The sequence below is a fragment of the Salmo trutta genome, chromosome 24 (genome assembly GCF_901001165.1).
Source record: "Salmo trutta chromosome 24, fSalTru1.1, whole genome shotgun sequence".
In the NCBI taxonomy this organism is placed as follows: domain Eukaryota; kingdom Metazoa; phylum Chordata; class Actinopteri; order Salmoniformes; family Salmonidae; genus Salmo; species Salmo trutta.
Window position 1 is genome coordinate 39,394,212 of NC_042980.1, and position 120,374 is coordinate 39,514,585.

General features: G+C 42.9%; 5 protein-coding genes and 1 long non-coding RNA gene across 23 annotated transcripts in view; 3 read left to right on the top strand and 3 right to left on the bottom strand.

Annotated features, from left to right (window-relative positions):
• The first annotated feature begins 24,200 nt into the window (after window positions 1-24,200).
• Window positions 24,201-33,457, top strand: LOC115161279 (growth hormone-regulated TBC protein 1-A). The gene is made up of 8 exons (XM_029712120.1): window positions 24,201-25,017; window positions 25,445-25,590; window positions 25,878-26,042; window positions 26,297-26,421; window positions 28,098-28,194; window positions 31,793-31,965; window positions 32,097-32,282; window positions 32,482-33,457. Exons 1-8 carry the CDS (start codon window positions 24,899-24,901, stop codon window positions 32,605-32,607), a joined length of 1,137 nt encoding a protein of 378 aa, XP_029567980.1. The 5' UTR covers window positions 24,201-24,898; the 3' UTR covers window positions 32,608-33,457.
• A 4,251-nt stretch (window positions 33,458-37,708) lies between these two features.
• On the bottom strand, window positions 37,709-47,987 carry LOC115161282 (lysosome-associated membrane glycoprotein 1-like). The gene is made up of 6 exons (XM_029712133.1): window positions 47,611-47,987; window positions 42,292-42,491; window positions 41,842-41,970; window positions 41,497-41,563; window positions 40,904-41,071; window positions 37,709-40,681 (listed from the first exon to the last, which is right to left on the bottom strand). The coding sequence occupies exons 1-6, from the start codon at window positions 47,666-47,668 to the stop codon at window positions 40,542-40,544; spliced, it is 762 nt and encodes a 253-aa protein (XP_029567993.1). The 5' UTR covers window positions 47,669-47,987; the 3' UTR covers window positions 37,709-40,541.
• Window positions 47,988-48,004: 17 nt separating this feature from the next.
• On the top strand, window positions 48,005-58,253 carry LOC115161283 (high affinity immunoglobulin epsilon receptor subunit gamma). Of its 4 annotated transcripts, none has more exons than XM_029712138.1 (7): window positions 48,005-48,124; window positions 56,395-56,489; window positions 56,956-56,997; window positions 57,112-57,165; window positions 57,290-57,325; window positions 57,468-57,527; window positions 57,872-58,253. In XM_029712138.1, exons 2-7 carry the CDS (start codon window positions 56,403-56,405, stop codon window positions 57,950-57,952), a joined length of 360 nt encoding a protein of 119 aa, XP_029567998.1. In that variant the 5' UTR covers window positions 48,005-48,124; window positions 56,395-56,402; the 3' UTR covers window positions 57,953-58,253. The 4 variants fall into 4 exon arrangements, with proteins under 4 accessions (XP_029567998.1, XP_029567997.1, XP_029567994.1 ...); XM_029712137.1 differs by having other exon boundaries at window positions 48,009-48,124; window positions 57,869-58,253; XM_029712134.1 differs by lacking the exon at window positions 48,005-48,124 and adding an exon at window positions 52,628-53,102 and having other exon boundaries at window positions 57,869-58,253.
• On the bottom strand, window positions 58,252-95,505 carry LOC115161280 (POU domain, class 2, transcription factor 1). Of its 12 annotated transcripts, XR_003869227.1 has the most exons (17): window positions 81,369-81,484; window positions 80,697-80,768; window positions 78,696-78,787; window positions 73,330-73,425; window positions 71,985-72,167; window positions 71,582-71,668; window positions 71,079-71,208; window positions 70,833-70,924; window positions 70,556-70,732; window positions 69,446-69,587; window positions 69,179-69,333; window positions 68,900-69,094; window positions 68,658-68,763; window positions 68,231-68,558; window positions 67,872-67,972; window positions 64,508-65,186; window positions 58,252-60,039 (listed from the first exon to the last, which is right to left on the bottom strand). XR_003869227.1 is itself a non-coding variant. In XM_029712127.1 (16 exons), the coding sequence occupies exons 1-16, from the start codon at window positions 95,461-95,463 to the stop codon at window positions 64,912-64,914; spliced, it is 2,277 nt and encodes a 758-aa protein (XP_029567987.1). In that variant the 5' UTR covers window positions 95,464-95,505; the 3' UTR covers window positions 58,773-64,911. The 12 variants fall into 12 exon arrangements, 11 of the variants coding, with proteins under 11 accessions (XP_029567987.1, XP_029567982.1, XP_029567984.1 ...); XM_029712127.1 differs by lacking the exon at window positions 81,369-81,484 and adding an exon at window positions 95,418-95,505 and having other exon boundaries at window positions 58,773-65,186; XM_029712122.1 differs by having other exon boundaries at window positions 58,773-65,186; window positions 71,079-71,205; window positions 81,369-81,486.
• A 7,130-nt stretch (window positions 95,506-102,635) lies between these two features.
• Window positions 102,636-107,723, bottom strand: LOC115161284 (uncharacterized). Of its 2 annotated transcripts, none has more exons than XR_003869229.1 (6): window positions 107,052-107,723; window positions 104,868-104,994; window positions 104,509-104,663; window positions 104,194-104,321; window positions 103,767-103,825; window positions 102,636-103,563 (listed from the first exon to the last, which is right to left on the bottom strand). It is a non-coding gene; the product is annotated as an uncharacterized LOC115161284 (long non-coding RNA). The 2 variants fall into 2 exon arrangements; XR_003869228.1 differs by having other exon boundaries at window positions 104,194-104,324; window positions 107,052-107,713.
• An 8,374-nt stretch (window positions 107,724-116,097) lies between these two features.
• The window catches only part of mapk7 (mitogen-activated protein kinase 7), a 12,805-nt gene continuing 8,528 nt past the window's right edge, over window positions 116,098-120,374 (top strand). The window contains exons 1-2 of one of the 3 annotated variants that reach the window (XM_029712139.1): window positions 116,098-116,453; window positions 118,331-118,647. In XM_029712139.1, coding sequence (XP_029567999.1) covers window positions 118,335-118,647 — 313 coding nt within the window. In that variant the 5' untranslated portion in view covers window positions 116,098-116,453; window positions 118,331-118,334. The other 2 variants (XM_029712140.1, XM_029712141.1) reach the window with 2 other exon arrangements.

Here is a 120,374-nt window from a genome sequence, read left to right on the forward strand (position 1 = left end):
TAGCTGGTATACAAGCTCAGCCATCTCTATATACACACTGACTTAGGAACAGCTCATCTTCACTGGATCTTTACCTTAACATTTGGATGTAGTTGCAGCATTGACTTTAGATCAGTGGTCAGAGGAAACATCACCGTGTGTGTTATACCCCAATCCTTTAATTTATTGTGATTGATGAACTTAGATTGTGGAGTCAACCGTAAATTGTCTATAGTTTATTACAGTACATGCATGTAGTGGAGAGGGTACCGGAGCGCCAAGTCTAGGTCCAAAAGGCTTCTTAACAGTTTCTACCGCAAGTCATAAGACTCCTGAACCGCTAATCAAAGGGCTACCCGGACCCATCTTTTACGCTGCTGCTACTCTGTTTATTATCTATGCTTAGTCACTCTAACTCCACCTACATGTACATATTACCTCAATTACCTCGACTAACCGGTACCCCCTGTGTATAGCCTCGCTATTGTTTACTGCTGCTCTTTAATTATTATTTACTTTTATTTCTAGGTATTTTCTTAACTGTATTGTTGGTTAAGGGCTTGTATAAGTAAGTATTTCACTCTGTCTACTACACCTGTTGTATTAGGCGCATGTGACAAATACATTTTGATTTGCACTGTTTAGAGAAAGGCTTTAAAAATAAGTATATGGTGTTTGTGCATTCCCAAATGAGATGAGAATTAAAATGTACCTTTGTATGCTCAATACTGGCTGAGTTTCTGTTCAGCATTTTGTGACATCAGCTGATGTAAGAAGGGCTTTATAAATACATTTGATTTGAATACATTACATTTAGATCTGAATACCATGTTGAGACCAGTTGAATATATTCTCCTGATTACTGAGTGTGAGAGTGTTGTACCTGGGTGATTTTCATGAAACTAGTTAATTAACAAAAAACAAAAAAGCTGTAGAAAATTGAGTTACAAAACCATGATGCATCTGCCAAAATCAACTATTATTCTGAGGACTAAGATGTCTAGTTTTTGGGAAAGTGTCTTATTTTAAATACATTTTACATTTGACTGAATTTTATCAATTTTCACACCAAATTCTCCTTCTCAGATCATTTTATACAATTTCTTTTCTTTAGAATTTTATTTTATTTCAATAAAACATGCTTCTGTAGTTTGTCCATAAATCATACAAATTGTATACTACTTGAAATCTACATTAAACTATATTTATTACGTACAAAGCCTATCTCCAACCTTTTTAACCTGTCTCTCCTTTCTGGGGAGGTTCCCATTGCTTGGAAGGCAGCCACAGTTCGTCCTTTATTTAAAGGGGGAGATCAAGCTGATCCTAACTGTTATAGGCCTATTTCTATTTTGCCCTGTTTATCAAAAGTGTTGGAAAAACTTGTTAATAATCAACTGACTGGCTTTCTACAATATTCTCTCGGATATGCAATCTGGTTTTCGCTCAGGTTATGGATGTGTCACTGCAACCTTAAAGGTCCTCAATGATGCCACCATTGCCCTTGATACTAAGCAATATTGTGCTGCTATTTTCATTGAGTTGGCCAAAGCTTTTGCTACGGTAGACCTAGGGTTGCACATTTTGGGGAATATTCAGAGGTGGAAACTGTCCGCGGGAATTAACAGGAATATATGGGAATTAATGGAAATATATGCAAATTAATATAAATACCATTTAAATGTAATGTTTTTTGCATTAGATATATTTACCATATCATATGGAGACAGAAACATAAAAACTTTTTACCTTATCATAAGTAGAAATCATTTCAAATTGTTAAATCCTTCCAATAGAAATTTTAAAAAACGATTTAGTTACGAATTGAACTTTAATTAAATGAGTTGACTCTTCACATGGGATGATTTCACTGAACAACAAAAGAAAGAGAATATTGAATGATCCCCAGTGATCCATCGCATCTCCCAAAAACGTTTTCAACATACATCTGTAAAATGATAGTCTAGAAACTAAAGCTTTGGTTGTCTTCCATGTCTTCTCCCTGGACTTCCTCAATGTCCACCTCTTGAACATCAGACTGAGGCCTCATCTTCACTGTCACTTTCCAACCTTGTTGAGGATGGCTCGTTGTCAGGCTCAAAAAGCCTCAAATTTGCCCCGACGGTCACCAATTTTTCAACCTTTGTATTGGTCAGCCAGTTGCGTGCTTTGGTGTGTGTGTTCCCAAACAAGGACCAGTTGCGCTCTGAGGCGGCTGATGTTGGTGGGATTTGGAAGATGGAGGCAACAGGGGAAAGAGCCTCAGATCAAAGTCCCTTCCACAAGGTGGCTGATGAGATATGTTGGCACGACGGCCATATTGCATCACCATCCCAAAACCCTTGCTTGGAAGTGTACTTCGCCAGACTGCCAAGAACCTTACCCTCATCCAGGCCAAGGTGGCGAGACACGGTAGTGATGACACCATAGGCCTTGTTGATCTCTGCACCAGACAGGATGCTCTTGCCAGCATACTTGTGGTCCAACATGTACGCTGCGGTGTGTATGGGCTTCAGGCAGAAGTCTTCACGCTTTTTGATGTACTGTATTTCAGAACTGCAGTTTCCTCTGCTTGGAGCAACAGTGAAGTGGGCAGGGCAGTACGGATTTCTTCTCATACATCTGCAAGCAGAGTCTGAACATCAGACAGAATGGCATTGTCTCCCTCATTATGTGCAATGGCTACTGCTATAGGTTTCAGGCTGCTTTCCACTCTCCCCCAAAATACATCATCCAGGAGGATCCTCCTGATTGGGCTGTCCACATGGCCATTTCTTGGAGAGACTCCTTCCCCTCCAGGAGACTGTCAAACATGATGACAACACCACCCCAACGGGTGTTGCTGGGCAGCTTCAATGTGGTGCTCTTATTCTTCTCACTTTGCTTGGTGAGGTAGATTGCTGCTATAACTTGATGACCCTTCACATACCTAACCATTTCCTTGGCTCTCTTGTAGAGTGGATCCATTGTTTTCAGTGCCATGATGTCCTTGAGGAGCAGCACAGCCAATGGGTGTGATGTGAGGGTAGGACTCCTCCACTTTAGACCAAGCAGCCTTCATGTTTGTGGCATTGTCTGTCTCCAGTGCAAATACCTTCTGTGGTCCAAGGTCATTGATAACTGCCTTCAGCTCATCTGCAATGTAGAGATAGTGGTTGAGGGGTGGAGATCATGTAGTTAATTATTCCTTGTCCACGAACATTCGAACACCCATCAGAGATGATTGCAATACAATCTGCTTTCTCTATGATTTGCATGACCTTCACTTGAACTATGTTGAACTCTGAATCCAGCAAATGAGTAGATAAAGCATGTCTGGTTGGATGGGTGTATGCTGGGCCAAGAACATTCAGAAATCTCTACCAATACACATTGCCTGTGAGCATCAGAGGTGAACCAGTTGCGTACACAGGTCGAGCAAGACATTCATCAGCATTTGTCTGACTACGTTTCTCCATTGAGTCAAAAATACTTCTGATTCCAGGAGGATCATGAGCTGTTGCTATCGATAAGGTGTCTGATTCATCATTTTCACCTCGAATAGAAGTAGAGGGACTTTTGTCAGAGGTTGCTTGTTGTAAGCGCTGAGGGAACTGTATGCACTTGGCCAGATGATTCTGCATCTTTGTTGCATTCTTCACATATGACTGGCACAGTATTTGCAAATGTACACAGCTTTTCCTTCTACATTAGCTGCAGTGAAATGTCTCCACACATCAGATAGTGCACGTGGCATTTTCCTGTAAAGATTAGAAAGAAATTAGTAAAAAATAAAAATAATAATACAATTCCATGTACAGATAAATAGTTAAGCAGTTAGATTAAACTCCTTTGTAAGATACATGTTTTAAAATGAAACATGTATGGAAACAGGTGAATTAACACTCCTCAGATAGCAGACTCAAGCAAGCTAAAACCCACATGGTAGCAAGAACTAACTAGCAGAAATTGTTAACAAGTTTGAAATGATTTAAACACACTTTGCTGTAGGCTACTATTTACTAGTTAACAAAAAATCATGTATGTCATATAAAATATATTCACCCCACCCAGTATTTTAATCAAAACTTACCAGAAAGCATGTAGTCCTTGGCTCAGACAGTGTAGTAGTGTGGGCTCAATAGCATCTCATTAGTGTGCAAGATCTTGAGAATCAGCTGTACATGTGACGGAAGAATGCACTGTGCATGCAGAGGGTTGCGATTCCATTGAATTGGGGATAGTTTAACCAAAATATGCCACAAGACCTAGAATTGCCTTCACTGTTATAAGCTAACTTTTTTTGATGAATTTAAGCTAAATTCCCCAAATTCCAGGTCTTAACTTCCCACGGAAAATGTAAATAAAAAAATCTGTAAATTTACCGGAAAGTTACAGACACTTTGCAACCCTCGTTAGACCATTCCATTCTTGTGGGCCGGCTAAGGACTATTGGTGTCTCTGAGGGGTCTTTGGCCTGGTGTGCTAACTACCTCAGAGTGCAGTGTATAAAGTAAAAAAATCTGCTGTCTCAGCCACTGCCTGTCACCAAGGGAGTACCTCAAGGCTCGATCCTAGGCCCCACGCTCTTCTCAATTTATATCAACAACATAGCTCAGGCAGTAGGAAGCTCTCTCAGCCATTTATATGCAGATGATACAGTCTTATACTCAGCTGGCCCCACCCCGTATGTTGTGTTAAATGCTCTACAACAAAGTTTTCTTAGTGTTCAACAAGCTTTCTCTACCCTTAACCTTGTTCTGAACACCTCTAAAACAAAGGTATTGTGGTTTGGTAAGAAATGCCCCTCTCCTCACAGGTGTGATTACTACCTTTGAGGGTTTAGAGCTTGAGGTAGTCACCTCATACAAGTACTTGGGAGAATGGCTAGACGGTACACTGCCCTTCTCTCAGCACATATCAAAGCTGCAGGCTAAAGTTAAATCTAGACTTGGTTTCCTCTATCGTAATTGCTCTTTCACCCCAGCTACCAAACTAACCCTGATTCAGATGACCATCCTACCCATGCTAGATTACAGAGACGTAATTTATAGATCGACAGGTAAGGGTGCTCTCGAGCGGCTAGATGTTCTTTACCATTCGGCCATCAGATTTGCCACCAATGCTCCTTATAGGACACATCACTGCACTCTATACTCCTCTGTAAACATGTCATCTCTGTATACCCGTCGCAAGACCCACTGGTTGATGCTTATTTATAAAACCCTCTTAGGCCTCACTCCCCCCTATCTGAGATATCTACTGCAGCTCTCATCATCCACATACAACACCTTTTCTGCCAGTTACATTCTGTTAAAAGTCGCCAAAGCACACACATCCCTGGGTCGCTCCTCTTTTCATTTCGTTGCAGCTAGCGACTGGGACGAGCTGCAACAAATACTCAAAAAACTGGACAGTTTTATCTCAATCTCTTAATTTAAAGACTCAATCATGGACACTCTTACTGACAGTTGTGGCTGCTTTGCATGATGTATTGTTGTCTCTACCTTCTTGTCCTTTGTGCTGTTATCTATAATAATGTTTGTACCATGTTTTGTGCTGCTACCATGTTGTGTTGCTACCATGCTGTGTTGTCATGTGTTGCTGCCTTGCTATGTTGTTGTCTTAGGTCTCTCTTTATGTAGTGTTGTGTTGTCTCGCTTGTCGTGATGTGTGTTTTGTCCTATATTTATATATATTTTTATTTTTAATCCCAACCCCCGTCCCTGCAGGAGGCCTTTTTTCTAGTCCAAACTGTGAACAAGCCAAGAGTCGTCAATACTTTCCGTGCAAGCGCATTATGAGCGATTGGTCAAAAAGCCTTGTGAAAATGGTAGGTAACAAGAACATAAATAAACACAACTTCAACCATAAACCGCTGCGGTGATGTTGAACCACAGGATTATAACAAGGATAGATTGTTCCGTCGTGGTCTCCTGCGTGAGTGTTTTGCCATTGTTGAGGTGTTTCACTTGAGTAATTTACTAGGGAAAGGAAGGCCAGTTGGGGGTATTTTGAGACCTAGAACCATATTGTCCAACACGCAGCTGACTACGACTCCCTTTTTTCTAGTCGGAATATGCGAGCCAGTCAGACGCACCAAGTTGAGAAGTGGTTTGCATTTGATGGTGGTTATGGGGGGTGATAAATGCCAGAATTAAGTCTCGTGAAGCTACTGATACCTCTCACCAAGTCACCTAACGTCTTCCTAGCGCCATTAAAATACTGCCATGAATTAACAATGGAGACAGGTTTTTTTCTAAGGTGTCAAACTGCCAACGCGTTCACATCACATTCATGTCACGTGACACGTACGCATCATGTAGATGTAGTGTTTACGTCGTGTAACGTCATGTAAGTTCATGAAATATCTTACCATGAACGCCTTAAAAATGTCTACATGTGTTACACGCCATGTGTTAGTTTAAGGGGCTGTTTAGTTTATTATTAAAGATCTCACCATGAACGCCATACAAACGTCTACATGTACATGATTTTGTAAAAAAATATTTTTCATTGCCAGAGTAATCTAATCAATTTCATTTGTCGATTTAGCTAAAATAAGCATATCACTTCAATACAAAGGTTATCAGGCTAGTTGATATCGCAGCCAGCCACCATTACTGTGTAGATATGCCTATTTCTCACATCAATACAGACACAAGGGCTTCTTTGTTGGAGGTAGCCCTATTCAGAAATAAGAGGTAACCTAGGTCTCTAGTGGCGCATTCAAAACCACTCGGAACTCAGCAATCTCTGACTTCCGACTTCAGTGCATTCAAGACAGCTGGGAACTCTGAAAAAAACAAGCTCAGACTGGGATTTAGTTTTTTGAACGGTCACCCAACTCGGAATTCCAATTCAGAAACTCTGGCATCTTTCTCTGACCTGAAAATCACTGATGTCATGATTTGACCTTGTTTTTCCCCCGAGTTCCCAGTTTAACAAACACAATCACTGTCACCATGCAATCCTTAGGCTATCCATTTCTGTGGAGATGTCTTGTGGTTAAAAGCAGGGCTCGAATTGAGGGGGTATGTGAGGATATAGGCCTAACCCTTGTTATAGAGACGAGCAAAAAGCATATGCTACCCCTTGTTTGCTTAGCCTTAGAAAAAACAACAGTCCAGATTATATAAAGCGATCTAGGCTATAACAATGATTAACTCCACGATTATTTCCGCATAGTCTACTGACCTATCCAAGGTTTTTCTCATCCTCAACATCACAGGAAAATGTGGTTGGCTTATTACATTTACATTTACGTCATTTAGCAGACGCTCTTATCCAGAGCGACTTACAAATTGGTGCATTCACCTATGATATCCAGTGGAACAACCACTTTACAATAGTACATCTAAATCTTTTTGGGGGGAGTGGTTAGAATGATTACTTAATGTTATCCAAGGTATTCCTTAAAGAGGTGGGTTTTCAGGTGTCTCCGGAAGGTGGTGATTGACTCCGCTGTCCTGGCGTCGTGAGGGAGCTTGTTCCACCATTGGGGTGCCAGAGCAGCGAACGGTTTTGACTGGGCTGAGCGGGAACTGTGCTTCCGCAGAGGTAGGGGGGGCATTATTAAATGCTCTGCAATTTAGAATATTAGTGGTAGGCTATGCCTATCGCAAAATACCAAAGAAATAGAATCGGTATGGGTCTATGCATAGACAGATAAAAATATTTTTATTCAGGAGAATCCCATTGAATCAGGCTATTCATTTCAGTTGCGTTCTTACGCATAACCTTAGCCTATGCGGAACCGAAAACACCAGCCTGTTTTGATCACAGATCATGATGAAGTCTGAACATTTCAGCTGTTTGTCATTGATTTAGACCACAATAGCCTCCAGATTTTATACATATGAAAAACCGGATTTAATCTGGATTTGACAAACAATAGCCTGACTAGCATCCTGACTTTACCCCACGTCATATTTGTTACCGATTAGGCTAAATATGTTCATATTAATAAGCTTTTGTTTTCCAATTAATTTGTATAGGCTAACCATTGTGATGAATGTTATTTACCATCTTCTGCTTTATATGAATAAAAAGGCATCGGGGTAAAAAAATGATATCATTTCGATGCCCCCCCCCCCCACCACACACATTAGTGTTACTTACCTGAAACCAACTAGCCTAGAGCTAACTAGCACTTAGCCAAGCTACATTTGGTTAGTATCAAGCTAGCGAACTGTTAAACGCTATTTTCGTACAAATATTAACACTAGCACTTTTATTGTGACATCACATATTTACATATATTACCTAAAGTAAACTGAGCCTTTGTTCATAGAAAATAAAACAAATTGGATCTAAAACATTGTTGAAAAAAAGTACAGAAAGTTCGGACGCCATCTTAATCCCTTCTCGTACATGTAAACCATTAGCAACCTAGCCAAACTCCATTACTTACAATGGGGAAAATACCAACCAGTTTTTCACTTGGTTAAAACTCCCTTCAGTTGCCTTCAAACATCACCAAACTCACCGACTATGTAATTAACCATGTTACCTCAATATTTTGGGTCATATTGCACTTTTGCACATTACATACTTGAATTAATAGGGTAAAATGATGAGACAGAGAAGCGTTTGTTTTCAGTAGTAGTCTTTCTCCAAGATTGAAGAAGAAATCTCCACGATCTCACTAACACACTCCATTGACGTCACAGTTCCCCCTAGCAGCAGTCATCATATACATACATTAAATGTAAATACCTGGGAGGCCTAGAAAATGATACAAGGGATGGCTCCATAAAATAACAAACTAAATAAAACATAAAAATATGACCATACATATTTGTGTGTTTGACATATACACATGGCATATGCTTGGGTACCACCTTGACCTCTCTGATCTGCTTGCCTCAATAAATTAATGCTAGAACATTGGTAGCCAGGATTAGCTATTTGTATTTAGACGCCTAATAATTGCATAACAGTGCAAATTAGACACGTCTTTTTTTGTCAGTCCTGTCAATGTTGAGTGATAACACATGCCTCAGTACACAGAGAAGGTTACATTGCCTGCTTGCAAATGTGTGCTAAAAGTGGGGATGTTTCATAGTATTTCTGATTATCTTAACACCACCAATGACACATGTTTTGTTTTTACAGAAAACAATGGAACCACCACTTCAATATAGGCCTACACTCAAAAAAAGGTGCTATCTACAAATTAAAATTATTATTTCACTGTCCCCATAGGAAAACCCTTTTTGGTTCCAGGTAGAACCCCTGTGTCTAGGTAGAACACTTTTGGGCTCCATTCCACAGAGGGCTCTACATGGAACCAAAAAGTGTTCTCCTTTGGTGACAGCCAAAGAACCCTGTTGGAACCCCTTTCTCAAAGAATGTACTCAACAAGTTTAGCCTGTTAAGTTTACACCATTTCATTCTGAACTCAAACATCTGTCTGGTATTCAAGATAACACGCAACATAGCACCACCACAGTGATGGCTGTTTAACAGTCTGATGGCCTTGAGATAGAAGCTGTTTTTCAGTCTCTGTCCCAGTTTTGATGCACCTGTACTGACCTCGCCTTCTGGATGGTAGCAGGGTGAACAGGCAGTGGCTTGGGTGGTTGTTGTCCTTGACCATCTTTTTGGCCTTCCTGTGACATCAGGTGTTGTAGGTGTCCTGGAGGGCAGGTAGTTTACCCCCGGTGATGTGTTGTGCAGACCGCACCACCCTCTGGAGAGCCCTGCAGTTGTGGGCGGTGCAGTTGCCATACCAGGTGGTGATACAGCCCGACAGAATGCTCTCAATTGTGCATCTGTAGAAGTTTGTGGATTTTAGGTGACAAGCCAAATTTCTTCAGCCTCCTGAGGTTGAAGAGGCGCTGTTGCCACTTCTTCACCACACTGTCTGTGTGAGTGGACCATTTCAGTTTGTCCGTGATGTGTACGCCGAGGAACTTAACGTTCCACCTTCTCCACTGCTGTCCCGTCCTTTGTTTTGTTGATGTTGAGTGAGAGGTTGTTTTCCTGACACTGCACCTCTCGTCCTTTCGTCGTTGTTGGGGATCAAGCCTAATACTGTTGTGTCGTCTGCAAACTTGATGTTTGAGTTGGAGGCGTGTATGGCCATGCAGTCATGGGTGAACAGGGAGTACAGGAGGGGACTGAGCATGCACCCTTGTGGGGCCCCAGTGTTGAGGATCAGCGAAGTGGAGATGTTGTTTCCTTGCCACGGAGAAGGAAAGCCCACAGTCCTTGGTAGCGGGCCGCGTCAATGGCACTGTATTATCCTCAAAGGTGTTTAGTTTGTCTGAAAGCAAGATGTCGGTGTCCGTGACCTGGCTGATTTTCTTTTTGTAGTCCGTGATTGTCTGTAGACCCTGCCACATACGTCTCGTGTCTGAGCCGTTGAATTGTGACTCCACTTTGTCCCTATACTGACATTATGCTTGTTTGATTGCCTTGCGGAGGGAATAACTACACTGTTTGTATTCGGCCATAGTCCCGGTCATCTTTCCATGGTTAAATGCGGTGGTTCGCGCTTTCAGTTTTGCACGAATGCTGCCATCTATCCACGGTTTCTGGTTAGGGAAGGTTTTAACAGTCACAGTGGGTACAACATCTCCTATGCACTTTCTTATAAACTCACTCACCGAATCAGTGTATAAATCTATATTATTCTCTGAGGCTACCCGGAACATGTCACAGGTACATCCTGTTTGAGTTTCTGCCTATAGGAGGGGAGAAGCAAAATGGAGTTGTGGTCAGATTTGCTGAACGGAGGGCGGTGGAGGGCTTTGAATGCATCACGGAAGTTAGAGTAGTGGTGATCCAGTATTTTGCCAGCCCGGGTACTACAATCAATATGCTGATAGAATTTAGGTAGCCTTGTCCTCAAATTTGCATTGTTTAAAACCCCAGCTACAATAAATGCAGCCTCAGGATATATGGTTTCCAGTTTGCATAGAGTCCAGTGAAGTTCTTGAGGGCCGTCGTGGTATCGGCTTGAGGGGGGATATACATGGCTGTGACAATAACCATTGCGAGGAGGATGTGGTTGCTTGTGGAGGGAGAACAGTGTGGGTGGTGGGTAGATCATCCAAAGTGACACTGATTGGTTGCTCTGGCTCATCACTCCTGACTAAAAGAAAGATAGATTTAGAAATGAGTTCGACCTTGCCATAGTTCAACAGCTGAAAAACCTTCATTAACATACTCCGAGATAGCAAGACATTCAGTATTCACTGAAGGAAGTAGCCTACCCATCCCCATTTACAATTTCATTCATCAATCAAATAAATTATACTAGAGCACATTCAATGACATTATTATGGTAGACTATAGGCTACTCCTGTATCTACCTTGTAGAATACCGTAATCATTGAATGACGTAGCGTACCCATCCACATTTACAATTTCATTTATCAATTATATAAATAATACAAGCACACACAGTTACATTATTGTAGAATAGGCTACTCCTGTATGCACACTATATTAGGATACCGTTCTGATTTCATTGATCTTGTCAGGCATGATTTTAAGGTCTTTGATCGAAGCTGTATGTCGTACCTTGTTCCGTTTTTCAGTGAAAAGTAGGTATGTAACCCCCATTCAATTCAGTTTGAGTGTGAATGTGTACGCCTAGTGAGAGTGGAAAAATAAACCCATAGCTCCAGTACACAATGGCATGTAGGGGTAGTGTATTACAATGTAAAATATGTATATATCCTATATCACCACGTGTGTATATTTTCATTTACAATTTAATTCATCCATGAAATAAATAATACTAGCACATCAAATTACGTTATTATTGTACACTAGCCTACTCCCCTATCAACAAAGTAAATAATATTGCCTACGTGCTTTCAACAATACGTTATCAACAAAAAAGAATTATTTTCAAATAAACCAAATTTCCTCAATCGGATCAAGGACATCTTGGTAATTATTTTCATTGTCTCTAAGGAAACTATCTGGAGCAGACACTCTTGAAAATCGCGTCTACCGCTTGTAAAAAAGTATTTAATATCTGCGTTGCCACCGAGCTCTTAAATACCGTGTCCGTCTCTCACTCTATGAACGGTCACTGCTATCCGGATAACTTGGGACGTCCCTACCCTGAACCATAAACCCTAAACTATAACCCTTAACTAACACTAAACTTAACCATTTTGCATTCATACTTGATTGAGGTAGGGACATCCCAAGGATTCCGAATAGCATGGACCCTCTGGGAAAGCCTATGAACTCCTCCATTCGACTGAAAGCTATGGACACAACTCTTATTGGTTGTCTGATGTAGGCTGATGTAAACAACATTTTAGATCTGTATACAGCGAGATAAGATAACATACCATGCCATGAGGTGTTGAGAGAGAGAGAAAGACAGATTACCTATAGATTGGACATAATCTTTTCTAGGCAGTTAGCGATAACAGGAAATACACAAGCCGTAGGTTACACTATAGCTGGCTACTTCGGAATGTCGGCTTGCGCGGGAAAAACTGTACATTTCTAACATTTATGGTTGAGATTTAAATAATATAAATATCAAATATGCACCTTTATGACTTTCATTAACACGCAGACATTAGTAAGGTGTTGCTATGACAACATATTAGTTACACGCAGGTGTCACGCAAACGTTAGTAAGGCATTGGTATCATGTCATGTCAGCCAGATGTTCAATGGTAGGCAACAGCCACATGGCGGTACGTTTGCCTAGGCTTAATTCTGGCACATATCACCACCCATAGGTGGTGTCCGAGCCAGACCAGTGAGCGGGCAGGACGTGTACGGTTTTCTCACACATCCGTGACATATCATATGGATGCCCAATCTGACACTTGTTTTTGTTGATTACGTTGCCGTTCGAGGTAATTTGTTTGTTCAACAACATAATAGTTGAGGCTTTTCGCTCACACTCTCAATAGAGTTATCAGCCTAATCCTGATCCAGATCAGTTATCAGACACCCGGGATCATGGGGTAGTATCGTTTACAAATCAAATAAAAATTGTATTGGCCACATACATGGTTAGTAAATGTTAATGCGAGTGTCTCGAGGCTATGGAAATTTGCCTAACTTTTAAAACTCAAGCAAATCAAATCAAATTGTATTAGTCACATGCGCCGAATACAACAGGTGTAGGTATATATATATATATATATATATATATATATATATATATATATATATATATATATATATGAATAAGAAATTAAAGAGCAGCAGTAAAATAACAATAGCGAGACTATATAAATGGGGCTACAGAGTCGATGTGCGGGGGCACTGGTTAGTCGAGATAATATGTACATGTAGGTAGAGTTATTAACGTGACTATGCATAGATGATAACAACAGAGTAGCAGCGGTGTAAAAGGGGGGGGGGGCTTGGGGGAGTCTTATGGCTTGGGGGTAGAAGCTGTTTAGAAGCCTCTTGGACCTACACTTGGCCCTCCGGTACTGCTTGCCATGCGGTAGCAGAGAGAACAGTCTATGACTTGGGTGGCTAGAGTCTTTTTAATTTTTATTGCCTTCCTCTGACACTGCCTGGTATAGAGGTCCTGGATGGCAGGAAGCTTGGCCCCAGTAATGTACTTGATCTCTTTCTTCTCTTTTTTGTCAGCGCGCTGGAGAGGTTCCAACAAACTTAATGCACCATAGTGAATGTCTGTCAGAAGCTCTGCTGGGGCAGTCCCAGCAGTTATCTTATATACGGCTATACACAGACAAGTTATATTTGCATGATTTAGCATAATGAATGAATCATTACTATTTATTTCATTCATGTGACCGACCAATACTGGGTAATAACATGTAACAGACCAATACCTCACGAGGCTTCTTTTCTCTAAGCTGATATCCTTGAAACTGAGCTCTTTCGTTCTCAAAACAATGTCTGGGCGTACTGCCAAATTGCAGCTACTGATAGTGAGGATTTGTTCAGTCATTCACTTGCATGAACACATAAATTGGTTCATAGGAAGGCACATAAATAGAACACAGAAATTAGTTTAAAGAAAAGCACATCTATGAAGTTTCCATCACACTTTTCCCACTTTCGTTTTCTCGTGTTTTACGTATGAACACCACAAACGGTCGAGTCCCAAAGACACGTGGAACTTACTCTTGGATTTTGGCAACATAATCGCAGACGACATGTCAAAGTAGGGCTCAGAGTAGTCATGGTTCGTTGCTGTCTGCAAAAGTGCAGTGCAACAAACGTTGCTCTCAACTGAATATACACAATGGCAGAATGCAGTAGTCATCAACCCTGGACCTGGAAAGCTACTGAGTGGGCAGGCTTTTGTTCTAGCTCAGCACCAATACACCTGATTCAGCTAATCAAGGTTCTGATGAGCTGTAAATTAGATGAATCAGGTGATTCAGTACTTGGCCGAAACAAAAGCCTGCCGACCCTGCAGCTCTCCTGGACCAGGTTTGGTGACCACTGCTCTAGATGAGGAGTTGATCCGGAATGAAGTTGCTCCTAGACACTGATTTAAGGTCAGTTTTGCCTTTTCCCCCAATGCTGACAGTTAAGTTGTAGAGAGCGCCTGCTGTTCTCAGATCTGTGCTTAGGGCAACTTCTACCTGGAGCAAGACAGTCAGTAAATTGCCCTCTAATCATATGTTTCCTTCCTGTCAGGGGTGTGGCCAGTTCTCATAGACAACTTTGTGGAATTCGCCGGGCCGATCGTAACGAGATCCAAACGCAAAACCCACTAATAACAACCCAGCTCTTGGAAGAAGGGTAGAACTTTGTAGGATTTTAAAAATACTTTAAGAGAAAACAGTGAAACACTTGAAACCCGTGACACTGCACAATTATCAGGTAACCACCTATCAGGAATGAGTGAGAGGAAAGCACAGGAAATTAACTCTGAGTTTTATTTCTGTCCTTGCTTGATGGCAATCGCCATGTGCACGTTGCTAGCTGGTGACTCCGGCAGTATATGTCCCAGCCTGAGGGCTAGCTGGGAAGAGGCCTTGTGAATATCAGTGTTCCAGACAACGCTCCCTTTGGAATCTCAGTATTCCAGGACAGAATAAGAGAAAAGGAGAGAGCTACATCCCCTGGCACAGCCACTCTCTCTCTCTCTCTTTCTCTCTTGGAGGAATGACGAAACATTGAGAGCAGGGAACCACCTCTGGGAATTCAGATTTAAAAGACAAAGACTGCTGTGTGTGTGTGTTTGGGGTTGATTCTTGTTAGTTTTTTTTGTGGCAAGCAGGGCTCTGCGAAGACCATTCAGAACAGGCTTGTTTCTAACCGAAACACTTTGGAACAGACAGAGAATCATGCAACATTTGCTCACGACACAAGCGCCAACAAAACTGTTAGTTGTTATATACTGTCTTCTAAAAGAGTATGCACTGATAATTATATTAAGAATAATATAAATATGGTACATTTATAAATATGAGAGAAATGTTTGCGTAAATACATTTTAAAAATGCAGGTATATGATGCCTCAATATAATTGGCAAGCAGGGCTCTGCGAAGACCATTCAGAACAGGCTTGTTTCTAACCGAAACACTTTGGAACAGACAGAGAATCATGCAACATTTGCTCACGACACAAGCGCCAACAAAACTGTTAGTTGTTATATACTGTCTTCTAAAAGAGTATGCACTGATAATTATATTAAGAATAATATAAATATGGTACATTTATAAATATGAGAGAAATGTTTGCGTGAATACATTTTAAAAATGCAGGTATATGATGCCTCAATATAATTGGATTGATTTTGATTTTTAGGTCTGGTGTACCAAGTCATCATTTTATTGGACAGTTTGGGTTTGAAAATAGCAACATTCTGTGTTTACAAATCTTCTTTTTTTTCACTACTGTCTTTTGTTCACTACATTTTAGCCATTGAAGTAAATGGACCATGGCTTCTCTAAATGCTAGTCACATATGACATGCACAGTAGGGCAGGGCTGCTCATTCTGGACCACAAAGGGCAGAAATACTATTATTTTCTACCTGGTCGTGTTGGGGGGAGTATATAAAAGAACAAAAATCAGGTCTTCAAGGGCTGCATTGTCCTTGCCAATGAATGACACGAACTGATAAATTAAATGCAAGGCATGAATTAAAAGCAGGACTGTGGCATTGCCGCAGGAAGTAGGGGTGCTGAGGGTGCTGGAGCACCCCCCTGAAAAATCAGAATACAATTTTTTTGTAATAAAATATATTTTAATAATACATTTGAAAAAAGTAGTGCACTGGGCCTTTACTAGTATCAGCGGACCGAAATAGACGTCTGTAGCGCGGGCAACAACAAAAAAATGATGCATCTCTGCTTTGGCATAAAATGTAGTTGGATCATTAAGAACAGTATCTTGCAGGATTCAATAGTTAGAATTGTAAGTTGTTGCCTTGTGCCTTTTTCTATGATTGTCATTCTAATGGAATCCAGAAAAGAACAAAACCCTGTCCTCAAACATTTACATCAAAAGGTGAAGAGTTATGGGCAAAGACACAAAACATCCACATCACATTAAATATTTTTCTTGATCAAATGACATGGAAAACAACCGGTTTTTGTGCAGTATTAATTTACCATCCTTACAAACCACTTAATGTACATTACTGTATTGTACATAGGCTGGTCATCTAGGTTTGTACCGGTAATCTAGGTTTGTACTGGTAGACTTTCCATCACCATGAAGAAAAACAATGACCACTACAGTAACTGAGTACATGGAAACATCAAGTGGTTTGTGAGGATGTGTAGCTCAGTTGGTAGAGCATGGTGTTTGCAACGCCAGGGTTGTGGGTTCGATTCCCACGGGGGGCCAGCACAGAAAAAAAGAAATGTATGAAATGTATGCATTCACTACTGTAAGTCGCTCTGGATAAGAGTGTCTGCTAAATGACTAAAATGTAAATGTAAAATGTATGTAGCTCAGTTGTAGAGAATGCTAGGGTTGTGGGTTCGATTCCCACGGGGGACCAGCACAGAAAAAGTATGAAAATGTATGCACTCACTATGGTAAGTTGCTCTGGATAAGAGCGTCTATGGAAAAGGAATGAATAGACCATTTTAGTGTTCACATAGAAATAAGTTGCATTTGTAAAGTATTTCAAGAAACTGGGAAAACATATCAAGCAAGTACTTTTATATTCAGATTAACTGTTTTGTACAGAATTGTCAGACTGAAGTTACAAATGCTGGTAAACACTCATACATTTAGTTAAAAAAATTTCACAAAAGTAGAGTACTGGGCCTTTACTAGTCCTGTATTAGCGGACCAATCTAGACATCTTTAGCGCGGGAAATTCCCCCCCTGCCTAAAAAAATTGCGGCATCCCCACCCCCAAACTACTTTCTGCAGCTATGGACTGTGGCCCTCAAGGACTGTGAGTTGTGTACTTCTACATTACATCATTTCAACACTCCAAAGACAAAACCACCAAGCAATACTAGGGGGCGCTGTGTGTCCTCATGTTGAGAGCGAGAGAGCGCAATCCATTCAGTATTAATGCCTTTGTGAACAAGCAATATTTACGCTTTAACATTCACCAATCATAGAGGTATGGTTAGTTTGGAAAGGAATGTTGAATAAACCATGTTTTGCTGTAATGTGATGACTCAGTCTCCTATACGTTTTAGTGAACAGTCTCTATTGCTATTACGAACATGTTTTTTTAACGTTTCACCCTACTGAACACAATGTGGTGGAAAAAGTACCCAATTGTAATACCTGAGTAAAAGTAAAGATACCTTAATAGAAAATGACTCAAGTAAAAGTGAAAGTCACCCAGTAAAATACTACTTGAGTAAAAATCTAAATGTATATGGTTTTAAATCTACTTAACTATCAAAAGTAAATGTAATTGATAAAATATACTTAAGTATCAAAAGTAAAAAATAATTTTACATTTCTTATATTATATTAGGCAAACCAGACGGCACAATTTTATTTTATTTTTTTTAATTTACGGATAGTCGGGCACACATCAACACTCAGACATTATTTACAAATGAAGCATGTGTGTTTAGTGAGTCCGCCAGATCAGTTTTTCTTGCCCTAGCACTACACAGCTGATTCATTTAATCAAAGCTTGATGATGAGTTGGTTATTTGTGTAGTGCTAGGGCAAAAAAAATCTACGTGCACCCAGTGGGCACAGGACCGAGTTTGGGAAAGCTGCTACAGAGTACCACCAAATGAGTCATAATACCCATAAAACCTAGTGGTCAAACAGGGAAATGGTTTCAATCGTTATTCCACTTAAAATAACGGCTGTTTCTCACGTAGGCTTACCCTGGCGTGACGTTTTGATAACCGTGTAAATCTCTCTAGGACAAGGTGACTTATCAATATATTCGCCTGTATTTACCCCCAAAAATGAAGCGCTAATTAGCTGCTAATATGGCTATCATAAAGAACTACAAATTCCATTATGATCTGGACGAGACTGCCGAACCGAGGCAAAGGTAAGAATCGCTGGATTAAGTATCTAATGTTAGCTAAATGCAGTAATTAATACATTTGCTAAATTTCTTTAAATGGAAAATTCTGTGAACTGTCTTGTGCAAGTTTTAAATGGACACAAAACCTGTTAGCAAAGGTGTCATTTAGAGATGACATGCAGGAGCTGGCAGGGATTTACAGTTTTGTATGTCTACTTTGATGCTAATTAGCATTTTTGAATCAGAGTAAATAGGGCTGAATATATTGATAAGTCACCTGGTCCGAGAGATGGTTATCAAAATGTCACGCCAGTGTAAGCCTACATGAAACACAGCCCTTATTTTAAGTGTTTCTAAAATCCCCTATGGGAAAATGTAACGGTGGAAAAACGATTGGAACCATTTTCCTATTTGACTGCTAGGTTTTATGGGTATTATGACACCTACACACTGTGGGGCTCTATGGGAGCGTGGAAAGTAGGCCAGTCTTTTGTGTGTAACTCCATAACATTAACATAAAGGCTCAACACTGGCATCGGTTGTTACCAGGTTTGATAAAACAAAAAAGATCATTGAGGATGGAAAGCGAAACAAGCACTCTATTTAGACAACAACAAAAAGTCTCACCTGATCACAGTTACCACTTTAAAGCTTGTGATGTTCAAACTCCCTCGAGATCATACAATAGATAGGCCTAGAGTAGTGATGTCATTGTTGATTCACAGTCCCCGCTGTTCCATAAGGTGTTTTTTTTTAATCTGTTTTTTAAATCTAATTTTACTGCTTGCGTCAGTTACTTGATGTGGAATAGAGTTCCATGTAGTCATGGCTCTATGTAGTACTGTGTGCCTCCCATAGTCTGTTCTGGACTTTGGGACTGTGAAGAGACCTCTTGTGGCATGTCTTGTGTGGAATGCATGGGTGTCCGAGCTGTGTGGCAGTAGTTTAGACAGACAGCTCGTTGCATTCAACATGTCAATACCTCTCATAAATACAAGTAGTGATGTCATCCCTAAGTTTGCTCATCTTGCCAATGAAAAAGTAATTAAAGTAGTTGGCAATATCAGTGGGCTTTGTGATGAATGAGCTATCTGCAAGATTTAATTGCCATAACTTTTGCCTCATCCCTCTCAACCATACAATTTTTCAATTCCTCATCAATCCAAGGGGATTTAACAGTTTTTACAGTTATTGTCTTAATGGGTGCGTGCTTATTAGTAACTGGAATAAGCAATTTCATGAATGTGTCAAGTGCAGCGTCTGGATGCTCATCCTTAACGATATCATAACCGCCATCGATAAAAGACAGTACTGTGCCGCCATCTTCATCGACCTGGCCAAGGCTTTCGACTCTGTCAATCACCGTATTCTTATCGGTAGACTCCACAGCCTTGGTTTCTCTAATGACTGTCTCGCCTGGTTCCCTAACTACCTCTCAGATAGAGTTTGGTGTGTCAAATCGGAGGGCCTGTTGTGCGGACCTCTGGCAGTCTCTATGGGGGTGTCACAGGGTTCAATTCTCGGGCCGACTCTCTTCTCTGTATACATCAATGATGTCGCTCTTGTTGTAGGGGATTCTTTGATCCACCTCTACGCAGACGACACCATTCTGTATACATCTGGCCCTTCTTTGGACACTGTGTTAACAAACCTCCAAACGAGCTTCAACGCCATACAACACTCCTTCCGTGGCCTCCAACTGCTCTTAAATGCTAGTAAAACGAAGCGCATGCTCAACCGATCGCTGCCTGCACCTGCCCGCCGTCCAGCATCACTACTCTGAACGGTTCTGACTTAGAATATGTGGACAACTACAAATACCTAGGTGTCTGGTAAGACTGTAAACTCTCCTTCCAGACTCACATCAAACATCTCCAATCCAAAGTTAAATCTAGAATTGGCTTCCTATTTCGCAACAAAGCATCTTTCACTCATGCTACCAAACATACCCTCGTAAAACTGACCATCCTACCAATCCTCGACTTCGGCGATGTCATTTACAAAATAGCCTCCAATACCCTACTCAATAAATTGGATGCAGTCTATCACAGTGCCATCCGTTTTGTATCCAAAGCCCCATATACTACCCACCACTGCGACCTGTACGCACTCGTTGGCTGGCCCTCGCTTCATACTCGTCGCCAAACCCACTGGCTCCAGGTCATCTTCAAGACCCTGCTAGGTAAAGTTCCCCATCTCAGCTCGCTGGTCACCAAAGCAGCACCACCTGTAGCACGCGCTCCAGCAGGTCTATGGTCACCCCCAAAGCCAATTCCTCCTTCGGCCGCCTCTCCTTCCAGTTCTCTGCTGCCAATGACTGGAATGAACTACAAAAATCTCTGAAACTGGAAACACTTATCTCCCTCATTAGCTTTAAGCACCAGCTGTCAGAGCAGCTCACAGATTACTGCACCTGTACATAGCCCATCTATAATTTAGCTCAAACAACTACCTCTTCCCCTACTGTATTTATTTATTTTGCTCCTTTGCACCCCATTATTTATATTTCTACTTTGCACTTTCTTCCACTGCAAATCTACTATTCCAGTGTTTTACTTGTTATATTGTATTTACTTCACCACCATGGCCTTTTTTGCCTTTACCTCCCTTATCTCACCTCATTTGCTCACTTTGTATATAGACTTATTTTTCTACAACATTATTGACTGTATGTTTGTTTTACTCCATGTGTAACTCTGTGTTGTTGTATGTGTCAAACTGCTTTGTTTTATCTTGGCCAGGTCGCAATTGTAAATGAGAACTTGTTCTCAACTTGCCTACCTGGTTAAATAAAGGTTAACCTCTACAGGATCGGTGGGTCCCCCGCGGACAGTTGAGCTAACGTAGGCTAATGAGTTTGTAAGTAACAAGAACATTTCCCAGGACATAGACATACAGTTGAAGTGGGAAGTTTACATACACTTAGGTTGGAGTCATTAAAACTCGTTCTTCAACCACTCTACAAATTTCTTGTTAACAAACTATAGTTTTGGCAAGTCGGTTAGGACATCTACTTTGTGCATGACACAAGTAATTTTCCAACAATTGTTTACAGACAGATTATTTGACTTATAATTCACTGTATCACAATTCCAGTGGGTCAGAAGTTTACATACACTAAGTTGACTGTGCCTTTAAACAGCTTGGAAAATTCCAGAAAATGATGTCATGGCTTTAGAAGCTTCTGATAGGCTAATTGACATCATTCGAGTCAATTGGAGGTGTACCTGTGGATGTATTTCAAGGCCTACCTTCAAACTCAGTGCCTCTTTGCTTGTCATCATGGGAAAATCAAAAGAAATCAGCCAAGTCCTCCATAAATTGTAGACCTCCACAAGTCTGGTTCATCCTTGGGAGCAATTTCCAAACGCCTGAAGGTACCACGTTCATCTGTACAAACAATAGTACGCAAGTATAAACACCATGGAACCACGCAGCCGTCATACCGCTCAGGAAGGAGACGCGTTCTGTGTCCTAGAGATGAACGTACTTCGGTGCGAAAAGTGCAAATCAATCCCAGAATAACAGCAAAGGATCTTGTGAAGATGCTGGAGGAAACGGGTACAAAACTATCTATATCCACTGTAAAACGAGTCCTATATCGACATAACCTGAAAGGCCATTCAGCAAGGAAGAAGCCTCTGCTCCAAAACCTTTGTCCCCATGTTTACAACTGCACATGGGGACAAAGATCGTACTTTTTGGAGAAACAAAAATACAACTGTTTGGCCATAATGACCATCGTTATGTTTGGAGGAAAAAGGGGAAGGCTTGCAAGTCGAAGAACACCATCCCAACCGTGAAGCATGAGGGTGGCAGCATCATGTTGTGGGGGTGCTTTGCTGCAGGAGGGGCTGGTGCACTTCACAAAATAGATGGCATCATGAGCAAGGGAAATTATGTGGATATATTGAAGCAATATCTCAAGACATCAGTCAGGAAGTTAAAGCTTGGTCGCAAATGGGTCTTCCAAATGGACAATGACCCCAAGCATACTTCCAAAGTTGTGGCAAAATGGCTTAAGGACAACAAAGTCAATATATTGGAGTGGCCATCACAAAGCCCTGACCTCAATCCTATAGAAAATTTGTGGGCAGAACTGAAAAAGTGTGCGCAAGCAAGGAGGCCTACAAACCTTACTCAGTTACACCAGCTCTGTCAGGAAGAATGGGCCAAAATTCACCCAACTTATTGTGGGAAGCTTCTGGAAGGCTACCCAAAACGTTTGACCCAAGTTAAACAATTTAAAGGCATTGCTACCAAATACTAATTGAGTGTATGTAAATGTCTGACCCACGGGAATGTGATGAAAGAAATAAAAGCTGAAATAAATAATTCTCTATTTTGACATTTCACATTCTTAAAATAAAGTGGTGATCCTAACTGACCTAAGACAGAGCATTTTTACTAGGATTAAATGTCAGGAATTGTGAAAAACTGAGTTTCAATGTATTTGGCTAAGGTACATGTAAACTTCCGACTTCAACCTTATCTGATTTTGGCAGAAAGCTTAAATTTGTATTAATCTAACTGCACTGTCCAATTTACAGTAGCTATTAGTGAAATAATACCATGCTATTGTTTGAGGAGAGTGCAGTTATGAACTTTAAAAGTTATTAAGAAACCAATTAGGCTCATTTGGGCAGTCTTGATCCAAAAGTTTGAACAGGAATGCAATGGTTCATTGGATCAGTCTAAAACTTTGCACATACACTGCTTGCGCCTGGGCTGGAATAATACATTATGGCCTTTCTCTTGCATTTCAAAGATGATGGTACAAAAAAAAAAACGTTTTTTTCTTTGTATTATCATTTACCAGATCTAATGTGTTATATTCTCCTACATTCGTTTCACGTTTCCACAAACTTCAAAGTGTTTCCTTTCAAATGAAATGTGTAATTAAATTAAATTATTTCGCTGCACTTGCAATTTACATTTACATTTTAGTCATTTAGCAGACGCTCTTATCCAGAGCGACTTACAGTAGTGAATGCATACATTTCATACAATTGTTTTTGTACTGTCCCCCGTGGGAATCGAATAACATCTGCTAACCATGTGTATGTGACCAATACAATTTTATGAATATGCATATCCTTGCTTCAGGTCCTGAGCTACAGGCAGTTAGATTTGGGTATGTCATTTTAGGCAAAAATTGAAGAAAAAAAAGTATTTGACTCTAGTGACAAAATTATGGAAATTAGAAGGGGGAGAGAATTTCGGCAGGCAAGAAATGGTCTTGCCTAAATCACTCCCTTCTAATTTCCTTAATTTTGTCAGTAGAGTCAATTACTTTTTGTGGCACACAGAGTTAAATACTTCCTATAGAACAAACTTCATGTCAGGATAGGCAACCGAAATGAATAATTAATGTATGTGTGTTATATTAAATAGAGAGGGAGGTAAATGTAGGCAAGCAATAAACATTTCAGAACAACTACTAGTCGAATAAGACATGGGAGAGATGACGAATTTTGGCAAATAGATTTATTTATAGACTAATACACTTGAAACAAATAGCCAAACCGAAAACTGCAGATATTACTAGTGCTTCCCCCGTGATCAAACCGCCATAAAAAAAAAAACATGAAACGCAGTCTAACGTGATCATTGACAGCTGCCTTGAAGGGCACAAAAAATGCTTTCTGCTTCTAAGATCAGTGGCTAAACTGACAACGGAGTGAAGAGCAGAAATCTCAACTAGCAAGCAAGTCGCAGCAATGAAGAATTGAGTGTGTGCTAGTTCACGCGAAGGGGGGAATTCTGGCAGGGGGAGATTTTCGGTAAGACACCGGTCTCTCATGCAGCCTCACGGTCTGATGAGGGTGGGAGACCCGAGGTAGAAGCCACCGGAGAGGGAGACAGAACCGAGCACAAAGACGCAGGTACCTCCGAATCCGATCTTGAATGTGAAGCCCCTAAGGAAGAAGGCGCAGGAACCTCTGGATCCAGGACGGCAAAGCTGTTTCTGGTCTGTGTCAGATCCGGGTTCAACATCTCCATGGACACCCCCGTTGGCAAAGGACACTCTCTTCGACTTCCACGGCGAGTGACGTACATCCATGGCTGGTTGGTTGGGTCGAGAACGGCTCCGTTTTCCAGGGAAGGGGGAGACCCCGTCGGGGATGGAACCCTGCAGAGCACCGGCCAGTCCGCTGTAGAGAGCCGACACGGCGGCGAACCCTCCACCAGAGCAGTGCCGCGCTCCGCAACTGGGTTGGAAGAAAAATAAAAACTAGGCAGGCGTGTGTTCCCCAGTAGCTTGTGTATGTTTGCTACTTGCTTGTTAGGAGTAGCCACTTCGCTCCTGTAGTCCTCAACGAGCAAGCACTTGCTACATTGAAAGTCTGCGCAGTCCACATTGACCCGGAACAAAGCAAAGTAAACACGGTTCCCGCAGCGCTAGAAACGTTCAATAGTGGCCTGCATTTGATACCTCCGAGCCAGATACCGCAGTGTCTCTCCCCCTATGCGGACTGGCAGTTACATTGATTTCTAATGTAATTGCGCACTATTAAAGTTGGTGGATCAGACAATCTACTAATGGGGTGCGTTTTTACATGTTACGGTCAATTTGGAGGAGTTCACGCTATGGAGAGTGAAACGAACGGAAACATCTCTTCCCAGCTTCACCTGAACAACCGCATTAACGCGAATGACAGGTAACGCTTATATTTCCGTGTGTCTTGTAAATGTTTTAATAACAGCCGACCTATGTATGATGAACGTTTTAATGATCAAAACAATAAATTACATATGTATCTTTTAAGGATGTTTGAACTCTCTCTCGGGATTTTTCCTCGTTTGGCTTGGTTTTTGCTCTAATCAGCTTGTCTCTCGGGTTGATTCAACAGCATGTTATCTGATCCTATAGCTAGCTACCTGTCACAGAAATCCTTACCAACCACCTAGTCTGGGTTATTGTTGCTAAGGCTTGGCCAATGTCAGGTCATCTGACTTACTGTGCTATTACAGGCTGTGATCAATACAGTCTGCTGGGTCTAAAATGTGGGTCATATAGATCTGAATGATCCATAGTTATTTAAGTGTGTGTGTGTGTCTCTTCCCGGACTGACCCTGTCTCTATAGGGTTGACACCTATGGGTTTGAGAAGCCTGAGGGTTATGAATCCTATGAGGAGATGATGGCTCAATATGTAGCCGTTCTCACCAGGCAGTCTGCCAAGTGGTCCAAACTCCTGCAGGGGAAAGTCAACGTGGAAAATAACCTGAAGGGTGACACACACACACACACACACACACACACACACACACACACACACACAGAGCGAGCGAGCGGGAGAAACACACGTTTACATTTTAGTTAGCAGACACTCTTATCCAGCGCAACTGTGGATATGTATAGGAATGTTTGCATATGTATTGAAATTCTGATTTATACATTTTATGCTTAATATATTTTGTATATATGTTGACTTCATTAGGCCTTATATTAACATAATTTTGGTCTCTAGCTGATTATTTAGATTTTTGGGCTGTAGTCATGGTTTGGGTTCCCTTAGTGAAGCGGTACGTGCGTAAGGGTGTGCCCAACGAGCACCGAGCCCAGATCTGGATGGCAGCCAGCGGGGCCCAGGAACACCTGGAGAAGAACCCAGGGTACTACCACTCTCTGCTGGGCACCGAGCAGCACCACGACGCCAAGCTGGAGGAGACAGTCCGCATAGGTAGTGTAACTATATTCACATGATTGTAATCACCTCGACTTAACTCAGCTCACCTGCCGTGGATGCATCTGGAACATGTTCATTAGGGCACGCAATATAAAATGTTTTTTTTATAGTGTTTTGCAACAGAAAACAGAAATTAGTGCTTTTGAGGTTCCTGTTACTGTCAATTTCCTTCAGATTTGTTCCCTGATGATCAAGACCCTGATGATTTCTTTATGATTGGTTGATGGTTGAGTGTCCTGTCTTGATAGACATGCACAGGACATTCCCCGAAAACGTGCAGTTCCGGAAGAGCTCTGAGCCCTGTCTGCAGAAGGCCCTGTACAATGTGCTGCTGGCGTACGGACACCACAACCAGGCTGTGGGATACTGCCAGGTACTGGGCCTTATATCACATTTTATTGGTCACATACACGTGTTTAGCAGATGTTATTGTGGGTGTAGTGAAATGCATGTGCTTCTAGCTCCGACAATGCAGTAATATCTAACAAGTAATGTCTAACAATTACACAACTTACACCCAATACATTTACATTTACGTCATTTAGCAGACGCTCTTATCCAGAGCGACTTACAAATTGGTGCATTCACCTTATGATATCCAGTGGATCGACCACTTTACAATAGTACATCTATATGTTTTTTTTGGGGGGGGAGGTGGGTTAGAAGGATTACTATATCCTATCCCAGGTATTCCTTAAAGGTTTCAGGTGTCTCCGGAAGGTGGTGATTGACTCCGCTGACCTGGCGTCGTGAGGGAGCTTGTTCCACCATAGGGGTGCCAGAGCAGCGAACAGTTTTGACTGGGCTGAGCGGGAACTGTGCTTCCGCAGAGGTAGGGGGGCCAGCAGGCCAGAGGTGGATGAACGCAGTGCCCTTGTTTGGGTGTAGGGACTGATCAGAGCCTGAAGGAGGTGCCGTTCCCCTCACAGCTCCGTAGGCAAGCACCATGGTCTTGTAGCAGATGCGAGCTTCAACTGGAAGCCAGTGGAGTGTGCGGAGGAGCGGGGTGACGTGAGAGAACTTGGGAAGGTTGAACACCAGACGGGCTGCGGCGTTCTGGATGAGTTGTAGGGGTTTAATGGCACAGGCAGGGAGCCCAGCCAACAGCGAGTTGCAGTAATCCAGACGGGAGATGACAAGTGCCTGGATTAGGACCTGCTCCGCTTCCTGTGTAAGGCAGGGTCGTACTCTGCGAATGTTGTATAGCATGAACCTACAGGATCGGGTCACCGCCTTGATGTTAGCGGAGAACGACAGGGTGTTGTCCAGGGTCACGGCAAGGTTCTTAGCACTCTGGTAGGAGGACACAATGGAGTTGTCAACCGTGATGGCGAGATCATGGAACGGGCAGTCCTTCCCCGGGAGGAAGAGCAGCTCCGTCTTGCCGAGGTTCAGCTTGAGATGGTGATCCGTCATCCACACTGATATGTCATCCACAATACACACACATCTAGTAAAGGACTAGAATTAAGAATATTTAAATATTTGGATGAGCGATGGCAGAGCGGCATAGACTAAGATGCAGTATATGAGATGGGTAATGCAAAATATGTAGACATCATTAAAGTGACTAGTGTTCCGTTTATTAAAGTGGCCAGTGATTTCAAGTCTATGTATATAGGCAGCAGACTATGTGCTAGTGATGGCAACACTATACTATAAACCAGGGTTCTCCAACCCTGTTCCTGGAGAGCTACCCTCCTGTAGGTTTTAACACCAACCCCAGTTGTAACTAACCTAATTCAGCTTATCAACCAGCAAATTATTAGAATCAGGTGCACTCGATTAGGGTTGGAGTGAAAACCTACAGGATGGTTACTTTGTAGGAACATGGTTGGAGAGCCCGCTCCTGGTATAAATAATCTGTTAACTGAGTGGATTTCACTTGTCTCCTGTGTCTGACTTACCTTGTGTGTATTGTACGTCTACTGTCGCCTCTTCTGTTTACCTGTTCTGTCCCCAGCCATAACCGCTTATTTCTCACCTGTTCTCTGTTGTGTCCATACCGTGTGTGTGAAGGGAGTTATAGTTTCTCTCTCTCTATTCTAGGGTATGAATTTCATTGCAGGCTACCTCATCATCATCACTAAGGATGAAGAGAAGTCCTTCTGGCTGATGGATGCTTTATTGGGAAGAATACTCCCCGGTTAGTACCACACATTCCTGTTGTGTCTGTCTGCTTGTCTGCTCGTCTGTGTTTGTATGCCTGTGTGCATGCGTGGTTGTGTGAGAGGATGTGTGTGGTGAGGTGTGCATGTACAGTGCCTTCAGAAGGTATTCATACCCCTTGACTTATTCCACATTTTGTTGTTACAGCCTGAATTCAAAATGGATTAAATATTATTTTTTCTTCTCACCAATCTACACACAATACCCTATAATGACAAAGTGAAAACATGTATTTAGACATTTTTGCTAATTTAGTCACAATACAGAAATATCAAATGTACATCAGTATTCACACCCCTGAGTCAATACTTTGTAGAAGCACCTTTGGTGACAATTACAGCTTTGAGTCATCTTTGGTATGTCTGTATCAGATTTGAGTCATCTGGATTTGGGAAAAAATTGTATTCAAGTCTGGGTTTTGGCTGGGCCACACAAGGACTTTCTCACTCTTGTTCTGAAGCCATTGCAACATTGCTTTAGCTGTATGCTTAAGGTCTTTGTCCTGTTGGAGCATAAATCTTCGCCCCCAGTCTAAAGTCGTTTGCACTCTGAAGCAGGTTCTCATCAGGGATTTGCCTGTATTTGGCTCCATTCATTCTTCCCTCTATCCTTACCAGTCTCCCTGTCGCTGAAAAGCATCCCTATATCATGATGCTGCCACCACCATGCTTCACGGTAGGGATGGTGTTAGATGGGTGATGAGCTGTGTATGGTTTTCTCCAGACATAGCACTTTGCATTCAGGCCAAATAGTTACATTTTTATCTCAGACAACAGAATCTTGTGTCTTATGATCTGTCTTTCACGTGCCTTTTTACAACCTCCAGGTGTGCTGTCATGTGCCTTGTTCTCAGGAGTGGCTTCCGTCTGGTCACTCTCCCATAAAGCCCAGATTGGTTAAGTGCTGTAGAGACTGTTGTCCTTCTGGCAGGTTCTCCCATCTCCCAGTACCCATCTACCAATAGGGGCCCTTCTTTGCAAGCCATTGGAAAACCTCCCTGCTCTTTGTGGTTAAATCTGGGTTTGAAATTCACTGCTTGACTGAGGGACCTTACAGATAATTGTATGTGTGGGGTACAGAAATTAGGTATTGTAGTCATTCAAAAATCAGATTAAACACTATTATTGCACACCTGAGTGAGTCCATGTGACGTCTTCTTAAGCAAATGTTTACTCCTGAACTTATTTAGGCTTGCCATAAAAGGAGTTTTGAATACTTATTGACTTAAGATATTTCAGCTTTCATTTTTTTAAATTAATTTGTAAACATTTCAAAATTCATAATTCTACTTTGACATTATGGGGGTATTGTGTGTAGGCCAGTGACACAAAAATCACAAAATGTTACATTCTGCCTGTAACACAACAAAATGTGTAACTACTTCCAGAAGCCACTGTACATACTGTAGTTGTAGACCTATTTGTTTGTGGAAGGCTCTATTGCTGTGTGCTTCTTTGCAATAGCACCATGATCACGTGGCTTGTGGTAAGACACTGTTTGTTGTTGGTTTGTCAGGCTCCCATTACAAGATTAATAACCACAGGATGTTTCTCAGGATATATACCATTTATGTATCCCTCATAGCCTGGCTCCTCTCTAGGTTTCTTCCTAGGTTTTGGCCTTTCTAGGGAGTTTTTCCTAGCCACCCCTCATAGCCTGGCTCCTCTCTAGGTTTCTTTCTAGGGAGTTTTTCCTAGCCACCCCTCAGCCTGGCTCCTCTCTAGGTTTCTTCCTAGGTTTTGGCCTTTCTAGGGAGTTTTTCCTAGCCACCGTGCTTCTACACCTGCATTGTTTGGGGTTTTAGGCTGGGTTTCTGTACAGCACTTTGAGATATCAGCTGATGTAAGAAGGGCTATATAAATACATTTGAATGTACCACACACACACCTTTATACTCATCATATGCTGCTGCTACTGTTTTTATTTTATTTTACTCTTATTATTATCTATCCTGATGCCTAGTCATTTTACCCTGCCTTCATGTACATATCTACCTCAAATACCTCATACTCCTGCACATTGATCTGGTACTTCCTGTATACAGCTCCATTCTTGTGTATTTTATTCCTCATTTTAATATATTTATTTTTATTTAACTCTATCGTTGGGAAGGGCTATATAGTGTACACCCATTGTATTCAGAGCATGTGACAAATAAAAGGAGATTTTACACACACGCGCACACAACCTCATCTCACACACACAGAACTGAATTAACCTCTATGGGACCCCTTCCCGTCTCATCCCGGTAACGGGATTGCTTGACAAGATAGCAAAAATCTAATAATTTCAATTTCTCAAACAATCAACTATTTTACATCATTTGAAAGATAAACATCTCCTTTACGGCGAAAGCATAAAGTTGGATTATGTTAGGACAGTACATAGACAAAAAATTACACACAGCCATTTTCAATGCAAGGACAGGTGTCACCAAAAGCAGAAAACCAGCTAAAATTATGCACTAACCTTTGACAATCTCCATCAGATGACACTCCTAGGACATTATGTCAGACAATACATGCATTTTTTGTTCTATCAAGTTCATATTTATATCCAAAAACAGCATTTTACATTGGCGTGTGACGTTCAGAAAATGCATTTCCCCCAAAACTTCCGGTGAATCAGCACTACAATTTACAAAAATACTCGTCATAAACGTAGATAAAATATTAAACTGTTATTCAAAGAATTATAGATTAACATCTCCTGAATGCAACCGCATTGACAGATTTCAAAATAACTTACGCAATACAGATAGCCGCCATTTTGGAGTCATCTAAATGCATAAATAGCATTAGAAATATTCATTTACCTTTAATAATCTTTATCAGAAGGCACTTCCAGGAATCCCAGGTCCACAACAAAACTTGTTTTGTTCGATAAAGTTCATAATTTATGTCCAAATAACTCCATGTTGTTTGCGCATTCAGTAAGCTACTCGAAATGTAGGACGCGCGAGGAAAATGTCACGGCGAAAAGTCAACAAAACAAATCTATTTTACGTTCGTTCAAACATGTCAAACGTTGTATAGCATCAATCTTTAGGGCCTTTATAACGTGAAATTTCAGTAATATTCCAACCGGACTCATGCATTGTCTTGAAAAACATTTTGGAACAGAGCTACCTCTCGCGTGAATGCGCGCCAATGAACCTTCCCTGGGTCACCAACTTCCCAGCCTTCTCATTCAGTCTCTGTTCATCATAGATGCCTCAAACAACTTTCTAAAGACTGTTGACATCTAGTGGAAGCCTTAGGAAGTGCAAAATGAATCCTTAGTCACTGTGTGTTCGATTGGCAATGACTTAAAACCTACAGGCAGCAGATTTTTTTTATTTCCTGGTTGTATTTTTCTCAGGTTTTTGCCTGCCATATGAGTTCTGTTATACTCAGACACCATTCAAACAGTTTAAGAAACTTCAGAGTGTTTTCTATCCAAATCTACTAATAATATGCATATTCTAGTTTCTGGGCCAGAGTAGTAACCTGTTTAAATTAGGTATGTTTTTCATCCAGCCGTGAAAATACTGCACCCTAGCCCAGACAGGTTAACCTGAGCTGTCCATGTTGTAGACTACTACAGCCCGGCCATGCTGGGGTTGAAGACAGACCAGGAGGTGTTGGGGGAGCTGGTAAGGGTCAAAGCCCCAGCCTTGTGGCAGGCCATGGTCCAACACAACGTCATGTGGACCTTGGTGGTCTCCCAATGGTTCATCTGCCTCTACATCGATGTCCTGCCTGTAGAGGTGAGGGGCAGTGGGGTCTGGGGGGGTTCCGTGTGCTTGTTGACACAGGACCCAGACTGAAATACTGTCATCACCACCCTCTGTAAGATAATGATTCTCTTTGTCTTTCTCACATCTCTCGTCTTCCCTAGACAGTTCTGCGGATCTGGGATTGCCTGTTTTACGAGGGTTCTAAGATCCTATTCCGCGTGGCCTTGACTCTGATTCGCCACCACCAGGCTGAGATCCTGCAGGCCCGCTCCATGGTTGAGGTGTGTGAGCGCTTCAAACTGATCACCCAGGGAGCCTTTACATACGACTGCCACACCTTCATGCAGGTAAGGTACTACAAAAGAGAGAAGTAACCTTAGGCACAGATCTAGGGTCTGTGATCAGTGTATATTGGTAACTTAATCTGTTCCACAAACAGTTTACTTACTCCTTTCTCTTCTTCCTGATATTGATAGGAAGTCCTCCTTTCTCTTCTTCCTGATATTGATAGGAAATCCTCCTTTTTCTTCTTCCTGATATTGACAGGAAATCTTCAGGGAACCAGGAAGTCTCTCCATGGCAACCATAACTAAGCTGCGGGAGACGTACAGAGAGCGTATCGTGGCAGAGGAGATCAGACTCTGCCCCCGACCACCACTCCACTACCAATAACCTCCCTAAAGCAATCGCCTTGCGGTTCACCTCGCCGTGTTCCATGTCATTTTTGTTGCCCTGATGCTAAACAGTTTATTAGATCTCACAATCCCTGGGGAAATGTGTAATATCTCAGGAACCATATGATATCTGAGGTGCTAAAATGGTCTGAGCGATTGTAGTACCCCATCTAACTCAAGATGATTTATTTTTTCTCAGGTAGCGATTCTTTGCATTGTAAAAAGCTAACTGTAATTTTCCTGTGGTAGAATCTTGGGAACAATGGGTTGTGGTTTGTCAAAGTGGAGTTTTTTTGTAAATATTTTAACCTTTATTTAGTCCAGTTAAGAACAAATTCTTATTTTATAATGACAGCCTACCGGGGAACAGTGGGTTAACTGCCTTGTTCAAGGGCAGAATGACAGATTTTTACCTTGTCAGCTTGGGGATTCGATCCAGCAACCTTTCGGTTACTGACCAAACGCTTTACCCACTATGGCCGCCCCAATATGTAAGCATAGGCTTGTTGGGTTGAAGATAATGAGGTGTCAACTCTGAAATGAAGTCACGGGCTGTAGTCCACTCCTCCACGAAGTGTACCATCATTCACTCCCACCCAGGAATCATCTGGGAAATAAATTCCAGCCTATACTTACACCATCCAAATGCTTTAAATCCATGAACAAGTGCATACTTAGGCCCAAATCTTAACTTGATCTGTGCATGTATGTTTTTGCGCTAATCTTCCATTGAATGCATGAATTATGCTTGTGCAATCATACCTCTATAGATTTTGGCTTTAGGGTATACGGTTTTGGAATTAGATTTTACTGTTTTGCCACAATAAAGGACTGCTCTCTCACAATTACCTTTGTAGATGAAGTTAGTTACTGTCGGTTTAAAATGTGAGGATTTAATCAATGTATTGCTTTGTTCCAAGGCCTGTAGCCATGGAGTCAACATAGGGGGGGACCAAATCTGCTGCCCCCCCAGGAAAAAAATCTAAATTTGAAAACTCATTTCCTGCCATTCTAAAATACATTAAAAAATTCACTAACACATGGATTAACTTATATTTTTACAATAAGGTCTAATATTGTATTACATTTTATTTTTTACCAAATCTTATTTTATTTCACCTTTATTTAACCAGGTAGGCTAGTTGAGAACAAGTTCTCTTACAACTGCGACCTGGCCAAGATAAAGTAAAGCAGTGCGACACAAACAACACAGAGTTGCACATGGAATAAACAAACGTACAGTCAATAACACAGTATGTGCAAATGGCGTAAGGCAATAAATAGGCCATAGTAGATGGTCCTATATTCTCCTCTCCAGTCATTTCTTCTCTCCTCTCCCCTGCTCTCCAGTCATCTCTTCTTCTCTCCTCTCCCCTGCTCTCCAGTCATCTCTTCTTCTCTCCTCTCCCCTGCTCTCCAGTCATCTCTTCTTCTCTCCTCTCCCCTGCTCTCCAGTCATCTCTTCTTCTCTCCTCTCCCCTGCTCTCCAGTCATCTCTTCTTCCCTGCTCTCCAGTCATCTCTTCTTCCCTGCTCTCCAGTCATCTCTTCTTCCCTGCTCTCCAGTCATCTCTTCTTCCCTGCTCTCCAGTCATCTCTTCTTCTCTCCTCTCCCCTGCTCTCCAGTCATCTCTTCTTCTCTCCTCTCCCCTGCTCTCCAGTCATCTCTTCTTCTCTCCTCTCCCCTGCTCTCCAGTCATCTCTTCTTCTTCTCTCCTCTCCCCTGCTCTCCAGTCATCTCTTCTTCTCTTCTCTCCTCTCCCCTGCTCTCCAGTCATCTCTTCTTCTCTCCTCTCCCCTGCTCTCCAGTCATCTCTTCTTCTCTCCTCTCCCCTGCTCTCCAGTCATCTCTTCTTCTCTCCTCTCCCCTGCTCTCCAGTCATCTCTTCTTCTCTCCTCTCCCCTGCTCTCCAGTCATCTCTTCTTCTCCTCTCCCTGCTCTCCAGTCATCTCTTCTTCTCTCCTCTCCCCTGCTCTCCAGTCATCTCTTCTTCTCTCCTCTCCCCTGCTCTCCAGTCATCTCTTCTTCTCTCCTCTCCCCTGCTCTCCAGTCATCTCTTCTCCTTTCCTCTCCTATGTCTTCAGCCTCCCCAGGGCACTAAAACTCCTCTCAGCCTCTACAGAGGAGGCAGGGACGACCAGCAGAAGCCTTACTAAAGCTTCCACCTGACTGAAGAGACCTCTCACCTCTGGCACCATTTCCCCAATAATGCTAGCAACATCTGAGCTCATTTGATGTGTAATTAGCCCCAAACATGGCCAGCTGCACCTGCAGTAGTCTTGAACTCAATTCAGAATACTCGTCTACCACCTTGTCCATGTCTCCGCGTAGCAGCACATTTTCAAGCTGCTGCAGCTTGTGGAATCCGGCTTGATCAAACCTCTATGAATTGAGTATTCACTGTGTCCAAGGCGTTGTAGAATTGGGCTCTGTACAAAGACTGGGCATCCGGATGGATATGGGCTGCAGCCTGACCGGTGTAACACTTTGTAGGTTTGCGGATATGAAGCATCTGAATAGGTTGTAGGTCCAACTTCGTTGCCATAGCAGTTGCTTTTGTGAACAAGACATCAAAGTGATCCTCCGTTCGCTGGTCCTGCATGCTTGATTTGACATGGTCCACAGCCTCCAACATGCCTGAAACAGTCTGTTTCCTAAGCTGTAGAGAGGTGTTCAGGCACTCCAAATCCCCCATCGGGTCTTCAGCCATTACAAGGCCGAGCACAGTGTTCCCTTTTAGAAATGTTCCATGAAGACCATTAGCCTTAGTTGAAGTGTCAGATGAGCTGCATGATGCCATTTTTTCAAGGGCTGTCAGCACTGACTCATACTGGCAGAGAACTGAGGGCATGGCAGGGCTGGCAGCACTGACTCATACTGGCTGAGAACTGAGCGGATGGCAGGGCTGTCAGCACTGACTCATACTGGCTGAGAACTGAGGGGATGGCAGGGCTGTCAGCACTGACTCATACTGGCTGAGAACTGAGGGGATGGCAGGGCTGTCAGCACTGACTCATACTGGCTGAGAACTGGGCGCATGGCAGGGCTGTCAGCACTGACTCATACTGGCAGAGAACTGAGGAGATGGCAGGGGGGCCAACAGTCCACCTGGTAGGACAGAGAGTTCAACGAGGTGAAACAATGCTTTGATTTTGAGATTTCCTGGAAAATCACCTTGAACTTGCCAAATTGATTAAAGAAGCCCCCCAATTCATGCACCAGACCCATTGAATCTCTTCCTAGTGGAGAGGCTACACAGGCAGCCTGTTTAACTAAGTGCACGCAGTGTGGACCACAGTGACAATACATAGCCAGCGGTTGTTCTTTCCTTAAAATGGCATGCACCCCCTGCAATCGTCCAGCCATGATTGTGGCACCGTCATAGGTGCCTTCCCTGTGGCTCAGTTGGTAGAGCATGGTGTGTGAAACGCCAGGGTTGTGAGTTTGATTCCCACGGGGGGCCAGTACAAAGAAAAAATGCATGATGAGATATGAGTCTCCAGCTTCAGTGATTTTTGCAGTTCGTTCCAGTCATTGGCAGCAGAGAACTGGCAGGAAAGGCGGCCGAATGAGGAATTGGCTTTGGGGGTGACCAGTGAGATATACCTGCTGGGAGCGCGTGCTGCAGGTGGGTGCTGCTATGGTGACCAGTGAACTGAGATAAGGCGGGGCTTTACCTAGCAAAGACTTGTAGATGACCTGGAGCCAGTGGGTGGCAACGAGTATGAAGCGAGGGCCAGCCAACGAGAGCATACAGGTCGCAGTGGTGGGTAGTATATGGGGCTTTGGTGACAAAACGAATGGCACTGTGATAGACTGCATCCAATTTGTTGAGTGTTGGAGGCTATTTTATAAATGACATCGGCGAAGTCAAGGATCGGTAGGATAGTCAGTTTTACGAGGGTGTTTGGCAGAATGAGTGAAGGATGCTTTGTTGCGAAATAGGAAGCCGATTCTAGATTTAATTTGGGATTGGAGATGCTTAAAGTGAGTCTGGAAGGAGAGTTTACAGTCTAACCAGACATTTGTAGTTGTCCACATATTCTAGGTCAGAATCATCCAGAGTAGTGATGCTGGACGGGCGGGCAGGTGCAGGCAGCGATCGGTTGAAGAGCATGCATTTAGTTTTACTTGCATTTAAGAGCAGTTGGAGGCTACGGAAGGAGAGTTGTATGGCATTGAAGCTCATCTGGAGGTTAGTTAGCACAGTGTCCAAAGAAGGACCAGAAGTATACAGAATGGTGTTGTCTACGTAGAGGTGGATCAGAGAATCACCAGCAGCAAGAGCGACATCATTGATGTATACAGAGAAGTCGGCCAGAGAATTGAACCCTGTGGCACCCCCATAGAGACTGCTAGAGGTCCGGACAACAGGCCCTCCGATTTGACACACTGAACTCTATCAGAGAAGTAGTTGGTGAACCAGGCGAGGCAGTCATTTGAGAAACCAAGGCTGTTGAGTCTGCCGATAAGAATGTGGTGATTGACAGAGTCGAAAGCCTTGGCCAGGTCAATGAAGACAGCTGCACAGTATTGTCTCTTATTGATGGCAGTTATATCGTTTCGGACCTTGAGCGTGGCTGAGGTGCACCCATGACCAGCTCGGAAACCAGATTCCATAGCGGAGAAGGTACGGTGGTTCGAGTGTTGGCCTGGTAACCGGGAGGTTGCTGGAGCAAATCTCCAAGCTGACAAGTTAAAAATCAGTTCTGCCCCTGAACACTGTTGGCCGTCATTTTAAATAAGAATTTGTTCTTACCTGACTTGCCTAGTTAAAAAGTAATAAAATGAAGACACAGCTGTTGAGCAACGGCAACACCACATGCGGAAATATAATAACAATGGCCATTTGCTAATTATTTTGGATGGCGGTGCGAGGTAGCATAGCAAATGTTTTATATATTGGGGACATTGAGCATATTTAAATATGGGGGGGGGGGGGGATGTGTGTGTGTGTGTGTCCCCCCCCCCAATCTATATTATAATTACGGCCCTGCTTTGTTCTCCAAGCATTGCGATCGGTTCCCAAATACAAGTCCTCTAGAATAGAGCGAAAGGTTTTGGCAAACGCCAGACCGACAAATTAAAGACAACAGAGCTCATTCCTTCAGTTTATTTTTATTGACCACTACACTTAAGAAAACAATTAAAACATTCTTAAAGCCATATTAAATCACTACCTATGGATGTTAACACTTCTAGATGAGGGGTGGAACAAAAATGCAGTTTCATTACTCCAAATTATGCATCCTCTGATCGTTCAACAGGCAAGGCAAGGCAAAATCTAAGAAAGACGCCAAAGATCTTTATAACTAAACCAAGATAGACCACAGCCATTTATACATCCGGTGAAATGTCTCATTGTTCTGTGGTAACGCCTTGTAGAGACAAAAGGCTATGACTCAAATGACACCCAACTAAGATATGCACTACATGGGGAATAGGGTGTCATTTGAGACAGATTAGAGTGCGAGTAACTCTAGAACATTAGCATAGATCCCATCCTTCTTGTAAGTGGGGAGGCACAGATTCCATTTGGCTTAACATTATTTTGGGGTGGAGAAATTATGTCCTCCCTAAAATTGTGCGGTTCTTTTGACAGTAACGCCAACAGAACAATTTAAACTATAATATCTGGAATTCTAACTTGAGAACCACCAAATAAATGTGACTATTCACTAAAGTGTCCCAAGTTACACAGGTGCATTTTGAGTTAGTGTTCAGCCATTTGTAAGCACCATGAAATTCAACTGTAACAACCCTCCCCTTAGTGTATCACTGGACGTACCATCTGTACAACCCCCCCAGAAAAAAAATAATAATCTGTCTTAAAGCCAATTTATGCTTAGTCAGCAAATGTGAATCGGAGGCTTCGTATGGAGGGTGTGAACCAAATGCGGAGCCTCTTGAGGCATGCAGAGGCCAAATCAAGCTCTGTAGCACATGACCATCAAATGTTGTAACAATGTGGAGGGCTCCGTATAGCGTCACTTCCTTAACAGCTCTGCTTTGCTCCATGAAGCACAACAAGTATGAATGCCCTGACTTCTGCAGAGGCCGTATCACCGTAAATGCTGCACAGCCAACGCAGATGTCGGATTGACCATGCAGTGCCGTTTAATAAATGTAACTATAAGCGGTGGTATGCAGACCTCAACTGCTTCACCATCAAAATTACCCTTGTTCCTCAACCCAGTCCAAGAGGAACCCAAGAAGGTGCACAAAAATGTCCACCTAGGGGACCCCTAAGAGATGGATTAAGAAACACCATTCTCAAAACTGCCGCTGGTACCTAGCTTAGCCCCTAACCACAGGTCTAGGATCAGATTTCCCAGCCCCAACTCATAACCATTAGTTGGATGCAAAAATATCTGACCCTTGAACTCGGGTTAGGGGGCAACTTCCATCAACTCCATTTTATATTCAGAGTTACAAACTTCATTATGTTTAATGACGTTGAAAACCTTAAGCAACAAGTTTGGTTGGAGCAGCCAGCGACAGTCATAATATTCCCTTTACACAGCAGTAACAACGGCCTCCTATTATGATGTGACTGACAAAATGGCCACCGACCAAAACAGAGAAGTAGCCATTAAAACGGAGCAGCAATGGTTGTACACAAACAATCCCTCAGAATTCCTGTCAGACACCAGTAAAATGTAAGCATGATATGAGACCCTAGGCTACAAATAGAGTGTGGATTATTATTCAGCATATGGTTACATGAGAACTCCACCCCACCCCCCGCCATGTTGAGTGATGGTGTCTTTGAAGTAGAGGTCTTCACGGGTCCAAAAAGCTGGACCTGTTCCATAATGGACCTGGGCTTTCCCTACTCGAACCCGATATGTATAAATACATTTTTGGAATTTAGTCAGACGCATTCCGAACGGACCCAGAGACAGCTAGACCCGTTCCGTATAGACCTGGTCAGATCCAGACCCGAGCCGAGTGAGGGAAGCAACAAAATATATATTTTTAAAGCTACTTTAACTGGAGCCGATAAAACGCGAGAGGGAGGTGTCGCGCCAGCAGGTGGGGGAGGGGCCGTACTGTGAGCGAGTGAGGGAGAGATGAGACAGCAACCAACCAAGCCGACTCGTGCTATAGTAGATTAATAGCTAAATTATTTATCAAATATGATTACGTAGTACTGGACTTGACTGCAACAAACCGGGAGAAGCTAATTAAGCTAGCTAATATTAGCGAGCTAGGCTAACTGAGGCTTCAGTGCATACGCTTTCTCATCCTACACTTAACTCCATTCAGACTATGGTTGTTGTAGCCCATCCTTCTCCTTTAACTTTTAATTATATTTATTAGATATCTCCTAACTTTTGCCACACAGGAAGGCTCTCTGACTTGCCTATTGTGGCTTTGATAACTTATGATTGGCCAACAACAACAAACGCCACTCTCGTGAAACGCAAGAGCAGCAGCATCAATTACTACATTTCTCTGTACTGTAGCAGTCGCGTTTAGATCTGTACGGGCTCTTCCAGACAAGTAAATTAAAGTTACATGTAGGCCTACTCGTGAGAATCGGTTCAGATTCCACCCGTGACATTATTTTGAATTCTGGATCAGGTCTCAGGTGGATCCGTGAAAAGCTCTACTGTCAAGAGTGTTTCGTTATGTAAATACAAATCTCTCAGCAGATTCCCACTGTTTTTCCCCTCCATACGAAGGAGCAGTTCAGTCCTGAAAGCGCATATCAACCCAATGTGGGGCTAGTGAGAGAGTTCAGAGGGGAGGGGATGATGGGGCAGCAAGGATTGTAAGATGAGACCAACAATGGGGGTAAGGAAGTTCAGTTTACGGGTCGCAGTGAGGTTCAGTCAATCCAGGTGATGGTTAGTAGCTGGAGGGTGAGATGGGGAGGGCTTGCGCTCTCTGGCTCGTGGGGGGGGGGTCAGTTGACAGGAAGTGATTTTAGATGGTCTGATAGCCAGCGTGGCTCCTCTTCCTGCCGATGAGGTAGGCCACGAGAACGACGAGAACCAGGCCAGCCAGCGCAGCGCCCACGATGATGGGGATCAACATGTCATCCTCATCCAGCTGACACTCCTCCGCTGGAGAGGGAGAGACAGAGGCAGTGAGAGAGGGGAAATTATAGAGACCGAAGAGCAGGCAAGGGAAAGTGGAGAAAAACAATAAATAAATAAAAATTATAGAGTGATGGAATGATAATCACCAGAATCTATGTTATCCACATTTCTGAGATTGGAATAAATCTTCTCCTGAAACATTGAATGGTAACCCATAGCACCACATGAAGTGGTAACCCACAGTACCTGCTCCAAACTGGTCCCCGGTGAGGCCGAAGGGCTGCACCTGCAGCTGGAAGGTGTTGAGAGAGAAGTTCGCAGTCACAGCCAGAGTCTGCTCCTCACGACACATGTAACTACGTCCCAGGGTACCACGCAGGTAGTCCAGACTACTGTTACTGGCTGAGAAGGGCACTGGAGGGACAACAGGGAGAGAGAGATAATGGTGGGAAGGAGGAAGAGGGGTTATGAGCGGGGTAAGAAAGGGAAGATAGGGGGATACATAGTTGTACAACTGAACTATGCCTTCCACATTTAACCCAACCCCTCTGAATCAGAGAGGTGCAGGGGGCTGCCTTAATCAACATCCACGTCATCGGTGCCCGGGGAACAATGGGTTAACTGACTTGTAGAACGACAGATTTTTACCTTGTCAGCTCGGGGGGAGGTAATGGTTGGGATGTGAAACAGGATAAAGAAAGGATGGAAGAGTGTGGCAAAGGAGGATTATAGAGGGGTTTCAACACTGCAGATTGGGGTTGTAAGAGGATAGACAGTAGATGAATTATATGCATGTACTATTCACTAGATGATCTAGTGATTGTTGGATCCAGACTCACCACGCATGTCCGGCCAGGCTGCCGACAGGGTCACTCCACTGAGGTGGTACTTACTGGACGTGGCATTCTGCAGACACAAAAGAACCAGTGATGCCACACAGTATCTACGCCACACACACAGGACTGGAACAATAGTTCACGAATGCCTGTCCTCAACTTGTTCATGAGGCGCCATCATGTGGCAGTCAGGTGTTAGTGTCAAAAGCCTTCTACTACTGATACAGAAAACCTTACCGCATGTATTAATGGATGCAAGAAGAAATAAAGATAAAGAGCGAGAGAGAGCACTAAGTGGCAGACAGAGAAAAGTAAAGAGAAAGAAAAAGGTCAAACGAGAGTTCTGACCAGGGAGAAGACGAGGGTGAGGCTGGTTGTCTTCTCGTCAGCCTTCAGCAATAGGGTGGCGCTATCAGAGTCACATGACCCTGAGCTCTTAGTCACGTTGGGCTGCAGGTTCACCACTTCCAGCACAGTCTGCACACAGGACAACAAGACACAGGGCAGTGTGTGGACATGTTTAACTATAACTGTAGGGACCAGAAATCTCCACAAGAATAGTGAACAAACATTTGACCAACTGGGGACATTTTGCCAGTCCCCACAAGGTGAAAAAAAATGGCTATTCCTAGGGGGTTTAGGGTTAAAGGTTCAGTTTAGGGTTTAAGAAAAATAGGATTTTGAATGGGAATTAACTGTCCCCCCCACAAGGTTAGTAAAACAAGACTGTGTGAGAGGCGCTGGGATTCAAAGTATGTGCAAGTCTCTGTGTGTGTGTGTGTGTGTGTGTGTGTGTACCTTATTGAGAGAGGCAGAGCTGAAGCTGACATTGAGCTGCAGTCCCATGCGGGCCATCAGACAGGCGGTCCCATTGCCGTTGGTTACAGTGTAGTCGCCTCTCTCGGGCCGAGCCGGGGGTGCAGGAGGGGGAGACGTGGTTTGAGGGGCAGCCGTGGGCGGGGCGTCAGTGGCAGCAAAGCTCTGATGCAACGTGACCGCTGTAATGACGTAACAAAACAACCACAGATGGATAGACAAATAGACACAGCACTGTTTGATCCTTAGCTGGCAGCTGGTAAAGTCTTCTCAATAGTCTTTAAGAGGCCTCCTCTCCTCACCTGTATCTGCACAGATGTGAAATGCATTCACCATAATGTTGCTTTCACCCATCATGTGGGTTAGATAAGATATTAGATACGTGCAGATGAAGGAGAAGAGCTGGAGCGGAGGAGCCATTTGAGACTATAGCGATACAACCACTGAGTAGGTCAGTAACTTTAGAGTAATGTTGTGGCGAATTCCTTTTATGTGGTGGCAGACTGAATTGTGCCAAAAAAAAAAACAAAAAAAAAATGTAACTGCTGATTCCATTGATATGGCAGTCCACAAATTCCAAAAGCTTTAGTGGGTCACACCACAAAAGAACCATTGGAATGAAGAAGCAGGTGTACTAGTCTCACGTGGCTTACGAGGAGACATCACTACTGATGTCAATCACATCTTCAGCTGATGTCTGTCTTACCTGTCTGTGCAGATTAAAAATACTAGTGAGTGCCTTGCTTTGACGAAACAACGGTGGTAGGCCTGATCAACGACAGCGATGAGACAGCCTACAAGGAGGTCAGACACGTGGCTGTGTGGTGCCAGAACAACAACAACAACAACAACCTCTCCCTCAAAGTTAGAAAGACCAAGCAGCTGATCGTGGACGACAGGTGAAAGAGGGGACGGCACGCCCATCCACGGGGCTGTAGTGGAGCGGGTCGAGAGCTTTCTTGGCATCCACATCACTAAGGACTTAGCATGGTCCACACACACCCGGACAGTCGTAAAGAGAGCATGACGGCTTATTTTCCCTCTCAGAACGCTGACAAGATTTGGTATGAGCCCTCGGATCCTCAAAATGTTATACAGCTGCACCATCGAGAGCATCTTGACTGGCTTCATCACCGCTTGGTGTGGCGAATGCACCGCCCTCGACTGCAAAACGCTGCAGAGGGTGGTGCGGACAGCCAAGTACATCACTAGGGGTCGAGCTCCCTGCCATCCAGGACCTCTATATCAGGGGGTGTCAGAGGAAGGCCTGAAAAATTGCTAGACTCCAGCCACCTAAGCCAAAGACTTCACTTCGCTACTGTCTGGCAAACGGTACCGGAGCATCAGCTCTCGGACCAACAGGCTCAGAGACCAGCTTCTATCCCCAAGCCATAAGACTGCTAAATAGTTCATTAAAATGGTAACCTGGACTATCTGACCCTTTCTTGCACTGGCTCTATGCACACTCACACAATATTATAATAAAATGCCATTTAGCAGACGCTTTTATCCAAAGCAACACTACAAAAAAAAAAATACATTTATATTTAACCAGGCAAGTCAGTTAAGAACAAATTCTTATTTATAATGATGGACTACTTGCAGGCATGCGTGCATACATTTTATGGATAGGTACTTCGAGAATCGAACCTACTACTCTGGCGTCGCAAAACGCCATGCTCTGCCAACTGAGCTACAGAGGACCACACACATGCATAAGAAACATCCATACCGACAAACACTTTTATACTCTTTATTTTACCACTATTCTTATTTATTTTGTTGCCTAGTCACCTTACCCTGCCTTCATGTACATATCTACCTCATACCCCTGCACATTGATCTGGTACTTCCTGTATACAGCTCCATTCTTGTGTATTTTATTCCTAGTGTTAAACAAATATATTAACTATGCATTGTTGGGAAGGGCTCGTAAGCAAGCATTTCGCGATAAAGTCTACACCCGTAGTATTTGGCGCATGTGACACATACAATTTCATTTTGAACCAAGGTGTATGAATATGAGGAAACCTGAAATGTCAAATATTTAGCAACTGAGGAAAGTTTGTTAATACATCTTCATGATCAAACCACGGCGTTTTAACAGCCGTCATCATCAAGGTTTGTCACACACTCAGTTCCCCTGTATCATTGATCTGTTGACGCCTTCTGCTCTCTCTTATCTGTTTGACTATCACGCTCCCTGATATCTTGACATTTAGGCTACATTTAGGCCCAGTTTGTCCTACAAAGAGAATATTACAAAGACAGGCTGTGCAAATGTGATTGATATCTAATAGCTTGCCTTGGCCTAGCCCAAAGGCTGGCAGACGGTGCTATGGAGTCATTTCATCTTACCACCCAAAGGGAATACATGCAACTGGCTATACACTTGTATCCCTTCAAATGAAATGTTTTTGGTCACATACACATATTTAGCAGATGTTATTGCGGATGTAGCAAAATGCTTGTGGACCGGTTCGTGCATAAAACATTCTCCATTCAGGCTGCAAAGGCATCGACTTCCTCCTTAACTCGATTTAATGGCAAGAAAGCGGGGTGGGATATGCATACTTTATGAAACACCATTTTCCACCACTATGCTATGGTGGCTAATACTACTTCCTGACATCGTATACAGTGTTCAGACCAAGGGTAACCTAACGTAAAAAGTGTCAAATAAACACCTGAGCGAGTTTCCACAGACGGTTTTCATCAGAAAAGGTAGCTAAGTTGAATTAGCTGTATTCCTGAAAACCGGATGCATTCGGTTGAAGGTAACTCCGCTAACAGTGGACTGATATACTAAACAATTGATGCATCAATTCATTCTTTTCAATTTAAGCTTTTATTTAAAATTCTCACTACAAAAAGAATGTTCAGTTTATGGGGTATTCAAGTCAGACCGGTGCAGACTTTGCCCTACAGAAACAGAACCAATAGAGGATCCCTTCTGGTACTGTCCATCGGTGGCTCGTTTTTGGAGTCAGGTCCAGGAATGGTTATTATGCCATATTATCAGGGTCAGTTAGACCTGCAAATTGTATTACTGGAGGAGTTGAAGGACCACAGGCAGTCAATAGGAAATATCATTGTGCTCTTGGGTAAAATGTTTATCTTCGGAGGCAATTTCGGCAGAAGTGTTGCAGGTGGGGAGGTTCAAGTCCCTCGTGAGACACCATGGGAGAATGGAGGGATGTATTGGGAGAGGAAATGCTAGGATTATGTTTTATTGGGAAAGATGACTTGATCTGTGGGTGTCTGAAGGGTGGAATTGATGAGTGTTGGAATAATTATATACACAGAAGGTACAGTGTAAAATGTTTGAAGTCCTCCAATCAGAGGTGAGTCATGCTGTGAGCGGGTCCTGCTAGGTCATGCTGTGAGCGGGTCCTGCTAGGTCATGCTGTGAGCTGGTCCTGCTAGGTCATGCTGTGAGCTGGTCCTGCTAGGTCATGCTGTGAGCGGGTCCTGCTAGGTCATGCTGTGAGCGGGTCCTGCTAGGTCATGCTGTGAGCGGGTCCTGCTAGGTCATGCTGTGAGCGGGTCCTGCTAGGTCATGCTGTGAGCGGGTCCTGCTAGGTCATGCTGTGAGCGGGTCCTGCTAGGTCATGCTGTGAGCGGGTCCTGCTAGGTCATGCTGTGAGCGGGTCCTGCTAGGTCATGCTGTGAGCGGGTCCTGCTAGGTCATGCTGTGAGCGGGTCCTGCTAGGTCATGCTGTGAGCGGGTCCTGCTAGGTCATGCTGTGAGCGGGTCCTGCTAGGTCATGCTGTGAGCGGGTCCTGCTAGGTCATGCTGTGAGCGGGTCCTGCTAGGTCATGCTGTGAGCTGGTCCTGCTAGGTCATGCTGTGAGCTGGTCCTGCTAGGTCATGCTGTGAGCTGGTCCTGCTAGGTCATGCTGTGAGCTGGTCCTGCTAGGTCATGCTGTGAGCGGGTCCTGCTAGGTCATGCTGTGAGCGGGTCCTGCTAGGTCATGCTGTGAGCGGGTCCTGCTAGGTCATGCTGTGAGCGGGTCCTGCTAGGTCATGCTGTGAGCGGGTCCTGCTAGGTCATGCTGTGAGCGGGTCCTGCTAGGTCATGCTGTGAGCGGGTCCTGCTATGTCATGCTGTGAGCGGGTCCTGCTATGTCATGCTGTGAGCGGGTCCTGCTATGTCATGCTGTGAGCGGGTCCTGCTATGTCATGCTGTGAGCGGGTCCTGCTATGTCATGCTGTGAGCGGGTCCTGCTATGTCATGCTGTGAGCTGGTCCTGCTATGTCATGCTGTGAGCGGTGTGTGTGCTGGTCCTGCTATGTCCTGCTGTAAGCGGTGTTGTGCTGGTCCTGCTATGTCATGCTGTGAGCGGTGTTGTGCTGGTCCTGCTATGTCATGCTGTGAGCGGTGTTGTGCTGGTCCTGTTATGTCATGCTGTGAGCGGTGTTGTGCTGGTCCTGCTATGTCATGCTGTGAGCGGTGTTGTGCTGGTCCTGCTATGTCATGCTGTGAGCGGTGTGTGTGCTGGTCCTGGTAGTTATGGATGCACTTGCTTCCATGCCCGCCCAGGCATCAGGCGGGGCTTGGTTTTTCCCACTCTTGGAAAATCCCTTTGTCCAATCTAACATGGTGGTGAAAAGGGGTGTTCCATAAAGAAAGCAGGCATTCTTTCATTTTTTTTCCCCACCTTCGACATTAAATCAAGTTGAGGAAATCAACGCATTTGTAGACTGGATGGAAAATGTTTTATGTATGAACCCGTCCATGAGGGATACGAGTGTATAGCCAGCTGCATGGATTCCCTTTGGACTGTACAATTAAACGACTCAATAGCACCATCTGCTGGCCTTTGGTTAAGCCTTGGGCTACTCAGTACATGACCACCAGCTTCTAGCCCAAAGCTAAAAAGGTCCCTTGCCAAGAAACAAGCAGAGAGCGTAAACAAAACAAATGAGTGCAATGTCATCGATAAATGAAAAAAAAACATAGCCTGTTGTTTTTTATCACTAGGCACAGCGCTTTTGATATCACGTGAGGGTCCCATTGCACAACGGCCCACCTGCACCTCTTGACCTACCGATCGAGCTGTCAGCCAGCCACTAAGCAAGAAAAACAACTCGGTCTGGTCTCGCATCGACCTGTAATACATAATCTAAGGCAGAAATGCAAGTCATCTGGAAAACGTAGAACCATGTTTAACCATCATGCACGGTAAATAACCATCATGCAAGGTAAAAACAATAGGTTGAATACCGAATTATGGTGTATGAGCTACTATATGTATGGTGTTGTATTTACTGCGTCCATCCAGCATCAACATACTCACCTAAAAGCGCGATGAATGCAATGGACAAAGGTTGCTTGCGGCTATGTTGTTGTGTCATATTTCTGTTAAGTTGTTTGCCAAGGAAGGGGCGAATCACAACAACATGCACACGGTCCAGCGATGGGAACGAAGGACAGTAAGCAAGCTTTACTAGCAACAACGCAAGCTCACGGCTCGTGCTCTCTCTGCTGCCGCAAGCTAGAATCCTCACGAAACAAATCTTTGGAAATGTGCCCTTTTCCTTCAGTGTTGTTTTCTCTTTTTGGTTTAGTTGGTGCTAATTCAATTGGTCTTCGTTGAGTGTCTGGATCGTCACATAACCACGGATGATTTCTGCACCAGGAAGAAGTGACAACGGTCATGTGATGTAGAGTTTAAGTACCGCCCAGAAGAATCACATGAGTGGGGATCGTTGAACAGCTGTGGGGCGACAGATAACAACATTAACATGCATTACAAACTGGGGGGTTCGAGCACCGAATACCGATTGGCTGACAGCCGTGGTATACCACAGGTATAGGCAAAACATTTATTTTTACTGCTCAAAATTACGTTGGTAACCAGTTTCTAATAGAAATAAGGCACCTCGGGAGTTTGTGGTATATGGCAAATATACCACGGCTAAGGGCTGTATCCAAGCACTCCGCGTTGCGTCGTTCAAGGCGTCGTTAATAAGGACATCCCTTAGCCGTGGTATATTGGCCATATGCCACACCTCCTTGTGCCTTATTACTTAACTGTACTTTTTGTGATGAGGATCCAGAAACAGTTTTGCATTTATTTTAAAATTTCCTACATGTAAAGAGATTATGGCAAGATATTTGTAGTTTATTATTGATAAATAGTATTGATGACTTTTGTTCATTATGGGAGAATGTACTGCTGGGTTTAAGGATAAAGAAAAACAATTTTACCTCCAAAATGTAATTGTGCTAATGGGATAATTTCATATCTATACATGTAAATTCACTAATAATTCACCGTTTTTTTTATTGAGAGTTCGAACAGTACATTAAGATCATTCTATTCTTCAAATAAGAAAGCTGTAAAAACAGTCAATACATGTGTCTTAAAGGTATACTTCGGGATTTCGTCAGTGTAACAGTGTAGGTTCTGTCCCTCTCTTCGCCCCCAACCCGGGCTCGAACCAGGGACCCTTGCACACATCAACAACTGACACCCCACGAAGCATCGTTACCCATCGCGCCACAAGAGCCACGGCCCTTGCAACGCAAGGGGAAACCCTACTTCAAGTCTCAGAGCGAGTGACGTCACTGATTGAAATGCTATTAGCGCGCACCACCGCTAACTAACTAGCCATTTCACATCGGTTACACTCACCCCCCCTTTGACCTCCTCCTTTTTCCGCAGCAACCAATGATCTGGGTCACGGCACCAATGTAACAGTGTAGGTTCTATCCCTCTCTTCGCCCCAACCCGGGCTCGAACCAGGGACCCTTGCACACATCAACAACTGCACCCCACGAAGCATCGTTACCCATCGCGCCACAAAAGCCACGGCCCTTGCAACGCAAGGGGAAACCCTACTTCAAGTCTCAGAGCGAGTGACGTCACTGATTGAAATGCTATTAGCGCGCCCCACCGCTAACTAACTAGCCATTTCACATCGGTTACATCAGCCCTTTATGTACTTCCCCAGAGTCAGATGAACTCATGGATACCATTTTTATTTCTCTGGATCCAGTATGAAGGAAGTTAGAGGTAAACAATGTGAACCAATGCTTACTAGCGTTAGCACAATGACTCGAAGTCTATGGTATCTACAAGCATGCTAGCAGTTACCATAGATTTACTTGTATATAACTGCCTTAATTTTGCTGGACCACAGGAAGAGTAGCCGCTGCCTTGGCAGCAGCTAATGGGGATCCATAATAAATACAAAAACAAACGCTAGTTAGCAACTTCCTTCAGACTGCACGAAGAGACCTAACAATTGTATCCACAAATTCATCTGACTCTAGGGAAGTAGATAAAGGGCTTCATTGCCAAAATCCTGAAGTATCCCTTTAAGGCCTTTGCATAATCGGTAATTTGTTGTACCCTCTAGCATATAGCGTATATGTTGTTCTTGTTTGTTTGTTTGTGTACTTCCTGTGGTGTTTTGTACAATAAAAAAATGATAAACTGTATATATATATATATATATATATATATATATATATATATATATATATACAGTTTAAGTCGGAAGTTTACATACACTTAGGTTGGAGTCATTAAAACTCATTCTTCAACCACTCCTCAAATTTCTTGCTAACAAACTATAGTTTTGGCAAGTCGGTTAGGACATCTACTTTGTGCATGACAAGTAATTCTTCCAACAATTGTTTACAGACAGATTATTTCACTTATAATTCACTGTATCACAATTCCAGTAGGTCAAAATGTACATACACCAAGTTGACTGTGTCTTTAAACAGCTTGGAAAATTCCAGAAAATTATGTCATGGCTTTAGAAGCTTCTCATAGGCTAATTGCCATCATTTGAGTCAATTGGAGGTGTACCTGTGGATGTATTTCAAGGCCTACCTTCAAACTCATTGCGTCTTTGTTTGACATCATGGGAAAATCAAAAGAAATCAGCCAAGACCTCAGAAAAAAATTGTAAACCTCCACAAGTCTGGTTCATCCTTGGGAGCAATTTCCAAATGCCTGAAGGTACCACGTTAATCTGTACAAACAGTAGTACGCAAGAATAAACACCATGGGACCACGCAGCTGTCATACCGCTCAGGAAGGAGATGCGTTCTGTCTCCTAGAGATGAACATACTTTGATGCGAAAAGTGCAATTCAATCCCAAAACAACAGCAAAGCTGGAGGAAACAAGTACAAAAGTATCTATATCTACAATAAAAGGAGTGCTAAATAGACATAACCCGAAAGGCCACTCAGCAAGGAAGAAGCCACTGCTCCAAAACCACCATAAAAAAGCTAGACTACGGTTTGCAACTGCACATGGGGACAAAGATTGTACTTTTTGGAGAAATGTCCTCTGGTCTGATGAAACAAAAATATTACTTTTGGGCCATAATGACCATCGTTATGTTTGGAGGAAAAAGGGGGAGGCTTGCAAGCCGAAGAACATCATCCCAACCGTGAAGCACGGGGGTGGCAGCATCATGTTGTGGGGGTACTTTGCTGCAGGAGGGACTGGTGCACTTCACAAAATAGATGGCATCATGAGGAAAGACAATTATGTGGATATATTGAAGCAACATCTCAAGACATCAGTCAGGAAGTTAAAGCTTGGTCGCAAATGGGTCTTCCAAATGGACTATGACCCCAAGCATACTTCCAAAAAAATTAATGGGCAGAACTGAAAAAGAGTGTGCAAGCAAGGAGGCCCACAAACCTGACTCAGTTACACCAGCTCTGTCAGGAGGAATGGGCCAAAATTCACCCATCTTATTGTGGGAAGCTTGTGGAAAGCTACCCAAAACGTTTGACCCAAGTTAAACAATTTAAAGGCAATGCTACCAAATACTAATTGAGTGTATGTAAACTTCTTTCCCACTGGGAATGTGATGAAAGAAATAAAAGCTGAAATAAATCATTCTCTCGACTATTATTCTGACATTTCACATTCTTAAAATAAAGTGGTGATCCTAACTGATCTAAGACAGGGAATTCTTACTAGGATTAAATGTCAGGAATTGTGAAAAATTTAGTTTAAATGTATTTGGCTAAGGTGTATGTAAACTTCCGACTTCAACTGTGTGTGTGTGTGTGTGTATATATATATATATAACAGCTGTGGAGTTACAGTAAAGTTGGATACAATGTTGCACTTAAGATTACAAGTGGCACATTCTGTATTTGGTATTTTTGGTCGAGGAAGTAGCCTCGTTGTAATAACAATGATATAGTTTTCTCGATATACAAAAGGTAAAGAACAAATAACATCTTATTCGTTTTGAAAGCAGGTGTATGCCCAGGTCTACTTCATCACTCTCTCTCTCTCTCTCTCTCTCTCTTTCTCTCTCTCTCTTCACTATCATCATGTCACATTTGAAGAGCATTTTCCCTCATAATTCAGACCAGTAGCAATCCACCTTCCATCTTCAGATGATGCCAGGGGGGCATTTCACACAGGGATGTCAATAGGCTTTCTCGTCCCCATGCTATTTACCCCGTCCTTCACCTTAATTAAGCCTATTGACGAGTCAATAATATTTAAAAACAGGGATGAGGAAATATGGAAATACTCCGGTCATACACAGGATGCGATAGCTTGGCTTTACCAGAGTCCAAGGTCAAGATGACGTTGTCTTGTGGTAATGGGGCATTTCACAAGGGCATCATTACACCACAGCCACCATAACATATAGGCAACTTGGAAACTGAGAAATGTCCGACTTGGAAACTCATTGTAGAAAGATGAGCTCCAGATGAGTAAGATGCATTTAACTACTAAGATAATGTCACCTGTTGATATCAATGGTACACCCTAGAGAGTTTAAGTTATTCTGAACCATATCTTTGAAACGTGATGATAATTTGATATCCTTGCTCACTGTCCACAATACTGGAGCTGGCACTTTGTCGTGGTGGGGGAGTTTACGCGTCTTTCTGACGTGACCTGTGGGCTGTAACAACATGAGCCAAATCTAGGCTCCTGCAGGTCTAACCATCAGGTTGTGCCAGTAAGCACAGTAATGCTTTCCTTCTTCTTTACTATTGCTGGAGGAAGCATACAGTTTCTTTAGAAAATTACTCATGACACCGTAAAAGAGCAGAGACCATGGCCTTTGAACTAATGTAATTTCTCTTCTCTGATTTTAGATTCATAGACAGTCTGTTGTTAAAGCATGACAACTGTAACAAATGGAGAGACAGCCTAGTGAACCTACACTCTGGATAAACAAATCCTAAGAGATAAGGGATAGATACATTTACATTTTAGTCTTTTATTAGACTCTCTTATCCAGAGCAACTTACAGGCGCAATTAGGGTTAAGTGCCTTGCTCAAGAGCACAGACAGATTTTTCCACCTAGTTGGCTTCAGGATTCAAACCAGCAACTTTTCAGTTATTGGCTCACCGCTCTTAACCGCTAGGCTACCTGTCAGAGAATGATGGTTTGAGCAAGGAAGTGACACAGATAAAGAGAAGGGAAAACCGAGAACGACAAAGATAAGTAGATATGCTTAGGAAGGAAGAAGATGCTTAGAGAGATGGAGAGAATGACAGAAAGAGAGAGAGGGGCAGAGATATTGGTGTCAGTGCAGCCACTTCCTGTCATCAGCGATAGAGAGAGAGTGTGCAAGAGAGAGAAAGAGAGAGGGAGGGAGGGAGGGCTAGAAAGCAATTAACCAAGAGAACCCTCTAGAGCCACCGCCATCATTCACCCCAGGACAGAAGGAGAGAGATCATCACTTGTTTCCTCGGAGGGAAAGAGAGGAAAAAAGGGAGAATGACTGCTCCATGGTGGACAGGTGTTGTGGTGATACTGAAGCTTGTGTCTTCTGCAGGTAAGTACCAATCCAGCTGTACCATGGGAGTTACGTACTAGCCATGGTGGAACAGACAGAAATGGCGATACCATCAAAACAGAGGTGTTTGACCTGAATTTAGTGTCAGGGTTAAGGTTAGGGCAAAGTTTCGTTAAAGTTTGTTAAAGTGTCTGTTTGGTTAAAAAGTTTTGACTTCTGTACTTTTTAGTGTGGCCAGATAGTAAGTTTCCTGTACTACAATGCATTATTTTCTGTCCGACACCCTCGATTTTTACTCTCCCACCAACACCGCCTTCACCTCGTTTCCTACCCAGAGCACAGGTGGCTGGTGGCACCTTCATTTGGGAGGATGGGCTCGTAGTAATGACTGGAACGGAATAAATAGAATCAGTGGTGTGTGTTCGTGGATGCCAAGGGAAGCCAGGCTACCCCAAAAAAAGTATTTCAATTCACAAGAGGCTGAATATATCTCACCAGAGAAGTCATCCGAGTGAGCAAAACAGCGCCCCTCTGTCTCTGTTTGTGTAGGCCATATATCTGATGCTGTCTGGTCTAAAATAGTATGAGATCGTTGCCGCCCATATCATTGAAGGCAAGGGAAGACAGAGAGCATTTGGCCTCCCTTGATAAAAAAAAAAGCTCAACTGTGAATGATCCTGGTGCACCAAAAAAAAGTGTCAAGGGACATACAAATCCAAAAGTGTTTGGATTTGTCTTCACTCCAGTCACATCGCATCAAGAGCATACGTCACTAACAGAAACTCGTGTTGTGTTGTTGTCCTAGCTAGCAAGCTAAAATTGTCACTGTCCTAAATTAGCCATGGATGGAGATAGGGATTTGGACTTGGACTGGTTTTACTTAATTCTCCTTACTGGCCAATGATTATAATGGCACGAACCAAGACAGAGTGAGAGGAGATGCTGTGTACAATTCAAGGCTATCTCTTCAGACAATACAATTTTCCTTTTTTATGGCTTAGCTTCCCCAGTGATTTTTACCCCACACCACTACTGAATGGAATGGTATCAAACACATCAAATGCACGGTTTCCATGGTTTCCAAGTGTTTGATACCATTCCATTCACTCCGTTCCATCCATTATCCCATCACCAACCTGTGACCCAGAGGCGCTCTGCCCTGGGTATGAACAGTGTCCTCCCCCTGGTCAGGCTGAGAGAGAAGGTTCCAGGAGCTCTATTGCTCTGTGCTAACTGTTCGTGTTTGAGTGGCTACGTTTCTACACATCTATTTTTGCGTCTGTGTAGAACATGAAAGCTTTGTTCATTTCAACGTTACCACAAAGACAGTCACAGACAGATGAGAGACAGTAACACCTGTTGGTGAATGAGAATTGAAGTGGAAGTGGTGAGTGATTATTCTGAGACAATGTTGCTCCTGAGTAGTGTGTGGACTCAATAGTGAATTTGTCCTTGATGCAGATGTGTAGATGATCACCAGCTGGGCACAACTAAATGCCCCCCCCAAGCAGTTACACCACCAAAGACTCAATTTGTCACAACACAGCTTCTGTATAAACCACTGAACTACATACTGAGTTCCACAGACACAAACCACAGAGGGAGAGAGATAGAGAGAGATAGATAGAGAGCGCTGACAGGAAGACAGTTATCTACAGGGTCATTTTGTCTTTGCGATGACAGGGTGTCTGTTTCTTACTTACTCTACTAAAATGTCTACCTGCGTAAGGGTATAGCCCTGTGCTCAGTACTACCCTATTCTCCCTTCTAATTAATTATCCATGCACCTGTTCTTCTAGTTCATTATCCATGCACCTGTTCTTCTAGTTCATTATCCATGCACCTGTTCTTCTAGTTCATTATCCATGCACCTGTTCTTCTAGTTCAGTATCCATGCACCTGTTCTTCTAGTTCATTATCCATGCACCTGTTCTTCTAGTTCAGTATCCATGCACCTGTTCTTCTAGTTCAGTATCCATGCACCTGGTCTTCTAGTTCAGTATCCATGCACCTGTTCTTCTAGTTCAGTATCCATGCACCTGTTCTTCTAGTTCATTATCCATGCACCTGTTCTTCTAGTTCATTATCCATGCACCTGTTCTTCTAGTTCAGTATCCATGCACCTGTTCTTCTAGTTCATTATCCATGCACCTGTTCTTCTAGTTCAGTATCCATGCACCTGGTCTTCTAGTTCAGTATCCATGCACCTGTTCTTCTAGTTCAGTATCCATGCACCTGTTCTTCTAGTTCAGTATCCATGCACCTGGTCTTCTAGTTCATTATCCATGCACCTGGTCTTCTAGTTCATTATCCATGCACCTGTTCTTCTAGTTCATTATCCATGCACCTGTTCTTCTAGTTCAGTATCCATGCACCTGTTCTTCTAGTTCAGTATCCATGCACCTGTTCTTCTAGTTCAGTATCCATGCACCTGTTCTTCTAGTTCATTATCCATGCACCTGTTCTTCTAGTTCATTATCCATGCACCTGTTCTTCTAGTTCATTATCCATGCACCTGTTCTTCTAGTTCAGTATCCATGCACCTGTTCTTCTAGTTCAGTATCCATGCACCTGTTCTTCTAGTTCATTATCCATGCACCTGGTCTTCTAGTTCATTATCCATGCACCTGTTCTTCTAGTTCATTATCCATGCACCTGTTCTTCTAGTTCAGTATCCATGCACCTGTTCTTCTAGTTCAGTATCCATGCACCTGGTCTTCTAGTTCATTATCCATGCACCTGTTCTTCTAGTTCATTATCCATGCACCTGTTCTTCTAGTTCAGTATCCATGCACCTGTTCTTCTAGTTCAGTATCCATGCACCTGGTCTTCTAGTTCATTATCCATGCACCTGTTCTTCTAGTTCAGTATCCATGCACCTATTCTTCTAGTTCAGTATCCATGCACCTGTTCAACTGACTGTGTTTATTTCAGCAATAAGGCACGAGGGGGTGTGGTATCTGGCCAATATACAACAGGCTAAGGGCTGTTCTTACACACGATGCAACGCGGAGTGCCTGGATACAGCCCTTAGCCATGGTATATTGGCCATATACCACAAACCCCTGAGGTGCCTTATTGCTATTATAAACTGGTTACCAATGTAATTAGAGCAGTAAAAATACATGTTTTGTCATACCCGTGGTATACGGTCTGATATACCACGGTTGTTAGCCAATCAGCATTTAGTGCTCAAACCACCTAGTTTAGAATTATATATTTTACCCCCCTCTTCCTCTGCACTCGTCTTGTGTTTGAATGACTGACTCTGTGCTCGTCTGTGTGCCCTGTCTGTGTTTTAATGGTTCTTGGTCTTCTGTGTGGCCTGTAGAGGCTTCAATGACTGAACCAGCCATCTGCTACATACTGGATGGAATCCTGCTCTTCTACTGCCTCATCACCACCTTGCTCTTCTTCAGAGCCAAGGTGGGTCACAATACACACTGTCTACCACTTGTCAGGTACTAGTTATTCAAGTGTATACAGTGGGGGTGAGTTTGTACACAGGTAATTACAGAGGCATGTTCCCGTACAATTAAATACTGTGAGAGGATGTATTATAGATACTGTACATGGATATAGAAGAGTCATTATCTCTTCTGTCTCTGCTTTCCCCTCTCTCATTATCTCGCTCTCATTATCTCTCATTATCTCTCTCCCTCATCTCGCTCATTATCTCGCTCTCATTATCTCTCATTATCTCTCTCCCTCATCTCGCTCATTATCTCGCTCTCATTATCTCTGCTTTCCTCTCTCATTATCTCGCATCTCTTTCTCATTATCTCTCTCCCTCATCTCGCTCATTATCTCGCTCTCATTATCTCTGCTTTCCCCTCTCTCATCGTCTCTCTCATTATCGCTCTCCCTCATCTCTATCTGTCTTTGTCTGTAGTGCAAGTCTTCACCTGAACCCAAAGAGGACCCCACCCATGCAGTGAGTTCCCTAAAACGTCCCATACCTTTCAAGTGTGTGTGTGTGTGTGTGTGTGTGTGTGTGTCATCATGGACATGACGTGGTACTGACATTCTGAATATATGTTTTTTTAAGGAACTCAAGCCAGGTGCTAATGCTGACGACCAACAGTCTGCAGCTACTAGACGGGTGAGGGAGTGGGGGGACTATTATGGCTGGTGTGTGAGAGAGGCCTTGTTCTAATTCCGTGTACAGATATTCGTGATCCGTATAGTCTTGCTAATGTGTTTATGTTTGTGGTTGTCCGTCTCAGAAGCGCAAACAGGAAACTAGTAGCGACACATACCAGGTAAAGACTTCTCTTTATACCACAAGTTTATTAGCGTGCTGAGACGTTGCAGAACACTGAGACCCTGAATGCAGCCAGTGTTTTGGATAGGTTCATCGCCTTCCACAAGCTCTTAATATTGAACTTGTATTTTGTTCTCTAGGCCCTCCAGATAAAAGATGATGGGAATGATGACTACCAGGTGATCATGTCCAAGGGGAGGGTAAGAGTCCATTAGGTCACTCACATGGAACATGACATTTAGGAAATAACTGTCCATCTCAACTATGTATCAACATGTGACATAGAAGATTGAAATAGTCAGGGTAGTGTATGCATATGTTATTTATATACATTGGAGAGATGGAAAGAGGAAATATCCACTCCGTGGCGTGTGGATAGTCATCAGGGTCTCATAATGCTGCTATCAAACTTACATGAGTAAAGGAAGACAAAACTAGGGCAACTCAATGTGACATGTTGTCCGTCTGTAGAATAACTCTAAAGGATATTAACCTACCTACTTTCTTCCTGTGGGTTCTCTCCTCACATGCTCACAAAAAGAAGAACAAGAAGGCCCAAGTCCCCCAGCCTCTCAGTGCAAAGACCCAGACCCGGGCCACTGCCCCACCACTACCTCCACACTGATCTGACCCAGTCACCTCTGGGCACGGAGGCAGCAGCCGACTCCACTTGCAGCTCTGCCCTGCACTGATTCAATCTCTTAACAGTACCTTTAGATTATTTTCCAACCTCTATGTGCATAGCAGTCTTCTACTCCTGAGCTCAACTCCCTGGCCTGTTATTGCATATTACAACTCAGCAGAAAAGTGTGCATGTCTTGTCAATGTGTATTATCATGTCATTTGTTAAGTCCATCTATGGCTGTATGTGGTAATGTCAACATTATGACCGTAATAAAAGACTGGAACGTTCCAATGTTAAAACACTTGGAAAATGGTTTAATGACGTTTACAACAAAAGAGAACTGTACAGTTACAGTAAAAGATTATCTTTATATATATATATATATATATATAAAAAACTAAAACAAAAATACAGCAGACAAATGCATCAAATCTACCATGTATCCTGATTCACATACTTAATGTTCTACACAATCTTTCAGTTCTATATGCTGCCAACCGCCATGTCTGGGTGGGTGGGGGGGGGGTTCTTAGTCGGATATGAGGCATGTGTCCCCGTGGCAACAGTGAGCAGTATTCTAGTCCATGGTGTAACAGTGGAACCGCGAGTCACAATGACAGCATGGCTCCCAGAGTTCTAGAGTGACAGACAGGAAGTATTCAGAGGGAAAACTAGTCAGAAAATAAAGGGGACACATTCCTTTAGTTTAGCCCAAGCTTGGTTTACAGAGGGAGAATTATCAATGATTTTACAGAATGCATTTCTCAAAAATCCACAAACAGAAGTAATATTTACAAGTTGACCTTTTGTTTTTATTGTATTTTTTCTGCTTGTTTTATTTTTTATTTTTAACCATGGACACTTGGGCCGTGTTAACTGATATAATCACACAGCATTTTTTTTACACACCCCAAAACATACAAAAATACTATATCTTTAATCTACTAAGAGTAAGACAATTCTGCAATTAGTTCCATGCTGTGGCAGAAAAAGATCGATACACCAAACAGACAAGATTGTTGTTTTAAAACAGACTTTTTTTCCCGTTTAGATTTCTCAGAAATATACCAAAATATACATCTAAGCTTTGGAATTACTGGGGCAAGGGCTAAAGCCAGTGCTGGGTTTATCTCTTAATACACAAGCTGCAGGGTGAGAGAAAGAGAAAGAGAGAGAGAGAGAGAGAGTGTGTGTGTGTGTGACAGGACAGAGAGAGTTATCTTTGGTATCTGCGTTTGTCAAACATTAAATATTTGGATATTTTTTGCTTTGGGATAGCGCTTGTGAGATCCTACAACTCCCCCACTTGGAATAAAGCATCCTACAACGTTTCCCTGGGACTCCATTGACCAAAGAGCTTAGCCAATCAGACACAGGCCATGTAGAGTGAAGGACCATGATGTATAGTGTCACAGCGGGAGAGAGAAGCAAGAGAGAGACATAGAGAAAGAAAGAAAACAGTGGTGAGACAGAGAGAAAGAACCAGAGAATTTGTATCCTAGAGACAATGTATCCTGGCAACTACAATACACAGATAGGGAGCCAGACAGAAGCACTGTATCCAAGAAGCAGAACCAGTGTATTTTTGTGACAGTCTTTGAGACGGAAAAGGTGTGTCCTAGCAACAGTCCCGGAGACAGACAGACAGAGGGACAGAAACAGTGACTCCTGAGCCTTTACAGCATGCACAGGATGCACCCTCAATGTGTATTAACAAACATCACCCAGCAATCACGGGATTGGATAATTGATCTGTCTATCAGAGAACCTTACTTTGCCCCTCCAAACTCTACCTATCCTCACCCACAGGCCCTGCTACAGGTGCCTGTTGTGTCCGCGGCGTGCACACACACACACAGCTCTGCCATATAGGCGTATCGACATTACAGGTGCTCAGGGAAGAGCGTGTGTGAGCACGGCTGCATGTCTTTTCTCGTGGGATGATGAGGCGGAGAGGGGTGAGAGATGGTGTAGTCCATATACAATCACTTCGGAAGTCTTTGGTTAACAATACCACAGGAAAGAGAGTGCAGCGAGGCAGCGCGCCACCAGATGAGTAGACACACACCAACATCTTCATTTACAATCTAAATAAGAGTATAAAAAGGACAGGATTGTCAAATCATAGAAAACAGAATAGGAGTGGGATAAATCAAGTACATACTACTAAAAACTGAAATGTGACTTTCAGCATTATAATAGGAGGTGGAGGTGTGAGAGGTTGCTGTGTGTTTAGCGTGAGCGATGATGATGATGCTCTTCTTGTAAAAAATAAAGAGAAGCAGACATTCTTGAGTGCTGGAGTGTGTCGTGTCTCCCCCCGGTGGCAGCAGCTGTCATGACACTCTGTACTCTTAAAACAGACATTGTGAGCTTCTCTGATAGGACCATGTGTTTTTGGTGTTGTTTATGTTTTTTTCTTAAGTTTTATATTTTTCTTTACTAAAGTAGATTAAAGCAAGTTTCACTCAGTCTCGAGAAAGAAATGAGGTATACAGCAGCTCCCTTAACCAAGCTAGTTACCCCAGACTTCCTGGTGTCTTGCTGCCCTCTCCCTTTACAAAACCTTTACACCCACCACACAGAACCACTGCGCCACATGCATCAACAGAGAACCACTTCTAGAGCATCAGACAAACCTGAGAGAGACATCCAGATCCACAACTGCACCAAACACAATACAACTGTATCAAAGGGGATCCCCTCTAACGCACAAAGAACCTGTATGTTTGAAGGATCCACTGACTGAGCCATCACAACAGGTTATATTTAAATATAGCAAACCAGAGGATTCACTGGTGCACCATCGCATACCAACAAAGATCCTGGATCAGCCTCCATCACAGGCAATGGATCACTGAGATACTTCAGTTACTGTTCCATATTCTCATTCCCATCTTCCTTGAACGCTCTTATCATTATGCTTTATCTGTAAGCTGAGAACAAATGCACCGTTGTGGTCTGCAGTCAGCTCTCCCTTCCTTCCTTCCTTCCTTCCTTCCTTCCTTCCTTCCTTCCTTCCTTCCTTTCACACACACACACACACACACACACACACACACACACACACACACACACACACACACACACACACACACACACACACACACACACACACACACACACACACCTGCTGGAGTTCCGTTATTAGTAAAGCTTTTCCTACAGGTATTCCCACCTGTCTGAGTCACCCCTAAAGTCATAGGTAGCAACATAACTGCGCCAGAACAGCACAAGCCCAAGACCTATGCACTGAGTCGGTTAGCTAAACACAAAAGATAGCGAGGAGGCAGCCTCTCTCACTAGATTACTCTCACACAAACAACATATGCTACAATGCTTTTGTCTTCTAAATAACGATAAGGCGTAAATTATAATTTTCATATTTTGTCAAACTAAGGAAGCCAGTGATCTTGCCCTCTCGTGCTATACAAAACAATTAAAGGCATACGTAATAAAAAAAAATTCTAACGATTGTTAAAAACAGCACAGCAAATCAAGTCCAGAGTAAACCAAAACACACAGACAAAAAAGACAATGAAAGATTAAGATTAGGCGCTTCAGAGTCTGTTTCCCTAGCAACAGCACAAACAGGGACTGTCCAATAGGAGCACCAGAGCAAGCCCCTCCCACTCAACAGACCACACCCACGTGTGATGGCTACAGGTGTCTGCAATTCATGCACCAAGGGGGCGCGGTCTAAGTTTTTGGTCTTGAAAGTTTTTCAAAATTGCTATGATTAATAAAAATGTTGTTTTTTTTGTCTTTTGAATATAAGCATGACAAAACACTACATTCAGTCTTGATAACATACTAGTTCAAATATAAAATATGAATATCTTACATGTGTTGTGTATATATATGTATAGAATTAAGAAGAGAAAAAAAAAGCTTTTTTTCTCTTATCCTTTAGTCGTTCCGCAGATAAATATTTCATTAACTTCCAATGGTGCCAATGGACACTGGTTCACCTAGCTACCGCACTTCACGACTGGTGAGTGACTACAAACAGGACTACAAATAGAACGACAAGTCCCATTCGGAAAGAACACCAGCCAAGTGAGCAGCATGGAAACATCAACCCAGCCGCAGAGAGAAAGGCTTTCGCTTTGCTTTGGCAAGAAGGATCACAAAATAATGTTAAACTGTTAAAACCTGGAAATACCCATAAGTAGTAGTACTAGAAAATAGCAGTAGTAGTTTGTCCTAGTTTGAGATAACGATGACTCTTTTATGCCATCTTGTACAATTCAGCCATACAGTTCTTGTACATTCTACAATATTCAGAGGGTGTCAGATTTCTTAGAGAACCTAATGTTTAAGTGCTGCTGAGGTATTTAGTCAAAGTAATTCACGGGTGAAAAGGAGCACATAAAAACTGCACATAAAAACAGCGTGGAGCAAATTCTCTGCTTTCAAACTAGGCAGTCATTAATCTGGTTATGTTAGGGCCAATAGAACAACACTATTGTTGTGTGGTGGTGTTGTTGTTACGAAAAGGGGCAGTTCGATAAGGGCAGCACAGAGGCTACGCTGCTTGGTTACAGGTCAGGATCTTGGTAGGTCCGAAACGTCTTTACTGGTGCTGCCAGTGGATGAGCTCCCCATAGTAAAGCTAGTTGGGCATTGAGAGTAAGGAGAGAAGGCTTCAACCACAGGAAACCGAGACCTGCTAACAGGATATGGTCACAAAACTAGAAGAAGAAAACACGTAGAACGTTTGCCTCGATTCTAAGTTAAAGCAGCTGGTCATTAAAGCTAAAATATCCTTGTTCTTTAGAAGCGGGTTAGAGGTGGGGGATGCACACAGGTGGGTTTAAGAGGAGAAAACTTGTCAGTAGTAGTGTTATGTAAGATAGTGATCTTGTGAACAGCACTTGCTGGCTCACACAGGCACAGCAGCTAGTGAGAAAACGACTTTGGTTCAAGCTTTTTATTTCATGGCTGAGGATTAGTAGAAAAAGTAAAATAGACAGCCCTTACCCGACTATTGAAAGCCTGACTACAGTCCAAACTGTTGCCCAAGCGGATATGCCAGTCTAGAAAGGATCAGGACAGTATCATCATAGGGGGAAACATGTAGAGAAACTGGGTCGAGGCTTGAGGATAAGCACCCATTGATATCATATAACCACTACCATTCAAACCTAAACACCCCTCAAATATATGAACTTTATACAGGGAGACACTACACCTGACCTCCCGTCTTCCCATACCTTTCTTTTTGGTTATTTGCCCTGCTACTTTAAAGCTGAGCAGGAGAGCCATAGTCAAATTTAAAAATAAGTTTGTCTTTGGAAAGTGATCATCAACATATTGCATTTTCATCTCCTGTTGTGAAGAGAGAGAGAGAGAGAGAGAGAGAGAGAGAGTTTGTACTCATAAATATTAGGACTAGGCTAAGCTATACTGACAATAAACAGCACTAGTTTTAACAAATATTTTTGGTATATCTTGAAGTAAGCCAGTCGAAAGACTGCAGAAATAAAGGACCATAAAACCTGTTAAAAAACGTGACAGAATGTTTAAGTCTTTCAAAAACAGGCAGACTGCAGTTCATTGGTGGCATTAAAAAAACAATGGTATTAAAAAAATGAAAAATATCTGAGCAAAAATACACAACGTCCCCATCTACCGCACACCAACGCCATCCAGTTGGCATGGCAACCGTACAGACAGACCGTCAGAGAACACTCAGTCACAGAACTCCATGTATCATACAGCTAACTGAGGCGTCTGTATTTGCCTGAGCTATAAAGGTCACAAGAAAACCACTTAGCCCCTATTCTGCCTGACCTCTGAACTGTGAACCCTGAACCCCCCCGCCATGATCCCCACAACACACAACCACCACCCCGACAACCCACAGATATGGGTCCATATGTAACCCGGGTTAAAGCTCTAAGCATTATCATTTCTTATATCGGTGTCTATGGTCTGCACCTAGACTACCATTTACAAACGCTCCATGGCCACTGGGCTACTGCGAAATGTCTATCTCAGTGTTACCAGACAGAGAGGACCAGTGAGAGACCACGCAGCCAGCCCTGTTCCTTAAAGCAACGATAACCGTTATATCAGCCACTTATTATTACTAGATTTTTAAAGCCTTATAACCACGATAAAACAAATTATATATATAGCAGTTAAAACTTAATGTTAGACGTAAAGTTCTGAAAATGTCCACTCACATAAAAAAAGAGAAAACAAACTAAAACGAGAACGCCTCTAAAATAAAACTTTGATATTCGTGCTGAGGCCTTTCCAACAGAGCCTCTGACACTAAATAAACTCAACCTAGACAGGGGAGACGCACAAACCCCCCTTTTAGTGATGATGTCGATTGTGAACTTAGTAGTAAATCATTTTTGTTAGAATAAAAATGTTAAAAGTAAAATCACACATTTTTGGTTAGAAGTACTTCAGAAGAAGTTCTGAACAGGGAAGAGAAAGATCTCTCTAAGGTGACGGAGTAGAAAAGGGAACGCTAGGTGGGTCTTCTCTGTTATTTACTCTCCCAAGACGTTGGTCAGGGGTCACACAAGGAGCACAAACCATAGAGTTCAAGACGATCCTGCCTCAGAAAATGGCCGCCCCAGTCCTCCTGTGTGACCCGCCGCGTCCAACGACAAAAACATCCGTGAGTTGCATCTCATTTTTGGAGTACTGGGGAAGAGAATGAAAAAAAGACCAACATTGTTTTTTAAATAAACTCCAACCCGCTCCACAGAGGGTTTCTTTTTGGTGGCAGCAAAATATTTAAATAATGACAGGTGACAGAGAGAAGGAAGAGGAGGAACAGGTGGGTAGAGCCATTAGTCTAAGGCCAAATCCCAAACAACAGCCCTATTCCCCCATATAGTGCCCTAATATGGCCAGAGCCAGACATATCGTACGCTACATTTAACCAAGAGTAGTGCACTAAATAGGGCATAGGGTTCCATTTGAGGCCTCCAGCTTCACTGAGCCCTGGAGGCCGTGGTGATGGTGGAGGCGGGAACTGGTACAGTCGCCGTGGTGACCTGGTGGTCAGCTGAGACCTGCAGGGCCCCTCCCCCAGCAGCTCCGGCCGACACCAGGTTGACAGGGTTGGTGGTGAGCAGGGACAGGTTCTGGGGGTTCAGGAAGAGGGGTTGCATCAGGTTGGGGGTGCTGCCAGCAGAGGTATTGGCGAACAGCAGGTTACCGCTCCCGTCCAGCGAGGTGATGGGGAGAGCGCCGCCTGATGCCAGGGCTGCAGGGGGAGGAGAGGAGGGACAGAGGCGTTACCTAGATATCTAGACATCCTCAGTTGGAGGAGTTACAGCTAACTGTGGATGGATATGAAGGGTAACGTTGCTAGCAAGGAGCTCTCATTACGTCTTGTACAGAACGGTGTGACGTGTGGTGAAGACCAGGAGGACAGTGTCCGGGACAGACTAGTTATACAGCACAGGAGGCTGGTGGGGAGAACGAGCTTGTGGTAATGACTGGAGTGGAATCAGTGGAATGGTATCAAATACATCAAACACATTGTTTCCAGGTGTTTGATGCCATTTCACTTGCTCCGTTCCGGCCATTATTATGAGCCGCTCTCCCCTCAGCAGCCTCCACTGTTCTACAGGTGTATAAGTGGAAGGTTCAGAACAATGAGAAAGGTAGTCTTAAATATATTGAGGTTGGACAAACAGTATAAAACTACACTGAACAAATGTATAAACACAGCATATAAAGTGTTGTGCCCATGTTTCATGAGCTGTAATAATAGATCCCAGATATTTTCCATTCTTTCTCTCAAATTTTGTGCACAAATTTGTTTACATCCCTATTCATGATAATTTATCCTTTGCCAATATAATCCATCCACCTGACAGGTGTGGCATCTCAAGAAACGGATTAAACAGCATGATCATTACACAGTTGGGGACAATAAAAGGCCACTTTAACCTGTTGGGGGTAGGGGGCAGTATTTACACGGCCGGATAAAAAACGTACCCGATTTAATCTGGTTATTGCTACTGCCCAGAAACTAGAATATGCATATAATTATTGGCTTTGGATAGAAAACACCCTAAAGTTTCTAAAACTGTTTGAATGGTGTCTGTGAGTATAACAGAACTCATATGGCAGGCAAAAACCTGAGAAGATTCCTTACAGGAAGTGGCCTGTCTGACCATTCCTTGAGCTTCTTGCCTCTGTTTATTGAAGACTGAGGATCTTTGCTGTAACGTGACACTTCCTACGGCTCCCATAGGCTCTCAGAAGGCGGGAAAAAGCTGAATGATGTCGAGGCAGCCCCAGGCTGAAACACATTTGCGCTTTTGGCAAGTGGGCGATCAGAGGACAATGGGCCATAGGCGTGTGCACGAGTCGACCCCGTGCTTTATTTTCTTTCGTCTTTTTACCTAAACGCAGATTCCCGGTCGGAATATTATCGCTTTTTTACGAGAAAAATTGCATAAAAATTGATTTTAAACAGCGGTTGACATGCTTCGAAGTTCGGTAATGGAATATTTAGAAATTATTTGTCACGAAATGCGTCGTGCTCGTCACCCTTCTTTACCCTTTCGGATAGTGTCTTGAACGCACGAACAAAACGCCGCTGTTTGGATATAACAATGGATTATTTGGGACCAAACCAACATTTGTTATTGAAGTAGAAGTCCTGGGAGTGCATTCTGACGAAGAACACCAAAGGTAATCAAACTTTTCTAATAGTAAATCGGAGTTTGGTGAAGGCTAAACTTGCTGGGTGTCTAAATAGCTAGCCCTGTGATGCCGGGCTATCTACTTAGAATATTGCAAAATGTGCTTTCACCGAAAAGCTATTTTAAAATCGGACATATCGAGTGCATAGAGGAGTTCTGTATCTATAATTCTTAAAATAATTGTTATGCTTTTTGTGAACGTTTATCGTGAGTAATTTAGTACATTTTTAGTAAATTCACCGGAAGTTTGCGGGGGGTATGCTAGTTCTGAACGTCACATGCTAATGTAAAAAGCTGTTTTTTGATATAAATATGAACTTGATTGAACAAAACATGCATGTATTGTATAACATAATGTCCTAGGGTTGTCATCTGATGAAGATCATCAAAGGTTAGTGCTGCATTTAGCTGTCTTCTGGGTTTTTGTGACATTATATGCTAGCTTGAAAAATGGGTGTCTGATTATTTCTGGCTGGGTACTCTGCTGACATAATGTAATGTTTTGCTTTCGTTGTAAAGCCTTTTTGAAATCGGACAGTGTGGTTAGATTAACGAGAGTCTTGTCTTTAAAATGGTGTAAAATAGTCATATGTTTGAGAAATTGAAGTAATAGCAATTCTAAGATATTTGAATAACGCGCCACAGGATTCCACTGGCTGTTACGTAGGTGGGACAATTTCGTCCCGCCGACCCTAGAGAGGTTAAAATGTGCAGTTTTGTCACTCAACACAATGCCACCAATGTCTCAAATTGAGGGAGTGTGCAATTGACATGCTGACTGCAGGAATGTCCACCAGAGTTTCTGCCAGAGAATTGAATGTTCATTTCTCTACCATAAGTTGCCTCCAAGTTGTTTTTAGAGAATTTGGCAGTACGTCCAACCGGCCTCACAGCCGCAGACCACCATCCCATGACCTCCACATCCAGCTTCTTCACCCGTGGGCTATTTCTGTCTGTAATATAGCCCTTTTGTGGGGGAAAACTCATTTTGATTGGCTGGGCCTGACTCTCCAGTGAGTAAGCCTATGCCCTCCCAGGCTGTGCCCCTGCCCAGTCACATGAAATCCATATACTAGGGCCTAATTCATTCATTTCAATTGACTGATTTCCTTACATGAACTGTAACTCAGTAAAATCTTTGAAATTGTTGCATGTTGCGTTTCTATTTTTATTCAGTATAATATGAGAACAGGCTATGTAAATGAATGAGGTAATTAAACAGGTGTACTTGCCGCTCCACAGACCTTGGATGGTGGCTAGGGTGCTGTTGCTCAACATGGCGGGGTTCAGAGCCCCTCCCAGCCCCCCTGGAGCCAAGCTCAGCAAGGCCCCCCTACACACAGAGTAAGAAAGCAGGAGAGATTAAAAATCATTCTGATTCCTCCTTCAATGCCTGAGATTGTGATGATCATATGCTACTATTAATACTATGATTATTCAAAACGTTTTGACTATTCACAAATACTATTGAAAGATTATATTTCATTATATAATTCTGCATTCCAGATATAGCATGAGGACAGCCCTTCCTGTAGTTTCATATGTGCTGTGATCAGACCCTGCGCCGATATCCCCTCCCCATCCTACTCACCCAGGAGTGAACTGCGATGACGCCATAAGTCCTTGGTTAAGCCCGGCCATGGCAGCGAAACTAGTGCTGGTGGGTAACTGGGCGGCGCCTTGCAGGGCGGCCGACAGGCCCAGTCCAGCCACCATCACCTGACCCGTCCCCAGAGTGGTCGCTAGGGACGACGGTGCCTGCGTGACCACCGTGTGCTCCTGGGTTCCGCCCGTCTCCGCCGCCGTGGTCTGGAGGGCCGTGGGGGAGGGGCTTAGCGATGGGGAGCTGGTCACCGCAGTAACCATGGGTGCCGTGGAGATGACGGATGCCGTGTTTGTGGTCGCTCCTATGGTCGTGCCTGGGACAGAACGGAAGGCTGGTGTTTAGTATTTCAGGACCAGAAGATTGCTTGATTCCTAGCTAAATATGATCCTGTCCTGCCCCTGCCCCTGTGCACCTGTGAAGGTCAGGCCAGACACGCTGCTGCTGCTGAGAGGCATCACTGGGTTTACAGTCAGTGTGGTCGGTGTGTTACTGGTCACAAGGCTGGCCGTACTGGCCACCTGCAACAGGGAAGGAGAGGGGTTGAACCCGGAATAGGAAAAAACACTTTGCGTGTGTGTGTGTGTGTGTGTGTGTGTGTGTGTGTGTGTGTGTGTGTGTGTGTGTGTGGTACATGCCAGTGTGTGTTGTCCATACCAGGGGGATCGTAGGGGTGAAGATGGTTTTGATGGGGCTGCTGCCTGTCCCTGTGTTGCTGTATCCACCGCTGGGGGGGTTGATCCTCTTCTCTTTCTGCCGGCGGTTACAGAACCAAACCCGGATCACCTCCTTCTCCATGTTGAGCTGGTCGGCGATCATGGTGATCTCCTCAGAGGTAGGTTTTTGGTTCTGCTTGAAGAGGGCAAAACCCCAGGGATTCCCTTTCAGTATGGGGCAGTTCCTGAGAGATAATCTAGAATATGAAATGTCACTCACTTCCAGAAATCTCTTTTCTAAGGCCAAGCGGATGTTGGTCTCGATGCTGGTCCTCTTCTTGCGTCGGCGGTTCAGCCCCTCCATACCCAGGCCAGGGGAGCCCAGGGCGCTGGGGCTGGACAGGGCCTGGTCAGATGACAGGTTGTCTGCATAAACAGCACCGCGACAAAGGACAGGGACAAAGGTAAAGACCAGGTACGTTTACGTACACAATACAGTACACAATCCAGTACACACACAGGGCTGGCGGTCAGCTCAGGGACAAACCTGCATCGTTGAGCCACTTCTCCAGCAGTGGCTTCAGCTTGCACATGTTCTTAAAGCTGAGGTTCAAGGCCTCGAAGCGGGAGATGGTGGTCTGGCTGAAGTCGTTACCGTAAAGCTTGCCCATGGCCAGGCCAACATCTCCCTGGAGGAGACAGAGACAGCTCTGCTGTTATCATACAAACATACACACACACCTTCCTACAGCTCCCTGACAACCCAACCACACACACACCTTCCTACATCTCCCTGACAACCCCAACCACACACACACACCTTCCTACAGCTCCCTGACAACCCCAACCACACACACACACCTTCCTACATCTCCCTGACAACCCCAACCACACACACACACACACACCTTCCTACAGCTCCCTGACAACCCCAACCACACACACACCTTCCTACATCTCCCTGACAACCCCAACCACACACACACACACACACACCTTCCTACAGCTCCCTGACAACCCCAACCACACACACACACCTTCCTACATCTCCCTGACAACCCCAACCACACACACACACACCTTCCTACAGCTCCCTGACAACCCCAACCACACACACACACACACAGACACACACCTTCCTACAGCTCCCTGACAACCCCAACCACACACACACACCTTCCTACAGCTCCCTGACAACCCCAACCACACACACACACACACAGACACACACCTTCCTACAGCTCCCTGACAACCCCAACCACACACACACACACACACACACACACACCTTCCTACAGCTCCCTGACAACCCCAACCACACACACACACCTTCCTACAGCTCCCTGACAACCCCAACCACACACACACACCTTCCTACAGCTCCCTGACAACCCCAACCACACACACACACCTTCCTACAGCTCCCTGACAACCCCAACCACACACACACACACACCTTCCTACAGCTCCCTGACAACCCCAACCACACACACACACACACACACACACACACACACACACACACACACACACACACACACACACACACACACACACACACACACACACACACACACACCTTCCTACAGCTCCCTGACAACCCCAACCACACACACACCTTCCTACAGCTCCTTGACAACTCCAACCACACACCCACCTGTGTGAAGCCCAGTTTGATGCGTCTCTGTTTGAAAGTCTTGGCAAACTGTTCCAGCTCCTCCAGGTCACTGGGCTCCTCCAGACTGGGCGTGGCCAGGCGTTTAGGGGGCGAGGTCTGGCTGTGGGACAGAGGCTGGATGGGCGTGGCTGCTATCGTGCGGGTCGGAGTCGCTGGCTACAAGACGGGAGATGGGGTGCGTATGGGGTTAGACAAACTAAACATGGTTTAAAGTTGAAAGGTTTGAAACATGGGAGCTGTATCTGTAGTGTCTGACCTGTGTGGCGAGTGTGATGCTGGGATGAGTCTGCAGGAGGTTGGCTTGGCTTTGAGGTAGTTGAGTTAGAAGACTCTGGCCTTGCAGGAGACCTGTTGAGGGAATCATGGAGAACTTTTAAGAGGCATAAAGGGAGGGTGAGATTATATGTGTGCGTGCCTGTGTTCGTGTGTGTTCGTGTGTGTGTGTGTGTGTGTGTGTGTGTGTGTGTGTGTGTGTGTGTGTGTGTGTGTGTGTAGTACATACTCTGCTGGCCCTGCGGCGACTGTGAGATGATGAACTGGCCAGGCTGCAGTTGGGTGGCGATGTGGTGGCCAGGCTGAACCAGGACAAACTGGGGCATGGTCAGGTTCTGCTGCTGCAGCTGTTGTAACTGCTGAAAGTCCTCACACACATACACACCAGGAGAGGAGCACACATTACTACAGGTATACACAATTACTTCATGCTGTTGTTGTTCATCTCACACAAACATGGAGCCCTCGTATCTAGAGGTAAAACAGTATTAACAAGCAGGCTATAGTCCTACAGGTAAGAGTGTTACAGGGTTCCAAAGGTCTCCCTTCTAGCTTCATACTGCAGAGATAAACAGAGGAAGGTTCTCATCAAGTGTCCACAAGGAGATCAGGTTCTAATGTACTTCAGGTAAAACCACACTCATTCCTACCACACTGTCTTACAGATGTACCACTACAGTTACATTACACAGGTCCAGTCATTCATGTAACAGTGATATAAAGGTGTACTACAGGTAGGTAACTGCTGAAGGTCGCCATCTCATACGGGTATCCCAGCTGGCTTAGCTGGCCTGGAAGATGGGTAGAACCAGAGGGAATCTGAGGGGGAACGATGTTAACATTACCTCCAGAGCTCAATGGTTCCTGCATATTCAATTCATGATGACACTGTGGTTGGTATATGATATATAGTGGGACAGTATTGGGTTTGACATCATTACATCGTTTTAATTGATTTCACACCCCATTCTAGAGGTAGCAGGATACTCTGCCCCCTGCAGATTCCGTCTAGCCCTAGTGATGATGTGGTGTGTGTGTGTGTGTGTGTGTGTGTGTGTGTGTGTGTGTGTGTGTGTGTGTGTGTGTGTGTGTGTGTGTGTGTGTGTGTGTGTGTGTGTGTGTGTGTATCTCTTACAGAGGTGATCTGGATGGGCTGGGACAGGGGCAGTTGTGTGATGGGGGTGGCTGCAGAGGCAGAGATGCTTGCCCCCGTAGTGCTGCTCTGCTGGCTGGCTGACTGCTGCTGCATGGCTGCTGCTAGGAGCTGGGCCTGGGCCTGCTGCAACAACAACTGCTGCTGCGCTGGAGACAGGGTCAACTAGAGAGAGGAGCGGGGGAGGAGCGGGGGAGAGGAGAGGAGGACGTAAGACAGAGAGGGGGAAGGAGGGGGAGAGAGAGCGAGAGGAGGACATGGTAGAGTGGGAGAGGAGAGGAGGAGGAAAGGAGGGGGGCAGAGAGAGAGGGAGATAGAAAGCGAAAGATGACGTATTGTGGAGAGAGGGTAGAGAGAGAGGGTAGAGCGAGAGGGTAGAGAGAGAGGGTAGAGCGAGAGGGTAGAGAGAGAGGGTAGAGAGAGAGGGTAGAGAGAGAGGGTAGAGAGAGAGGGTAGAGAGAGAGGGTAGAGCGAGAGGGTAGAGAGAGAGGGTAGAGCGAGAGGGTAGAGAGAGAGGGTAGAGAGAGAGGGTAGAGCGGTGTGAGAAATAAAGAGAGACAGCAGGGAAGAAGAGAAACAGTAGGTTGTCCTAACTATTCTTTTCAAAAGTCAAAGGATTTTCATGTTTCAAATGAATACAACATCAAGCAGTACATGTGATGCAGTGACAGCGTGTCCAGGGGCCAAGAGATGGAGAGAGGAAAGGACTCATGCTTTTGGACAGAAGATGACTTTGCTGTGAAGCCTTACTGGATGAAGACGTCACAGCCACTGGCTGTCTGACCCTCAGTTCACATGTGAGGGCATGCTGGCAATGTGACAGCAACAGAATGATCACAGATCAGCATGACGCCTGGGCTCACACACACACACACACACACACACACAGACGGTACCAGGGTGATGTGTGTCAGGGGAGTTGACATGATCTGCATGCACAAGCAGGTTACATCACAATACTCTTAAAACAGCTCCTCCCTTCCACACTGATCATAGCAGGAATGAATGGAATGCATATGATAGGTAGATCAATTCCCATCCAATCTTTATATGGATCACTAGTCACTAAGGAGAGGAAACAAGGAAAATAGTATTTGGACATAACACCATCTCTCTCTGTGTGTGTGTGTGTTCTTCTCTTTATCAGCCCTGATCCAAGAACAGTGAAACAATCATGGTGGACGATGCCTACTGGGCATTTGCTGTTCTTTCAGATCAGTGCAGATGAGGGAGAGGAGACGAGAAGGCCATAGAGATCCATCACATTACAGACAGACAGACAGATGAACTGACAGGCAAGCAGGCAGGCAGACAGCATGCCACTTACTCCAGCTATCTGTCCCCCAGCCAGCATGAGCTGGGCCTGAGGCAGCACGCCCTGCTGGACGGAGGTTGGAATTGCACCCGAGTCTTCTGACTTGGACTAGAAGCAGAGTACAACCTTATATAGGATAACCTCATGTTTTATTTATTTAATATAGATAAGATGAACCTCCCCATAGATAAGATGAACCTCCCCATAGATAAGATGATTCTCCCCATAGATAAGATGAACCTCCCCATAGATAAGATGAACCTCCCCACAGATAAGATGAACCTCCCCACAGATAAGATGAACCTCCCCACAGATAAGATGAACCTCCCCATAGATAAGATGAACCTCCCCATAGATAAGATGAACCTCCCCATAGATAAGATGAACCTCCCCATAGATAAGATGAATCTCCTATAGATAAGATGAACCTCCCCATAGATAAGATGAACCTCCCCATAGATAAGATGAACCTCCCCATAGATAAGATGAACCTCCCCATAGATAAGATGAACCTCCCCATAGATAAGATGAACCTCCCCATAGATAAGATGAACCTCCCCATAGATAAGATGAACCTCCCCATAGATAAGATGAACCTCCCTATAGATAAGATGAACCTCCTATAGATAAGATGAATCTCCCCATAGATAAGATGAACCTCCCCATAGATAAGATGAACCTCCCCATAGATAAGATGAACCTCCCCATAGATAAGATGAACCTCCCCATAGATAAGATGAACCTCCCCACAGATAAGATGAACCTCCCCACAGATAAGATGAACCTCCCCACAGATAAGATGAACCTCCCCATAGATAAGATGAACCTCCCCATAGATAAGATGAACCTCCCCATAGATAAGATGAACCTCCCCATAGATAAGATGAACCTCCCCATAGATAAGATGAATCTCCTATAGATAAGATGAACCTCCCCATAGATAAGATGAACCTCCCCATAGATAAGATGAACCTCCCCATAGATAAGATGAACCTCCCCATAGATAAGATGAACCTCCCCATAGATAAGATGAACCTCCCCATAGATAAGATGAACCTCCCCATAGATAAGATGAACCTCCCCATAGATAAGATGAACCTCCCCATAGATAAGATGAACCTCCCTATAGATAAGATGAACCTCCTATAGATAAGATGAATCTCCCCATAGATAAGATGAACCTCCCCATAGATAAGATGAACCTCCCCATAGATAAGATGAACCTCCTATAGATAAGATGAACCTCCCCATAGATAAGATGAACCTCCCCATAGATAAGATGAACCTCCCCATAGATAAGATGAACCTCCCCATAGATAAGATGAACCTCCCCTTAGATAAGATGAACCTCCCCATAGATAAGATGAACCTCCCCATAGATAAGATGAACCTCCCTATAGATAAGATGAACCTCCTATAGATAAGATGAACCTCCTATAGATAAGATGAATCTCCCCATAGATAAGATGAACCTCCCCATAGATAAGATGAACCTCCCCATAGATAAGATGAACCTCCTATAGATAAGATGAACCTCCCCATAGATAAGATGAACCTCCCCATAGATAAGATGAACCTCCCCATAGATAAGATGAACCTCCCCATAGATAAGATGAACCTCCCCTTAGATAAGATGAACCTCCCCATAGATAAGATGAACCTCCCCATAGATAAGATGAACCTCCCCATAGATAAGATGAACCTCCCCACAGATAAGATGAACCTCCCCACAGATAAGATGAACCTCCCCACAGATAAGATGAACCTCCCCATAGATAAGATGAACCTCCCCATAGATAAGATGAACCTCCCCATAGATAAGATGAACCTCCCCATAGATAAGATGAACCTCCCCATAGATAAGATGAATCTCCTATAGATAAGATGAACCTCCCCATAGATAAGATGAACCTCCCCATAGATAAGATGAACCTCCCCATAGATAAGATGAACCTCCCCATAGATAAGATGAACCTCCCCATAGATAAGATGAACCTCCCCATAGATAAGATGAACCTCCCCATAGATAAGATGAACCTCCCCATAGATAAGATGAACCTCCCTATAGATAAGATGAACCTCCTATAGATAAGATGAATCTCCCCATAGATAAGATGAACCTCCCCATAGATAAGATGAACCTCCCCATAGATAAGATGAATCTCCTATAGATAAGATGAACCTCCCCATAGATAAGATGAACCTCCCCATAGATAAGATGAACCTCCCCATAGATAAGATGAACCTCCCCATAGATAAGATGAACCTCCCCTTAGATAAGATGAACCTCCCCATAGATAAGATGAACCTCCCCATAGATAAGATGAACCTCCCCATAGATAAGATGAACCTCCCCATAGATAAGATGAACCTCCCTATAGATAAGATGAACCTCCTATAGATAAGATGAATCTCCCCATAGATAAGATGAACCTCCCCATAGATAAGATGAACCTCCCCATAGATAAGATGAACCTCCCCATAGATAAGATGAACCTCCCCATAGATAAGATGAACCTCCCCATAGATAAGACGAACCTCCCCATAGATAAGATGAACCTCCCCATAGATAAGATGAACCTCCTATAGATAAGATGATACTCCCCATAGATAAGATGAACCTCCCAATAGATAAGATGAACCTCCCCATAGATAAGATGAACCTCCTATAGATAAGATGAACCTCCCCATAGATAAGATGAACCTCCCCATAGATAAGATGAACCTCCTATAGATAAGATGAACCTCCCATAGATAAGATGAACCTCCCCATAGATAAGATGAACCTCCCCATAGATAAGATGAACCTCCTATAGATAAGATGAACCTCCTATAGATAAGATGAACCTCCCCATAGATAAGATGAACCTCCCCATAGACAAGATGAACCTCCTATAGATAAGATGAACCTCCTATAGATAAGATGAACCTCCTATAGATAAGATGAACCTCCCCATAGATAAGATGAACCTCCCCATAGATAAGATGAACCTCCCCATAGATAAGATGAACCTCCCCATAGATAAGATGAACCTCCTATAGATAAGATGAACCTCCTATAGATAAGATGAACCTCCCCATAGATAAGATGAACCTCCCCATAGATAAGATGAACCTCCCCATAGATAAGATGAACCTCCCCATAGATAAGATGAACCTCCTATAGATAAGATGAACCTCCCCATAGATAAGATGAACCTCCCCATAGATAAGATGAACCTCCCATAGATAAGATGAACCTCCCCATAGATAAGATGAACCTCCCCATAGATAAGATGAACCTCCCCATAGATAAGATGAACCTCCTATAGATAAGATGAACCTCCCCATAGATAAGATGAACCTCCCCATAGATAAGATGAACCTCCCCATAGATAAGATGAACCTCCCCATAGATAAGATGAACCTCCTATAGATAAGATGAACCTCCCCATAGATAAGATGAACCTCCCCATAGATAAGATGAACCTCCCTATAGATAAGATGAACCTCCCCATAGATAAGATGAACCTCCTATAGATAAGATGAACCTCCCCATAGATAAGATGAACCTCCCCATAGATAAGATGAACCTCCCCATAGATAAGATGAACCTCCTATAGATAAGATGAACCTCCCCATAGATAAGATGAACCTCCCCATAGATAAGATGAACCTCCCCATAGATAAGATGAACCTCCCCATAGATAAGATGAACCTCCTATAGATAAGATGAACCTCCTATAGATAAGATAAACCTCCCCATAGATAAGATGAACCTCCCTATAGATAAGATGAACCTCCCCATAGATAAGATGAACCTCCCCATAGATAAGATGAATCTCCCCATAGATAAGATGAACCTCCCCATAGATAAGATGAACCTCCCCATAGATAAGATGAACCTCCCCATAGATAAGATGAATCTCCCCATAGATAAGATGAACCTCCTATAGATAAGATGAACCTCCTATAGATAAGATGAACCTCCCCATAGATAAGATGAACCTCCCCATAGATAAGATGAAACTCCCCATAGATAAGATGAACCTCCCCATAGATAAGATGAACCTCCTATAGATAAGATGAACCTCCCATAGATAAGATGAACCTCCTATAGATAAGATGAACCTCCTATAGATAAGATGAACCTCCCCACAGATAAGATGAACCTCCCCATAGATAAGATGAACCTCCTATAGATAAGATGAACCTCCCCATAGATAAGATGAACCTCCCCATAGATAAGATGAACCTCCCCATAGATAAGATGAACCTCCTATAGATAAGATGAACCTCCTATAGATAAGATGAACCTCCTATAGATAAGATGAACCTCCTATAGGTAAGATGAACCTCCTATAGATAAGATGAACCTCCTATAGATAAGATGAACCTCCTATAGATAAGATGAACCTCCTATAGATAAGATAACCTTCCCAGAAGACATGTCATATAGAAACAGACCCATGATACAGTCAACTCCTGATAAGTGTAAACTCTGAGTGTAAACTCTGAGTGCAATACTGTTTTCCAGTCCCAATATATCTGCATTCTTTTACAACTGCATGTTGAGGTTTAGTCCAGTCTCGAGACGTTGTATTTATCACAAGTCGTCTGTTCACCGTACACCATATCGGTATGTTTTTAAATAAATAATGATGTTGACTGCTACTTATTGTATACAGACGCCAAATATCTAGTTGTCAGATTATTGATTAGAGAAAGACCCATACTTTACTTTTCACCCTTGGAGTGTAGAAGAAGTGGAAAAACATCTACACACCAAGACAAAACACACTCCCACTGACAGATATCCACAAACACAGGGTTTCAATACTAGGTAACCTATTGAAGGTATTGTCTTAACAGAAAATGATCCACAGAGAACAGCGAGAGGAAGAAGGGAGGGGGTGAGTGAAGAAGTTAATAAAAAAGAAAAAAAATGTTATGCAGTGCATGTGAATTCTGCATAGATTTGCATATTCTCCGCCATCTGTTTCCGAGCAACGGCAGAGCAGCTAATTAGCATACAGGGTTGATTAATCTGCCTTGTTCCTAGCCGATACCGAGAGCGCCTAACTCATTTAAATGCACTGTTCCTGTGTGTGTGTGTGTTTGTGTGTCGCTGTTACCTGTTGGAGGAGAGCCCGTGTGTGTGTTTGTGTGTCGCTGTTACCTGTTGGAGGAGAGCCCGTGTGTGTGTTTGTGTGTCGCTGTTACCTGTTGGAGGAGAGCCCGTGTGTGTGTTTGTGTGTCGCTGTTACCTGTTGGAGGAGAGCCCGTGTGTGTGTTTGTGTGTCGCTGTTACCTGTTGGAGGAGAGCCCGTGTGTGTGTTTGTGTGTCGCTGTTACCTGTTGGAGGAGAGCCCGTGTGTGTGTTTGTGTGTCGCTGTTACCTGTTGGAGGAGAGCCTGTGTGTGTGCGTTGGTGATTGCGCTTGTGGTCTGAACCGTCTGCCTCTGAAAGTCCAGTCCATTCGTTTGGATTTCTGAGAACAGAAAAGCAATCAAGTCATCAGACGAAGAAAAAAAAAAAAAAAAAAAAAAAAAACTCACCCCCCCTCAAATAGCACTCTCACCCCCCCTCACATAGCACTCTCACCCCCCCTCACCCCCCCTTCACATAGCACTCACCTCCCCACCCCCCCAACCCCAGTTTCACATAGCACTCTCTCACCCCCCCAGTTTCACATAGCACTCTCTCACCCCCCCAGTTTTCCATAGCACTCTCTCACCCCCCCAGTTTTCCATAGCACTCTCCCACCCCCCGTTTCACATAGCTCTCTCACCCCCCCTTTCACATAGCTCTCTCACCCCCCCTTCACATAGCACTCTCTCACCCCCCCAGTTTCACATAGCACTCTCACCCCCCCAGTTTCACATAGCACTCTCACCCCCCCAGTTTCACATAGCACTCTCACCCCCCCAGTTTCACATAGCACTCTCACCCCCCCAGTTTCACATAGCACTCTCACCCCCCCAGTTTCACATAGCTCTCTCACCCCCCCCAGTTTCACATAGCACTCTCTCACCCCCCCATAGCACTCTCACACACCCCCCCTTCACATAGCACTCTCTCACCCCCCCTTCACATAGCACTCTCTCACCCCCCCATAGCACTCTCCCACCCCCCCTTCACATAGCACTCTCTCACCCCCCCCCTCTCACCTCTCCAGTTTCACATAGCACTCTCTCACCCCCCCCAGTTTCACATAGCACTCTCTCACCCCCCCTCTCTCACCCCCCCAGTTTCACATAGCACTCTCTCACCCCCCCAGTTTCACATAGCACTCTCTCTCCCCCTTCACATAGCACTCTCTCACCCCCCCTTCACATAGCACTCTCTCACCCCCCCCTCTCTCACCCCCCCAGTTTCACATAGCACTCTCTCACCCCCCCAGTTTCACATAGCACTCACAAATCAACACGTGTGAAAATAATGCACACACTGACATAACACAAGCACTGAAGTAACACAAGCACCGCTTTTCCTTCCAGTTCTATGCTGCCAATGACTGGAGCGAACTACAAAAATCACTGAAGCTGGAGACTCATATCTCCCTCTCTAACTTTAAGCACCAGCTGTCAGAGCAGCACACAGATCACTGCACCTGTACATAGCCCATCTGTAAATAGCCCATCCAACTACCTCATCCCCATACTGTTATTTATTTATCTTGCTCCTTTGCACCCCAGTATTTCTACTTGCACATTCATCTTCTGCACATCTATCACTCCCGTGTTTAATTGCTATATTGTAATTATTTCGCCACTATGGCCTATTTATTGCCTTACCTCCCTTATCCTACCTCATTTGCACACACTGTATATAGACTTTTTCTATTGTACTATTGACTGCATGTTTGTTTATTCCATGTGTAACTCTGTGTTGTTGTTTGTGTCGAACTGCTTTGCTTTATCTTGGCCAGGTCGCAGTTGTAAATGAGAACTTATTCTCAACTAGCCTACCTGGTTAAATAAAGGTGAGAAAAAAAGTAGCCTCTAATTACAGCACAACAACAACTCACTGAACCTCTCACTGAACCTCTCACTGAACCTCTCACTGAACCTCTCACTGAACCTCTCACTGAACCTCTCACTGAACCTCTCACTGAACCTCTCACTGAACCTCTCACTGAACCTCCCACTGAACCTCCCACTGAACCTCTCACGCCATTAGGTTTCTCCACATACACACAGTGGGACAGGCATGGCTGTGTGCAGAGTGCAGACCCCGGCGTGTGTTCAGAGGGCAACAAAAAGGAGCAAAGGTTTTCAAACAGAAGACCATTACCTGAATTTATAGTCTAATGGTCAAGGTCCTTTTCATTTGTGACCAGTTGAAGGAGTTACAGACAGGCAGAGCAAAGCAGCAGCAGGTTACAGCAGGTAACTCACCTGTGTTTCCGTCCCCACTCTGACTCTCCATTCCACATTTACTCGTTTCCGACGCATTACTCATTCTAGAATCTGGAAGAGGCAGACAGAGAGAATTTTACTCAACGGTCATTGACCCTCTAAAAGCAACGCCCCCACCATCCCATCCCAAAACAGACCCTAAAGCCCACATCTTCTAAAGATCGGATGTCTTCTACCCTACTATAATGACACTAGACACATCCCACTCCTTCAACAGAGCATGATAATGTTTTTTAATAGGCTAAACACACACAGTAATGGAGCTCTACAATGCAACCATTTTACTTGCAATTGCTCCTAAATATTTAGCTGTGTGACCTGGAATTTTAATGTAGGAGCACCAGTGCGCCTTGAAAATACCTCCAATATTTTCCATTGTGCTCCTACATTTTTTCGTGTGCGCCTACATTTTCCAACTTATTAGAAAGCACCATTAAATACAGTGATAATCAACATCCTCAACCAAGCAAACGGCAAATAACAGAGACCCTGGAGCATGCGTTTACATCCATAAAAGCCCAGCAAGAGTACATTTTCCCCCCTTTTGACTTGGTCCTTGATGATCTCTCTCTCACATACACACATCCGCATGCACGCATACAAACACACACACACACACACACACACACTACATCGGACCCCACGACTCACCCACTTCTGGTGCCCCTTTATTTTCCAGCATGGTTGCATAAGCTAGAGGCAGCAGATAGGCTTGGTTCCGCCGGACAGACCCTCCGTCAGGCTGTCCAGTCGGCACACTGCCCCTCCCACTCCTCCCTCTCTGCTTTCCACTGGTCAGCGAGCAGTGTACAGTACAACCACAACCACACAGACCACTGCAGTCCAACGCACAACACTGAGATACAGCCTCAGTACTCCACGGAACCAAACAGCTCTTTTTCTCTCTCTCTACCTTCTTCTCTCTCTCTTTCCTTTCCAATGGTCTCCCTCTTCTTCTCCGACTCTCTCTGTCTCCTGTGTGCGCCAGGAGTGTCACGACTACTGGAAAAGTTCTCTCTCTCTCTCTCTTGCTCTCTCTCTGTCGAAGGAAAAATAAACGATTGCAGCTGGCAGCTCTCTCCCCCTCTCCTCTCTCTCCCCCCACTCTATAATGAAGTATAATCAGTATTCATCTGATTAAAGCAGTATGCAAATCAAGCCCTGCCTCGTTAGCGATGCAAGGCTTTGAAGTTCTGCGAGTGACTCGTTTCACACCGGGCTCTGAAAGCTGTCTGCATAATTTAAAACCACCATAAATATGTATTATCTCATTAGCATATTAATTGGATGGCTTTTTGGAGGATGATAAAAAAACAGGGGAATAGGAGAAGAAAAAAAGAGAGATGGCTCAAAACAGGCATACAGCGTAGGCGGGAGGGGAACATAAAAAAAACAATTACCAGCAGAATACAAGCAGCAGATTAATTAGCTAAGAGGGCCTGGTAAAAAGGATGAAAAACAACTTCCCAGAATTCACTGTGAGGATTCTGGGGCGGTGGTCTGGGAACGTTGGCATGGACAGGTGGAGGGCGCGAATAGAACTAATAGAATGTCTCGAACCACTGGTCCCAAACTCCCCCAGGAGACACAGAGACCAGGCCTGGCTATTAATGAGGGGTCTGTCATTACTGACGGACCCCTCGTGGCTATGGCATTCCACTCTGCACAACTACTGAGAGAAAGAGTGAGAGACAGAGAGAGAGAGAGAGAGAGAGAGAGAGAGAGAGAGAGAGAGAGAGAGAAGGAGAGAGAGAGAGAGAGAGAGAGAGAGAGAGAGAGAGAGAGAGAGAGAGGAGAGAGAGAGAGAGAGAGAGAGAGAGAAGGAGAGAGAAGGAGAGAGAGAGAGAGAGAGAGAGAGAGGAGAGAGAGAGAGAGAAGGGGGGCAACGGGTACTATCGGCTGTTTATGAAGCGTGGGAAGATTAGCATATTTAGATTAGCTTTAAATTCCATTAGATTCGTTTTTCGTGTTGAGCTGGCTTTTTCCCCCTCTCTCTTTTTAATTCAGCGTAGAAGAACATGCCTTGGAACATAACGTGGCGTGCAAGCAGGCACCCGACTGACAGAGTGAGGTGTCAAAGCAATGTTAGAATTAAATCTCAATTTTCTTCAGAAGGCCGATTTAGGCCAGGTTACAACACTTAAACCCTCTTTCTCAAAGCCACAGCAAGTATGTCTCAACCACCAAATCTCCTACAGTTTTGGGTGGATAGATCTCTGAAAAAGGGGGAGCCAACGTGTGGCATAGCCTTGCTCAGAGAATCCTCAACAGAAAACTAAACCTTCTTCTCTTTCCTGAGCTCCCCAACTACAACTATTCCAACCACTCCTTCACACCATTGACCAGGACGAACAGAGACTGAACAAGAGACATGACAAAGCAGACCTGAGGACAGTAGACTAACCAAACAGTAGCCATGCTGGGGCCTGTCCAGGACTAACCAAACAGTAGCCATGCTGGGGCCTGTCCAGGACTAACCAAACAGTAGCCATGCTGGGGCCTGTCCAGGACTAACCAAACAGTAGCCATGCTGGGGCCTGTCCAGGACTAACCAAACAGTAGCCATGCTGGGGCCTGTCCAGGACTAACCAAACAGTAGCCATGCTGGGGCCTGTCCAGGACTAACCAAACAGTAGCCATGCTGGGGCCTGTCCAGGACTAACCAAACAGTAGCCATGCTGGGGCCTGTCCAGGACTAACCAAACAGTAGCCATGCTGGGGCCTGTCCAGGACTGAGTCAAACAGTAGCCATGCTGGGGCCTGTCCAGGACTAACCAAACAGTAGCCATGCTAGGGCCTGTCCAGGACTAACCAAACAGTAGCCATGCTGGGGGCCTGTCCAGGACTAACCAAACAGTAGCCATGCTGGGGCCTGTCCAGGACTAACCAAACAGTAGCCATGCTGGGGCCTGTCCAGGACTAACCAAACAGTAGCCATGCTGGGGCCTGTCCAGGACTAACCAAACAGTAGCCATGCTGGGGCCTGTCCAGGACTAACCAAACAGTAGCCATGCTGGGGCCTGTCCAGGACTAACCAAACAGTAGCCATGCTGGGGCCTGTCCAGGACTAACCAAACAGTAGCCAGTGAGTCAAACAGTAGCCAGCATTAGCCTAGTTTGTTTGAGTACTTTTTCAGCCAAGGAAACTTATGGCTAAACATTCTCTTCAGAAGGCAGATTTAGGCCAGGTTACAACACTTAAACCCTCTTTCTCAAAGCCATAGCAAGTATGTCTCACCACCAACTCTCCAATGTTTTTCTCAACCAAAAAGGCCATATCAGGTCGTTGTTGCTAATGACTCAAATGTCCTGCATGGGTTCTCAGAAACTGGTTCAATTCAAATACTGGTTCAATTAGGGTGGAATATTGGTGCTTTGCCTCTGAATAAGCAGGCCTTGCAGAATATAATATTACCAATCAATACAACATGTAGGCCTACATTTGTGGATGGAAAAAATTATCTTAGAGATAACCAAGCTACAGAGACCCCATCTTCCTCCTTCCAAACCGGTACACTACTCTACCTCTCTTAAAGCCGAACAAAAAGAGAAAACAGAAGGGTTCAGAAACAAAAAGGGAAATATCAAAACACACATTAGAAGTAAGGAGAAAGACACTTTATTTAAAACGCAGTTGCTAGTGTCTTGCAAAACCCAAATGTGGAGCGTGAACAATGCATTATGCAAATATTTTAGCAGAGAGAATTTTAAATAGGTAACTCATTAGTGCGGTTTTATTGAGAGTGAATATAACGGAACAGTTAATGTGAACGGAGACATTCAACGTGACATGAGGGATAGCGAGCGCAGAATAATAAGTATATATTCAAATTCCACTGACATTTAACTTCACCCATGGTATGTAAGTCACGGCAACACTACAAGCTAAGTTCCCATTAATATCATAGTCGAGTTGAGCCTATGGGCCTAAACTACTTTGTTAGAACAGTACTTAGCATGTTACAGTGTCTGCGTTAAGGCATTTCACTGTTCTACAACTACAGTGACCAAATGTTTCTCCATTGGTCACAGGTAGGCTATCTGTTGGTAGGCTGGTGTAACTCACAAGTAACGACAGTTGTTACCCCCCCCCCCCCCCAAAAAAAAAATGACAGGAAATGGGGAGCTATAGAATGTGTGGAAAAGGCAGAGGCCTGAGTAAGGATGTGTCTGATCCTATCTATCATGTATTTCTGTCCTCACTTTTGAGTAGGCTAGCCCATTTCAAGCAGGGCTACTGGCAACCCTGATTAAAGTACCTTCTAAAAGATACCTGAACTACGCTATATATTTTCTCTAGCTATGCTATATTTGTTATTTGTACAAAAAACGAATTTAGTGGAAGAACTGTGCCAATGCCAACTTTGATAACAGAATTACAGTAAAATCCCCCTCAGGTTTTAATACGAGCACGTTGTTAAATATTTGCTCTGAATTAAAATTCAAAGATGTCTGCAGAAAGAATGGGGTGTCAGCTATGACATGGCACCTTGAGTTTGAAAAAATCCATTTTGGTTATTGAACTACAGTAAATGAAGTGGATTTACAACCGGAACGGAATTACGGTAACGGAATTACATGATGGGTCTCTAATTTGTACAACACAGAAATACATAATTCTGGATTTGAACGTTATTCTCCTCATGTTTCACAAGTTTCGCAGCAGAGCGCAGTAGAGTACAGTGCAGTACAGCAGAGTAGAGTAGAGTACAGTACAGTGGAATTCTGTAAAGCAGAGTATAATTCAGTACAGTACAATATACTCTACTGTACTATACTTTTCTTTACTGTACTACTGTATTCTACTCACTGTACTATCCAAACTTGTGAAACACAAGTCTATAAGTATAAGCATTTCGCTAAACTCGCAATAACGTCTGCTAACCATGTGTATGTGACCAATAAAATGTGATTTTGATTTGATAGGTTCAGATTTGGTCCAGTTCGGTCGTGGACAATAACATCAAGGCCAGGGTGGACTGACCAAATTTCTTCACCTTTTCAATGTCCATGGACATCCGGTGCTCAATGGGTGAGGATACTGGTTACAGTAAATGGAAAGTGAGGGGTCTCACAGGGTAGGTGTTAGAAACAGCTGGGAGAGGTGACATTAACCAGAGGGGGGGGAGAAAGAAAGAAAGAAAGAAAGAAAGAAAGAAAGAAAGAAAGAAAGAAGAGATAGAGATAGAGAAGAGATAGAGAAGAGATAGAGAAGAGAGAGAGAAGAGAGAGGGCAGACAAACTGTTTTAACACTTGGTTTGACCACCAGATGACAGAAACACAAAGAAAACAGTTATGAACTGAACATAACAGTATGCCAGTGGACATCAAACGCGATCAGAAATCACATCAAACACTTATCATCAAAACAGTATCATGCTTTTAAAACTCACCACACTGTGATCGATCAATTTGAAGAAAGAAGTTGAACAACAGGCTGAAACTGAGTGGAAAACATGGTCGTTGTGGACGTTGTTTCAAAGCCTAACAACGAAAAGGACAGCGCTTTCTAAGGTGATGATTCATTCAAAACACCCATATGCATATTAGAGCTTATACATATGTATATGAGCCCAAGCCCGGGGGAAAAAACTGAATTAAAATAATGACTATGCTGTTATACAATACATAGCCTTATCGCCTTCCGCGTATTACGCACACGGGGGGGAAAAAAACATTTAAAAAATAATGATAAAAGATTTAAGATGCCTTTGGTACATAATTGGTCTAGCTAGCCTATACTGCAAAATTAAACACATTCTAGTAATCACCTCTGAGTGTGGACTCAGTATTATGCTCACTGAATGGACTGGTTAACTTATGCTACGCACAAAACGTTTTATCCATGAGTCTGGGAGAGAACGTAGAGGCCTAGGCCATGATGTTGGTTCATTGATTGATTGTGCAGGGCGGCTTACGGAGTTAGTCTACAATCATAGTGAATTTGTATTTGATTTTGAATAGCCTAGTTAATAGCGCATTTTTTAATATTTGTTATAATTAATAGGCTGACACGTTACCTGTAGCTACAGAATGTCTCACCACTGTGCGTTTCCAGAACCTCCTCTCTCTGCTTTCTCCAGCGCACAGAGAGAGGGGCTGTCAACAGTTTAATGAAATATGTTTTGTTGTAAAAACATGTTACTATCGATTTCTCAAAAGATATTTCACTTGGTTTCCCAAATGAAGCATTGGGTAGCTGCAGGAACAGGGTTGGAGAGCCCATGGCATTCAGAGTTTGGGCGGAATATCACCTGTTACGCAGCAAGAGGCTACATGCTCCTCAAACAGTGGTTGATGCGTGGAGTAAAAGTGTTCCTATAAGCCCACACATTTCTATATGCAATGTGAAAGCAGAGTTTGATGTTTGCCACTAAAAAGAAGAGGATCCCACCTGCTGCTATATTTATTTATCAGCTGTTCATATTAAGCACATGCTCCGCTATAAAACTAAGACATTCTAAGGTTTGTATCATTCACAGCTAAAGTTTCCAAATAACTCTAAATCTAGCATATAGGACCTGTTTCAAATGATCACTTTTACGCTCAACGTGGCAACTTTATAATAACACTCACTGTGGAATGGGAAAAATATCCTTTCTATTTTATTCTTCTTACTAAAAAAATGATTTACTATAAAATAATGGCACTGCACTTATAAGCATATCTTGCCTGCTAAATAAATTAGATTACAGCCTATGACATGGTGCATAGCCAGATAACAAACAGTAGGCCAACTCACATTCTATTCAAGTGAAATACATTTTCTTCATATCATGTTTCTTTAGACCTGACTAAAATAAATTGTGAATTTATTGTGATGGTGTTTATTAGACTTTTTTAAAATGTAGATGTTCCAAAGGTGAGCATAAGCGGCTTGTATGTGGCTTGCATGTGTGGAGGCCTGGAGATGCTAAACGTGTTTATGTTAATTAACAGTCAATTACCTTGAGACCGGCAGTTATTTGCATGACTATTACCGGCAGAAAAAAAATGTCATGACCGATACAGCCCTATTTTATTTGTGATTATTGTAGCCAATTCTGTAGCAGTAATTCTGTTCGATTTTTTTGGTAATTCCGTTAGAATTCCGAGTTTTAATCACTTAATAATTCACAAACAAAATTACAAGTCACAAGTCAATATTTCTTAAACTTACAGAATGTAAACTATTTCTCCAAAACAAAATATAAGTATTAGTTGGCAGGGGTCTTAACGTCAACATCATTATGTTTGGATGTATTTCTGATACCGTTTAAGACTTTTTCTGCTAGATGTTTTCTAAGACCCTTTTCCATCTGTTTATCCAGAAATCAAAGCCTTTACTTATGCCTAATTTTTAGGATGGAAAATGGTTGAAAAATGTATATATGCCTTAATTTCCCCCAAAATATAGACTCTTAGCTTTCATTTGACACCCAATTTAATATGCACCTATGAACTTCACATGTTGGTGCTCATGGTTGATTTTACATGGAAATGCCCTATACTATCCGTCTGATTCGAGTCATTTACAGAACATCTCTATCTGCACATGACATGCTCCTCTCCAACTCCCACTCTAGAACAGCTTGTCTGTATGTACTTCATGCACACCTTTCTGATGCCCTGCATCTATTACTGAACATAATGCATTATTCACGATTACTATGTTTACATTCATGAATATTCATGTTCAGAACTCTCGGGATGGAATGGGGGTGGTGGAGATGTAAAACTGTGAGGAAGTAAGGAGGGTGAATGTGAAAATGATAAAATCATTTCTCACCCCCCCCAAAAAGTAGCTTAGTTCATAATTAGGGTATTTTAGAACAAAATTTGATTTTTTTACAAAGGACATATAATGCTTCCCAAGGAAGAAAATAAGGGACAGATAGACATTTATTGTGGGGAAGGCACACAATTTAAGTTGTTCGTAAAAAAAAGGCACCCAACTCCCCAACATAAAAAACATTTTCATGACCTCCCCTTTGCACTGTAAAATAATTGCACACCTTCCACCTCATAGAATGAACTCAAAATAATGTTTACGACAACAAATAACTATTTTAGCAACCCTGTGTTTATAAACGTGGATATCGTCTTCACCCCTTCAGCATGTTTTTGTCACACATTCGATGCGACACAGGGCTATGAGCCAGAAGGTTGAGGGTTCGCCGAACATCACAGACAAGCCTACTCTACCTCCCCGTTTCATTAGGCCTACACTACGAACAGAGTCGGCAGCATACAATGATCAGCTAGGGGGAAATCTGATTTTCAACATTTTGATGTTATAAAATATGCCAATGCCAATGCACCACACAACCAATTTAACAAACTTCAAGCACACAATATAAAGGTTTGCATTTTCAACACCACAATAAATAGACCATGTCAATCTGGACAAACAGAAAATACATCCCTCCCTACCTTGTAAGCCTACCCAGCTTTGAAGGCTTGGCTTGACCATCTCCGAATATCATTAAACTTTTTTGTATTTTGTAACAGATGTCTATTTCCACTCATCAAATGGCAGCTGCACAGTTTAGATTGATTTGATCGATTGATTTTATTTGTCAGTTTAAAAAATGCATACAGTACCAGTCAAAAGTGTGGACACACCTACTCATTCAAGGGTTTTTCTTTATTTTTACTATTTTCTACATTGTTGAATAATAGTGAAGACATCAAAATTATGAAATAACACATATGGAATTTATTTTATCTTTATTTAACTAGGCAAGTCAGTTAAGAACAAATTCTTATTTTCAATGACGGCCTAGGAACAGTGGGTTAACTGCTTTGTTCAGGAGCAGAATGACAGATTTTTACTTTGTCAGCTCAGGGATTTGATCTTGCAACCTTTCGGATACTAGTCCAACACTCTAACCACTAGGCTACCTGCCGCCCAGAATCACGTAGTAACCATTAAAAGTGTTAAACAAATCAAAATATATTTTATATTTGAGATTCTTCAAAGTAGCCACCCTTTGCCTTGATGACAGCTTTGCACACTCTTGGCATTCTCTCAACCAGCTTCACCTGGAATGCTTTTCCAACAGTCTTGAAGTAGTTCCCATATATGCTGAGCATTTGTCAGCTGCTTTTCCTTCACTCTGTTGTCCAACTCATCCCAAACCATCTCAATTACGCAACCTGGAAGTGTGTTGGATCATTGTCATGTTGAAAAACAAATGATTGTCCAACTAAGCGCAAACCAGATGGGATGGCGTATTGCTGCAGAATGCTGTGGTAGCCATGCTGGTTAAGCGTGCCTTGAATTCTAAATAAGTCACTGACAGTGTCACCAGCAAAGCACACCCACACCATCACACCTCCATGCTTCACGGTGGAACCACACATGCATGCGGAGATCATCCGTTCCCCTACTCTGGGTATCACAAAGACATGACCGTTGGAACCAAAAATCTCAAATTTGGACTCATCAGACCAAAGGGCAGATTTCCACAAGTCTAATGTCCATTGCTCGTGTTACTTGGCCCAAGCAAGTGTCTTCTTCTTATTGGTGTCCTTTAGTAGTGGTTTCTTTGCAGCAGTTTGACCATGAAGGCCTGATTTACACAGTCTCCTCTGAACAGTTGATGGTGAGATTTTTCAGTTACTTGAACTCTGTAAAGCATTTATATGGGCTGCAATTTCTGAGGCTGGTAATGAACTTATCCTTTATATCAGAGGTAACTCTGTCTTCTTTTCCTGTGACGGTCCTCATGAAAGCCAGTTTCATCATAGCGCTTGATGGTTTTTGTGACTGCACTTAAAGAAACTTTCAAAGTTCTTGAAATGATCCGGATTGACTGACCTTCATGTCTTAAAGTAATGATGGACTGTCGTTTCTCTTTGCTTATGTGAGCTGTTCTTGCCATAATATGGACTTGGTCCTTTACCAAATAGGGCTATCTTCTGTATACCAGCCCTACCTTGTCACAACATAACTGATTGGCTAAAACGCATTAAGAAGGAAAGAAATTCCACAAATTAACAAGGCACACCTGTTCATTGAAATGCATTCCAGGTGATGACCTCATGAAGCTGGTTTAGAGAATGCCAAGAATGTGCAAAGCTGTCATGAAGGCAAAGGGTGGCTACTTTGAAGAATCTCAAATATACAATTATTTTGATTTGTTTAATACTTTTTGGGTTACAACATGATTCCATATGTGTTATTTCATAGTTTTGATGTCTTCACTATTATTTTACAATGTAAGAAATAATGAAAATAAAGAAAAACCCTGGAATGAGTTGGTGTGTCCAAACTTTTGACTGGTACTGTATATATACACAGTACAAAGATTTTTTTAAGTGACCGGGATAGCACAATAAGGTGGGGACTTAAATACATTTACAATACAGAGATACCTACCGGTAGTAGCCTAGTGTTTAGAGCGTTGGGCCAGTAACCGAAAGGTTGCTGGATCGATTCCCCGAGCTGACAAGGTAAAAATTTGTTGTTCTTCCCCTGAGCAAGGCAGTTAACCCATTGTTCCCCGGGTGCTGTGGATGTATATTATGGCAGCCCCCCGCACCTCTCTGATTCAGAGTGGTTGGGTTAAATGTGGAAGACATATTTCAATTGAATGCATTCAGTTGTACAACTGACTAGGTGTCCCCTTTCCCTACATAGATACAGACACATTCAAAAAAGGCTCCATCAGCCAGCTTTTGACATTTTTTAAAAGTGGTTATGGTTGGTATGGCTTTGAGTTGCTGTGGTAGTTTGTTTCACGTAACAGCACTGGAATATAAAAATGTGTTCTTACCAGATAAACTCTTCTATTTAAAACAGGGAATATTAAAGTCTCTGGCTCCAGTATTACGCTGGTAGACATCTCTAACAAAGAAAAAATAGTTGGATAGTTACCTGGGGGCTGAGTCCGTGATAATTATGTGGACTAGGCCAAGGTAAATTAATACTAGTCTTTTTTCCACAGATAGCCAGCCTAGCTGCTTAAAATGCTCAACATCCAGATGAGTTTAAGTATAATTCTTACAAGCTTGTTTTGGCTGATCTGTAGCTTATTCTTCAGATGTTTGCGGTTGCTGGTGAACCATCCATGTGCAGGCATAATCAAAGTGACACCAGACTAGCACAATTGCCAGTCTTTAGGGTGTCTATAGCTAGGTTTGTATCCAATTGGCGACCGAATTTCATGCAAATATTCTAAAATATATTTACAACAAACAATATGTACATTTTCCCATCAGAGTTGTATTTCAGACATTATTTTTCTGCCCCCTGGCTGAATATAGAAAGAAATATGGTGTCTCCTGCTGCCCTGGAAGAGGTGGTCTTCACTGATATATCCCTTAAACAATGTAAACTTTGCTTTGGTCCTATTATTGCTAACACAATTTCCTTTTGCATTCCCCCAATGGTCCAAATGTGGAATCCGTGCGCTTGCAGATATCATGGACAGTAATGGTTTGAGAACATTAAAAAGATTTTAAAGATACATACACATTACTAGTTTTTCTATATTTACAATTTAGGTAATCTATGTTGGCTTGTGGAGTCCCTTGGGAAACCCAACTACCGAACCATCCAATGATGGGATTTATTAAAAAAATATATCTGGGCTCCTGAAAGGACTGATCTCTATAATGTATAAACAACTTTTGGAAAGCTCATGCTCTAAGCTAGCCATTAAAAAAAGTATGGTCCACAGATCTAATTGAATCTGAACAACCCATTAACTGGAACAGAATATGGAAAAATATGACTATGGTATTCCGTAATCCGAACCGTCAATTTATACAATTTAAGTTTGTTCACAGACTGTATTTAACACCAAGGAAACGTTTCACAATGACATTTCCCCCAACTCTTCACTGTGTCCTCTAAATCAGGTAGGCACATGTGATGTTGGAATGCCCTGCGGATAAAGACTTCTGTGGAAAAGTTACAAAATTAATTTCAAAGTGCATGAATGTAAATATTAAATGCTTTGTATCTATTATGTTACTTAATGATGATAGCTCTGTGAATCTCTCAATCAATCAGAGACAATTATTGCTGGCAGGCAGCACTATATATAACTATTTTCATCTTTGGATGGCTGGGCGGGGTTGGGGGAATGGAAGGTTGGGGGAATGGAAGGTTGGGGAAATGGAAGGTTGGGGAAATGGAAGGTTGGGGGAATGGAAGGTTGGGGGAATGGAAGGTTGGGGGAATGGAAGGTTGGGGAAATGGAAGGTTGGGAGTGGAGGCCCACAATTTTGTACTCACCTGAAAACAATAATGCAATTATTCATTGTATTGTAGTGTTGTAGGCTAGCCTAGGAAGGATAATTGTATTGTCCCTAAACAAGATCAATAGGAGAGCTTTTTTTAATGATTTCATGCGCAATGATGCACCTGGACTCTCCGCTGCCTATCAGCTATTCCTATTTGTTCTTGTGGATTCATATTGAAAATTAAAGCAGCTTTGAATGTTTTTATGTGTGGTATGATTGCTAGTTAGCCTATTGCAGATCTGGACAAACAATCCACCTACCACTATTGGCACTATGAATGGTGATAGAGTGTAGGATAGACAGAGTATCAAAATACCTCGATATAGGGGAGGCGCATACAAGTAGATGAGGAACTTTGGCTAGGATGGAAGAAATTATATAGTCAAACCTGTTAAAGTGAATGTAAACCAGGGGAAAAAACACACTATCCTTCCCAAAGCAACAAAAAAATTAATTAACCCCCCCACCCCCAAGTGATGTTTTACAGTGACAAGGACAGCATGGTTTCACAATATGAATAAGCTTCTCTTTAATAAGAGGAATGTAACCAACAACTAAAATGTTGACATACACAAACATTAGCCTAAGCAGAAAATGGCCTAGTTCACGAATCTTTTGGGAAATGTGTTTGCTGGCCAGATAGAATGTTCATAAAAGTTAATCAAAGTCATCATAAAATACATCACATCGAGAGCAAAACAATTTGTAGGTTACTTCGGCAACTCTGTGTGTTAATCTGGAGTGTTTATTATCACGGTGAAACAGCGGAATGTGAAATGAAAACGGGTGGGAGCCGTTGGCTGCCCTTTCATCAAAATGAGACCGAGAACATTAATGAGTTGTGCCTCTCTTCTGCCCCTCACTGTCACGGAAGTGGGCCTCGCTACCTCTCCCCAGGAAAAAAATGGCACAGGTAAACTAAGCCTCTCGGACATGGATTGCTGAGAGAAAAAAACGGCATTCAAAACCTAAACCGAAGACGGGAATCATTCTAAACGAGAGAGGCGGAGAGATCGACTGGCTGTTTTTAAATATAGGAAACCTCCCCGAATTAGTCATTCTAATGAAGTTTTTAATATATTCAGACTGCGTAAACAAACGCCACCCATACAGACGCACACACAAGATAAATCAAGACAAGAGTGAGTCGGGCGTTTGGGGCGAAACTTCAAATCTTTCATCCAAACTCTGACAACCACATAGCGAAAGTCGAGACAATGGCGGCAACAAAAGATACAATTGTATCAGTTGTTCTCGGTTATTTGGAGCAGGGCAGGTCCCCTGGTCAAATTCTCTCATGTCGACCGTGAATGTTATTAGTTGTATTTAACAGCTAATAACATTCAGGAACAGCCTTTATGTAACTATTTTAGCTAGCTATATTTTGGCTAAAAATAAATAGTGACACTTGTTTATTCATCACTAAGGCTAAAACACACAGGAGGTAGGCAGCACAACCAATACGTCCTAAAAACGACAATATATGCTAAACATTTCAAAGGGTTTGACCAATACGTCCTAAAAACAACAATATATGCTAAACATTTCATAAAGAGTTTGGGCTTTTATGCTAAAGAAAAGTAATGCTGTTGTTGATGTCAGTGAAACTAGCTCACGCACTAGGAGCTGAAAATGGGCAGATTGTAGCTGCCTACCATGGGATGAAAAAAAAAATGGTTTAGCCTACTTTTAATCTAAAAACATGACAAATTGTCATTGTCTATAACTGGCAAGCTAAAAAAAGGTTGACATATTTTGCGTCGAACGCGATATGTCGAATAGTTAATGAAATATGCTGAACTCCGCGTTCTCTCTATGGTCGGACAGGCCCACATGAATAACACAACAGCTACACCGACTGCACCGAACACAAAGGCTGGGGATAATAGGCAAATAAAAGCGACATCAAGCAAGTTAGCTTCTCGGCTTTCTATTATGTTACTGTAACGTGTAGTACGCGCAGCCGCTGACTGTTGGTGGGGGGAGAAAAAAATGAATATGCAAACATCCTCCAAGAAGGTTCACACCACAATAATAAGCATCAACACAAAGCCGATCGCCTAGCTATAGCAGCCAAGCTAACCATCGTATCAAGCTAGCACAGCTACAGTATTTGAGCAATATCTGAATATGGCATGTATAAAAACAGTCACGTCGCCGATTACTAATAAAATATGCTAAATTGTATTTGTAGACAGTGGTATGAATATGTAGCGGCGTACAGCGGTCTAATCACAAAGGTAGGCATGTCTTTTTATATATATTTATTTTTCGCCGTCGCACTGCAATACTATAGCCTGTTTCCCCCTGTCAAATATCCGCTAGCGGTGAATTAATTGAAATAATGCGGACAACAGCAACATTGCGCCAAATTATTTTGTTGTCGCCTTTCTTCTGTGCTAAACGGTTTCAGATAAATAGTTTTTGAATATAAGTATGAATATGTAAAATGCTGTAATGATTACCTGGTCCTGAACTCTCATCTTGACTCGCTGCTCCTCCGTCCGCCATTTTGAATATTTAACCCGAAATCCCAGCCCTGGTAGGAAAGGGATTTATAATCTACACACACCACACACAACTCATGTGCAAGTGCACTGTATTTTGACGTACTTTAAAAATACATTTGAAAAAGTATGAATATGTTTTTTCGTACAATGTTATATTTGCATGTGTTAACCCATGTTAGTAATATTCTAATAACCTAAGTAGTCTAAAGTAAATTGAACTAAATACATCTTCAAATATATTCAATGTTGTAGGCTGCAAATATGGCAGAATATTGAATAGTATCATAATGCATTGTTTGTGTTTGTTAGTGTATGTGAAATGGCACACGTGTGTAACATGTGTAGTAAACTGTGTGTGTGTGTGTGTATACAGTAGCACATATAGTCTAGCCTATACGTGTTCAGCCTCAGTTTTTTAAATCAATAGAATAAAAGCAAGAGTTGTCTCCTGAGGTTTTCCCCTGAACTCGGTGTATGTACAGCTCCACCGCCCTATTGAATTTTATTTTGATCTTCAGGCAATCAAGTTGAAACATCTATGGATCCTATTGACAAATCTCTGTGATGATGAATTGAAGTTCAGTGACATTAGTCATTTCTCACAGTAGATTTCATGTTATGAGCAACAGACTCCACGTGTGTCAGAAGAAGGCCCCCAAAGAGTAGAAAGCGGATGGAGGGGGAAACCTGTTGTTTATCCATCCACAACATGCACTGCCCTTATGACTTATGATGTAATTAGCAAATAGGCATTTCAATTTGACTGTACTATAATAGATTTTCAGGAGAACTGATAGAAAACAACAAACCTCAACCACAAAGAACCTTTATGCTTTCGTTGGTGTATTTTATATAGGGCTGTGTGACAAACGTCTATCAATGCTGAGTACAACTGCCTGATCCCTGAGTTCTCTTAATGGAAATAATTGTTTTTCTCCCAGGTTTTAATTGAAAGCTTCAGTGTACTTGTCTAGGGTATACACATCATGACCAGAACAGTGCAATCCATTCAGTTGTAGTTTTTTCAAAGTGATACGAGTACAGAGCAGACACCTTGTGTCTGTGTGTGTGTGAGAGAGAAATGCATGATAACACTGCCTCAGAGTTATCAGAGGCATCCTTGTGTCCATAATATAATCTATAGAATCCTTTGACTCACAGCCTCATTGTCTTCTTCCACTCATGACCACTGAAAGGATTAGATGGGTTTCCATTGTATTACTTTCTGCACTCACCTGTAGTCTTCTCAAACCAGAGCTTATTATTAAGGTGGTTGAGACAATGAGAGGTGTGGTCCCACTATACACTAAGTGGCCTAAAACCTATGTAGTTATATGGTTACAGAAGTTGGTACAGTGTAGTCACAGTGGGTAGCCTATATATTGTTACATAGATAGTACTGTACTATGTATGTACTGTTGTAGACTACCTGGTTGCAGTTTGAGTAACGGCGTTAAGGACGTACTGCAAGCTCACTCCACAGATAGCTTGACATGTTGCGGATGGAGCCATCCAATTGTACCATTGGAACATTGTCAAGGAGTGTTAGCAAAGCAGAGGTCCCGAGTTCGAGCCAGGTATGAGCCAAATTGGGGGTTAAGTGGTACTCGCTAAGCAAGCAACTTGACGTCAGAATTGTATGAATCTATATGTTAAACCTACCGTTTGTAAAACACAAAAAAAATGGCTCGTATTACTGAGGTGTAGCCTACCATGTCAGCCTCAATGGAATTATATGAATGCTCATCCATGTGGTAGGCCCACCATTCGTAAAACAGGCCGTTGCATTGGCTTTATTAGTCCTGATTCCTGTGACTAATCAATTTGGCTATTTAAGTTTGATTATCAGCTACCCAACTTTATCAGGACTTATCGTGAGCCTATTTGCAATGTGCAAAAATGTATGGATAAAAACTTGAAACAACTGATCATGACAATGGGGGTAAAACTCCTGGACAACAGTTGTGATTATCTGTTCCACATTGTCCATTTTACTTTGACATGTCCGGTTTTTAGGATTTGTTGTTTGTTAACATGACAGCGCATTTTTTATTAGATTGAACGCCATTTAGGTTAGGCCATTTGATCATAGAAACCTGCATGATGTAAAAAATGTCAGTCTCATTACATTGTCATACATTTTATCTCCAGCCTGAAGGCTACAGAAAAGGCCACATACTCTTTCTACCATATCCTGTATCTGCTACATGATTTATGATTCATCATTTTTTGGGACAGAATGTTGGTGTAGCGCTGCAGCAATGCGTCTCTCCAACAGCACCCTGGAGAGGCGAGCTGGGAATGGACAAGCAAAAATAATTTGTGCCCCATGCCTTTGACAAAGTGGGCACTGTTTATCACAGGGCAGCATCAGCTCTCACCTAAAACGCCCATATGCATATACACTGGTTGCGAGAGAAATTGTCATTGTTTTGGGGCAGAATTATGTGAGGTTGTATGTGTTGTTGTTGGAGGTGTGTGTCTTAATCAGTTTAGCTCAGAAAATGCTGCCCTCATCAATCTGCCGACATAGGCGGCCGCCTAATCCTGCCTAATGAGCGGGCCGGCCATGCACAGATGTAGCCATCCAATTAGTACCTTTTAGGTTGCTCAAACCGTTGGAATATTGTCAAGGAGGGCAGTCACGTGTGTTAGCAAAACAGAGGTCCCGAGTAGGAGTTGTTTTCTACTAAATTCTTGACCCACAAAGTCAAAATTGTCAATAATGTAAAAATTCATGAAAACCCCAAATATGCTTTTTGGTCTTAATTTAAGGTTAGGGTTAGGCATAAAGTTAGCAGTGTGGTTCAGGTTAGGATTAAGGTTAGGGTCAGGTTTAAAATCCCATTTTATGAAGAGAAATTGTAGAAATAGGTTGGTTTAGCCATAATTATAACTTTGTGGCTATAGAACCTAGTGACTTGTTCGAGCCAGGTATGAGCCGAATCGAGGGGGAAGTGGTACTTGCTAAGCAATCAAGGTGACGTCATAACACTTGCACAACTTTAAGAATGTGTAAATAAACTAGCAGGTAACATGTCATGGCATAAATAAACGGAGGTAAGCATTGAGCCCAACTTCATCCAGGGCTACATATAGAAGCACAGCTACTTCCAGGTAATTCAGCCTTAAGTTTTCAGTCCAACACTGCCATCTGCAGGCTGTGGATGAATATGACGACTGCTGTAAACAGTTGGCCTCATCTACCTCTATTTTTCCACACAAAAAACGTATTTCACAAGAGTAGAATATCGGCTGCATCATACTTCCAAACGAACAGTTAAGATGAATAAAAAGGTGCATAGGTCTACTTTATGCAACAGCAAAACTGGTGCAGGGAATTCGATGTAGGCTATCTGCCCAGCTAGCACATAACGTTCTGAAAACCACATGTTTTGGTGAGTGGTTGTCATATGGTTATTCTTCATACAACATTCCCACAACTTTCTCGGACTGGTGCAGGATAGTTGTTTGGCTTTGAAAAATTCTCAGCACATTTAAAGAACTTGACGAAAAAACCCCCCCTATATTTTCTTGGTATTTCATTACTTTAACAGAATGTTTCCTAAAAGTTCAAACATTTTATAATTTTTTGTTAATTTAACAAGGTAAGTCAGTTAAGAACAAATTCTTATTTACAATGACGGCCTACCAAAAGGCGTCCTGCGGGGACGGGGGCCTGGGATTAAAAATCTAAATACAATATAAATATAGGACAAAACATACATCACAACAAGAGAGACACAACACTACATAAAGAGAGACCTAAGACAACAACATAACAAGGTATCAACACATGGTAGCAGCACAAAAACATGGTAGAAACATTATTGGGCACAGTCAACAGTACTAAGGTCAAGGTAGAGAAAATACATCATACAAAGCAGCCACAACTGTCAGTAAGTGTCCATGATTGAGTCTTTGAATGAAGAGATTGAGATAAAACTGTCCAGTTTGAGTGTTTGTTGCAGCTCGTTCCAGTCGCTAGCTGCAGCGAACTGAGAAGCGGAGCGACCCAGGGATGTGTGTGCTTTGGGGACTTTTACAGAATGTGACTGGCAGAACGGGTGTTGTATGTGGAGGATCAGGGTTGCAGTAGATATCTCAGATAGAGGGGAGTGAGGCCTAAGAGGGTTTTATAAATAAGCATCAATCAGTGGGTCTTGCGACGGGTATACGGAGATGACCAGTTTACAGAGGAGTATAGAGTGCAGTGATGTGTCCTATAAGGAGCATTGGTGGCAAATCTGATGGCCGAATGGTAAAAAAACATCTAGCCGCTCGAGAGCACCCTTACCTAACGATCTATAAATGATGTCTCCGTAATCTAGCATGGGTAGGATGGTCATCTGAAATCAGGGTTAGTTTGGCAGCTGGGCTGAAAGAGGAGCGATTACGATAGAGGAAACCAAGTCTAGATGTAGTAACTTTAGCCTGCAGCTTTGATATGTGCGGAGAAAAGGACAGTGCACCGTCTAGCCATACTCCCAAGTACTTGTATGCGGTGACTACCTCAACCTCGAAACCCTCAGAAGTAGTAATAACACCTGTGGGAAGAGGGGCATTCTTCTTACCAAACCACATGACCTTTGTTTTGTAGGTGTTCAGAACAAGGTTAAGGGTAGAGAAAGCTTGTTGGACACTAAGAATGCTTTGTAGTAGAGCATTTAACACAAAATCCAGGGAGGGGCCAGCTGAGTATAAGGCTGTATCATCTGCATATAAATGGATGAGAGAGCTTCCTACTGCCTGAGCTATGTTGTTGATGTAAATTGAGAAGAGCGTGGGGCCTAGGATTGAGCCTTGGGGTACTTCCTTGGTGACAGGCAGTAGCTGAGACAGCAGATTTTCTGAGAGAGATAGTTAGCAAACCAGGCCAAAGACCCCTCAGAGACACCAATACTCCTTAGCCAGCCCACAATAATTTGAATGGTCTACCATATCAAAAGCTTTGGCCAAGTCAATAAAAATAGCAGCACAATATTGCTTCTACTCAAGGGCAATGGTGACATCATTGAGGACCTATAAGGTTGCGTTGCCACATCCATAACCTGAGCAGAAACCAGATTGCATACCCGAGAGAATACTCGTTTTCCCAACACTTTTGATAAACAGGGCAAAATAGAAATAGTCCTATAACAGTTAGGATCAGCTTGATCTCCCCCTTTAAATAAAGGACGAACTGTGGCTGCCTTCCAAGCAATGGAAACCTCCCCAGAAAGGAAAGACAGGTTAAAAAGGTCGGAGATAGGCTTTGCGATGATGGGGGCAGCAACCTTAAAGAAGAAAGGGTCTAAACCATCTGACCCAGATGTTTTTTGGGGGTCAAGTTTAAGGAGCTCCTTTAGCACCTCGGACTCAGTGACTTCCTGCAGGGAGAAACTTTGTAGCGGGGCAGGGGTAAAAGAGGGAGAAGCATCAGGGATAGTCGCATTAGAAGGGGTGCGAGATGAGGAATTTTTGGACGGGCAAGGAGGCATGGCTGAGTCAAATAGGAATCCTGACTTAATGAAGTGGTGATTAAAGAGCTCAGCCATGTGCTTCTTGTCAGTTACAATCACATCATCAACATTAAGGGACAAGGGCAGCTGTGAGGAGGAGGGTTTATTCTCCAGGTCTTTATCCATTTTCCAGAACTTCTTGGGGTTAGACCCAGAGAGAGAGAAGTGCTCCTTAAAGTAACTAACTTTGGCCTTCCGGATAGCCTGAGTGTGCTTATTTCTCATTTGCCTGAATGATAGCCAGTCAGCCTGAGTATGCGTGTGCCTTTCGCCAAATGCAATTCTTGACGTGGAGTAACTCTACAAGATCACGGTCGAACCAGGGGCTGAACCTGTTTTTAATTCTCATTTTCTTTATGGGTGCGTGTTCAATACTACAGAAAATATTTTAAAAAGTAGGTCCAAGCATCTTCGACATGATTACATTTAAGTTAATGTTCTTGGAATGTTCTCTAACTGGTTTGCCATTGGGATTGTACTCAAATAGTCCAGAAAACATTAAACGTTTTTCTGTGGGAATTTCAGTAATTCATCATAAAGTTTTTTTACAAGTTTCCTCATGGTTCTATTTAAAGTCATGTTCTCAGAACGTTCGGAAACAATGTTTTTCAGCATAATGTTTTCTACAGGTTTCCTGATGGGTCTATTTAAAGTCATGTTCTCAGAACGTTCAGAGAACGTTAACAACATTCTGTGGGAATTTCAGTGTCATCATAACGTTTTCTGCAGGTTTCCTAATGGTTCTATTTAAAGTCATGTTCTCAGAACGTTCAGAAACAACATTCTTCTGTGGGAATTTCAGTACTTCATAACATTGTCTGCAGGTTTCCTCATGGTTCTATTTAAAGTCATGTTTTCAGAACATTAGGAAAACTTTCCATAAAAAAACAGTAACATTCAGAGAACGTGCTAAGAATGTTATTTAAAATATATACATTCTGTTCTCAGAGTCAACAAAACTCTACTATGGAGCGATTTCAGTGCCAACATGTGTTTGAAGTTCATAATTTTTCATTTTTATTAGGATATTGAATTTTAATGGAATATTTTTGAATTTGTAATGCACAAATTGAATTCAAATTGAACTTGAATTTCATGATTTGAAATGGAATTGAGTGAATATTGTATTCAGTTTAATTAAATATTTATGTATTCAGTTTCAGTATGGTAGATATTGCATTCATTGTCTGTGTATCAAGTTTACAAACTATAATTTTTAGTTGATCAAAGTTTCACATATTCAACTTCTCAGATGCATTGAGATTCAGTTTAAGTTCAGTTCTATAAATTCAGATTCAAAACCATTGAGCTATAATAAGAACTAGACAGCCTCCAAGATGGTCGGATGTTTTTTTTCTCAATGTAATCTACTGACGGTTGCATATACCGGATTCGTGGGTGCTGACATCTTGCTAGTTCAGGTTTGAGGAGCCAATTAGTACATGGGCACTAGCACTGCAGCACGAGCTAAGAGCAGGGTCGTGGATCTGGATTACTGGGGGAGGGGAAATATGGTGGCACAAAGCACCACGCACACAACCACTGGAAACATGAACAACATTTTGTGTATGCAAGTAAGTTATTTGGCACTAACAGGACAGTGCTGTAGCTTGCTCTATATGTGCACGTCAGGAGACCATTGTATGATATTCTGTTTGACACAACGCAATTACGTTTTTGAAAACGTTATTAAAAACTTATGCAGTTAAGAAATGTCCATTTTACAAACCAAGCTCGTAATTTGAGTTGTGTCCCAATTAATCCGTTTAGCAATCAATACTGTCACCTTGTATCACATAATTAGCAAAAATATAGACATACACAGTATTTGATAAAAGATTTTTGTACTATTGGTTTCTCAACTTCACCAGGATTCTATAAGACACTCACATTATGTATAGCCAATGACATTGTGAAAAAAATAACTGCCCCAAGGGGTGAAATACACACAGAAATAGGCCAGGGCTATTATGTTTTATGTGAGGGTGGCTTACCCAGTGCTCCCCCAAACCCTGAAAAAAAAAAATGTGATAAGCACATTGCTTTGTCTATTTTCCCTCCACCAGCACCCTGGGTTGACGCAGGAGAAGACTAGTGAGCTTCAGCGGGACCTCCTGAAGGGCGAGGACATACAGGAGGAGTGGGATGGGAGTCCGCAGAGTATGTTGGGATGGAGCTGTCTGAGCTACTTGTTCATGTTGCTGTTAACTACTTGTTTTCTTTCTTGTTCTACACAAATACCATCTACACCTCCAGTGGTGTCAGGCTACATACTGATTGCTGCTGGTCCATTGTCCTTTAACATTGTAGCCCTGAGGGACACAATTACAGGAAACAATTACAGATTTGTCTGAGTTACAAATAAATAATATTGTAAAAACCTGCAAGCTTTATGAAATACACACAAAAGGTTAAAATACAATAGCTAAAGGATTAATGAATTAGTCAGTTTTGCTGGGTGGCCCATGGGCCGAATCAAGCGCAGATTAAGCAATGTCTGTTGTCCCCTCCAGAAATTGGACACTGATGAGCTGAGCTGGTGATCCCTCCTCTGCACCTGGGGGCATAGTTTCCATCAACAGGGCAGAGATACCATCAGCCTGAGAAAGGAGGAGGATATGGTCAGAGGGAGAGGGGCTGGGAGATAAGGGGTTTCCCTAGCCATGTGTGTCAAAATATATTAGATGGGAATTATTGTGACTAGACTACATCATTGTAAGTCAAACACTTGTGCAACTAGAGAGATAACACATTCCCTATGTTTACCTACTGAACTGCTTTGTGTAGGGGGTTGAAGGCTTACTTGTCAGTGGCGTTCACACGGGCATTGAACTTGATCAGGAGGGCCACAATATGCGTGTGCTGTAGAGGAGAGACGTGACAGAGGAAAGAAGAGACAGGAGAGGAGCGAGAGAGACCCGAGGACATGATTTAACATCCTCATGACTTGCCCAATGACATCCACACTAATAAATATGAAGACTTTTCACTAGCTCTTTCATCACAGTATGGGTGATGCTATTTTATGTGATGGATGGTTTTCTGGAAGGTTTTGTAAACTAAAAACAATGCATACAATGTCTTCTAAAGCCTGCTGACATCCAAGCTATTACATAGGCCACAATGTCACAGCGTATATGTTTTGTTTGCATTTTGTCTATGTAAAAACTTTATGGCAAACCATACAGAGTGAGTCTGTATGGCCTGATGTAATCGTTGTAGTGACTCACTCTGTATGAGGCTGTGTTGTGCAGGGAGATGAGGCCTGATTGTTGTCATCAGCCCCGTGCTTTAGGAGGGCAGCATCTCCTTCCAGCAGGACCTGGCTGCCCGTGTCCAAAGACAAGCTATCATAGTTCTTCTTGGTGGGGATACACAGAGATAGAAGATGTATGTAAAGCATTTTATGTAAAAAGTTACCGTTACACATATTGCACGGTACTGACTAGAAGAAGAAGAAAAAAAGAAGCAACCTAGTTGCCTTCAGTCAATCAAACAATAATTTTTCAAGGGCTAATATGAAAGGCACAGGAAGGAAGACTAACCTTGAGCATCAGCAGATCTTTTGGCTATTTGCCCTTGGCTGCAGCCTCAAAGAGAGGGTTGAAATTCCACAGGTCAGCTATGTTGACCAATGCCCCGTTTCTCACCAGCAGCTCAGTGACCTCATTGTGACAGTAGGAGCAGACACACAGGGACACTACAACACAGAACATTTAATTTACTGGATGTATTTAGTGCAAAACTAAATTCATTGATAAAGATGTATTCAATCAATGCACTCAAAGACATTAGGGTCAGACAGCTAGTAGGGTGTACTAGTCAGACAACACCTACACACATGTGGATAGTAAAATAAAAAAATGATCTTTGCATTTATAACCATCATGCTCTACTACTGTACCCATGATTTTCTGCACAGTTTGTCTGTCTCGGGTTCCTCTCTGCTCAGCAAAGGTGTGGGAACTTTGCCTGGTGACATCAGCAGCCTGCAGCTCCACTGTAGTCAGCTAGGCAAAGTCTCTGGAGCTCTGGCGACAGGTCAAAAATCAAATCAAATGTATTAGTCATATACACGTGTTTAGCAGATGGTGATGGAGGTGTAGCGAAATGCTTCTGTTTCTAAACTCAGCAAAAAAAGATGTCCCTTTTCCAAGACCCTGTGTTTCAAAGATAATTCATAAAAATCCAAATAACTTCACAGATCTTCATTGTAAAGGGTTTAAACACTGTTTCCCATGCTTGTTCAATGAACCATAATTAATGAACATGCACCTGTGGAACAGTCGTTAAGATACTAACAGCTTACAGACGGTAGGCAATTAAGGTCACAGTTATGAAAACTTAGGACACTAAAGAGGCCTTTCTACTGACTCTGAAAAACACCAAAGAAAAATGCCCAGGGTTCCTGCTCATCTGCTTGAACATGCCTTATGCATGCTGCAAGGAGGCATGAGGACTGCAAATGTGGCCAGGGCAATAAATTGCAATGTCCGTACTGTGAGACGCCTAAGACAGCACTACAGGAAGACAGGATGGACAGCTGATCGTCCTCGCAGTGGCAGACCACTTGTAACAACACCTGCACAGGATCGGTACATCCGAACATCACACCTACGGGACAGATACAGGATGGCAACAACAACTGCTCGGGTTACACCAGGAACGCACAATCCCTCCATCAGTGCTCAGACTGTCCGCAATAGGCTGAGAGAGGCTGGACTGAGGGCTTGGAGGCCTATTGTAAGGCAGGTCCTCACCAGACATCACCGGCAACAACGTCGCCTATGGGCAGAAACCCACCGTCGCTGAACCAGACAGGACTGGCAAAAAGTGCTCTTCACTGACGAGTCACGGTTTTGTCTCACCAGGGGTGATGGTCAGATTCACGTTTATCGTCGAAGGAATGAGCGTTACACCGAGGCCTGTACTCTGGAGCGGGATCGATTTGGAGGTGGAGGGTTCGTCATGGTCTGGGGCAGTGTGTCACAGCATCATCGGACTGAGCTTGTTGTCATTGCAGGCAATCTCAACGCTGTGCATTACAGGGAAGACATCCTCCTCCCTTCATGTGGAACCCTTCTTGCAGGCTCATCCTGACATGACAATGCCACCAGCCATACTGGTCATTCTGTGCGTGATTTCCTGCAAGACAGGAATGTCAGTGTTCTGCCATGGCCAGTGAAGAGCCCGGATCTCAATCCCATTGAGCATGTCTGGGAACTGTTGGATCGGAGGGTGAGGACTAGGGCCATTCCCCCCAGAAATGTCCGGGAACTTGCAGGTGCCTTGGTGGAAGTGTGGAGTAACATCTCACAGCAAGAACTGGCAAATCTGGTGCAGTCCATGAGGAGGAGCTGCACTGCAGTACTTAATGCAGCCATTGGCCACACCAGATACTGACTGTTACTTTTGATTTTGACCCCCCTTTGTTCAGGGACACATTATTCCATTTCTGTTAGTCAGATGTCTGTGGGACTTGTTCAGTTTGTCTCAGTTGTTGAATCTTATGTTCATACAAATATTTATACATGTGAAGTTTGCTGAAAATAAACGCATTTGACAGTGGGAGGACGTTTCTTTTTTTGCTGAGTTTAGATATTACTGCACTGTCGGGGAGCTAACAGCTTCACAACATATACCCCAAAATATACAAATCTAAGTAATGTATGGATTAAGAATATATATACACATATGTCAGAGCGGCATTGGACTAAGATAGTGGCATAGTATAGAGTACAGTATATACATATGGGATGGGTGATGCAATATTTACACAATTAAAGTGACTAAGATACCGTAGAATAGTATAGAGTACAGTTTATATATATATATGAGATGAGTAATGCAAGATACGGAGACATTATTAAAGTGGCTAGAGTTTCATGTCCTTAAAGTGGCCAGTGATTCCTAATCTATGTCTATAGGCCTGTTTTGCATGTTATTTTGGCATTAATACGTGTCACATATCAATTTGCACTTGGTACTTTGGGTCGAGGGTTGGCACCAACTCACGAAACCCCCGTTTCTCGACCGTGCAAATCGGGGCCATGTCTTTGCAGATGTAAGTTGTAACGGCAGCTGTTACCTCCTTCCATCTTCGTGATTCTTTGCCATATGGTGTGTGCCGCGAGCAAAAGCCTCTTACATCGCCTGAGTCGGGTGTTTGTTTTGAGCACTTGACTGTACTTTTTGGGGTCTCATCCGTAGACTCTTCGTACTGTTTCACATGATTCATGCGGAGGTGGTAAGAGGTTAGTGGTGTCTGAGCCTGTTGTCGGGACCGGCCTGCGGCATATTTTGCAGAGGACTGTTTTCTGGTCCGTGTCAGACATTTCATACCCAAACCACATCCATGCGACCGAAGTAGCCCCTCTTTTAGGTACGAGCTCCGTGTCTCCGCGCATTATGTCACGTGCACTCTCCGCCATGTTTGTTTGTGTTGCAAATTTCCTTCCACACGGCACGTAGTCGTCCAATTGACGGAAAATATTGCCGTAAAGAGTGTGATTTGCGACACAACGAAATAAACCATAGAAACGAAAAAAATTGACATGGAAGACAATTAATTGAAAAATTCAACTAATATTTTGGCCACAAATGTGATAACGAAACGGTCTTTTTATGAATTGTGAAAATTGACTTCTCTATGAGGGCATCTATTGGAATTGTCTTTCAGGGCTCGGTGTTAGTTAAACTGCAGTACCGCCAGTCTCCTCTGGGTACATGGGATGGCGTACTTCCAACCAGAAACCTGGCCTCTTGGTCCGAGTTTATAAATGGACCAATAGAAGTATAAACGGTGAGGGAGGAGTACCCTTTTCAAATCCAACAGTAATCTGTGCAACCCAGTCATTTAGTCAACATGGTTCTTCGCTCAGAAACACACAACATGTCTTTTCCATAAAGTGTATGTTCGAATTTTCAAACAAGTTATACTTGGGAAGGCAAATAAAGCACGTAGGCCTACGCAGTTTTTTTTTGTATTGTCTCATTGCTGCACCTCCCAAACAGGCTCAGGAGGCAAAGGTCGAGTCATGCGTCCTCTGAAACATGACCCGCCAAGCCGCACTTCTTAACACCCACCAGCTTAACCTGGAAGCCAGCCACACCAATGTGTCGGAGGAAACACGGTTCAACTGACGACAAAAGTCAACCTGCAGGTGCCCAACCCACCACAAGAGCGCAATAAGCCAAGTAAAGTCCCCCCGGCCAAACCCGAATGACGCTGGGGGTCCCTGATGATCTTCTTGGCCTTCCTGCAACAACTGGCATTGTAGGTGTCCTGTAGGGTTGGCAGTGTGCACCAATTGTGCGCCGCCCTATGGGAGTCCCGATCACAGCCAGATGTGATCCAAACTGGGATTGAACCTGGGTCTTTAGTGACGCCTCTAGCACTGTGATGCAGTGCCTTAGACCGCTGCCCCACTCAGGAGTCCCTGGCATATGCATTTTTATCACGAGAGCAAACACTTAAAAAAAACAGAATCCTATTTGTTACTCCACCTGGTTCACCTACATCACTGTTGTTTTGAGCCGATTTCGCTGTTGGCCAGAACAGGGTACCCAGATAAAAAATAAATTACTCTCGTAGCTCAGATAATTGAACCTGACAAGAGTGAGGACCTGAGGTGGCAGGTGCAGTGAAGACCACTGAGTTTGGGCCTCGTCATGATGACGACAAGGATGATTCTGGTCCAGTGGGAGTGAGATGTTTTGGAGAGAACGGATCCTTGCCTTCTGGCTGATCTATATGTGGTGTCAAGGTTGGTGGAGAAGAGGTTGGGGAATGTTTAATTGGTGAAAGTAACTTTTTGTGTTTCTTCCTTCCAGAAGGAGCGGGCACTCCGCACCACACGCCTCAGGACAAGACATGTGACTTGCTTTGTTCTCCTGAGCAGAGCGCCATTGAAAGGATTGATAACTGGAGTGGCGTTAAGTGTTGAGCAGGACCAACTGAAATGGAAGATTCCTGGTGTCTGTGACAGCCGCCGTTTGCTGCGACTCAGACCCGGTGGAGAGCGTGGTGAAACACAGAAGATACTGTCTGCTAAGTTTTGATGCAAAGTCTTTACAACGTCAAGTTAGGATTTGTCAGTTATCCCGTGAGACTTTTTGTCCCGAATCAATTACAGTGTTTTCATTTCAAGTTGTATTAGTTGTATGCAAGGGATACACAGCAGGTCCCTTCTCGACCATGCAACAACAATAATAACAATAACAATTTGAATAACAATTTAATAAACTTTTCTAATAATAAAAATGTTATATGCCAAGCTTATGGTCATGTTGCAGCAGTGTGTAGGGGGGAGATTTCTAGATGTGAGAAGTGTGCAGGAGGGCATCAGACAAGGAATGTGTAGTATCGGTGGAGAAAGCTGTGTGTGTCAACTGAAGGGTTACCCATGGTGTTGGAGGTCACAAGGGTCCAGTGAGAGAAAGGCAAGTCGCAGTTGCAAGGATTTGAGTAGTACAGAAGCACTGGCATCCCCCCCCCCCCCCCCCACCACCACCATTTTCTCTTAGCCTTTTGGCAAAATATGTAGAACAGCACGAAATGTGCTTTAACAATGCAACATTTTCTCAGCCTTATTGCAAAATGTGTAAAATAGCATGAGATTTATCTCTGCCCCATGACAATAGGTGTAAAATTGCAGGAAATTTGCTTATTGCAAAATGTGTAAAATAGCATAAGATTGATCTATGCCAAAATGTGTTGAATTGTAGGAAGTTAGCTGTTTTTTGGGGGTGGGAGGAGGGGGCTTGCTCAGACCTTGCGAGGGTCCTGCGGTATGCCAGTGCACAGAAGGTGTCGTATGCTGAGGCAGTGAAGAGAGTTGTAGAGAAAGTTGGGTCCAGGGCAAAGGATCCTAATAGTTTAATAGAGAGTGATAAGAATAACGTGTTTCAGTAAGGTTGGCTTCTTAGCTTTCATAACCATGGTTATCAACAGTACCGTAGAAATTGTTACAAAGATCAGAGAAAATGTTGTGGTGCGGTGGCAACTGCAGAGAATTACTTGGGTGCACGAGATTTCACTGCAAGAAGAGTTACAAGTTACACCTAGCCCAGTCCAAGCTCTTCTCTGTCCTGGCATCCCAATGGTGGAACCAGCTTCCCCCTGAAGCTAGGACAGCAGAGTTTCTGCCCATCTTCCAAAAAAACATCTGAAACCCTACCTCCTCAAAGATTATCTTAAATAATCCCACAATAATCCCCCCCCCACCCCAAAATAAAAACTTTTGTGAACTAACACTGACTTTGCTGACAGCTACTTTATTGAGGAATAATGTACTTACTCTGACTGTGATATGTGGTTGTCCCACCTAGCTATCTTAAGATGAATTCACTCACTGTAAGTCGCTCTGGATAAGAGCGTCTGCTAAATAACTAAAATGTAAATGTGAATGTGAATGTAAATGTAAAAAAGTAGTGTCCCATCCTCCCAGGCTGCCTGGTCTAGGATCAGATACAGTGAATTCAGAAAGTATTCACACACCTTGATTTTTTTATGCATTTTGTTGTGTTATAGCCTGAATTTAAAATTGACTGATTAAATTTAGATGTTGTGTCACTGGCCTACATACAATACCCAATAATGTCAAAATAGAATTATGTTTTTAGAAATGTTTACAAATTAATTAAAGATGCACTATACAGAAATCGCTCCGCAATTTCCTGGTTGCAAAACTGTTAATTGTTTGCCTAATTTCATTTTATGTGACAAAACAATCATATATAGTGTAGATAATCATTTTACCATCTTAACTGCTGTGAAATATCTTTTCCATAACCAAATATATTGTATTCCGGTGTCCTGTGTGAATTTAAATATGCTCTCTCTAATTCTCTCTTTCTCTTTCTTCTTTCTTTCTTCTTTCTTTCTTTCTTTCTTTCTGTCTCTCGGAGGACCTGAGCCCTAGGACCATGCCTCAGGGCTACCTGGCTTGATGACTCCTTGCTGTCCCCAGTTCACCTGGCTGTGCTGCTGCTCCAGTTCCAACTGTTCTGCCTGCAGCTATGGAACCCTGACCTGTTCACCGGACGTGCTACCTGTCCCAGACCTGTTGTCCCAGACCTGCTGGAACCCTGACCTATTCACCGGACGTGCTACCTGTCCCAGACCTGCTGTTTTCAACTCTCTAGAGACAGCAGGAGCGGTAGAAATACTCTCAAAGATCGGCTATGAAAAAGCCAACTGACACTTACTCTTGTGTTACTGACTTGTTGCACCCTCAACAACTACTATGTTTATTATTATTTGACAATGCTGGTCATTTATGAACATTTGAACATCTAGGCCATGTGCTGTTATAATCTCCACCCGGCACAGCCAGAAGAGGACTGGCCACCCCTCATAGCCTGGTTCCTCTCTAGGTTTCTTCCTAGGTTTTGGCCTTTCTATGGAGTTTTTCCTAGCCACCGTGCTTCTACACCTGCATTGCTTGCTGTTTGGGGTTTTAGGCTGGGTTTCTGTACAGCACTTTGAGATATTAGCTGATGTAAGACGGGCTATATAAATACATTTGATTTGATTTGTATTTTCAGGTGTTTGAAGCTGCTGTACAAAACCTAAAGTAAAAGATGCAAAAACAAAATTTAAGAATAAAAGACATAAAAATATCGCACATAGAACAGATCTACCGCTTCTTAAATTTGCTTTCAATGAGAATAACAGATCTATAACACATTTCTATATGAATTTGGTCGGGTCGCCCCAAAAGGTTACATATTTCAGCTTTAAAAATGAAAAACTGAAATGTCTTGAGTCAAAATGTATTCAACCCCTTTATAATGGCAAGCCTAAATAAGTTCAGGAGTAAAAATGTGCTTAACAAGTCACATAATAAGTTGCATGGACTCACTCTGTGTGCAATAATCGTGTTTAGATTAAGAGATTCAGAGTGTTTAATAGTCACATGTACAGGGTTACAGGTGTGATTGCAGGGTATAGTGAAAATCTTAGGCATTTTTTATTTTACCTTTATTTAACTAGGCAAGTCAGTTAAGAACAAATTCTTATTTTCAATGACGGCCTAGGAACAGTGGGTTAACTGCCTTGTTCAGGGGCAGAACGACTAGATTTGTACCTTGTCAGCTCAGGGATTTGAACTTGCAACCTTTTGGTTACTAGTCCTACACTCTAACCACTAGGACTAAGTGAAATAAAATAATGAAAATGGGGAGTAGCAGGGGGGAGGAGGGAGCAGATAGCTGTCTAGTGGTGGCTATTCAGCAGCCTGATGGTCTGAGGATAGAAACTATTGACCAATCTTCCAGTTTTTGCCATGATGCTCCTGTATTGCCCACGTCTGAGTGATCTAAGCAGGGAGGACAGGTGTTTAGCTTGTCCGGTAGGGTGGCTTTGGTGCCCGCGATATGGCTGGCTTTCTTTTTGTAATCCGTGATCGTTAGGAGTCCCTGCACATATGCCTTTAACATCTCTGTACCCCACACATACAATTATCTGTAAGGTCCCTCATTCGAGCACTGAATTTCCAATACAGATTCAACCATAAAGACCAGGGAGGTTTTCCAAAGCCTCGCAAAGAAGGTCATCTATTGGTAGATGGGTATGAATTTTAAAAAAACACATTGAATATCCCTTTGAGCATGGTGAAGTTATTAATTGCACTTTGGATGGTGTATCAATACACCCAGTCACTACAAATATACAGGCGTCCTTCCTAACTCAGTTGCTGGATAGGAAGGAAACCACTCAGGGATTTCACCATGAGCCCAATGGTGACTTTAAAACAGTTACAGAGTTTAATGGCTGTGATAGGAGAAAACTGAGGATGGATCAACAACCTTGTAGTTACTCTACAATACTAACCTAATCGACAGAGTGAAAAGAATTGTACAGAATAAAAAAAATCCAAAACATGCATCCTGTTTGCAATAAGGCACTAAAGTAATACTGCAAAAAATGTGTCAAAGAAATAAAACGCATAATGTTTGGGGCAAATCCATCAAAACACATCACTGAGTATCACACTTCATATTTTCAAGCATGGTGGTGGCTGCATCATGTTATGGGTCTGCTTGTCATCAGCAAGGACTATGGAAATATCCTAGAGGAAACCTAGTTCAGTCTGCTTCTAACAGACACTGGAAGACAAATTCAGCTTTGAGCAGGACAATAACCTAAAACAAGGCCAAATATACACTGGAATTGCTTACCAAGACAACATTGAATGTTCCTGAGTGGCCTAGTTACAGTTTTCACTTATTAAATCAGCTTGAAAATATATAGCAAGACTTGAAAATGGCTGTCTTGCAATGATCAATAACCAACTTAATAGAGTTTGGTGTGCAAAACACTTAGATACTTACCCAGAAAGAGTCACAGCTGTAATCGCTGCCAAAGGTGATTCTAACATGTGTTGACTCAGGGGGTTGAATACTTACATAATCAAGATACTGTATTTTAGTGTTTTATTTTTTATTTAATCTTTACAAATGTATAGATTGCTGACTTTGTAACACAACAAAATGTGGAAAAAGTCAAGGGGTGTGAGTACTTCCTGAAGGCACTGTAGGGCTAAGTAGTGGAATAGTGGTTAGATTTTAATGGGTGTAGGATTTTTCTTACCTTTTCCCTTCCCTTTTGTGTCACTAGCTAGGTTTCCATCCAATTCGCAACAGATTTTCATGCAAATATTCTAAAATCTGCAAAAAACAATATGTGCATTTTCCCACCAGCGATGTGTTTCCATCAAACAGACTTTTACTGATAAAAGGCTGTATGTCATGACGCAGTGCACATAAAAATAACTTTTTCTGGTTCAATTCCCATGTACCAAATTAAAAATACAAGTTAAATGTGTTTCCATCGCATTTTCAGCTCTACTGTCACAAAAACTGTTGTGTTTTATAGCAAATGTGCTCTGGTTTTGGCACCTGTGCTCTAGCCAATAGCTCACAAATACAGTGCAGGTAGGTTACCTATATAGAGGTGGCAGCGTAGCCTAGTGGTTCGAGCGTTGAACTAGTAACCGAAAGGTTGACAAGATCAAATCCCCGAGCTGACAAGGTACAAATCTGCTGTTCTGCCCCTGAACAAGGCAGTTAACCCACTGATCCTAGGCTGTCATTGAAAATAATAATTTTTTCTTAACAGACTTGCCTAGATAAATAGAAAATTATGAGATTATTTGTATTTGTCAAACGGCAGCCAAGCATCGATCATCATGTCACCAGAATAAGACCCTCGATATTTATTGGAATGGAGCATCAAGCTCATCACCTTGCACATTCACCAGCCTGTGAAGTTCACCATCATTTATTTAGTCTGTATCCCAATAAAGTTAATGCTTTCCTGAGTCGTAGTGGGAGGACCACACAACATATCATCGTGTGACTCCAAGTTTACTTCAATATGATGGTTATTATATATAAATATTTAAGCATAAATGCGTTTCCACCGCCATTTCTTGCATAATTAATTTTACCGACACAAAAACATCCCACCATGTCGAACTGAACAAATTGTCCGTCGGCATTTATAAAAATGTACCAGCATTTCATGTTTCCATTAGCCCAGTCGTGACTTTTTTCATGCGTCAGGTAATTCATCCGCATGAAATGGTTGGTGGTTACTAAGTGTAATGAATTCACTCTCCAGAACAGTAGGCAGAAACACAGCGCTAGATAAGAGAAATAGATGAAGGCCTCATATTCCAATACAGTAGTTGGCGACGTAGGCACTGAACGTTGGTTGCGATCCGCCAATAGAAATTTAAAGAAGAAGAAGAGGCTCAAAATCTGGTTGGTTTTCCTCCTGTCACTCAGAAAAGAACACGGAAGTGCATCGCAGACTCGGTGGGGAGCGTGGTGAAACAGAGCAGTCACTGTCAGTCCTTTTGAGTCAGAGTCTCTACCTGACATGTTAGGATGTATCAGTTATTCTGTTAGAGCTTTTGTGCCGAATCCACTGCAGTGTTTCAGGTGCCATGTTTATGGTCATGTTGCAGCAGTGTGTAGGAAGGAGATTCCAAGATGTGGGAAGTGTGCAGGAGGGCATGAGACAGAGGATTGTGTGGTTTCAGTGGATAAAGCTGTGTGTGTTAACTGTAGGGGTGCCCATGTTGCTGGGGATCGGAAGTGTTCGGTGCGAGAGAGGCAGGTTGAACTGGCAAGAATCAGAGTAGTGCAGAGGGTGTCGTATGCTGAGGCAGTGAAGAGAGTAGAGTAGTATGGGTAAAGGGTGAGCGATCCTGAGAGGATTCCAGTGAGTAGTAGATTTGTGCTTGCACAGAGGGATAGGCCAACGAGTGATTTATGCTTCAATAAGTTTATCTTCTTAGCGTTCATAACAATGGTTATCAACTGCACCTCAGAAATGGAATGTAAATCACAGAAAATAGATGTGGTGGCAGCTGCAGAGATGTATTTGGATGAACAAGATTTGTTTTCAGAAGAGTTTACAGGAGGTGTTGAGTGATGGTGTCCCGTCCTCCCAGGCCATTGGCATGGTGCAGGAGCAGATAGAGTCAAAGTAGTGGAATGGGGTAGTGAGTTTTTAATGAGTTTATGTGGTTGTGTCTAGGGCTACATTTCACTTTCTTAGAGGAACAGGACTAATGAAGATACTTTTATGTATGTAGGCCATGGCTGCGGTCCAAACACTTAAAAGACACACCCTCGTCTACTTACCTTCGCCTTATGCCCTTGGGGGAATCCCTGTCGCCATCTTGGAGGGTGATCCAAATGATTAGCCAAGCAAGGGAAGTTTACAACATAAGCCCCTCAGCCCTCGTTTTTAGTCGGCTTTGCGAGTGTACAATTATGTTCACTCCGGGACCTGAAACTCCCCATAATTCAATTCGTGGCGATTGTTCATCCGCTAAGAAAAGTCAGTGAAAACTTAAAAACAACATTTATAGAGAAGTCAGCATACAAGTGTAAGTAAAAATTAATGCAATTAAGTTAGAAATTGTGCTACTAACGTACATGACTGCATAAATGCGTCTCGTAAAAAGTAAATATGTTTTTGTTTGGGTATCTTTTGGAAATTGTAGAAATAAAACATTTTCCTTCAGAAGTTCCAGCTAGGCAGGCTAACATTAGTTAGTTAATTAATTTGCTAGCTATCATATAGTAGGCGTATATTAATAATGATATATTTAGGGTGTGTCTTTTAAGTGTTTGGACGGCACCCCATGACTGGCCTCGCACCATGACTGGCCTCACTCCAGTACAGTAGGTGGCGGTCTATGCACCTAAAACTTGGATGCGATCCACCAACCAAATCCCAAAGAAGAAGAAGAAGAAAACGGAAGATTACAAGGAAGTGTATTTACAGTCGCGATAACAACAAATTGCCATGCAATGTAGCGTACTGCTATTGTAGTTTATTTTCAGGTGAACATTAAAAACAGGATTGGCATTTGGCAGGCATATTTGATAAAGGCTTCAGCTCAACTCATGGAAGCAGTCGTTTTGTTGGCCATTGTTGTGCGGCTAGCTATCTTTTCTGAAGACGCAGGTAGGCTAATACCGATACGCCCATGCAAGAGGGTACACTGTTCCTCATTGTCCGTGCATAAAAAGGATTACGTGGGTATCAGAGTCCTATTGTAGCAGCTGATCTCGTGATGAGATGATTTACTGGATTACCCCAAAATGCAATCCACTAGGCTATAATATCTCAGAGCTGATTGTGTGATATTTGACTAATCAGCCAATGATTCATCTATAACATAATAAAGATCTGCTTATTTTGATATGATAATGAAATTTCAAATGTTAGAGATATTGCGAATATTTCATATAACATAGGCCTTATTCTTTTTCAAGAACGGCTCATAATAACGGCCGGGAACAGAGCGTATAGAATGGCATCAAACACTGTTTGAGACCGTCCTCCCCAATTAAGGTGCCACCATCCTCCTATGAATAGGGCTATTGATTAGGATAGTCAAGGCCTTTTCCTTGCACAGGTATTATATAGACATAGCTTAAAGAAACGTTCTACTTTATTTAACCTCCAACCTATGTTGCAGTCATTGCAGTTGTATGGCATTGAGGTTTCAATTTCAATTTTCTAACGACCACTGGTTTCCTCTGATGAAAAGTGCCTTTGGAAAGTATTCAGACCCCTTGACTTTTTCCACATTTTGTTAAGTTAAAGCCTTATTCTAAAATGGATTAAATATTTATATGTTCTCAGCTATCTACACACAATACCCCATAATGACAAAGGAAAAAAACACACTTTTTGAAATTTTAGCAAATTTATTACAAATCAAAAACAGAAATACCTTATTTAAATAAGTATTCAGACCCTTTGCTATGTGACTCGAAATTGAGCTGAGGTGCATCCAGTTTCAGTTGATGATCCTTGAGATGTTTCTACAACTTGTTTGGAGTCCACCTGTGGTAAATTCAAATGATTGGACATGATTTGGAAATGCACCTAAAGACTCTCAGACCATAAGAAACATGGTCTCTGGTCTGATGAAACCAAGACGTATGGAGTAACCTACGGTAAAGCATGGTGATGGCAGCATCATGCTGTGGGGATGATTTTCAGCGGCAGGGACTGGGAGACCAGTCAGGATCAAGGCAAAGATGAACCGAGCAAAGTACAGAGAGATCTTTGATGAAAACCTGCTCCAGAGGGCTCAGAACCTCAGACTGGGGGCGAAGGTTCACCTTCCAACAGGACAACGACCCTAAGCACACAGCCAAGACAACGCAGGAGTGGCTTTGGGACAAGTCTCTGAATGTCCTTGAGTGGCCCGGACTTGTGCCCGAACAAACATCTCCTAAGAGACCTGAAAATAGCTGTGCTGCAACGCTCCCCATCCAACCTGACAGAGCTTGAAAGGATCTGCAGAGAAGAATGAGAGAAACTCCCCAAATACAGGTGTGCCAAGCTTGTAGCGTTATACCCAAGAAAACTCAAGGCTGTAATCACTGCCAAAGGTGCTTCAACAAAGTACTGAGTACAGGATCTGAATACTTATGTAAATGTGATATTTACATTTGTTTAATTGAATTTTTTATTTTTTTTACATGCAAACATTTCTAAAAAACAGTTTTTGCTTTGTCATTATGGGGTATTGTGTGTAAATTGAGGGGGGGGGGGGGGTGATTTAATCAATTTTAGAATAAGGCTGTAATGTAACAAAGTGGAAAAAGTAAAGTATTCAGACCCCTTTGCTAAGGCACTATATCTGGACAGTGATATGCCTACCTCCCGGAGGAATGAGATTTTAATCAAATGAAATGAGCTTTGAATCAACTGCTTTCAATGTAAAGAAATGAGTTGGAGCTCAGCTGCACAGCCTGATTCAAAAATAGATGTAGCTTCTGACTGGTTAATCATGTCCCTTCTGTTTCCTCTTCTCTTCCCTCTAGGATCATGTCATCCAAGGAGGGGGGAAAAGGCGAAACTGCTGAATCCGGGGCTATGGCAACACAGAGTTCAATGGTCATCAACAATGGCAGGGACAACAACCACAAGAACCATCATGATGAAGTAGGGAGGTTGCATGTGGAACCAAGCAACGAAACAGGCAGTACGGCAGACACCAGCACAGCAGCCAAGAACTTGGCTTTGCTCAAAGCCCACTCCCTGGATGTGAATTTTGAGGTTGGCGAGGAGTATGACATCATAGAGACCATCGGCACAGGGGCCTATGGCGTCGTGTCCTCCGCCAGGAGGCGGGACAATGGTGAGAGGCTGCTTGGAAGTTTTGGGTTGTGACTGAAAACAATACTAGTTGTCATATCCTTGCTTGCTCCATCCCTGTTATATCAAATCCTCGCAAACTCGTTGTAGGAGCAGGTCCAATGGAGGGAGAACCTTGGATCCTCTTCTCCCATTGGCTTGTGGGTGCTTGGGCCTAGGGGCCTGGGCCCATCTACTTTTCTTATAGGCCTACCTTAAAATATTGCCAGCCGAATACATTAAAAAAAAAAAAAAAAAACGTTTCTTGATTGAAATTACCCATCTAAAATAATCAATTAAGGGGATATTTCAAAATGTTTGTACTTCATATTCATAATCTCCAGCACCACACCAACATAGGTGAAAACAGCATGTTTCTATTAGGGTTGGGAATTGCCAGAAAGCTCATGATACGATATTATCATGATACTTATTGATATTATCACTATGTATTTGCATTTGTGTTGTGATTTGATACTGTGATTTTATTGCGATTCGATGTTACAAATGTAACATACTGCTCACCATATGTCTGCTGCAGAGGGACAAGAGAGAGCCATAAGATGAGTTTTGACCGGTCATGGAAATAAAATTCATGAATACAAATTGACTCCCTCTTATAAAAATAAGTAGAACAAGCTATGAAGGAAAATAGTGTAGTTTTGGTGCAGGTACAGCAAACTAGCTAAAAAATAATATTGCGATTTTGTCAAAACGATATGATATATCGTCAAAAATAATATCCCAATATGTAACTGTATCGATTCTCCACACCAATAATGGGCTCCCCAGTGGCGCAGCGGTCTAAGGCACTGCATCTCAGTGCTTGAGGCGTCACTACAAACACCCTGGTTCAATTCTAGGCTGTATCACAACCGGCTGTGATTGGGAGTCCCATAGGGCAGCGCACAATTGGCCCAGCGTCGCCGGGGTTTGGACGGTGTAGGCCGTCATTGTAAATAATAATTTGTTCTCAACTGACTTGCCTTGTTAAATAAAGGTAAAAAAAAAAATAATTTTATATATATATATATATATATATATATGTCGTGTTTCAGGATGATGTCATCTGAAACACTTATCTTCCACTATTATTTTTACTACAAAACATAGAAACTTGCCATTTTCACATGTTGATGTTGAAGTGGTGCAGGAGATGAAGTTTAAAATGTAAATGTCCCTTTAAGGGCCTCTGTACGATAATGTCCCTTTAAGGGCCTCTGTACGATAATGTCCCTTTAAGGGCCTCTGTACGATAATGTCCCTTTAAGGGCCTCTGTACAATAATGTCCCTTTAAGGGCCTCTGTACGATAATTCTAACAATTAACTATGAATCGATGGCAAACATAGTTGAGTGTTTATTGTTTTACACCTGTCAATCAACTAACTGATCACAGCATTTAACACATTCTACTGCTCGCTGTATAATGTGTTTACAGACCATTCAGTGCCTTCATGGTGAGTTTGTCATAGTGGCAAATGCAAATAATACTAAAATGTACATGTAATGAAGAATACTATAGAAACGTGTATTTAAATGTAACAACACTGTTTAGCCGGCACATCAGCGTGTCAAAGTTAATCATTCCATGCCAAGTGATTTTCATTTTTCGAATGGTTGTGAACTCATTTGGATCTTATTGTTCACTGTGCTTATCTCTCTGCCTGTCCTGTGCAACAATGTATCAATTGAACATCACCATCCAATGTGATCACACCATCGCTCGCTC

Coding starts and splice junctions, on each gene's coding strand:
- LOC115161279 (XM_029712120.1), top strand. CDS start 24,899: ATGGGGTGCGTTTTTACATGTTACGGTCAATTTGGAGGAGTTCACGCT. Junction 25,018..25,444: donor CGCATTAACGCGAATGACAG/GTAACGCTTATA, acceptor CTGTCTCTATAG/GGTTGACACCTATGGGTTTG. Junction 32,283..32,481: donor ACTGCCACACCTTCATGCAG/GTAAGGTACTAC, acceptor TGATATTGACAG/GAAATCTTCAGGGAACCAGG.
- LOC115161283 (XM_029712134.1), top strand. CDS start 53,045: ATGACTGCTCCATGGTGGACAGGTGTTGTGGTGATACTGAAGCTTGTG. Junction 53,103..56,394: donor GAAGCTTGTGTCTTCTGCAG/GTAAGTACCAAT, acceptor TGTGGCCTGTAG/AGGCTTCAATGACTGAACCA. Junction 56,998..57,111: donor AAGAGGACCCCACCCATGCA/GTGAGTTCCCTA, acceptor TGTTTTTTTAAG/GAACTCAAGCCAGGTGCTAA.
- LOC115161280 (XM_029712127.1), bottom strand. CDS start 95,463: ATGGCGGACGGAGGAGCAGCGAGTCAAGATGAGAGTTCAGGACCAG. Junction 72,168..73,329: donor CTGGGGGACAGATAGCTGGA/GTAAGTGGCATG, acceptor TCCTCTCTCTAG/TTGACCCTGTCTCCAGCGCA. Junction 70,733..70,832: donor GCATCACACTCGCCACACAG/GTCAGACACTAC, acceptor CCCGTCTTGTAG/CCAGCGACTCCGACCCGCAC.
- LOC115161282 (XM_029712133.1), bottom strand. CDS start 47,668: ATGACACAACAACATAGCCGCAAGCAACCTTTGTCCATTGCATTCATC. Junction 42,492..47,610: donor TGCATTCATCGCGCTTTTAG/GTGAGTATGTTG, acceptor ACGTCATTACAG/CGGTCACGTTGCATCAGAGC. Junction 41,564..41,841: donor TCACCCTCGTCTTCTCCCTG/GTCAGAACTCTC, acceptor TTGTGTCTGCAG/AATGCCACGTCCAGTAAGTA.